At 36.1% G+C, this 144,179-nt stretch overlaps 3 protein-coding genes and 3 pseudogenes across 5 annotated transcripts in view; 3 read left to right on the top strand and 3 right to left on the bottom strand.

Annotated features, from left to right (window-relative positions):
• The window catches only part of LOC143566581 (cytochrome P450 CYP72A219-like), a 4,900-nt gene extending 3,658 nt beyond the window's left edge, over positions 1-1,242 (bottom strand). The window contains exon 1 of the mRNA XM_077053244.1: positions 884-1,242. Within this exon, the coding sequence (XP_076909359.1) occupies positions 884-1,163 (280 nt within the window). The 5' untranslated portion in view covers positions 1,164-1,242. The remainder of the gene's footprint in view (positions 1-883) is intronic.
• Positions 1,243-6,085: 4,843 nt separating this feature from the next.
• Positions 6,086-11,035, bottom strand: LOC143566582 (cytochrome P450 CYP72A219-like). Its single transcript, XM_077053245.1, has 5 exons — positions 10,677-11,035; positions 7,907-8,124; positions 7,570-7,814; positions 7,026-7,410; positions 6,086-6,589 (listed from the first exon to the last, which is right to left on the bottom strand). The coding sequence occupies exons 1-5, from the start codon at positions 10,954-10,956 to the stop codon at positions 6,164-6,166; spliced, it is 1,554 nt and encodes a 517-aa protein (XP_076909360.1). The 5' UTR covers positions 10,957-11,035; the 3' UTR covers positions 6,086-6,163.
• Positions 11,036-36,653: 25,618 nt separating this feature from the next.
• Positions 36,654-38,448, bottom strand: LOC143566583 (cytochrome P450 CYP72A219-like). Its single transcript, XM_077053247.1, has 4 exons — positions 38,236-38,448; positions 37,919-38,163; positions 37,383-37,767; positions 36,654-37,079 (listed from the first exon to the last, which is right to left on the bottom strand). The coding sequence occupies exons 1-4, from the start codon at positions 38,431-38,433 to the stop codon at positions 36,654-36,656; spliced, it is 1,254 nt and encodes a 417-aa protein (XP_076909362.1). The 5' UTR covers positions 38,434-38,448.
• Positions 38,449-66,066: 27,618 nt separating this feature from the next.
• Positions 66,067-87,186, top strand: LOC143566593 (cytochrome P450 CYP72A219-like; annotated as a pseudogene).
• A 13,638-nt stretch (positions 87,187-100,824) lies between these two features.
• LOC143566584 (cytochrome P450 CYP72A219-like) lies at positions 100,825-113,501 on the top strand (annotated as a pseudogene). Its single transcript, XR_013141258.1, has 5 exons — positions 100,825-101,173; positions 111,827-112,044; positions 112,127-112,371; positions 112,453-112,837; positions 113,058-113,501. The product of XR_013141258.1 is annotated as a cytochrome P450 CYP72A219-like (transcript).
• A 20,416-nt stretch (positions 113,502-133,917) lies between these two features.
• Positions 133,918-144,179, top strand: part of LOC143566594 (cytochrome P450 CYP72A219-like) — a 13,961-nt pseudogene continuing 3,699 nt past the window's right edge. The window contains exon 1 of the transcript XR_013141260.1: positions 133,918-134,195. The product of XR_013141260.1 is annotated as a cytochrome P450 CYP72A219-like (transcript). The remainder of the gene's footprint in view (positions 134,196-144,179) is intronic.

Consider the following 144,179-nt stretch of genomic DNA (forward strand, 5'->3'; position numbering starts at 1 on the left):
TTATGCTAAACTCTAATTATAATTCTTTAATGTTACGAAATTAGGGTTTATGTGAGCAATTCTTTCTAGTTTTTAATAACTTTAATTTTTTTTATATACTTGACAGAAGATATTTTAGGTCACACAAATGCTCTCTAAAAACATCTTAAAAAAAATTAGGTTACCCTTAAAATTCTCTTATAGATCCGTATTGTACACTTCCAATTATTTATCCATGAGCATTCCATCATGCCCCAGTGGGCAACTTTATCGGGATTATGCATGCCCAAAGGTACTATGAACGGTGTTTTTCTTCAGAATATTTTGTAGAAGTAGGTGGTGATAGGGGACTTTGGGACATTGACCAAGTCTTCGCTCATCAGGAAAAAAATAATAATAAAAAGAAGAAAATAAGGGATACACCTATGTCCGCCCTTGAGTCTGACCCTACCATCTTTCAACCATGTCCACCCACATATCTATCCTCATTTTAATTTTTCATTATATTAAATTCAGCTAGATCTTTTTTCTTTAAAACAGAGTGGTTAGTATTTAAACAAAATTTTTTATATTTCCAATAAATACAAACTGATTACAATAACATAGCAGGTAAACGAGCAACAAAGCTGCGTCGCAATCCCCCTTTTAGACAGGGAAACCAATCCTAAGAACAACAAAGTTTGAGGTCTTAGTGGCCAAAGAATGCACGACCCACTTAAAAAATTCCACAACCTTCGAGGCTAGGAAACTATATGTGTCAAAAGCAAAAAACAAAAGAGATAAACACACGTTGTTGTCATGTTGACAATTGCGGGTATTGTTCTATTTTAAATACTACTAAAGTATCAAAATAATGGGAATGGATGAAGGAAAATAGTAAGGTTAAATGAGCCAGAACGTGTACCATAAGCAGTGACAGATTTATGTTGGAAGGGCAAGACTCGGACGACTATATTGTCGTTGAGATTTATAGGTTTTGATTTGGCGTCTTTTACCATCTTTACAAACTCTTTTACGTCTCCAAACAAGAATCTATAAGGGCTTCCCTTGAGGCCTTGCTTTCTTAAGAACTTCTCCGTTCTCTTTGGTTTGAGCCACACCCAAATCAAAAACCTTGATGCACACCACACAAGTATTATCAATATTATTATTCCCACACCACGCCATACCCCACTTACTTCCATCTTGGTAGGAAACTTTCTAAATCATGTGATGACTTTAGGAGAAAATGATATTTATTGATGGATGATGTTTGCTTTAGTTCCCTTATACTTTTGAATAATTTATGATGGACCCTTTTAACAGTTTTGTGTGAAAGACTGAAAGCCCAGATTTATGTGAGTATACCATTTATAAAGAGTGTAGCATATAACATGGTATTTATTAATGGTTAAAAGTTTAATATAATGACAAATTCGGTTTCTCACACATCCGATATTGATCTCAAAGACACGATACTGCTAGGCTCGACTAGGCTAGATCCCTCATGACGAGACTCCAACGGAAGTAAATATATGAAAGGTTATTTTAGGGTAAAGACAGGTTCAATGTAAGAGTAACGGTCATTTTTTGCGTTGTTCGGGGCAGTGGTCATGGTCTGAAAGATATTTTAGAAGCTTAAAAAGGTCCATGTTGCTATTGTGAGATTGAACTGTCATAAAATGCATTAATGCATCAAGCATGCTATCTTTAATGTTGTGCGAGGGCATTTATAAGTTGTGCATGTACTTATTGTGTTGTTTTTTAAGATCTCCTTGATGTTGTAGTTCATATGTTTAAAGATATTGTAGGACCAATATTATATATTGATGTTGATCTTTCGTCATCTTTATCTCCTGCTCAGTCTGAATCATTATACAATTGAACTTTTAGGTGGTTATTTGGTTGAAAGAGGACCCCGTGGCCTGCTGTCCCTTTGAGATAACTAATAATCCTCTTTATGGCTTCCATATGACTTACTTGAGGTTGATGCATAAATTTGCAGACCACCCCAACCGCATATGCAATATCTGGACGAGTATGCGAGAGGTATATCAATTTTCCTACCAAGCTTTGGTATCTTTCTTTGTTTGCCAATTTCCCATCTTCTTTCATATGGAGTTTATGGTTTACCGCAATTGGTGTGTCGGTAGGCTTGCAATCGATCATTCCTGTCTCAGCTAGAAGGTCAAGAATATACTTCTTCTAACATATAAAGATCCCTTGTTTAGAACTTAGTACTTCCATTCCAAGAAAGTACTTAAGTCTTTCTAGGTCCTTCATTTCGAATTCTGTGGATAAATTTGCCTTTAACTTCTTCATTTCTTTCTTATCGTTTCCTGTAATGATCATGCTATCAACATATATAATTAAGCAAGTTACAAGTTTACCTCTTTGTTTAAGGAAAAGTGTATGATCGAAGTTGCTTTGGCGAAACCCATATCATATCATTGCTAGGGTAAATTTGCCAAACCAAGCTCGAGGAGATTGTTTAAGCCCGTAGAGTGATTATTTTAATCGACAGACTTCCTTATTTTTTGTGAATCCAGAAGGAGCTTCCATATATACTTCTTCCTTTAATTCTCAATGTAAGAATGCATTCTTAACATCAAATTGATGAATAGGCCATCCTTCGTTTGCAGCGAAAGAAAAAAGGGACCGGATTGTGTTGACCTTGGCTACCGGAGAGAATGTTTCTGAGTAGTCAACTCCGTAAGTTTGGGTATAGCCTTTAGCCACTAATCGTGCCTTACATCTTTCAATAGTTCCATCAGGCTTATGTTTAATTGAGAAGATCCATCGACATATTTTACTGGTTTCTTTCTCGGTGGATGGTCACACTTTTCCCATGTGTCATTTTTCTTTAGTGCCCTCATCTCTGTTTCCATTGCATCCTACCAATTCTTTGATTGTAAGGCTTGTTCCACATAAGTCGGGATTTTTTCAGCATATAGGAAAGAGTTAAAGGCCTTGGCTTCGTCAGATAGGCTCCCTTCAGCTATATTTGCCATGGGATACCTAGACGACTTAGTCTGTTTAAAAAACTAAATTTGCAATTCTGTCAAATCTTTATATACTTGTCATGACTTAAAAGTTATGTTTGATTGAAAATATCGTGGAAAATAAACGCAACATCTAGTCAGAGCGTTTTCTACTCGCTGAGTAATAACTTAACACACACTTGGACGTAGGAGTCATGATATCTAAATTATGAATGCCATATTGAGCCAAGAATGTATTGGTTTGCTATAATTATATATCGAATATTGTGTCAACATAACAGAGATGAATTGTTATTAATCTCCCTTTAAAAAAACTAAATTATTTCAAATCTTAATTAACATGTTGAACATATATGTTTGCTATTAGCAACATACACATTCACCAAAGTTATCCTTTTTACAGCAACCGTTCTCACAATGGCTCGAACCACTTGGTGTTCCCGGTCTAGTGGTCCACCCCTTCCACCTTGGCCGCCACACCTGGGTATTTCTCCTTGTCTTGGTGAATTAATGCAGTCGTCAGCTGCACATAAAAAGGTCAAAACAAAATTATGTGTGGAAAAGATAACAAGACCATCAACTTATTGGTTAAACTTTTGTTAAACCAAGTGATCTGTTGATTAACAAGAATATTAATTGTGATAGTTGAGTTTTCAAACGCAAATTTTATATATTGAACAACTTAAAGCATTTATTCAAATCCAACCAAACTATTGTTTAAATAAAAAGTTGTATTCGTTAATTAATGCAATTGAGCATTTGAATAGTATAATATATATTAGTTACACACCGCTAAAGCTGCCTATTAATTTGCAACGTTAAAAATTGTGAATAAATTGCGACGGACTTGCGACCAAAATTCATATTGGTCGCAAAAATAATGACCAACCTCGATTCAGTCACAAACAAGTCACCGTTTTGTTGGCAAACTACCATTTAAAGCGGTGGCAAACAATCCATATAAAAAAATAAATTTGTGACGAAATTTATTACAAAAATGGTTATGGAAAACTTTGCGACTGTTAGAGCAGTCGCAAAAATGAGAAGAAAAAAATAAAATTTGTGACGGTCTAAGGCGGTAGAAAACTTTCTCATGGTTTATCCATAGCGGTTTCGGTTGCAAAGTGGTGGCAAAAGGGCAATTGCGAGTGTTTGCGACAACAAATCCGGTCCATTTAAGCTGCTGTAGTTCAAACTTGTGTATAATAATAATTGTTTTAGATATAATAACAATCATGCGGCAATCTCTTTTAAGAGTTATTAACGAAAACACAAAATTCTAAACAGCAACATATGAAAGCTAAAACTCAGTTGTATATCAAAAGGATAATAAACAAACCTAGTTAACGGACGCGGTTGTATCGGCGTCGGGCATCTGCGAACGAAATGGTTCGGAACGATGAGCTAACAACGATGAGAATAATGAGAGCCAGTGCAAGTCCTCCTCGGTTGAAGATTGAAGCCATTTTTAGATGTTAGTAAATGAGCGATATATTATGTGTCTATGCTAATCTTAGTTTCTATATATGGCCTCAGTGTATCCATTGTCGCGTGGTTGTTTGAATAACGACCAGATTGTAGTCAACTCTAATGAAAACATGGATAATATAATGGGAGTGGTTACCCGCCCGCCTAACACATCCTCTATGTTCTCACTCGTTTTCTGGCTTTTTACATTAGAAGCTTTTAACTTTATTATCCAAAGATGTCATATTCCTCCGTGATCAACTCCCCGCCTTTTACGCATGTCTTTCTTTCCTTCTTCTTCTTTTTATTTTATTTTATTTTTGATATGCATGTCAACTTTCATGTTAGAAACATGTATGTATATACGTATGTATGTATACACTGATGCCGATTGGGCTGGTTGTCTAGATACTCGCCATTCCGCGTCAGGGTATTGTGTCTACTATGTCTCCAATCTCATTTCTTGGTCTTCCAAACGGCAACCAACAATTTCTAGATCAAGTGTAGAAGCAGAATACCGGGGAGTAGCCAACGTGGTAGCAGAAATATGTTGGCTTCGTAATCTACTTCTGGAGCTTCACCGACCGTTATCTCAAGCCACCATTGCATATTGTGATAATGTTAGTGCTATTTATCTCTCCGGTAATCCTGTGCAACATCAGCGGACGAAACACATTGAACTTGACATTCACTTCGTTTGCGAGCAGGTTCGTATACTTCATGTTCCCTCGCCATATCGGATTGCAAATATGTTTACTAAAGGTCTTCCACGAGTATTATTCAAAGATTTTCACTCCCATCTCAGCATCCGTTCACCTCTCGCTTCGACTACTGGTGTGTATAGCTGGCACGTATATTTACCTTGTAATTATATTTATTATATTGATCTCTATCCTAATATAGAGAATTGTAAATTGTTGTTATTTGAGAGATTAATGCGAAGGGAGGCAAGAAAACCAATTACAAAATTATTGTACGTTAACAATGACAAAGAAAGGACTCCAAGACATACTACATTTTAGATCCAAACCATGTTACGATATATAACGATACACTTAAAGGTAGAACATATATTTTTTTAACAGCATGTACATGTTTATATAAAGATGTGCATATATATAGGGCGTTATATCAATTAAAATTGTGTTTTACCAATTACACTAAGAGCACGACTCCTGAACTTAGAATTAAAGAGTATTTTGATTCAAAAAGCCACTCTTTCGTTTTTATTTTTATTTTTTTGTTTACTTAAAATACAATAGAAAACTAATACAGCTAAAATTCTAGCGCAGAAAACTAATTTTAGTGTTAATATTCTAGGTCAAGTTATTCTATAAAATGAGACAAAAATGAGAAAGATGAGAAAGATTTGTAGCAAAAAAAAAACCCTGGAATTCCTTGTGTTGCCTAACTTGATGCCTTCTGTTCAGGACGATAAATGTCATGGTCCGTGGATAGCTGGAGTCATCATACAATTTCACAGTGAAGCCCCTTGTTGTGAGGATTAGAGGCTATTGAAGTTCTTTGTGGATTTGAAGTACTGAAAACAAGTACTGAGGGTAAACAAGCATAAAAACTAGTGAGGATGTAAAGAGTAATTCTTATTCGTTCGATAGACATCAACATAACACGTACATTACATATATATAGCTCAAACCCTGAGGTGACAACGTATTGTAGTTTTAGTGTAGCATAAACAAAGCAAAATACGAGCATATGCATGACGTTCATATCATTTAAAGTTTTCTTAATATCAAATGAGCTCCAAACTGAGGTTGAAGAGTGACGATTACGTGTGGGGCATGAGAATAAGATGGTGAGAGATCAAATTGAAAATGTTGTAGAATCATTGCTAGCGTGGTTTTCGCTTCCAACAAAGCAAAATTTTGTCCAATGCATATACGAGGACCCCAACCAAAAGGAATGTATGATGCTTGACCCTTGGTCACCTTTGACACACCTTCGGAAAATCTTTCAGGTTTGAATGCCTTAACATCATCACCCCATATGCCATGGTCATGGTGCAAAAGCATATTATGCAATTGTAGCAAAGATCCAGCAGGTAAGGTTATGTCTCCTAATTTGGTTTCTTGATGTATCGTGCGTACTAAAAATACCACCGGGGGGTAAAGTCTAAGCACCTCACTAAAAATCATGTTAACCTGCAAAAAAATAGCGAGTAAAATATTCTTAAAAACAATATAGACAAATCCCAATATATGTTGCACAATTGTTGGTGCTACTTTAGGCAAAAAGTATGAAACCTTATTATTATTATTATTATTATTATTATTATTATTATTATTATTATTATTATTATTATTATTATTATTATTATTATTATAAAAGAATCCCAATTATTATTATTATTATTATTATTATTATTATTATTATTATTATTATTATTATTATTATTATTATTATTATTATTCTGCTAAGTTATAATTAATGCCAACCAGTGAGAAAAGTATCTTAGAACTAGTGTTACTTGATACTTTATAGCTTACACCATAGAATCATGGAAATAAATAGATTTCTAAAAACAATGCAGCACAATATATAAGATCTTTTTTTCCATCAAAGGGTGAAAACACTTACTACTTTTAAACGATTCAATCCATCGATATCCATTTTCTTCTCTCCACAGACTAGTGAAACTTCATCTCTAGCCCGGGCTTGCCAATCTTTGTGTTGAGCCAACAACACCATCGTCCAAACAAGCAAGTTTCCTGTGGTCTCTTGTCCTGCAAAGTAGAAAAGCTTACACTCATCAACGATTTCATCAATACTTAATCCAGAATTGGTATTCCCTTGTTGTTTTATTTCTTTGTAATTGGAATCCAGAAGTATGCCCAACAAGTCTTCATTAGTGCTTTGTCCTTCTTTAATTGAGACAATTCGCTTGTCGATGATACTCCTTATTGAAGCCCTCACTTTACGGTCAATTTCCTTCATTCTCTTATTTTTCTTTGTTGGTAAAAATCTGCGAAGTTGTGTTTGATTTTAAAACTCATATCGTTTCAACAATAAAACATAAAGTATTGCAATTTTAAAATGAAATATATTGTAATAATCCTTCGACCTCCATGAATCAAAACAAAAGGAGCTCAAAAGTTAGGTTATGAAGAACATATATACTCACCTTGATCCTGGAATGTAGATTGATTGTATAGCCTCTATGACCAATTGTGCTTGTTCTCTTTGTAATTCAAATATTCTTTTACCTTCCTCAAAACTACTACCAAACGCAGTACGCGAAATTACATCACTCGAGAATGTTTGTAGATAAGGCCATACATCAAGTTCACACGAGCTTTCCGTCCCTAAAATATCTTCCCATTTGTTGATCATCTCAGCACAACACATATCAAATGCAGGAACCATATGCTATAAAGAAAACTTAATATCATTTACTGGTTTCTTTAAAAAAACTTTTGCTATATTTTCTTAAAGACATAAGACAATATATAATAACAAACCTTGAGTTTCTCAACATGGAAAGCAGGATTGATAATTTTCCGGTGTTTGCTCCATTGATCGCATTCAACGTCAGCTAGACCTGCTACTAGTAACTTTATAAAAGGGTTTCCCTTCGCCTTTTGAAATTGATAATTATTTGCAAAGACTTCTTTTATCATAGCCGGTTCAGTTATATGCACCACAGGTATAGGTCCCAACCAGGTGAAGTAGTTTTTTCCTATGCATTAAATAAAATAACATCTTTTATATATGTCATTTGAAGAAAAATCAAAAATTTTAAAATATTAGCAAATAGTTCCCATTTATTTTCTTGGTTTAATGCACGATAGTGTAGAAATGCATTAAATGGTAGATTTAATGGAACAAGCGACATCCATAAAAATATAAGAAAGTTGTTAAACAGACACCACCTCTCACTGGATATGCAAAGTTTCCTATACCCGCTATATATGAGTAGTATAAATACCTATTTTTGTGGGTTATCAATGTTTTTTACGATAAAACATGTCGAACAATTATTTTATATGATACTTATTAAAAGCCACTAAATTTAGAGTTTCCACCATATGAGTCGTATCTTTCTAAACAAAAGCCTCGACCTATATGATGCATCTGGTCAAGAACATCAAACCACTATACGGCCCGTATAGCTTCTATATGACTCATAATTTTTCAAAAAAAAATGGTTTTTTTTATTGATTATGTTGCGTAGAATATGTCGAGAAATTCCAATTCCGACGAAAGTGTTCAGATGGTTTATGAGCCTCATGCATTTCTACAGTTCTCACGGGGGACAAGGCATACATGAGACTCACTCGGTTCTCGAGGAAGGAGATGGCAGGGCAGGCACGATTGACTGAGATATATATAATCAAGGCCGGCCGAGGCCATAATCGGGTAGGGTACACCGTAGAGGCGCCTCTTTGATCAAGATTACCATCCTTGCTATTGGGATCTCACCATATATATCGTTCCAGTATACGTTACTCTTCTATCCTCCTCTGATCGCCTATTCAAGTCTCCATCGATAATCAAACACGAAGTAAACGACTAACTCTCGTTTATATTAATCAGAAAAATAAATCAAAAAAACTGATTACAACTCTCAAACCCTAACTCGGTTTGACTCTTCTTCTCAACAATCCCTAACTCGGTTGCCCTTATTTATAAATGTTAACACAACTTAACTAACAAGAAACCTAATAACCCTAACATGATCATTAAGCATCCAATTAATAACCCTTTTTAATTCTCGGGTTAGACTACATTCCAAGGCCAAATAACAATTGAGCCGGCACATGTATCCATGCCCCTAATCCTGATATTGTACACCAGGGGCGGATCTACATGGAAGCCAGGGGTTGCCCGGGTTACCCCTCAACTTTCTTGACGATATGTTAAATTTTTGTTTTTTCCCTCTACTTTAGAGATAGGTTACCCTTGAACAAACATTAGGATACCCCTCAAAAGCTTTACCTTTGAAGTTCAAAGAGGAAAAAAAAATGTTTTTAAGAATTTTCCTGCAATAGAGCGGTTCCTGGCGAACTCTTATTGAAACATTGAAGAAGAAGAAGTATACTATGTAATATGAAAATAGTTAAAGTAGTATTTTAAAACATATAGGCTACCCACCTATAACCTACCTACAAAGAAAACCTATTTTTTCATTATTTTAGTTTATTATATATCATAAATTAAAGCATCTATAGATCAGTGTACAATTCTAAAAAAATCTTTTGGCATTCTTTCAAAATTATCAATTTCTTTTATTTGTTTTGGTTTTGATTTTTATCGTTAAGTATATGTAAATTTAATTATGTATGAATATTTATTCATATGTTAGCATGTATAATTAAGTAATTTAAATTTTTGATATTTAAAAATATTATGCTAAACTCTAATTATAATTCTTTAATGTTACGAAATTAGGGTTTATGTGAGCAATTCTTTCTAGTTTTTAATAACTTTAATTTTTTTTATATACTTGACAGAAGATATTTTAGGTCACACAAATGCTCTCTAAAAACATCTTAAAAAAAATTAGGTTACCCTTAAAATTCTCTTATAGATCCGTATTGTACACTTCCAATTATTTATCCATGAGCATTCCATCATGCCCCAGTGGGCAACTTTATCGGGATTATGCATGCCCAAAGGGACTATGAACGGTGTTTTTCTTCAGAATATTTTGTAGAAGTAGGTGGTGATAGGGGACTTTGGGACATTGACCAAGTCTTCGCTCATCAGGAAAAAATTAATAATAAAAAGAAGAAAATAAGGGATACACCTATGTCCGCCCTTGAGTCTGACCCTACCATCTTTCAACCATGTCCACCCACATATCTATCCTCATTTTAATTTTTCATTATATTAACTTCAGCTAGATCTTTTTTCTTTAAAACAGAGTGGTTAGTATTTTAAACAAAATTTTTTATATTTCCAATAAATACAAACTGATTACAATAACATAGCAGGTAAACGAGCAACAAAGCTGCGTCGCAATCCCCCTTTTAGACAGGGAAACCAATCCTAAGAACAACAAAGTTTGAGGTCTTAGTGGCCAAAGAATGCACGACCCACTTAAAAAATTCCACAACCTTCGAGGCTAGGAAACTATATGTGTCAAAAGCAAAAAACAAAAGAGATAAACACATGTTGTTGTCATGTTGACAATTGCGGGTATTGTTCTATTTTAAATACTACTAAAGTATCAAAATAATGGGAATGGATGAAGGAAAATAGTAAGGTTAAATGAGCCAGAACGTGTACCATAAGCAGTGACAGATTTATGTTGGAAGGGCAAGACTCGGACGACTATATTGTCGTTGAGATTTATAGGTTTTGATTTGGCGTCTTTTACCATCTTTACAAACTCTTTTACGTCTCCAAACAAGAATCTATAAGGGCTTCCCTTGAGGCCTTGCTTTCTTAAGAACTTCTCCGTTCTCTTTGGTTTGAGCCACACCCAAATCAAAAACCTTGATGCACACCACACAAGTATTATCAATATTATTATTCCCACACCACGCCATACCCCACTTACTTCCATCTTGGTAGGAAACTTTCTAAATCATGTGATGACTTTAGGAGAAAATGATATTTATTGATGGATGATGTTTGCTTTAGTTCCCTTATACTTTTGAATAATTTGTGATGGACCCTTTTAACAGTTTTGTGTGAAAGACTGAAAGCCCAGATTTATGTGAGTATACCATTTATAAAGAGTGTAGCATATAACATGGTATTTATTAATGGTTAAAAGTTTAATATAATGACAAATTCGGTTTCTCACACATCCGATATTGATCTCAAAGACACGATACTGCTAGGCTCGACTAGGCTAGATCCCTCATGACGAGACTCCAACGGAAGTAAATATATGAAAGGTTATTTTAGGGTAAAGACAGGTTTAATGTAAGAGTAACGGTCATTTTTTGCGTTGTTCGGGGCAGTGGTCATGGTCTGAAAGATATTTTAGAAGCTTAAAAAGGTCCATGTTGCTATTGTGAGATTGAACTGTCATAAAATGCATTAATGCATCAAGCATGCTATCTTTAATGTTGTGCGAGGGCATTTATAAGTTGTGCATGTACTTATTGTGTTGTTTTTTAAGATCTCCTTGATGTTGTAGTTCATATGTTTAAAGATATTGTAGGACCAATATTATATATTGGTTTTAGGATTGTATGTGTCATTTTAGTTTGCTTTTAGTCGATGTATTACGTACTCGGTATTTTTATTTTGTACGTTTATTTTGTAAGTATTGGAGAAATGGGGACCCTATAAAAGGTTCACTTAACCATTTCTCCAAAAAACTCTTCACAACTCAAGACACTTTTTAGAAAATAAAGTTTCTTCTCTCCATCCTCTTCTTTCTTATCTTCAAGCAAATAACTAAACAAAACTAAGATCCGAGATCCGAGTGTCGTTGGTGATTTCCGCTAACCAACAACACGGATTGATCCGAGTCAAGTCTTGAGATCCATCTAAATGACCTACAAGAGTACTGCTTTATTGTAAGGAACATGTTAATAAGAGTATTGCTTTATTTCTAGAGGACCAACGATAATATAAATCAAGGAACATGATTATTGTTGGAAAGGAACATGATTTATATTGTTGATTTATATAATAAAGCAGTATCGATTTATCGTTGATCCTTGGAAAGCAGTACTCTTACAAAACCCATTTATCGTTGATTTATATTATCGATGGGAAAGGTTATATAATCATGTTCCTTGATTTATGTAATCATGTAGGTCCTCTAGATGGATCTCAAGACTTGACTCGGATCAATCCGTGTTGTTGGTTAGCGGAAATCACCAACGACACTCGGATCTCGGATCTTAGTTTTGTTTAGTTATTTGCTTGAAGATAAGAAAGAAGAGGATGGAGAGAAGAAACTTTATTTTCTAAAAAGTGTCTTGAGTTGTGAAGAGTTTTTTGGAGAAATGGTTAAGTGAACCTTTTATAGGGTCCCCATTTCTCCAATACTTACAAAATAAACGTACAAAATAAACATACCGAGTACGTAATACATCGACTAAAAGCAAACTAGAACGACATATACAATCCTAAAAGCAATATATAATATTGGCCTACAATCTCCCTCTAGGATTGAGTATGTCGAGGAACCTTCGTCAAGTTTTTTGCTTTGTCTTTATTTCTTGAAACTTAGTACTTGTCTTGATCTAGGGTCTTGAACCAGATTGGATCTTGGACAAATCTTTATTTTCCGTTCTTATCTTATTTTCTGGGAAGGATCGGCAACAGCAAATTTTAGAAACATCAGATGCGGGAGGCTCGACATCTAATTTCTTTTGTTGACTTTCTTGTGCCGATTGGTTTATTTTCCTTGTCTTCAGATAAAGTAAGTTCATTTTTAGTTTTAACCACCAACTTTCATGTTCTCGTTTCTTTTAAGCGCTTCAGCATCTGCAACTCCAAGCAGACTTGATCTTGATCTACATGTCCATGTATAACTACACAAAACTTAGAACGAATCAGATTCGTTCACAGGCCCTCTCGAGGGTCAAAGAATAATTCGTTCATAGACCCTCCCAATTTTAGTCCCTCAACTTGTAAGTGATTTGTTTAAGTCCTAGATTTCCAACAAACTTTGTATGAACGACCTTAACCACAAAACATGTGATTTTGAATAAACAAGGTTTAATAAAATATGTACGAACACAATAAAAACTTAAAATCTTTTTGGCATTTTCATATAGTTTAATATTACGAAAATATATACATAGTATTTTGAAGTTGAAACAAAAATAAAACAAAATCAAAATAAACAATAAAAGATAGGAGTAAAGATGAAATTAATATTATATATCAATAATATTTACAAAATTTTCTAATGATTTTAATATTTTTGTGAGAAAGATCACAACATGGAATCATATTGATTTGCAAAGCCCTAGATTGCGTTTCCATTTTGATATTATTATGTCATAATTTCATCACCGACTGTAGATATTGTCCGTTTGTTTAACTTGACAAGTGTTTTGATGTCAAAGTGATACGTTTAAAGTACAATTAGGCACGGTGCTTATGTGGTCCCCACATAATCAGACATGTTACTTATTCCATCATATCTCGGGCTTACTTTGTGTTAACATATCACCTCAACTTGACTTAAACATTTCTTATTTGATCACAGTACTCTTATTAACATACTTGACACTTTGTACTTTGTACACTTAACATTTTGTGCTTTGCACACGTGACTCGATCTAGAAAGATTAAAATAAAGCAGAAGATTCAGGGCCTTAACAATCAGATCTTGTATGACTACAAACAGAGAAAGTCCAAGGCTTGAATCAAAATAAATGAAGAAATAAAGCAGAAGTTAAAATCCTAAATGACTCTTTTTCTAATTTTTTATTTTGTTTTTCTGTTTTTCTTTTTCTTTTCTTGACTCTTTTGTTTTCCTTTTTCTTGCCTTTCTATGAGGCTTTTCTTGACTCAAATGAAAAATTAAATTGACACTTATTTCATAAGACAACTGTGATCAGGTAAAGAGAGGCTTGGGTATGACATATATAATTACATTTCTGCCTTCATGAATATGACTTCACGGAATCATGCAACCGCTTCATAATCGTATATCCACTAGTACCAGCAGGAATTTAGGTTTATATCACCCGACACTTACTTGTTTGTCAAGCCTATCTACACATCTGTGAGTGATTTTGTAGACTTTTGATCTACTCTTTTCATGCGCTAGGATCATTGCATATCAATGTACTATCATTTTCCAATGGTCGAATCAATTTCTCAAAATTTGAAAATTTTAATTATCCGAGTCCCTCTAAGCAGGAGCTCCCTCTAAACGAGACAATTCCTTTTAGATTTTCTTAAAAGTAATATAAAATCTTTTTGGTAAATCAAATGATTTGTTTTTGCTTTTCTTAAGATAAATTGAAAATCTTTTTGGTGAGTTAAACTTAACTCATTTTCTCCCTCTAAAATTGTGACATATTTGAATAATATTTACAATTTTAAAACAAAAGGATAGATAGGTTGTTTTAATCAAAATTGATCATGCCGAGCGATTCGACCAGAAATTCAAACTGGGCATGATCGATGGCTTTAGTGAAAAGGTCAGCAAAGTTGTTGTTAGATAGACTATTTTAAGCATGCATTATCACATTGTATAACAAAGTTGAAGAGATTCAAACCGAGATCCAACAGCTGATGCTGGATCCATCACTTGAGAGAAGCAGTTGGACAAGGTTGGTTGAGAAACGCTCGAAAAGTTGTTGTTGAACCATTTAAACAAGGCTTCCCTTCCTTGAAGTTTGTCCTCCCATATCGCTTATAAAAGACTCGAATCCGCCATCGAATGGTTTAGCATCAAATAGCAAGGGTTTGTCTCCCATCATATGCCGGGTACAATCACTATCTAAGTACCTAACACTATTGATAGTCCTCTTTGATTGACCCTGCATGCACTAAGCGTTTAAATAGACATGGGTTCCCGGGATACTTTTGTCCCGGGAAGGTCAACCGAAAATCGACCAAACTTGATTTTATTTCTTGAAAACCATTTATTTCTTGTTGGATCCTCACTTGATGAAGAACAGTCCTTAGGAATCCAAGTAAAAACTTGTTCCTTGGTTTTGGAAATTTTGGACTTTTCTTTTCTTGATTTTGAAACTGTTTTTGGTGAATCCTCAGACTTTACAGTCTTAAGATCCTTTTTGATTTTATCCTTCTTGGTTTTCCAAAAAGGTTTCTCTTTGTGTTTTACTTTATTTACTTTGGATCTCACATCCATTTCACTGGGTTCACTATTAGCTTGATCAGTCCTTGAATCAAGGCTACTAAAAGCTCCTTTTGGGGACTGACTAAGCCGCCTTTGAATATCAAGCTGTTGCTTGAACCAGTGCTTGCAATGTCTCGCAAGGTGAGAAGAGTGACCACACACAAAACAACACTTTCTCCTAGGAGTGCCATAGAACTCATTTGAACTATAATGTGGTTGGTGTGATAGGAAAGGTGATCCTTGGAAAGCAACATGATTATAAGACACATTTGTGTAATATGGATCAAAGTACGAAACCCATTTATTATAAGGCCAACGATAATATATTATCGATTTATCGTTGATTTATATTGTTGATTTTATTATCATTGTTCCTTGATAATCAACGATAAATGATTATTGTAAGGAACATGTTAATAAGAGTACTGCTTTATTTCTAGAGGACCAACGATAATATAAATCAAGGAACATGATTATATAACCGGTTTCGTACTTCGACGATGTTTTGAGATCACAAGTCAAGGGGGTGATTGTAAGGCCAAAAATGTGACTTGCGATATCAAATTACGAAACCCATTATATATTTACGGTCAAGTTAATAATTAATGTCGGAGAGGAATCCGGACACGAGACAAGAGCTTCGGGCACGCGTTTAGCTTCAACGGGGATAGGAGATCTTCTAGAATGTTTGTATAGCTATATATAGAGACTTGTTGTCTTTATTTGTGTGTGTGTTTTGTATGGTGTAAACAACCACCCAAGGGGAGCTCACCTTGGGTGGGATCGGTTCGTTTAATGTCATGAATCTTTTATTACCGGTTACGGAGTCGTTCAATATTATCTTTATATATTTGTTCGATCGTTTGTTTCACCGCACCCGTCTCGAGCGTTTATCAAGAGCAAAGCCGTTTGTTGTCGGATCAGGTTTCGAGACCTACAGATATTCATTGTCGTAAGAAGTCTTGATGGGGACTTAATTAAATAGGTATAGATGATGGTCCCTTTGTAACATGGCAAATCTTCTATGCGTTTTCAAATCATCAATGTAGCTTGGAAGTTTAATTTTGAGTCTTCTTTTATCATCTTCGTAAAAATTCATATATATGGTTACATTTCAGCTAAGCATGAGAGACATTCCTCGAGCACCGGCCTACTCTTTCAAAAAGCCTCAAAACACCCATATTTTTGTTTGCAATTGTCAACTTTGTGAATATATTTATATTCCTTTGTTTAATGAGAAGAGATATTAGATTCAATTACATTAACATGGTATCACAGCCTCTCTAGTTTTTTTTCAGCCGGCCCTAGCATTCTTCATCGGTTCCGACCGATTTCTGTAGTAGCTTTCTTTATCAGTTTCGAGCGATTTCTTCAACCTGTTCACTACCATGGCCACCAATCAACCACCTGCAGAAAAACCAACTACTCTTCATCCTGTGTATACGGTCACAAACATTCAAAACAAAGTTCACGTCCTCGACGAAAAAACGTTTACCTACTCTTCGTGGGTCAAACTTTTTAAACTCCGTGCCAAGGGGTACAAAGTTATGTCACACATTGATGGAACCGATCCAGCCTTTGCTGCATGGTCAGAAATTAACGCCATAGTCCTTTAATGGATTTATAGCACACTACATGTCGACATCCTAAATCGTGTTCTTGAAGCCGAATCAACGGCTTATGAGGTGTGGCAACGTCTTGCAGCAACTTTTTTAAACAACAAAAGTTCTCGAGCCGGGGCCCTTGAACATGAGTTTACAACTCTAACACTTAAATCCATGCCATCGCTTGAGGCCTACTGTCAATGCCTAAAGGAGCTTGCAAATCAACTCAGGGACGTTGACAACCCGTCACCAAAAAGAGACTAGTTCTTCAATTCGTTCGCGGGTTACCGGTTGAATACGATGTTAATTACTAGTTCTATAATTAATAATTCTTCCTCTTCATGGGAAGAGGCACGAGATATGTTGGAACGAGAACACCAACGCCAAGCTGCTCGGGATGCTTTAGCCACTGCCAATACCCCTCCCTTAGCTGCTACTGCCTCCAGTCCTTCCACTGGTCAACGCACGAGTAATAACACTGGCCCTCACCAATCTGATTCTCGGGCACCAAATTCATCTCGTGGGAATTGGAGTTTGAATAATCAGGGCAGAGGCAATAACCGCTGGAACAATAATCCAAATCGAAGCAGAAATAATTTTGGTCCACAAAATCAAAATAACTATGGCCTAAACTTTGCTGGCCAATCTCGCCAACAACAAACCAATTGGCCTAATTGGTGGGGCATGCCGCCACCACCTTGTCCGTTCCCCACCCAACCTGGGTGTGCTCAACCTTCGTGGACTTCAAATCAGCAAATTCGATCAGGTTCTCAAGGGTCTTCATCTAATAACAACTCACATTCCAATCCATTGGCACATTTTTAATGGATTTGAACCCACTGATTTGGGTCAGGCTTTTCAGGCAATAAATATTAATCAGGATAATTGGGTTATGGACACAGGAGCAACATCGCACTTAACCGCAAATCAAGGTACATCTCTCAACCATCAACTTGTTCAATTAACTCTATTCTCGTCGGTAATGGTAACCATGTTCCAATTCTCAAATCAGGACACACCACCTTACCTCACCTAAATAAAAACCTCAAACTTAATAATATTCTTTATGCCCCGCAAATTATCAAAAACCTACTTTATGTCCGTCAATTTACTATCGACAATTGGCTTTCCGTTGATTTTGACCCGTTTGGTTTTTCTTTGAAGGATTACTCGACTAGGGAGCTTATATCCCACCACGACAGTGATGGTCCACTCTATACATTCAATCCAAGTCAACAAGCATCCACGTTTCTCACCTCTACCATTTCCAAATCATGGCATGATCGGCTCGGACACCCGGGAAGACATGTTATGGATTTTTTAGTTTCAAATAAATTTATTTCCTGCACTAAACTTTGTTCGTCTTTTGTTTGCCATTCATGTAATGTTTCTAAACATAAGAAATTACCTTTTCTTGATTCAGTTTCTAATATGTTATTACCATTTGATATCATTATTGTGATTTGTGGACATCTCCGGCAGGCCCGACCCATAGGGTGGGCAGAGATGGCAACAGCCCAAGGCCCAAACATTTTTTAGGGCCCATAATTAATTTTTCACATTATTATTTAATATTTAAGCAAACCAATATATGACAAAAAATGTAAGTTGGTGCGACTGGTAAGGCCCTTGTTCTTCGAACAGGATGTTCAGGTTCGATTCTTCCCTGTGGCAGTTTTTATTTTATTTGTTGCTCAACAGGAAGCACTTTCATCTAACAGTTTTTTTTTTTTTTTGCTTTTTTTTTCTTTTGTTGTTGTTCCAACGATCAACAAGAAGCGCAAGCCACTAAAATTAGGGTCCAATCTTATTTGATTTTTTTCTTACTTGCTTATTTAATATGCCCATGTCTTATGTTTCTTTATTTATTATATTTAAAGACTAAAATAATTTTTGATTTAAAATAAAAAATGCTAAAAAAAGACTCATGAATTGTTTAAGAGCGTTCCTAGCCCATTTCATATATTTTCCCATATAATTTAACTAAAAAACACCATTACATAAATTTATCTATAATTTTTCAAAAATCTTCCACATTTTATTCCCTATTCATATCCATAAATTCTCTTTTTATTATTTTTTTCTCTTCTGTCTTGTTATATAGTATATGACGATTAAGAGATAATTGATATATTATATGGTATGTATCAAAAATGAGATCCTATATTTAAGTTTTTACTTTAGTTGCCATATAACTCATCCATATAATAGGGAATGGATTGGAGAGGTGATTTTGATAGCCTTTCTCAAAATTTACCCTAAATTATATGGGTTTTACAACTATATAGAATGTGCTGGGATGCTCTAAGTATACAAATTTGACCATTGTTGCAATAACTTAAGTTTGTTAATTGTTATCATAATTAATATAACTGTCATTGTAATATTGAATTTTTATATATAAGTTATTGATTTTTTTTAATTTTTTTTTATTTTTAGGGCCCATTTTTTCATTTTCCCCAAGCCCTCGAATTTTTTAGGATTCTCGGGGACGGCCCTGATCTCCGATACAAAGTCATGCAGGTTATAAATATTATATGGTTCTTATTGATGACTTAACACAATTTACATGGGTCTATCCTCTTAAATTTAAGTCAGAGGTTTTCGATAAATTTACACAATTTCATGCATTCGTTCGAACCCAATTTCACACTTCCATCAAGTCTTTTCAAAGTGACAATGAACGAGAATTTGACAATCACCAATTTAAGTCTTTTGCAGCCTCCCATGGTCAGCAATTCCGTCTCTCATGTCCATATACCTCACAACAAAACGGTAAATCTGAACGTATGATCCGACGCCTCAACGAAATTATGCTCATCCTTTGATGGTTGGGTAAAAGTTAGTTATTATTATATATTAATGGGTTAATTTTAGTTAAATAAATGAATGAACATTGGTACTTCAAGCGTTGTTATGTGTTTTCAGGACATTGGAAGCTTTGGAGCTTAACGAGGATATTTACGGGCTTGAAATGAAGATCGAGACGTGAGAGATTGGACGTGCACGTATCATGAGGCATCCAAGAAGATTAAATAAAAAAATCTGAAGTTTTACATCTTCGCGATACGCGAAGATGCAAAGAAGGGCAAATTCGCGACACGCGAAGTTGCAGAAATCAAGCCGCGACTATTTTGTCCTTCGCGATACGCGAAGAAGCACGCTTATCATCTTCACGATACGCGAAGATGCTTAAGTCGGCCAAAAATTTAGGTTTGTCTTATATAAACCCTTTAACCTCACCATTAAGATTATTACGACTTCTAGAGGCAGAAGAGGTGTTCTAGGACGATTTTCAGCCACCCCGAAGCTTCCGGTTCTGTCATTGATCATATGTTCATCAAGATAAGTGCTTTAACGATTATGTCGATGTCCGGCTAGTCGTATGTGTTCGTTCTAGGCTAAGGTTTTGTGTGAAATATTGTTATGATCAGATTCTTATGCTTAATGAATATAGCTTGATTGATTTTATATGAATTTGTCTTGCTTAATTAGTTACTTGGTTGATTAAGGTTTGTGTTTGCGATTATTGATTCGTGTAACGTTTGTTTGGTTGTTCATCAACATTTAGGGTTAAGCTCTTGTGTCATTGGACTAGAATTATCAAACCTTATCATTGAGTTAATTGTCCTAGACATAGATTTGACAATTGTGGAGTTCGGGTTCATTTGTGTCAACAATTCGGTTAATGTAGCGTTTGTCATAATAAATCAAACCATAGGACTAGCAATTATTATAAAACGAAAGACTAAAGAATCTGTGATTGACGTATGGAACACATAACCCGAACCTAGAATAAATGCTTTTTAATTAATATTGTATACAAATCTTTTAAAGTAATAATTAGTTTTAATTAAATCTTTTTATAAAAAACCACTTGACATCGTGTGTCCGCTTAGATTAAATAATTAGTTATAAATTAAATAAACTTGCACTTTCCTTGAATCCCAATGGAGACGACCTTACTTAACCGTACAAGTTATAGGTATTTAAGTCTAAAATTAATTGTTTGAGTAGACCTCGACAGCCTACGTCAAAATATATTTTCTTCTTCCTTTTATCTTTTTTCCATTCTTCTTTTTTTTTCTCTACTTTTTTCTTTTTTTTTTCCTTTTTACTTCTCATTCTTTTTTTTTCCCTTTTTTTCTCCACCTTTTTCTTTTTTTCATTTTCATTTCCTTTTTTTATTTCTTTTTTTTCCTTTTTTATTTTTTTTCATTCCTTTCATTCTTTTTTTTTCTTTATCCTTTTTTTCTTTTTTTTATCTTTTATTTTTTTTTCTTCTTTTATCTTTTTTTTTCTTTTCTTTTTTCTCTATACTTTTTTTTTCTCTTCTTCGTATCCCCTTTTTTTTCATTTTTGTTTTTTTGTTTTTTTCATTTTTTTTCTATCTCTAATTTCTTATTTTACTTGTTTTTCCTAACCTTTTTCCATGATGCTTGGGTAAAAGTTAGTTATATTATATATCAATGAGTTAATTTTAGTTAAATAAATGAACGAAAATTGGTATTTCAAGCATTGTTATGTGTTTTTCAAGACATTGGAAGCTATGGAGCTTAACGAGGATATTTACGGGCTTGAAATGAAGATCGAGACGTGAGAGATTGGACGTGCACGCATCACGAGGCATTCAAGAAGATTAAATAAAAAAATCTGAAGTTTTACATCTTCGCGATACGCGAAGATGCAAAGAAGGGCAACTTCGCGATACGCGAAGTTGCGGAAATCAGGCTGCGACTATTTTGTCCTTCGCGATACGCGAAGAAGCACGCTTATCATCTTCGCGATACGCGAAGATGCTTAAGTCGGCCAAAAATTTAGGTTTGCCTTATATAAACCCTTTAACCTCACCATTCGGATTATTATGACTTCCAGAGGCAGAAGAGGTGTTCTAGGACGATTTTCAGCCATCCCGAAGCTTCCGGTTCCGTCATTGATCATATGTTCATCAAGATAAGTGCTTTAACGATTAGGTCGATGTCTGGCTAGTCGTATGTGTTCGTTCTAGGCTAAGGTTTTGTGTGAAATATTGCTATGATCAGATTCTTATGCTTAATGAATATTGCTGGATTGATTTTATATGAATTTGTCTTGTTTAATTAGTTACTTGGTTGATTAAGGCTTGTGTTTGCGATTATTGATTCGTGTAACGTTTGTTTGGTTGTTCATTGATGTAACACAAAGTGTACATCTTATTACACCAAATTTTCCTTATATTTTAGCCGAACACCATGCAAATTCATTGTTTTTGGTACTTATTTGAGTTATTTGTGAATTTGCAGGTCCAGACGCCCGCCCGACAAAGAAAACAAGAAAAGAGGGCGTTTCGTGGACAAAATCAGCAATCTGCCGACCCCGCATGACCGTGCAAGATCTTGCACGACCGTGCTTCCCGGAGATGCAAGCCAGTGCCGCAAAAATTCAAAAGTGCACGACCGTGCATGGTCGTGCGGATGACCGTGCATGACCTGCACGGCCGTGCTGGCCCGTGCCGGTGACCGTGCCAGAACAGAGAAGTCTGCCCTTTTGGTCAGACTAAAGCAGGGTGTTGACTTTCCACTTATATGCACGACCGTGCATGCCCGTGCATGGGCCCGTGCCAGACATCCAGAAAGCTTAAATACACCTCCATTACTCCCATTTCAAGTGTGGAGCCTTAGGGGAATTCTCTAAATTGCTGGAAAATTATTGTGTGTTTGCTAATGAAAATTCAAGGCTTACATCTTGTATGATCATCCTTGCAAATAGCATTCATTGTTCATCTTAGTTTGCAATTTCTTGTTCCTAACAATGCTTTTAAGACTACTTTGATTTTGTTTGTTGTATCAAGCCTTATGGGCTAATACGTTTACTACTTAGATTATGTTGAAACTTCTACTTTTGTTATATTTTATCTATGCATGATTTTGGCAAGTTGGTGTTCTTCAAGTTTATGACATGTTCTTGAATAGAGTTTGATGGTTGAATGCTTGTTTTAATTCCTAGTCTTGTTAGTTTGATAAATGTTTAACCATAATATGTTGGAAAACTATGTGTTGAACATTTGTTTATGAACTTAGTTTGTGTATGCATACTTTGTTTATATCATTAAGTTAGGAATGACTAGTGGAAATTAACTTGGTTATGAATTTTAACAAGCATGAAACCTATCACTTAATATTGGAAAATTGTATGGTGATAATATGATTCTTTGAGTTGGTTAATATTTGCTAGGGATTAAGGCCATAATTCTTGGTTCATATTTTGCTAATTAAAAGTTTCATGTGTTTAACTAGTATTCTTGAACTTGTCTATTTTACATGATTTTAGGTGGTTAGTTTGTTGTTTTCATTCTAGCTTTGCTTTGATTATGAGATTAGGTAGTTTTGACAAACTTACTAATCTATGGTTATTAACTTGTTGAAAACCCATCATGTTGTTTTGTTGATAGTATTAGGTTGCCTTGATTGGAATTTGATGTTGGTGCTTAATACATGATATTTGTCATTATTATTGCTATTTTGTCACTAAATTTGAGTGGATGCATAGTCTAAGTAGCCTTGTTTGGATTGATTGTTAGTTGTATTTTTTTTGCTTTGTTATTGTTGTATGCTAGTTTAGTTACTTGAAAAAATTATTTGGATTGTTTGTTTGGTTAAATTAATTACGAAGATTTAGTATCAAAAGCTAGCCGCGTCCATGGATTGACACTCGGTTCTTGTCGATACTTTGCTACAAACGATAGGTACACTTGCCTTTCGTGTATGGTTTGGTTGTTGGTGAAAACCATTTTTAAAACCCGATTTGTGTGAAACTTTTATTCAAATTTTATATATATATTTGCACACGTCATTCATCAACATTTAGGGTTAAGCTCTTGTGTCATTGGACTAGAATCATTAAACTTTATCATTGAGTTAGTTGTCCTAGACATAGATTTGACAATTGTGGAGTCCGGGTTCATTTGTGTCAACAATTCGGTTAGGGTATCGTTTGTCATCATAAATCAAACCATAGGACTAGCAATTATTATAAAACGAAAGACTAAGGAATCTGTGATTGACGTATGGAACACATAACCCGAACCTAGAATGAATGCTTTTTAATTAATATTGTTTACAAATATTTTAAAGTAATAATTAGTTTTAATTAAATCTTTTTATAAAAAACCGCTTGACATCGTCTGTCCGCTTAGATTAAATAATCAGTTTTAAATTAAATAAACTTGCACTTTCCTTGAGTCCCTGTGGAGATGACCTTACTAACCCGTACTAGTTATAGGTATTTAAGTTTAAAATTTATTGTTTGAGTAGACCGCGATGGCCTACGTCAAAATAGCGCCGTTGCCGGGGACTTAACGCGCAAAGTGCTAGTTTAGTGTTTTGTTTTTGTTTTTAGTTTTATTTGTTTGATTTTATGCTTCGTATCTTTGTGTTTCATGTGTGTAGGTAACTCACAATGACAGAGTGTTGGGTTTATGACCCATATGAGGGATATGAGTTCGTGGAAGAAGCAGATTCGTACCATTCAATCCCATACTATGAACCACCTTCATACAATCCTCAAAGCTACTACGAGTTAAGTGAATATGATAGTGATGGACCTGAGATGCCAACTTTTGTAAGTTACCAAGAGGAGGATGACTACTATTATGATGAGTACCTACAACCTATATACAAAGAAGTCCCTCAATATTATAATCATGGTGGTACTTATCAAAAGAATTATCAGCAAGATCATGAAGATTCCTCCGGTAAAAATGAAGAGTCTATGAAAGACGTTATGGATTTTCTGAAGGAGATGAAGAGAGATCAAGAAGCTCAGAATAAGGCTATAAATCAAAGGTTAAAGCTTTAAGAAACGTCTAATGCGGCCCAAGATGAATTGATGAGTCAACTATTAGAAGAGGTGGCCCAAATTAAACGAGAACGAGAGAAGTTGGTTAGTGGTGTCGTGGTGGATAATGCAGTGATAGATGAGGTTCAAGGAATTTTAGAGCACGAAGTGGAGGAAGAGGTTGTGGAGATTAATACCACACCAAATCCGTCAATTACTAATGAGCCAATGAATGTTGCGGTTGTGGTTGAAGATGATGAAATTGAGGGACACAGTTCAGATCATTTAGGGCATGAAGTTGAAAGTTTAAACCCTATTGAAGACATACCAACCTTTAAAGAACCGATGATTAAAGTGACCGAGGTGAATTCCAATCGTTCTCCCATTTTGGTCACACACATAAATGAAGATTGGGGTGATGGTTCAAGTTCAAGAAAAAGGAAAGTGAGTTTGGAAGACACTGAACAGAACATGGTGAAATGGGCCTATATTGTTTCTATTGATATGCTAACCACAAGGAAGAAGGGGGGCGCACGGCACCTTAACTACCGAGCATACTCCGAGAACTCAGTGGGGAAATGTTCAGCTCGCTTTCGATCAAATTTGGGTTGCTCAAACAAAAGAAAAAGTGGGTGTGCTCGACTTTTTAACCACCTGGAGTATATGAGAAATTCTACGGGTAAAAGTCATTCACGTCCGCTTGTATGGATTCATCAAACATACTTAACAGGAAAGAAGAAGAGAAACTGAGGCATATCAACTACCGAGCTTTTAGAGGAAATTCGGTAGGCAAATGCTCCATTAGACCACCATAAATCGCCAAATCAGGTAACGGTCTGGCTGAAGACCTTAACAAAAAATTAGCGCTAACCGGGAGGCAGCCCGACCTTGTATTCAGGTACGTGTATATTTTTGTTGTAGTCGAACTTTGTGGGTGTAGTTCAAAATAAACCCTCACGAGACCATACTTGTCCACCCGGGCTACCAGGGGGTTAAAGGGCTTGTTGCATACGCTAAATGCAATCGTGATTCCTACGAAAGTGAGTTAGGTCTTTTAACGTTTTTAGTCGTTTAACAAATTTGGTTATGAAATTAATTAAGCTCTGTTGGTAATTTAAAATGAATGGTTTGTGCAAATGGTTTAAAAGACCTATCTTTTTAATAATTGTGAGAAGCTTGCTTCTACACGTGTGTGAGTTTGCAGATTTTATTTTGAGAGTTGAGGAGGTAAGGTTCACCGAGAGATCACCGAGGGCACGAGAGTTGCACATAAGAGTTATATTTTCTGTCAGGTGATTTCGTTTTCATAACTTTATTTGTTTTATTAGTTTTTGTGTTAAAAGTGTAATTGTATTTATGTATAATTTACCACAATCATATTAGGCCCGTTTTTTTTTTAAAATTTGTCGAATTGAATTTTAACCTCGTCCATATTTTATGTCTTAAATTTTAAACATTGAGGACAATGTTTGCCTCAAGTGTGGGGATGGGGGGAGAAATTGAAAAATTTTAAAGTTTAATGTTCCTTGAGTTAAGATTTTTTGCATAATAAATGGAAAATGATAGAAAAATCGGGGATAATTTTTCAAAATTATTATATAATATGAGATAAATAAAACGGGAACGCACTTAATTTGGGATGTGTCGGTAGGCTCAACCTTGAGAATGAAAGGATAATTTGGTTGTAGACTTAATTGAACTTTTAAATGCTTGATTATTAGTGAGAAACGCCTTCAGGGTTTTGTTTGTTTAGCTAAGCCTGTGTAAGGACTAGAATGAAAGATTAGGCCATACTCAAGCCTTTCTATTAGATTTGATCACCAAAAATATATTTTAATATGAATAGTCTATAGTACAATGGTTGGATAGGTTTAACATTAGAGTATGCTAAATGGCTTGTGATATAAACATAAATGAAAAAACTGCTAGTTAAGTGGCTAACACTTCATAGGCGTATGGTTTTATGGCCTTAAATCCTGTATTGATGGGATGCTCCGGGGTTCGGAGACCATGGGTCGGTATGCGGTTTATCATCTGGTATGCGTAAATCCTAAATGGATTTATTCATATTAAAAAAGCTTAAAAAGAACAAACCCGCAGTTTATCTGCTAATTCATAAGTCAATAAACATGATCACAAAAAGTCTTTTCAAAGTACAAATTCACTACTGACTTGATCATCCACATTGTTAGTCATGTGGGGTCCCTGTGCTCGCGTCTCATTACCATTAAGAAACGGATCACATGAGACACGTCATATGTAAGGCCTACGGATGAATTCGTGCCTACTCACGTATGGTGATGGACTTCGGGGTATTGCTTGATAACGGGGGTATGTCATGTAGTGGGGGCTATTTACTAGTTGGTTACCTAATTGCACCTTAATCGTATCTAATGGCCATTTTGGTTTGGTAGACTTTAATGCTTAAGTTTAGGTTTTTGTTCGATAAAAATATCCAAGATTGTCTTAGCTATTATTACATATGGGTTTGAAAATGTAAGGCCCCGATCCCGGAAACCCTACCTTGGCGTTGGATTTACTTATAAACACAGTTCTAAAATCAGAGTTAATTAAAACTTTCGCGGAATAGTTAAAAGAACTTCATACATTACATTACAAAACATCGAATCTTGTCTTAACATACAAAATATCCTTTCATAGACATAACATAAGACAGTCATGACACTTCTTCATAGATACCAGTCTCTTTAGCTCATGCCATGTGTCCCTCCTCAAGTCAGCTGCCTCAACCTATTTGCCTGCGTGCATACTAAAAGTCAGCTACGCTGAGTGAGTTCTAGTTAAGCAGGTAACATACATTTCATTCTCATTCTTTACATTCTTACTTCCATACATTCCTATTTTTTTACTTACCTACATTATTTTATACATACATAACCTTTCTATGTTTTTAAAGAGCCTTTCGTCATATAACCTTCGCATATATTATTAGGGTATGCAACCCTTCATTCTTCGCCTATATTATTAGGGTAGGCAACCCTTTATTCTTCGCATAAATTATTAAGGTAGGAAACCCTTTTATTCTTCGCATATATTATTAGGGTAGGCAACCCTTTATTCTTCAACTCTACATATCACACATACCATTCATACACTACACATATCGTACATACCTTTCTTTCATTAGCCAGATCATATACCTCTTCACACATACGTTTAACTCTTTCTACACTAATTAGGTATATTTATAAACATTCATACGGCATACACTTACCGCTAAGGTAAGTGTATTAACTAATCACATTGAGTATGCACACAGCCCCAAAACATAACACAGAAATGGGGCTAGAAAACTCACCTGGGTCCTGTTTCTCTCGGAGTTAAGTGTGATGCCCTTCTTTATCTGTGTACGGCTAACTGTGTAACAAGGCACGGGTATCAATTATCTATTTCAACTACTTCTTACATCTAAGTGAATGAAAGCCTCAACTAACGGGGGTCCGGGGGCAGCGCCCCTGGTAGCGGGGTCTAAGGGCGGCATCCCCTAGCAGGGTCCAAGGGGCAGAGCCTCTGGCTGGGGTAGAGCTGCCAGGTCAGCTTGGAAAAATTTTATTTTCACTAACAATCCTTTAACAAAATTCATCAGAAAGTGGATCGGGCCACGTTTTTCATCAATTTAAAAAAAACAATTTCACATGAAAATTTCGCTTCGCATGCTTTTTCGCTTCGCATGGAACTTTTTCACTTCGCATGACTGTGCGATGCGAAATTACCTTTTTCGCTTCGCATGGTCATGCGATATGAAATAACTTTTTTCGCTTCGCATGGTCATGCGATGCGAAATAACCTTTTTCGCTTTGCATGGCTGTGCGATGCGAAATTACCTTTTTCGCTTCGCATGGTTGTGCGATGCGAAATTACCTTTTTCGCTTCGCATGGCTTATGCGATGCGAAATTTTTCTTTTTCTTTGTTTTTACCATTTTATGGCCATTTCACTCCACGACTCTCCCTCACGACCCAATTTAACTATTTCCAAGGGTTTTGGGTTGCATCAACTTTGTATACTTGCGTTTTATAAGGCCCGAATATCGCATTTTTACCATATAACACTCTCGTGGGGTTATAACTTATCAAGTTCATGCGTTTTTCATCAATTTAAAAAAAACAATTTCACATGAAAATTTCGCTTCGCATGGAACTTTTTCGATTCGCATGACTGTGCGATGCGAAATTACCTTTTTCGCTTCGCATGGTCATGCGATGTGAAATAACCTTTTTCGCTTCGCATGGACATGCAATGCGAAATAACCTTTTTCGCTTCGCATGGCCGTGCGCTGCGAAATTACCTTTTTCGCTTCGCATCGTTGTGCGATGCGAAATAACCTTTTTCGCTTCGCATGGCTTATGCGATGCAAAATTTTTCTTTTTCTTTGTTTTTACCATTTTATGGCCATTTCACTCCACGACTCTCCCTTAGGACCCAATTTAACCCTTTCCAAGGGTTTGGGGTTGTATCAACTTTGTATACTTGCGTTTTATAAGGCCCGAACATCGCATTTTTACCATATAACACTCTCGTGGGGTTATAACTTATCAAGTTCATGTTTTTCTTCCATCTTACACCCCGATCTATCCTTCTATCGGTTTGCATGCCAAGACTAACCATAAAAAAAAACTTAACCTTCTAAACCAAAACCCACCTTTTTGCTTCGGGTTTGGTTCGGATCGTAGGTCTGGACGTGTTCTTGCTATTCTAAGGCACTTAAACACGAAAATCTTCCTTACTTTTGCTTGGATCCGAATCCGAAATGCTAGAGAGAAAGTGTGTGTTTTCTAGTGTGTGTGTGTCGTGTAAAGAAATGGTGAAAGGATAGGAAATGGCCTTATATAGGGAGCCATGGGCCCCACCATCCACCTCCATTCCAATCTTATCCAAATACAAACACGCGCACAACCAAACTAACGACACACTGATAATAATAAAACTTTCCGTTATTTAATAATTCTCAAAATACGGATGTTACAGAAAAATTGTACAAATGTGCAAAATTTTGATCGTCTAATTTTATGGTTTAAGTCAAGTTGGGGTGGTCTGGTTCGGTAAAACTATAATAAAGCATGGTAAGGCGGCTTCAGGGCTTTGAGGTGTGGGTTCCATTTTAATCATATGAAATAATAAAATCGTCACACCTTATTTTTCCCGGTAAGTATTAAGGCATGGGTTTAAGTAGACAACAACATCGGCAATCGCGGTTTTTGTGTTCCTGGTGCTTAATTAAGATAATCTATGAAGTATTTTGAAAATAGTCTCTGATTCTGATTTCATTGCAAAATTTTTTTCGGGACGAAAAAGGATAAGTGTGGGGATGTGGTTGGGTAAAAGTTAATTATTATATATTAATGAGTTAATTTTAGTTAAATAAATGAATGAACATTGGTACTTCAAGCGTTGTTAAGTGTTTTCAGGACATTGGAAGCTTTGGAGCTTAACGCGGATATTGGAATGAAGATCGAGAAGTGAGAGATTGGATGTGCACGCATCACGAGGCATTCAAGAAGATTAATAAAAAAATCTGAAGTTTTACATCTTCGCGATACGCGAAGATGCAAAGAAGGGCAACTTCGCGATACGCGAAGTTGCAGAAATCAGGTCGCGACTATTTTGTCCTTTGCGATACGCGAAGAAGCACGCTTATCATCTTAGCGATATGCGAAGATGCTTAAGTCGGAAAAAATTTAGGTTTGCCTTATATAAACCCCTTAACCATCTCGAAGCTTCCGGTTCCGTCATTGATCATATGTTCATCAAGATAAGTGCTTTAACAATTATGTCGATGTCCGGCTAGTCGTATGTGTTCGTTATAGGCTAAGGTTTTGTGTGAAATATTGTTATGATCAGATTCTTATGCTTAATGAATATAGCTTGATTGATTTTATATGAATTTGTCTTGCTTAATTAGTTATTTGGTTGATTAAGGCTTGTGTTTGCGATTATTGATTCGTGTAACGTTTGTTTGGTTGTTCATCAACATTTAGGGTTAAGCTCTTGTGTCATTGGACTAGAATCATCAAATCTTATCATTGAGTTAGTTGTCCTAGACATAGATTTGACAATTGTGGAGTCCGGATTCATTTGTGTCAACAATTCAGTTAGGGTATCGTTTGTTATCATAAATCAAACCATAGAACTAGCAATTATTATAAAACGAAAGACTAAAGAATCTGTGATTGACGTATGGAACACATAACCCAAACCTAGAATGAATGCTTTTTAATTAATATTGTTACAAATCTTTTTATGTAATAATTACTTTTAATTAAATCTTTTCCACAAACTCGGATTTTCCACAAACAACTCAGATTTTCCACAAACAACTCATACCCGTTACTCGACCCATTTTATATTCGGGAAAATTCATCACTAAAAATTTTCACGTCCATCGAGAAAATATTATACGATTTATATTTGATTTATTATATTTAATATATCTGTAACTTTGAAAAATATGCATTTTTAACCCAAAGATAAGCCTTAATCCCTTATTGTTCCCATCACCAATCTCCGGGGACTAGAATGCAATTTTAGTATATTCAATTGTTAACCCGTATCCGCAACCAGTAACCCAGACCCGTATATCCATATCCATGGCACGTATAGATATCTTGTGCCACAATTTTCGTCGTAAATCAAGAATTAAATCATGGTTTTGATTCTTCTAATTATTTTTGGCCTAGCTAACGTAGTTAATTTGGAAAACAAGATCAAAAAGGATACGAATTTGATTTATAACCTGAACTGACAAAACCTAAAAATCAATTATATATACTAGGGTTGATAATAACTCAGTTCCTCGTGCATGTCCTCCCTAATATCAGCGCAATCTGAAGCCCGTTGGTTAATTTGATTATAAACTTCTCTAGATGCCTTGTTCGTCATCATTCTTGGCCGGCAACTGAGTTCGTCATTCTCACTGGTTTAAACATCAAATCATGTAATTGACGTATGCATTATGATCGTCTAACATCGTATAACAAAAGCCCTAACATTAATTTCTTGAAGGTTTAACAGATTGATTGATTAAAAGTCTAGGGTTTATGAATCAAAATTGAGTTTTATTTGTTATGTATATAATAAACTGTTTACAAAACTTAACCAACTGACACCCTAGCACAGTTGGATAGGGTGTGTGTGCTCAACCCCGTGTCCGGCCACAGGTCGCATGTTCGAGTCTCGCCAGCCCCTTTTTCTGGATCTTTTTATCTTAATTGTTTTTAACTTATTTTAATTAATTATAATATATAATAATTAATATTAAATATCAAACTAGACGTTATTTATTTAAACCAACATCATAAGGCTAAACGTTTCATGTCGATTGATCTCGTTACATGTTTTCAAGTATGTATATATATATATACATACACATGTATATGTATGTATTTTATTAATAATAAACCAACAAACTATTGAATTAAATCTTAATATCAATATCGATAATTTCTCGTCATAAAAGTATCTTATAAATTTTTCATATTTATTATATATATATAGATATATATATATATATATTATTTATTTTAAACAAAGTTATAATAAATGTCTTTAACATGTTAAAACGTGTTTTCACTAGCGGGTTTCGTTAAATGGTTTTAAGATATAAATTTTACTATAATTATATATTCAAACGATTATTATTATAATAGATCTCAACTTGTATTTATTAAACAAATTATTTGTAAATTCGATTATATGATAAACAATGATTTATAATTAAATAATAACAATAATAATTCGTAGTGATCAATCGTTCAATCCATAACATACTAATCATAATTGTAACTCATATCGAAATCTTAAATTCGTTATATGTATTATATCATCTATAATGCACTCATAATATCATTTAAATAGGATTTTTGTCGATAATTCTCGAAGATCGTGATTATCGCTTTCTTGTCATAATCATTCCCGTTTGGCTTAATCGATCAGGTGAGTTTTATCATTCCCCTATTTTACTCGATTTTCATAAATGTTTTGGGGACATATGCGTATATCATACTATACATACATATCTATATATACATACATATCAAAAAATAGCAAACGTGTAATTGTGTGTGATTAATCAAATCTACTTGTTATGTGCTTATGTGTTATTATATTAATTCGCTTGACATATCCCCTTGGAGAGGGTTCTCATTCTATTGACCACCGCCCGATTCGCTTGGCAACGGTCTTATTCTTATATGCTTACGGTTGATTTACCGGCGCCCGATTCGCTTGGCAATGGTTTAATCGGCAACTTACATGCTTATGGTTTGATTTCATTACCGCGTTTATTACATTTTGCTTATTTATCATATTAACATTATTTTGGTGTCATAACTTGATGGTAAACTCACTCAACATGTTTGTAGACAAAACTCCATTTTCTACGCATATGCAGGTTGCCTGAGTTAAAGGATGGACACTTAGAAAGACCTTAGGATTTTAATGAAGACAAACATGGATTTAGACTTGTTGTATTTATTTATTTGAATTGTTTGATTGTATTTGATTATTGTGTGTATTATTTGAACCAAATAATTAATTAGATATTGTCATTTATATTTATGATAGTATCTTCGAGCTGTGAGCAATCGGATCACGCCCCGGCATTTCCGCCTTAGGTTGGGGTTTGACACTCGGTTACCCTACTGACCATCGAGGATACCATTTTCTCAATCTTACAACCGAAAAGGTCATTCTTTCCCGACACGTGATGTTTAACGAGCAAACATTTCCTTATGCTTCAGCCGATAACCAACCATCTCCAGATTACTCCTTTCTCGATCCATCCCCATCTCCTACCCTGTTTCAACAACCCTTTTCCACTGCCATGTCCCCATCACCCCAACCCCAAGCCACTGACCCGACACCCGATTCCGTTCCGACCGACAATAATTCCCACCCATCTCCTCAGACCCAACCAGATACAATCCCACCCACTCCACCTACCACAATGCCCTAACCAAACAACCAACACACTTCCACAAACCCAACACATTCTGCCAACAACCATCCCATGGATACTCGTTCCAAACATGGCATTTCTAAGCCTCGTGTCGTCCTTGATCTTCACACTCAACCCGCTCTACCTATTTCACCAATTCCTAAATCTCACACCCTAGCCTTAATCAACCCGAATTGGAAACACGCCATGCTAGATGAGTATAGTGCTTTATTGAACAATGAGATTTGGGATCTCGTACCTAGGCCGACCATGCTCATATAATTCGTTGTATGTGCTTATATAGGCATAAATTTCATGCGAATGGGATTTTGCAGCGATAGAAAGCACGTTTAGTAGTTAATGGCAAAACTCAACAGGTTGGGATTGATTATGATGAGACCTTCAGCCCGGTAGTTAAGCCTACTACGATTCGGACAGTGTTAAGCCTTGCTGTCTCTCGAGCTTGGCCAATTCAACAGCTCAATGTCAAAAACGCATTCCTTCACGGTGACCTACATGAAACGGTTTATATGTTTCAACCGCCTGGTTTCACGGACCCGACCTGACCAGACTATGTTTGTAAACTGAAAAAGTCTTTGTATGGTTTTAAGCAGGCGCCTCGGGCCTGGTATCATCGGTTCGCTTCATTCATTAATCGATGTGGGTTCAAGAGTTGTGTGAGTGACACTTCTCTATTTATTTATCGGCACGGGAACGATCTGGCCTACTTATTGCTTTATGTGGACGATATCATACTTACCGCTTCCAGTACCGCCTTACTAAATGCTATCATCGGTATGCTTTCCAAGGAGTTTGCCATGTCTGATTTGGGTGACTTGCATTATTTTTTAGGTATTAATGTTGAGAAGAAAAATGGGGGCTTATTTTTGTTTCAGGCATCTTACATTCAGGACATACTTTCTCGCGCTAATATGACAACATATCACCCACTTACCACTCTTGTCGATACACACTCTAAATTGAGTGCTAATAGTGGTCCGACAATCGCTGATGGTTCGTTATACCGTAGTCTAGCCGGGGCTTAACAATACTTGACTTTTACGCGACCCGACATCTCTTATGCTGTTCAGCAGGTTTGTCTTTTTATGCATGATCCCCGTGAGCCCCACACGGCATTTCTCAAGCGCATTCTTCGTTACCTAAAGAGTACAATTGAATTTGGCCTTCATATTCATCCTTCCAAATCTTTGCTTCTTACTACGTATTCTGATGCGGATTGGGGGGGATGCCCGGACTCTCGCCGCTCTACATCGGGTTATTGTTTCTACTTTGGTGATAATCTGATATCATTTTCGTCTAAACGTCAAGCTACGATCTCTCGCTCTAGTGCTGAAGCAGAATATCGGGGTGTAGCTAATACAGTCGCTGAAACAAGTTGGATTCGTAACCTGTTATTGGAACTTGGCATACCTACACGTTCAGCCACCATTATTTACTATGACAATGTCTATGCCGTTTATTTATCGAGTAACCCGGTTCAACATCAACGAACAAAACACGTTGAAATTGATATTCATTTTGTCCGAGAGAAGGTTCAGGTGGGTCATGTCCGGGTTCTACATGTTCCTACAGAATTTCAATATGCAGATATTTTCACCAAAGGATTACCTAAGGAACTATTTACTCGTTTTCGATCCAGTCTATGCGTTCGTCCTCCTGCTACCGCTTCGACTGTGGGGGACTATTAGACGACATATATTGTGAATATATTTTATATAGTTAGGATGATCTTATTTCCTATTTGTGTACCTTTGTAATATTATTTATATTCCTTTGTTTAATGAGAAGAGACATCCTTATTGCTTAATTGTTCAAAATGAACTTTGTTATTTTATATTTGTTAACGACTTGAGTTATATTTGTAAAATTTTATAATCTTACATAAATTCTATATTGAGGACCTCTGTCAAAAAAAAAAGTTATGGATTGGTGTTAAAATTTCACGATGGAAGATATCACATTTCATCAGGAATTGAAACACGAGTATACTAAAAAAAATCATAAAATCATGAGTTGTGGGCGAACTTGTCTAAACCACCTAGCTAGATCCACCCGTGTCCACGATGTTTTAAGTGTGCGCTAGTGAAAACAAGATAAAATTGGGGAGTACAATTGACGTTTGATTCCAAAGTTTAAGGGGTATATATGTCAAAAAAGGTATTATAGCGAAGTGAGTGGCCGGACTGAAGATAAGGGGAATTAAGCATACATAGACTGGAAACGTGGAGTTAGCTAGGACTTGATTACGTGAGGAACAAAATTTTACAATGTAAATGATATCCCCTTCTTTAATCTAAGAGAGCTCAAACACGACTTATTTAGAACTTTATTGCTTATGCTCAAACCCAACTTATGAATTGATTTTTTTTTTTTAAATTTGAGCTAGACTTGAACTTGGCTCACTTACTCTGGTTAATTAAACACGTGCCAAGATTTTTTTTAATGGCCATCAAAGCCCGGCTACCTAATTTAATGCCATTTATTCAGGACGATTATGAATGTCCTAGTGGTCACAGATCTAAAAGTGTAAGGAATTTTAAGAAACAACCATGTTGGTTTTCAAAACCTTGTTGTGGATAGCCAATATGTCGTCATATTCACAGTGAAACTCCTTGTGACGGTCAGAGGCTATGAAGTTCTTTGTGGGTTGCAAGTGAAAACAAATATAGAGAGCAAACGAGGTGATAACGTGATAAAGACTGAGAGAATGTAAAGAGCAATCTCATTCATACAGAGTCATCAAAATTAACACATATATGCATAATTAATTCATTATACATATATATAGCTCAAACCATGAAAGCAAGTAAACATCGGGCTCGACCAATGGGCCTAACAATTATAAATGTCTGCATTTATAACAATTATAATATAGATAGATTTATAACAATTATAAACATCGGGCTCGTATAAATGTCTGCATTTATAACAATTATAAACATCGGGCTGGTATAAATGTCTGCATTTATAACAATTATAATATAGACAGATTTTTTTCCTAAGGTGACAGCTTATTGCAGTTTTAGTGTGGCACAAACAAAACAATTTAAATTTATATATGCATACTGTTCATATCATCTAAAGTTTTCGTAATATCAAATGAGCTCCAAATTGAGGTTGAAGAGTGATGATCGTGTGTGGGGCATGCGAATAAGATGGTGAGAGATCAAACTGAAAATGTTGTAAAATCATTGCTAGCGCAGTTTTTGCTTCCAACAAAGCAAAATTTTGTCCAACGCATATACGAGGACCCCAACCAAAAGGAATGTATGATGCTTGACCCTTGGTCACCTTTGACACACCTTCGGAAAATCTTTCAGGCTTGAATTCCTTAACATCGTCACCCCATATGTCACGGTCATGGTGCAAAAGCATATTATGCAATTGTAGCAAAGATCCAGCAGGTATTGTGATGTCGCCTAATTTGGTTTCTTGATGTATCGTGCGTGTTAATGATGTCACCGGTGGGTAAAGTCTAAGCACCTCACTAAAAATCATGTTAACCTACAAAACATAAGAAGTTACATAGTCTTAAATATAGAACTGAATCACTGACAAATCCTTAGAAGTTAAGACAGCTGTTGCTGCTACTTTAGGCAAAAATTATGAAACACTATTTTTGGTTTTCTGCTAATTAATATTTAAAGCTATGCAGATATAAAATACTTAATATTTTTGTAATTTCATGGAACTCGCGTTAATATATACTTTGCACAATAGAATCACGGAAGTAAAGAGATTTATATACACAATAAAGGCCGGGCAATGTATAAGAGAATTTTTTTTTCCTACGGTAAAAGTACTTACTGTTTTTAAACGATTCAACCCATCAATATCCAGTTTGTTCTCTTTGAAGACTCGTAAAACTTCATCTCTAGCCCGAGCTTGCCAATCCGTGTGTTGAGCCAACAACACCATAGTCCAAACAAGCAAAGTTCCTGTGGTCTCCTGTCCTGCAAAGTAGAAAAGCTTACACTCTTCAATGATTTCGTCAATACTTAATCCCGAATTGGTATTCCCTTGTTGTTTTATTGCTTTGTAATTGGAATCCAATAGTATGCCCAACAAGTCTTCATTATTACTTTCTCCTTCTTCAATTGCGATGATTCGCTTGTCGATGATACTCCTTATCGAAGCCCTCACTTCACGGTCAATTTCCTTCATTCTCTTATTTCTTTTTGTTGGTAAAAATCTGCAAAGTTGTGTTTGATTTTAAAATTCATCTCTTTCAACAATAGAACTTAAGGTATTGCCATTTTGAAATGAAAATATACTGTAATAATCCTTCAATCTCCATTAATCAAAAGTGAACAAGCTCAAAAGTTATGAACATATATACTCACCTTGATCCTGGAATATAGATTGATAGTATAGCCTCTACGACGAGTTGTGCTTGTACTAGTTGTAGTTCAAATATTCTTTTAGCTTCCTCAAAACTACTACCAAATGCCAAACGTGAAATTACATCACTGGAGAACGTTTGAAGATAAGGCCAAACATCAAGTTCACACGAGCTTTCCCTTCTTAACATATCTTCCCATTTGTTGATCATCTCAACGCAGCACGTATAAAATGCAGGCACCATATGCTATAATGAAAACTCACAATTATTTGATGATTGTATCTAAAGTTTCTTGCTAGACAATATGTAATAACAAACCTTGAGCTTCTCAACATGGAAAGCGGGATTGATGATTTTCCGGTGTTTGCTCCATTGATCGCATTCAGCGTCAGCTAGACCTGCTACTAGCAACTTTATTAAAGGGTTTCCCTTCGGCTTTTGAAATCGATAGTTATTTGCAAAGACTTCTTTTATCATAGCCGGTTCAATAATATGCACCACAGGTATAGGTCCCATCCAGGTGAAGTAGTTTTTGCCTGTACGATAAATAAATAGCATCATTTATGCCAATTGAAGAAACTTCAAAATTATTAAAATTTTAAAAATGCATTAAATGATAGATTTAATGAAACAAGTTACATCATAAGTACCCTGCTATCGAAATAATCATAAATTATAAGAAAGTTATTAGACACAGTCACACCACCTCCCAAACTCCAACACAATACAACTCGACGGTATTAGACCTGACGTCAAATAAGTGTCTATACTATTTGTATAGCTGTGTATGTAAAATTTAGCTATACAACTCGTATAAATGCCTATTTTTTGTGTGCATATCAAGGTTTTTTTTCGATAAACATGTCGGGTAATTATCAGACACGATACAAGATCTCGTCAGTTATTCAATAAAATAAAAGATTCTGCTGCTAATTATTTACAAGACACAAGATTTAGGGTTTCCACTATATGAGTTGTATCGTTCTTAACAAAAGCCTCGTATAACCTATACGAAGCATCTGGTCAAGAACATCAAACAACTATATGACTCATATAACTTCTATATGACTTATATGAACTCTTTAATTTCTTTTTTCCAGATTTTTTAATTTTTTTTTGTTGATGATGTTGTAAGGATTATGTCGAGAAATTCAAATTCCAACGAAATTGTTCAAGGTGTTTATGAGCCAATGTGCTTCTACAGTTCTCGTTAAGGACAAAGCATAAATGAGACTCACTCGGTTCTCAAGGAAGGAGATGGCAGGGCAAGCACGTTTGACTGAGATATAGTTAAGGCCGAGGCCATTATCAAGTCGGTACGTACGCCACAGAGGCAATTCTTTTATCAAGGTTACTCTCCTTAGGGTGGAGGGAGTCGTGGTCGGGTAGTGGCCGGCTCACGAGTGGTTGCCACCGTGGTGAGCACCGCCGCCACCCCCTGATTCTTGCAGCGGTGAGATTTTGAGGGGTAGTTTTGCCCGAGCATTTTTTTGATGAAACTCACATCAACTAGCCAACGGCTAGTTTGACTAGCCGTTGATAACGGCTATATTTATCTTATTTTTTATCTTATAAATAACCAATCTTATACCCACTCTACTCCAAATAATTTTATACCCACTCTTATAAAATTTATGCATACTCTACTCCAACCATAAAAATGAATTTGAATTTTCTTCCCGTCCACCTGAATACAAAGAATCTTCCAACGATAGTATTATCCAATTTCTATATGATCTTGACCTACAAACCAAAGAAGAAGGCACCGGTACATCTAGAAGAAGATACGTGGATCGTGATCACGAAAAAGGTCTCCAAGTTCTAATGGAAGATTACTTCGTCGAGAACCCGAAATACACCGAAGAAATGGATGAGTTACAAGATGCGACAATTCATTTCCCACTACGATCGGATCTTGTAGATCATATTGACTCTCTAAATCTAACCTAGCTACCTCGACGGCGAGTAGTATTTTTATTTTCTTATTTATTTGTTTTATTTTTTTTAGTTTGTAATTTTTCTTTTTATAAATGAAAGTTCTTATTTATTTATATATAGTTTTTTTTTTAAATTATTGCTTTAGTTTTCAAATTACAAAATAAAATTATTTAGGATAGTTTGGTTACACCATTGTTAGTCCTTAGGATAGTCTAGGACTCCAGGTAGTTTGCTTATTTAACAATATCAGTTTAAGTTCACACTTCACAACAACATAGCTATCTTACATTATCTCTACTTTATCTAAACTGATCGTACCATCTTTCAACCATGTCCACCCGCATGTCAATCCTCAATTCTAATTTTTTATGTGTATATTAAAAACTCTAGATTTCTATATTTTTTCTTTTCATCATACATATGAAAATAAAGAACGATTTTCGGTAAAAAAAAAATCATTAACTGTTACTCAGATTCCTTAATGGATTATCGGTAACAAGGAAAAGATTAGTTAAAATATGATTTGTTAAAGTATCTTATTTTAACCCAAAATATGTTAACGAGATGGATGGAAATTGCAACGAAAATGACACTCTATGGACGAAAAAGGCAAACTTAAACATTTGGAATAAAATAAAAAATTTGAACAAACCACAATGACAAAAACCATAATTTACTCTTCTATTTTAAACATTACAAAAGAATTAAAAAAAACAGAAAAAATGATGGAAAATAGCAAGGAAAAGTGAGCCAGAACGTGTACATAAGTAGTGACAACTTTATGGTCATAGGGCAAGACTCGGGCAACTATATCGTCATTTAGATTTATGGGTTTTGATTTGGCCTCTTTTACAATCTTTACAAACTCTTTCATGTCTCCAAACAAGAATCTATACGAGTTTCCCTTGAGGCCTTGCTTCCTTAAAAACTTCTCCATCCTCTTTGGTTTGAACCACACCCAATTCAAAAATCTTGATGCACACCACACAAGTATTATCAATATTATTATTCCCACACCACGCCATACTCCACTTACTTCCATCTTGGTAGGAAGCTTTCTAAATCTTGTGATGACTTGAGGAGAAAATTATATTTATTGATGGATGATGTTCGCTTTGACTCCCCTATACTTTTGAGTAATTCATGATGGACCCTATAATATTTTTGCTTTGTCGTATCAAGTGGTGGACCGATGATTTCTTTGCATTGGGGTGATCAAAGGCTTTTACCAGGGGCGGCCTGTTGGTCAGCGAAAACAAGTTAGGGATCTAAGCTCACACTTAATTAAGGACTCTAAATTCAAAAAAAACAATATATATAGATATATTATAATGGGTAAAGTTCAAAGTTATGTATTGGTGTGACGGTAGACTTGGTTGTTATTAAAGTATAGGTTACGAGTTCAAAATCTATAATAAGCAATTATTTTTTCTTAACAAAAAGGCCCAAAAATCTTATTTTGATTTAAGCATCTACATTCGTTAAGCCAGCTCTGGCTTTTACCATCATTAATGCATCACGGGTATGCTCCTCCATATAATACCATGACGGGGTTTATTTTTCATACAAAGATGCTACCAAAATATATGTGATCACAAACGTAGATTGCTCTCGCACTTGCTAAGAAGATAGAACGTCCTTGGTTTGAGCGAGGGCATTTATGAGTTTTACTTATTGTGTTGTGTTTTGAGTTTTTGAGATCTCCTTCATGTTGTAGTCCATATATGTCTAAAGATATTCATTGTCATAGGAAATGTTGATGGGGACATAATTATATAGTTATAATTGATGGTTCCTTTTATTCGTAAGATTTGTTGGTTAGAACATAAGTAGGTCAACGGTATGGTTACCCCGTCATTCAATATGAAATATCTTCTATGCGCTTTCAAATCATCAATCAATGTAGCTCGGAAGTTCAATTTTGAGTCTTCTTTTATCATCTTCGTAAAAAGTCATGTGGTCACACCTCGGCTAAGCATAAGCGACATTCGTCAAACACCCTACTGTTTCAAAAAGCCACAAACACCCATATGTTTGTTTGCTACCGTCACAGCTAGTTGAAGTTGGTAGGCTTAATAGTTTAAAATGAGCGTAACTGTTTAGAATGAGTTTATTTGCTTAATTGTTCAAAATGAACTTAGTTATTTTATATTTGTCAACTACTTTAACTATATTTGTAAAATTTTAAAATATTACATAAATTCTTTTGAGAATTGGTGCTAAAATTTCATGATGGACGTCGTCAAAAATTCATGGCGCCTAGAAATTAAAGCACAAATATACTAAGAAATCACATGACGTTTAAGTGTGCAAGTAAAAACAAGATAAAATAGGGGGATACAATTGAGGTTTTATTCCAAAGTTCAAGGGATATATATGTGAAAAAAGGTGTTATATCGAAGTGAGTGGCTGGACTGAAGATAAGAAATTAAGCATGCCTTGAGTGGAAACGTGGAGTGAGCTAGGACTTTAATTACGTGAGGAACACAATTAGAGACGTAAATGGGCTTGGGTTTGGGCCTGGGCTGAGGCTTGGTTTATATAGAGCTTGATATCTAAAACTCAAGCCCGATTTATGAATTATCTTTTAAGCTTAAGCTTATTTGAGCTCGGCTTAATTATTATTTACTAATTATTTAATTACTTTGATTGATTAAATACATTATTTTATTTAATTAAATATACTATTTTTATTTATATATTCAGATAGTTATTATTAGAACACGTGTAAAACAGATTTTAATTCAAAATGGTTGAAGTGAGGCGAGCATGTAAGGTTAGAGGTGCAAAAAAAACTCCAACCTGGAATCGGACCCGAAAAAAATATCCTGAACTGGTTTTTTTATACCCGAACACGTACCCGACCCTACTCGTAGAGTACGAATAGGGTATACATTTCAGTACCAAAACCCATACCCGGAACCGGACCCGATTTATACCTGGTAATACCCGAAAACCCGAACCGGGTTTTTCAAAGACCCGATCTGTATCCGAAATTACCCGAAAAATACCTGAAAAATACCCAAAAATACCCCTAAAAATTGTCACCCCTTAAAAAAATCCAATCTATATCCAAAAAAAAACCCAAAAATAGGGTTTTTTTCAATACCCGAAAATAGGGTATTCAAATACCTGGTTTTAGAATACCCGAACCCGATGCATAGGGTATGGTTTTTAGAAAGAATACCCAGACCCGAACCCAACCCGGGTATTGCTAATACCCGATTTTCAAATACCTGGTCATACCCGAACCCGGTTTCATACCCGAACCCGATTTGTGCACCTCTATGTAAGGTTGCATCAGGGGTTTTCTCATCTATGGTATGTTTTCTTTTGTGGGGACTGGGGAGTCTTCGAGTCAGGACTGATGCGACCAACTGATGTACGAGCTTCCCTTTGGGGACACCGGGCGCGTCATCCTAGTACCCCCAAAGTTCCGTACTTGGGAATGTGAATGATCGGGTGGGTCAATTGACCGCCGGTGATCTAAATTGTCGTTAAAAAATCTGTTAAGAAACATAAGAGTTAGTTTAAAGATAGACTATTTATTGATCAATATATTTACAGTAAACTTAATTATACACGTACCATGATTTTCTTATTTTTTATTTTTTTTTAACGAACATTAACATCTGGCACCTGGGTACATTAATTGGCAAAAGGTAACTCACACTTACAATTACAGGCAGCGTCGGTGACCTAGTCTGTCACCAATTTCAAAGAAACTTACAACCGAATATCCCACTGTGATAAAACTCATGAAATTAACTATATAAACGTGATTTATCCCAACTAGAAAAGTGTTTTTTTTTCAGTTCCAGCTTAATAAATGAAAGAGTTGACCATGTCATAAAAAACTAATGTGGTTACCTTTCATTTAATGTCAGAATATTGTAGAAGAAAAATAAATTCACAATTTTGGATTGTCAAAATTCATTTTTTTCATTTAGAATTAATCCCAATCAATAATTAAAATTAAGATTATTAAAATCCAACAATCTTTTAATTAATTACATGTTCCTTTACACATTACCTAACTTAATTTTCTAAAAAGAAAAAAAGAACATAAACTGTTCCTAAAACCGGATTAGAATGGGTTATTTTAGTCCATTTTAAGGGATGGGTTAAATTGGGAGAGTTACCCAACGAACCGGACCAAGTGGTTTGACTGACCGGATTTAATAAAGAATGAAAAAGAAAAAAAATCTATCTATACTAATAAAGAAAATAATTCTGGACCAAGTGAATTAACATCTATCTATACTAATAAAGAAAATAATTCTGGACACATGACATTCTGAGGTTAATTATCACTATCAAATTCTCGCTCAAATCATTTTTCTTCTATTGATGAAAAAGAAAAAAAATCTTGGTTCTAAATATAGTATTGATTATAAATTCAACAAACCATATTAATTGGTTAATCTTCATTGATTAAATTATTAATGCTATAAATTATATTTCAAACATACTTAATATAAAAAAAATATTAATATATATAATAATTACGTGTCATAAAGATATTTTCTTTAAAATTAAAATGTATATAAAAGAGTTTATGTTTAAAGAATACACGAACATTTAATTTTTGAAACATCTTCATATTAATGAAAATTATAATAATTTTGTTTACTTTTTATAAATATTCAATGTTTAATAAGCCTTAAAAATCAAAGACAAATTTTCCATTTTTTATATTTAGTATGAGAGACATCATGAAAGTTGTTCAAAAAGAAAAATATGGTGTCTTTTTTGGTTTATGGTTTAGGATTTAATGTTTATGGTTTAGGGTATGGAGTGAAAAACATTTTTGTGAAAGACTTTAACTACATCTTTCAAATCTAAATGCCTCATTATTTTAAATGTTGCTTTCAGTAGCATTGCTTCATTATTGTATATCGATTGTAGAACAACCCATTCTCGATTTAAAATTCAAGTGCATTTGATGATATAAATCAACTATATTTGTAATACATTTTTTACATAATATAAAGATACTTAATTATCTTTTATTATATTTGTATTATATTATTCATTGTAATTTATACATTAGTTTATACCGTATAATACACAGGTTTCTAAAGCTAGTATATATATATTTTTAAAACATTTTTACTGATTCACTTATTTTAGATTTTATTTTTGTTGGCATTGTATGTTAACATAAAGCATAAAATAATTTTATTCTTTTCACTTAGTTATATGTATTTTAATTTTCATATATTATTTACAATAATCCAGTTTATAAAACATAATCGAGCAGCAGGCTGTTAAGGAGAGCTGTCACATTCTTACGTGAAAATATGATCATACACCCGGCAAATAATTCAATAATTATTGTGATAAAAGTCTTTTGCATAAGTCATACCTAACTCGCTCTAATTTCAACTTGTATGTCCCACTATACTTTTTTCACGTAGACCGTCTATCTACCTATATAATAAAAAATGGGTTTTTAAAAACTTTTTTTTATAGCTAACAAGATGCCTCCAAAATGCCACATGTCAATTCATATTATTTTTTAATTAATTTAAATTCAAAATTCAATGTTATACCCAAAAAATCACGCCTGTCGCCTTTCAAATTCAGGATTGAGATTTCATCTTCATTATTCCAGAGCTTCTAACACTAGCACTCAACTAAACAAGTAAATATCAAACCTTTGTAATTTGATTCACATCTTCAATCATCTCACCTAAACATATTCAATCTTATTTCCAGCTTCAATCTGTTTCAATCAATTCACTTTCACATCACGGGTTAAATCAGGTTCAATCGATCAATCTTTGTAATTCTATTAACAGGTTCAAACGATCAATTACAATTGCATGTCTTCGATTAATATCCGAAATTGGTTTTTCTTGATATTTTTGGTTCTGCTGTCAGCAAGACGCAAATCATCGTTTGGGTTTTGTTATCTCCTTTACTCGCTGCTATCAATCTAACCCTAAAATCTATCTAGCAACAGTGTATGATTTCTGTCCAATCTGACCTTATATTGCATAATTATGTGGTTATTTTGTTTCTATAGTGTTTTATGCGTATTATGCTAAGGTTTCTTTTACATTGCTTGATTTGCAGGTTGTGATAATGTAGAGTCAGCTGTTGTGATTAAGAGGAAATCATACCTCCTGTCAAACTCATCATTGTTCATCATCCAATCTTCGAGGTATGTAATTGATCATTTCAATAAATCTTTGTTTAAATACGAACAATGAAAGTGGCGGTGGTTCGGAATGAAGGTTTTTCAAACACACACAGCAATAGCTAAACAATCTCAAAATCTTTTGTTTTTATATTTTTGTATTTTAGTATCCTCTTTTGAAAAAGGTTTGGAAACTAAATAATCTCAAAATCTTTTCTTTAAAACAATCTAGATGATTTAATTTTGTTTCTAGGAAGATATTCAACCTTATGGGAATTATCAAACTCAATTTAAAATTTGTAGTTTATATAGCAGTCATCACAACATATATAATCATTAATCAAAACCATATAATTAAGTAAAATTTGCTCTTGAACATTTGTTCTGTTAACTGTTTATTCATATATTCAAAACCAAAATTTAATGGATGCATTTCTTTAAAAACTGTTAATATGTAGGACTAGAATGCTTTGTATGATAATCCAAAATCTATTCTCTACCCAATTGCATTTTTTGATATGCCAGCATGAGTTACTACTTGATAAATAGAGATTTGGTGCATGTATAATCATCATATTGCATAAATATAAGGTTTAAATACATTTATAAATACATCTTATAATCTGATATGACAATCCCTTTTTTGAAACAGTGAATGAGAACCAATTGGGAGAATTCGAAGGGGAAGTTGAATCAACCTCCATTCCAGTTAAAACTCGCCAATAAACATTATTTATATTTTTTTTATTTTCATGTAGTCTATTTTTAGTCCTTTTAAAACTAATAAAAATTGCTTTTTATTGATTAGGATTTTGATTATGTTTTAATATTCACAAATTTAAATGAATTTTAAATTTTTAGTTGCTATCACTACGTAGGAAAGGGGATCTGTGTTCTGCGTCGGAATCCTCAAAGATGTGGGTGTCAACATCATTGTTGCCATTAATAGCTATTAACCAAAGAAATGCAACCATGGAAAAGGGTAAGATAGTAACCAGACAACATGAGTTTGAATTCAAAGTTTTCCAAAATAAATTCCACCATGGCAACTTAATTGCTCTAACAAAAGCTTAATCAAAATTTTGGGGAGGTTAATGCCAAGTTTATGCGTTAGAAAGATTTTTCGAAAAAAAAAACTTATTATGATTTATATGGATATGTTGAAAGAAAAAGAAAATTGGTTAAATATGACAATTATATTAATTCTGTTATAAACGTGTAAGAAAAGAAACATCCATGTGAATGGATGAACATTTTCAACACAAATTTAATGCATATGTTTCCTAAATAGTAAAAGTAGTTGTATATATATGAACCTTATGTAACAAAGGAAGAAGCAACAATCGAAAGTTACTGAATATATATCTCTCTCATGTTTTTGTTTTTTGTCATCTTCAAATTGTTTAATACATTGATAGTCTTGTTATAATTTTAGTGGTAATATTATAACACATTATCAGCACGAGCCGCTTATATCCTAACCAAGAAAGGTAATAGACACAAAGGTACCTACATAAGCATCATAAACACTTCTTTAATTATGTACATTAGATATATATCTATGCATATACATATACTTACTAATATACTGAGTAATAGCAATAATGTGTATAAACATTGTTATTAAAATTTGATAACTATTCTAACTTTTATTTATATATGCACACTAATATCTCATTTAGAAGTTAGATTTATTTACACTAACAATTCTATTCTTATTATTGTGCATACTAATTATATATTTTATAAAATAAACTGTATTTAATATCTTATTTATTATCTTACTTTAAATAATTAATATTATATATTATATATATACACACACACAAACGGTAATGTTACCGTTATAAACGGTAATATAACCGTTATAAAAGGGTTATAAATTTTCACTATAAATAACCAATCATTAACCCCATTTCATTTACAACAAACATTCTTCTTATTAAATTTATCCAAGATAAAATTCTCAAAATGATTCACCCGGTTTTGATGTTGGTCACTATAATGCTTATACTACTTCTCATTCTAATTTTTAATCTCCCATCCGAAGATTTCGTCATTTTCTTTTTCTTTTATATGTTTATAGCTCTACCAATGTATTGTATCTCATTGTTGATATATATGGATTATAATATTTATCTTATTATTTGCTCTATTATGTTTAGCAACAAAATGTCAAATATAGCAAAACTCGAATTCCCTGCACTCAACATTTCTGGAGAAAATTATATGTCTTGGACAGCAAATGTCAAAAGACATTTAAAATCTATGGATGTGTTAGACGCAATCCAAGAATACAATGATTGCTCTGACCAAGATAAAGCAAGAGCTGATGTTTTCATCCATAAACATATTGATGAATTACTACAGCATGAGTATTTTAATTATGATAACCCATATATGATATGGGAAGATTTGAAAAGCAGATTCGGTCATCTAAATGAAGTTTTACTTCCTACTTCTAGAGATGAATGGAACAGTCTTAGGTTCCAAGATTTTAAGAGGGTAAATGATTACACCTCTGCTTTATACCGAATTTGTTCAAAGCTAGAATTTTGTGGGTATCCCGTAACAGAGGAAGAAAAGTTAGAGAAAACTTTCTCCACGTTTCATGCATCAAATATAAACTTGCAAACACATTATCGTTTGCAGAATTTTAAGAGATACTCTGATCTAAATGCATTACTCCTTGTAGCAGAGAAAAATAATGACTTATTGATGAAAAATCATCAATCTCGTCCCACGGGTTCATTAGCCATACCAGAAGCACATGTTGCTCACAAAAGTTCTCATAAAAATTCTGATCATAAATGGGAACAAAGTCGAGGACGAGGCCGAGGACGTGGACGTGGTCATTTTGACAAAAGGCATTTTAATGATCGTAAGCATCCATTCAAATGGAACAATAACTCTTACGGTCGTGGTCGTGGCCGTGGTCGTGGTCGTAACCAGAGAGCCAATAATTATCATGTCCCACACAATACCAATTCCAACCACCAAAATAAATTGAATGAAGCTGGTAGGTCCGAAAACAATGGCACTTCATGTTTTAGATGTGGAAGTACAAACCACTGGGCAAAGGCTTGTCGCACAGCTCCACATCTGTGTGAACTGTACCAAGCCTCTCTAAAAGGAAAAGAGAAAGAAGTGAACCATGTTGATAACTTTAATAATATCAATGCTGAGCTGAGCGTTGAAGACTTTGGGGTAGAACTTTGAAACAAAGTTGCTTGACTACTATAATTAGATGCAGTTATTAAGTGTGTTCTCATTATCTTTAATTATGTAGTTCCTCTTTCATGTACTACTTGTGTTTCAATTAAATAAAGTTCTTATTAAAATATCATATGTCTTCGTTATACACTTATTTTTTCTTTCTTAATATTTTTCAAGATTTAAAATGAAAATCACCGGAGCACAAGATCAAACAAATGAAGAAGATATATGTATAGCGGATAGTGGAGCCACGCATACTATACTTAGATCTAAAAAATATTTTTATAAACTGAAACCAACAAAAGGGATCATCAAAACAATATCAGGTCCTACAAACTTGATAGAAGGAGTGGGAAAAGCTAATTTAGCATTACCAAATGGTACAAAGCTCAAAATATAAAATGCTTTATTTTCCCCAAAATCAACAAGAAATTTGTTGAATTTCAGAAACATATATCATAATGGATATGATACTCAGTCAAGGACTGTTAGTAATGAAAAATATTTGCATATCATAAGCAAAGATCAAATATTGGAAAAATTGCCAATGCTCCATTCTGGTTTGCATTATACATATATAAATGTGCCTCAAGCACATATGGCAGTCAAAGAAAATTGTTGCGATTCTGGTATCATAAACTTATGGCATGACAGATTAGGCCATCCAGGATCCACAATGATGAAAAGGATCATTGAAAATACACATGGGCATCCACTGAAAAGTCAAAATATCCATAAAATAGATAAAATGCCTCAATGTACATCTTGTTCTCTTGGAAAATTAATTACAAGGCCTTCGCCATTAAAAGTCGATAAAAAAACACCAATGTTTCTTGAAAGAATTCAAGGTGACATATGTGGACCAATTCATCCACCATGTGGACCATTTAGATACTTCATGGTCTTAATAGACGCATCTAGCAGATGGTCTAATATCTCTTTATTATCGACTCGTAATGTTGCTTTTGCAAAATTTCTTGCTCAAATTATCAAATTACGTGCACATTTTCCGGATTATACCATTAAAAGAGTAAGGCTTGATAATGCGGGAGAATTTACATCACATGCTTTTGATGATTATTGCATGTCTGTGGGGATTGTTGTAGAACACCCTGTTGCTCGTGTGCACACACAAAATGGCTTAGCCGAGTCGTTGATCAAACGCCTACAGCTAATAGCTAGACCATTAATAATGAGGACAAAACTCCCTATTTCTATTTGGGGCCATGCAATTATGCATGCTGGATCATTAATCCGCGTGAGACCAAGTGCAAATCATAAATACTCTCCCACACAACTTGTTTCTGGAAATGAGCCAAATATCTCTCATCTTAGAATTTTTGGTTGTGCTGTGTATGTTCCTATTGCACCACCACAACGCACAAAAATGGGTCCCCAAAGAAGGTTGGGAATATATGTTGGATATGAAACATCTTCCATCATAAGATACCTTGAACCTTTAACAGGTGATGTATTTACAGCACGTTTTGCTGATTGTCATTTTAACGAGACAATGTTCCCGACATTAGGGGGAGAAATGAAAAGGCAAGAAAGAGATATATCATGGTGTGTGCCATCATTGTTACACCTAGACCCAAGATCAAAACAAAGTGTGACAGAGGTTCAAAAAATAATACATCTACAAGAAATTGCAAATCAGTTACCTGATGCATTTACTGATATAAACAGGGTCACTAAATCTCATATACCAGCTACTAATGCTCCAGCTCGAGTTGAGATTCCAAGCAAGCAAAACCATAATAATGCACCTCATGAATCTCAAAAACGTTTAGAACGTGGAAGGCCAATCGGTTCAAAGGATAAAAATCCTAGAAAAAGAAAGGGTTCTGAGAAGGATACTGACCCTAAGGAAGGAATGATTGACAAAACCTTCCCTCGGGAAAGAATAAATGATATAACATTTCCTCAGGAAGAAATAAATGATTCCAATAAAGAATTGTCAATAAACTATGGTAAATCACATATAATGTGGGATCGAGATGAAATGGAAAATATTGATGATATATTTTCTTATTCTGTGGCAAGCGATATCATGGAAGAAAATGATGACCCTGAACCAAAATCTGTAGATGATTGTAAAAATCGACAAGATTGGAACAAATGGAAAGATGCTATGCAAGCTGAATTAAACTCACTAAACAATCAAAAGGTTTTTGGACCTATTGTCATTACACCAAAGTCAATGAACCTGTAGGATATAAATGGGTTTTTGTGAGAAAACGAAATGAGAAAAATGAAGTTACAAGATATAAAGCAAGACTTGTAGCTCAAGGTTTTTCTCAGATGCCAGGAATTGACTATGAAGAAACGTATTCTCCTGTCATGGATGCTATTACGTTTAGATATTTAATCAGCTTAGCAGTCTCTAAAAATTTAGAGATGCGCCTTATGGATGTTGTCACAGCTTACTTGTATGGATCACTAGATAGTGACATCTATATGAAAATTCCCGAAGGATTTAAACTCCCCGATGCAATAAGCTCAAAGCCTAAGGAAATGTATTCCATTAAATTACAAAGATCCTTGTATGGACTGAAACAATCTGGAAGGATGTGGTACAATCGTTTGAGTGATTATTTGATAAGCAAAGGATACACAAATAATCTTATTTGTCCATGTATCTTCATCAAGAAGACAACATCAGGATATGTGATCATAGCTGTGTATGTTGACGATCTAAATTTAATTGGGACACAAAAAGAAATTAATGAAGCAATTGCTCTTTTAAAGAAAGAATTCGAAATGAAAGATCTTGGAAAAACCAAATATTGTCTTGGTTTACAAATTGAGCATATGCATAATGGGATACTAGTGCATCAGTCAACTTATACTGAGAAACTCTTAAAACGTTTCAATATGGACAAAGCAAATCCTTTAAGCACACCGATGGTTGTTAGATCACTCAATGTTGACAATGATCCATTTCGTCCTTGCGAAGATAATGAAGAGATTCTTGGTCCCAAAGTACCATACCTCAGTGCAATTGGAGCACTTATGTATCTTACTAACTGTACAAGACCTGACATTTCTTTTGCAGTTAATTTATTGGCAAGATTCAGTTCATCCCCAACTAAAAGACATTGGAATGGCATTAAACATATTTTTCGGTATTTAAAAGGAACTGTTGATTTAGGTTTATTTTATCCTAACGATTCAAAAGAAAGGTTAGTTGGTTATGCAGATGCAGGTTATTTATCTGATCCCCATAAAGCAAAATCTCAAACTGGATATGTATTTAAGAATGGAGGAACTGCAATTTCATGGCGTTCTCAGAAACAAACACTCATTGCAACATCTTCAAATCATGCTGAAGTCATTGCATTGCATGAAGCTTCAAGAGAATGTGTATGGTTAAGATCTATGTCACGACACATATTGATTTCTTGTGGACTAGAGAAAGATCGAATTCCAACTCCTATCTATGAAGATAATGCAGCTTGTGTCTCGCAAATGAATGAAGGATATATCAAAAGTGACAGAACAAAGCATATACCACCAAGATACTTGAGTATACTCGAGACCTTATTAAAGACAATCAGGTTGAAATGAGATATGTCCAGTCCAGCAACAACTCAGCTGATCTTTTCACAAAAGCACTTCCCACAGCAACATTCAGGAAACATGTTCATGATATTGGCATGCACCATGTATGAACAATGTAACGACCTGCAATTTGAGGGGGAGCTATATACTGCACTCTTTTTCCCTTAGCTAAAGTTTTTTCCCATTGGGTTTTCCTTTAGCAAGGTTTTTAATGAGACAGCGAAGTTTGAAAATGTTTCATCCAAGGGGGAGTGTTATAAACGTGTAAGAAAAGAAACATCCATGTGAATGGATGAACATTTTCAACTCAAATTTAATGCATATGTTTCCTAAATAGTAAAAGTAGTTGTATATATATGAACCTTATGTAACAAAGGAAGAAGCAACAATCGAAAGTTACTGAATATATATCTCTCTCATGTTTTTGTTTTTTGTCATCTTCAAATTGTTTAATACATTGATAGTCTTGTTATAATTTTAGTGGTAATATTATAACAAATTCTGGTTTGTGGGAGAAATTTAAACTTTTTCAAAAGCTTCATAAAGTTGTTTGACTTTAAGGGTAGCTTGGTCATATTATAAATGTTGAAGGAAATAGATAATTTGGTTAACTTCGGCATCTTGGTCAAAGTTGACTTCTACCAGGTCAAAACTACTATCCGGTATGATTAGGATGGTCAACAAAAATTTGGGATATAAAGGGTAACTTCGCCAACATGAGATTCCTATATTTGAAAACTTTTTTTTTAATTATGATTTTATAGTCATAATGTATATTTTTTGATTCAAAGTCTTTCATTGGAGTTGGTTAAATACTTAACATGCTTGGTTTATGTTGCTGGAAAACTTATAGTAATACTGTGTTGTTGATATCTGGATTCTGGGATACAAGTTGGTTAAAACTTACTAGATCATAAAAAGTTTGGCCCATTTTTCAAAGAAATGAAAGATGGAACAGACTGATTAGTGCTCACAATGATTGTCAGTTCAAAAAGATGGTAACTATAAATTTCAAGGAAATATCCTATTGAAACCTGTATTTTTTTTTTTTTTTTGTATATGTTGGTATTGAATTTGAAACGTACGGTTACTTTGAATATTAAGTTGGTATTTTGGTTTGTAAGGTCATGAAACGTATGTCATCAGGTTAGGTTCTTGGAACAAATTGTTTAGATTCATTTTGTTGATAGTAGATGGGTTAAAAAATTTTATTTGGGGAATTGCCCCAATAAAGTACTTTTAAACCTCTTTTGGATGTAATTGTTTTCTAAATTTATAAAATCTTTACGGTGACTTTGTTTTCCTTTACCCAACTAGATCAATCTCTTGCAATATTAAATATCATTAGTGACAAATTTTGATGATGAATTTGTTATTGTTGTGCAAACACGCCTTCTGAAAGACCGGCATTATGCAAAGTGGGCTGTACCACATCCGGTTTTTAAAACATTGAAATAAAAATCACTGAATCAAATCACCTTTAAAACTCAATACTTATTTATGTTCTATGATCCATCTTATAATCTATATTATAAAATTTCAATAATTAATTATGTTCAATGATCCATCTTATAATTTATATTATCAATTTTGTAAATTGAAATGTGTGTTTATGATTTTAACCAGTCTGTGTATTACACGGGTTCTAACCTAGTAAATATATATGGAGAAGAAGTTTTATCTTTTCAGCGTCTTATGTTTAAAGAGTTAATGGTCATTTTCGTCCATGTGGTTTGCTATTTTTGCCACTTCAGTCCAAAGTTTGAAATTTTGTCAATTTAGTCCTTATAGTTTTAAACATTAGCCAATTACGTCCCCCTGTCTAACGGCATCCAACTATGCCGTTAGTTTAAGGGATATTTTTGTCTTTCTCCTGTTTATATTTAGTTAATGGCCATTTTCGTCCCTGTGGTTTGATACTTTTGCTACTTCAGCCCAAAGTTTGAAATTTTGCAATTTTATGTTTAATTTAATTCAGTTTTTTTTGTCTATAACCCCTGAGAGCATAATACAAGCCCAAAACCATCGAGCATCGACCAAAAAATGTCTACATTTACTCTGTAGATACACTAGATCGCATGTGTGTTCTTCAAATCGAACTATACCGAAAAAACTAAAATCGTTTCTCTTATTAATGCATAACAGTTAGGGTTTAGAGATTAACATATCATAGCAAACATCTGGATCGAAATCAACATCAGAAGGTCGAATATCCCTCATTTCCATGTTTGCTCAAGAAATCAATACACTAGATCGCATGTGTGTTCTTCGAATCGTGTTGTTGTTATTGAATTCTTCAAATCTACAACTCTAGGGTTGAATTCGACGGATTCAAGAACAATATCACAATTTGAAGAACGCACATGCGATTAAGTGCATCGATTTCTTGAGCAAACATGGAAATGCGGGATATTCAACCTGCTGATGTTGATTTCGACCCAAATGTTTACTACGATATGTTAATATCTAAACCCTAACTATTATGCATTAATCAAAGAAACGATTTTAGTTTTTTCGGTATAATTCGGTTTTAGGGAATTACACTAACCACTTTACCAATGAATTCCATCATGGACTAAAGTAGAAAAAGTAGCAAAAATAAATAAATAAATAAATAAACTAAATTAAATTAAACATAAAATTGACAAAATTTCAAACTTTGGACTAAAGTAGCAAAAGTATCTAAACACAGGGATAAAACTGACCATTAACTAAAAATAAACAAGAGAACAGACAAAAATACCCCTTAAACTAACGGCATAGTTGGATGCCGTTAGACGGGGGGACGTAGTTGGCTAATGTTTAAAACTTTAAGAACTAAATTGACAAAATTTCAAACTTTGGACTGAAGTGGCGAAAGTAACAAACCACATGGACGAAAATGGCCATTAACACATGTTTAAAAAAAAGGTTTTATAAAATAATGTTATTTTAGAAAAAAAAACTTTTTCTTAATAAATACTTTATTAAAATGTAAATGAATATAAATTCAACTCCATCCAATTCGTTAAAGCATCTCCAATGGAGATACCGTCCATCGTCCGCCTACAAGCTCCATATTACCATCACACTCTTCTCTCTCATCTTCTCTCTTCTTCTCTCTCCTCTCTCACTTTTTCTACCTCACAAAACCGATTGCATCCCCAGACGGTTTCTTCTCTCTCTCTCTCTCTCTCTCTCTCTCTCTCTCTCATTTTCAGACGGTGCCATGTAAACACAATTGAGATACTCTTAGGCCGGTCGATGCAGTTCGGCTAATAAAATAGTGATTGAATATTGTCAAACGATTGTAAAACATATATAGGCGACACAATTTAGTAAGGTAGTTTTGTAATGTAAAATCCAAGAATGTGACCTTATATTTAGTTGGATTTTTTTTAAATGAATAGTTTTCTTGACAATGATTTTGGGTAAGAGTTAAAAATGTTTTGATTTATTGGTGTTTCGTATATAGCATTCATGGAAGTGCTTAGAATTGAAAGGCATTAAAAACTTTCATTTTTTATTTTGGTTTCCTCACGAATCTGTGGAGTTACTTGCCCGTGTTCAATGGGTCATGCATAGTAATGTTATGACTACAAGATCCGCAAATATAGTTTTTAAAAGATTGAGTTTTGCAATTCAAAAGGGGGTAGCGGCGCAGCTTGTTGCCCGCTTACCTTCTGTTTCGATGTAATTAGTTAAATTCTTTAATGATTGACAATTAATATGATTGAATTAGCGACATTAGTGAAGGATTTACAGAACTAGCTAGGACTCTCCCACGAGTGTCATTTATGGAACACCCATAAACTAAAATAATGTCAACTTTTACCCAGAATCTCTCATTAGTTGGAAAACGCCCTGTTAAAAAATAATAATAATTCATATCCTTACCTTTAAGTTGGCTTGGTATTTTGGGTAATTACGTACACAATGATTCATAAATATTTTGTTACAAAAATAATTAATCACACATATCCACACTACTTTAGAGTCACCAGTCATGTATGTGGACTGTGGAGGGCATTCATGACAACTATGAAACAGATCCGATATGGAGAATAACCATCCATGACTTGAACCATAAGGTGGTTAATTGAACATTGCCCATCAATAAATACCATCTTTCTGGTTATATTCTCCACACTTGTTGAAGAAACACTAACCGGACCCCGGGCAGATTACTGGTAACCTGGGGGTTAGATAGATGTTTCCCACGAGGGGTTAGACCCTTGGAAGATGGTTCTTCTGATAACCTGCAAAACAGACACCGTGAGCTCGTCACTGAGAAGGGGGGGGTTCCTCCTTGTGACCACCCTCCGGCGTGAGAATCAGACTAGATTGCTCTTTAAATATAAAAGTATATTAAGAGATTGCTAGAGCAGATATCAGGTATATTATGATGATAATGTGATATGATATGATGAGATGAGATGGTCATACCATTTGTGGTATTTATAGCCGAAGGTAGGTTTCCAAGGAGGTATGGCCGGCTGCAACAGTGTTCCTGTTTACCAACAGTAGCCTACGCACGTGCCCTGCTGGTAGTTGGTGGGTAGGTAGCGGCTGATAGCGACCAGGCCTGCTGTATACTATTCCTTTTCCACCAACTGCCGGCTACGCACGTGGTATGACAGGAGTTGGTGAGTAGGCAGCGGCTAATAGTGACATACAGTGTAGGAACATGCTGCTCGCCATACTGTTGTCCATAAGTTGTCGTATCTTTAGTCAGATCTTTTTCCCATACCTCGTCAGGTACAGTACAGAAGATCTTCCCGTATCGTACGGACTGGCTTATTTGGGCGGGAGTATTCCCCCTCCCACCCTTGTGCGGGATTGTTCCCGGCTTCGCTGATTCCTTCAGGTGACACTGAATGATTGAGAGCTAAGTGCCTTGTGCGTGTAGCCTTGCTGCGCGGGTGGCCTTCCCTAATGGCTTGTATCCGAGGCTGCGGGGACAGGCGGAGTCCTTTACCATTGGGAGGCATTTCCTGCGGGACCAGCTTGCATACTGCGCGTAAGGACGTCACGTCTCTGAGCATGGTTGGTCCTGCGGATCCAGTTGTTTTCTGCGCAGACGTCCCTGTTTAAGGTGAGTCTTGCGGGTCCAACTGGGCTCTGCTGGGACCTACCTCTTCAAGTCCCCCCAGTCCAATGTTCTTCTCATGCATGTTTAATAAAGTGAGGTGAACTTTTGGACTTAAGCAAAGGGTTTTGAAAAGGGTTTTTTAAGGTTTTCCATGGGGATTCTTCCCGCGGAAGTCCTTGTCACTTGCAGAAATGCCCGAGTTTCCTGCTTGGTCTTTGGGTATGATGCGGGTAGGTCTGTAACCTCCTCGCAAGTCAGGAGCATTGAGTCCCAGTTGTATGGATTTTCCATGAGGTTTTGGTAGTTTTGAACATAGTGATCAATTATGTTAAGACCACCAATTCCATCTTGGAGCTTCAAACAACGTAGTTCTCGACCTTCCCGCTATGCGGGGATGTTATTTCCGTTTCCGCAAGCATTGCCCAGAAGATCCTTCTTGGTTTCAATTCCCAGCGGAGCGCTAGGTATGTGAAGGGTTTTGCCTTAACACTGTACCTGCGCTCGTCTTACGGTTACTTTACTTCCAAGGTATTCCTGGCGTCAATTCCCTGCGGGTGCTAGGTATGTGAAGGGTTTTGCCTGAACACTGTACCCGCAGCCGTCTTATAGTTACTTGGTTGCCGAAGTACTTGGCTTCAATTCCCTGCGGGTGCTAGGTATGTGAAGGGTTTTGCCTGAACACTGTACCCGCAGCCGTCTTATAGTTACTTGGTTGCCGAGGTACTTGGCTTCAATTCCCTGCGGGTGCTAGGTATGTGAAGGGTTTTGCCTTTACACTGTACCCGCATCCGTCTTACGGTTACTTGTTTGCCAAGGTTTATTTGGCTTCAATTCCCTGCGGGTGCTAGGTATGTGAAGGGTTTTGCCTTTACACTGTACCCGCATCCGTCTTACGGTTACTTGTTTGCCAAGGTTTATTTGGCTTCAATTCCCTGCGGGTGCTAGGTATGTGAAGGGTTTTGCCTTTACACTGTACCCGCATCCGTCTTACGGTTACTTGTTTGCCAAGGGGTAAGGGGTATTTTCCCGCTTTTTAATATTTTCAAATTTTTGAATTTTGAAATTCGAAGAGTTGGTGAAAAGATAAGAACAGTCCAAATCTCTGAAACGTCGTGCGACGGTTTCTTCTGACTGTGTCAGGACGTGCAGGAAGTTATGGTGACGTGACAGAACATGGTCATTCCAGTCGCTTTTTCAGGCGCGTGGGCGCGATTTTTCGGGCGCGTGGCCGCGAAATTACCGGCATACGTCCTTTCAACAGCTGTTGCCAGCTTGGTTTTTGCCACGTGTCATAGTTTCATTGCACATTCGATTTCTCTCTCCTCCGCATTAATTTCACCGCATTAATTGCGATTACTATATAAAGGGGGAGAGGGTTACTTTGCAATTCACACTTTTCACTCTTCTCTTCATCTTTAAGGCGATTTCCGGCGAATACTCCTTTATTCAATCGAGCATTCTCTCGAAATCGTTCTCTTCTTTCTCTGCAAGATGTCTTCTCGTGATGCTGAAGCTATAGCTGACGACAGGGGTACTGTTGGCGAGTGCCAGTGTGCTCTGCCCGGCGATCAGTACCGGTATGTTGTCAGGAAGTTCATGCTCGATCATCTCGAGCCTGAGTTTCCTGAATCCCACCAGACCGTGTATGATGCCCCCAGAGGCAAGATCGGGGTTTATGCTGCATTTTTTGTCTATGGGAATCTTAGATTCCCGTTGACAAAATTTGTTTACCGTGTCCTTGAGAGGCACGGTGTTCATTTGACCGAGCTGCACCCCATGGCGATCGCCAAGATTCGCCATTTTGAGTGGGTGTGCCGGATTTTGGGCATCGAGCCCCATGTGGACCGCCTGATGACCTTCTATACCTGGAGGTGCATCCAGGGGTGGTACACCTTGACGACCCGTATTAAGGGTCTGAAGATTTGCGACACCGAGCACAGTCTTCGCGCGTGGAAGCAGGAATTCTTCTACATTTCTGCCCGCGCCATCCCCCTTGCCATGAAGTTTAAAAATGGCCAAGCGATACCGAGCCTTCACGCCCCCAACTACCAGGAGGCGGAATGGTTTTCGAAGATATCCCGAATCCAATCTCCGGTTTACCGGTTTGCGGAGTCCGGGATGGTCATGTTAGGGATGAGCCGGGTGTGGAAGGATGCGTCTCAGGTTCCCATCCTTCTCGAATACGGTTTGAACTCTATTCCCTATGGTATGTCTTGTCTTTCTTTTTGATACAAGTTTGTCTTCTAACTGTTTCTTTTCTTTCAGAGGGAAATAATTTGGAGTCGCTTCTGTTCCCGCGGGAAACCGACGGTCCCGCGCGGATGGGTACTCGTGCTCTGGACGAGGGCGAGTTGCCCATCCTGGAGCAAACGGCGGATCGTTTTGTGGAGGTCTATCCGCTGGGCCACGAGATCCTGAGCCACCGGCGGCCAGGTAAGGCGATATTCTTTCCTCAATCTCTCAATGCTGTACCCGCTGTTGGAATTCTTGACCTGTCTTCTTCTGAGGAATCCTCAAATGCTCCTCCATTGGTGCGGAAGAAGAAAGCTGCTGCCGGTGGGAAAGGGAAGGAGAAGGCCTCCACGGCTGGTCCGGTGGTTCTATCTGACTCGGAGTCAGATAGTGAAGAGGTGGCGGGGAAGCCCGGTGGTGAGAAGACCACTGTTCCGGTGGCTACGACCGTTACCTCCGGAGAACCAACGAAGACGACGGTGACCGGTACCAAGAGGCCAGCTCCATCGGGTTCCTCCCCGCCCGTCCGTACGTTCAGGGTCAAGAAAACCCGTAAGTACAATCATAATGTCTTTGCAGATTTATTACTTCTTAAATTTATCTAACACTTTCTTCTTTGTGCAGGCGTGGATGTTGACGCATTCCGGGGTGAAGCGCAGGGGAGTACCTCCCCGCCAATGACGGTAGGCTCGGTCAGCCTTCCTGAGGCGTCGACCCAGGCGCCTGCGCCTGCATCCGCTGGTCCAGTTGCTCGTTCCTTTGAGCCAACTGTTCCGGCCGAGATGACGTCACCGCCGGCCGTGAGTGCGATTTTTACAGCATCCTTCACGGAGCCGGCGGTTACTGCTGCTGCTGAGGAGGCGGCGACCGCGGCGGCGACCACAACGGCGACCACGGCGGCTGCCACCATGCCCGCGCCACCGGCACCTACGGCCGGACCATCAGGTACGCGCAGGGCTTCCCGCCGATCTTTGCCCCCTTCCCGTCTGCCTGACCTGTTGGATGGATTTCCTTTAGGTTCAGGTGATGGGTTTGGCGGCTATCGGCCTGTCATTGACCCTACAGGTGCGTAGGGTTCCTTTCTTTTTCCCTTATGTTTTTTATCATCTTTTCCTTACTGCCTTTGTTTCTTTTGCAGTGTCGGATTCCAATGAAGTGTATGTTCCGCGATGGAACATACGCCGAGGAACAACCCTTCGTACCCCTGTGGAGTGCGTGGACTGGGCTCGCCACGCTGCTCCTCATGGTGCGTTGGGGGAAGCCATGGCTAGCTACCAGGAGGGTAGGCTAACCAATGAGCTTCGGGTTCTCCAAGCCCGGATGCAGCCGCGCGTCGAGCTGCTTTGTCGTGAAAACGACAAGTTGAAAGCAGCTCGCGCCAAGGACGTATCTGAGGCGCGTGCTCTCCGGGAGGAGAACCAACAGCTGGCGGCAGCTGCCGCCGACAAGGAGAAGGCCTTCAAGGCCCTCGAGGTTGAAGTTCAGGCGCGACTCGAGGCTCGCTCCAAGGCTGCCCAAGCTGTGAATGAACAGCTTCGGCTGGCCAGGGAGACTGCGCGAAACGCAACCGAGAGGGCTGCCAAGGCTGAAGCCGTTGCTGAGCCTTTGCGTGTGGAGAATGAGGAGCTCAAGGCCAAATTAGAGGCTCTCCAACGCGCTCATGATGCCTTGGTAATGGAAGATGCCAAGAAACTCCAGGAAATCTTGGACCAAAGAGGGGTGCTTGACCACACCGAGCGGAAGCTTAAGGGCGTCGAAGAGGCTGCCGCAAAGGAAGTTTTACTTGTCAACCTTAACAAGAGCGAAGCCGAACGCGCCCATAACGAAGCTCAAGCTGCCCTCCAATGGCTTCTTCGAGAAGCGTTGCCTCAGGTATGTTTAGCTTTATCTTCTCGCTTTTCTTTTGTAAGAAAAAGGTTCTAATACTTGTATTTTTTCTTTGTAGGTTGTGCGTCGGGTCTTTTCAGAGACCTCTTACAATGATGCTATGACCGCAGCCCTCAACGCTTCTCATGAGGATGGGGAAAAGGCCGGCTTCCTGCTTGGTCTAGGGTTTGTTGAGAAAGGCGTCCCGCCTTCCAACTTCCCTTTGTTCGATGTGGATACCGAAGCCAATTATGACCAAGCATTGAACCAATACGCCGCCTTCCCGCATCCAGTGGTGGAAAAGGTGGACGAAGTAGCTGCTGCTGATGATGGGTTAGCTGTCCTCAAAGCGTTCCTCGAACCACCCCGTTCTTCTGACGGAGCGGGTCCAAGTGGAAGCGGCCCTGAAGCTTGATCCTGAAGATCCCTTCCCATTGCTAAGACTTGTATAGTTTTATTCTTTTAGGCGGGTAGTTACCCGGCCATTCTTGTAATATATTCTTGAAATATTAATCTTTTTGCGTATAAGATTGTTATTTCCTTCTTTGGGTTCCTTGCTTTATAAACTTATGACTTGCATACTTAGTTTAAATTAGCAATTTTCCAAGTGTTTAGAATAAGAACCTTTGAACGTGGTTGATAATGGGTTAAAGTTTCGCTTCCTCCTTCGTGATTGTGCGGGTAGAACCGTCACTTTCACTTGGTAGGATGGCTAAACTTTAACCTTCATCTGACCTGCGTGTAGGTTTTCCTTTTCGAAATTTCTAAGGCATTAAGATAAGTTAACCTTTGAACGTGGTTGATAATGGGTTAAAGTTTCGCTTCCTCCTTCGTGATTGTGCGGGTAGAACCGTCACTTGCACTTGGTAGGATGGCTAAACTTTAACCTTATCTGACCTGCGTGTAGGTTTTTCTCACCTTTTGAGGATAAGTTAACCTTTGGACGTGGTTGATAACAGGAAGTCTTGCTTCCTCTTTCGTGATTGTGCGGGTAGAACCGTCACTTGCACTTAGTAGGATGGCAAAACTTTACCCTTATCTGACCTGCGTGTAGGTTTTCCTTATCCTTTTTAAGAATTTTGTTTTGAACCGTTCGACGCGCGGTTGTCGATAGGTTAGTGATCGGTTTCCTTTCATGATTCATGCGGATAGACTGGCACTTTCATTTAATAGGATAATTGAACTCTTCCCCTTCAACTGACCTGCGTGAAGGTTTGTCACGTTATTGGGTTCGTGCGGGTAGGACCGCCTTCCCATGCAATGACTTCACGTAATTATGCGGTGAAAACCGGCATATTAGTGTTCAGAAAAGTATGAATGTAAAATCATCAGCTTCGATGTTCTTAAAGAGAATCATTTCCATTAGAAGTGGCTCTTGGCCTTTTCTTTACAAATTGGAATTGATTTACATGCAGACTGTGTAAATGAGCTCCCTTCCATGTTGGGATGGGAGTGCCATCGAGCCGATACGCACCTGGTTCGGGATCTCGTTCTTTACGCAGCATGTAGTCTCGATTTTGAAGCTGGAATTGATTCGTGTCTTCCCCAGCTGAGGTTCTATACGCACCCGCCTGCTCAGCCTTTATTGTGCCACGAGGTGCGCGAGCGTCCCATCTCTGACAAATGCTTCGACCATGTCCTTTACGTCTATGCATTCTTCAGTGTTATGGCCTTTTGTCTTGTGGAAGTCACAGTATTTGCTCCGATCAGCATCGTGACGATGTCGGATTATTGGAGGCTTTGGCCATGTGAGCTCTTCAGTGGCGAATATCTCAGTGACGCTTTTGGTGAGTGGCGTCCATCTGGAGTTCCGGTGCGACTGTACATTATCCCTTCCGCCCACTCGATGTTGCAAGCCGGATGAGGTGTCAAAGTTTACCCTTGACTGCCAAATGCCTAGCTTTCGCTTTTTATTTAGTCTGGCGGTGAGGACGTTGTCTTCTCTCGTCTTCTGAGTGTAGAGGTTTGTGCTCTGTGGGAGATCTCTACCCAGTTGCTTCTCTGTTTCCGCATAGCGTTTTGCTGCGGTCATGATGCCATCCCATGTGGATGGCATGCCATCTTTACCCGTTAGGGTGCGGATGAGCTCTGGGTCATGTGCGCCCTGGATGAAGGCAGCGCGAACAAGATCTTCGCTGATATTGCCCAAACTTAGCTTCTTTGAGTTGAAGCGAGTGATGAAGTTTGGCAGAGATTCATCTTCCTCTCGTAAGCATTTGAGGATTGTCCATTGCTCCTCGGTATACTTCCGTTGCTGGCTGAAGTGTTAGCTAAACTTCTGTTGGAAGTCTGCCCAGTCGTAGATGTGGTTGACCGGTAGACGATCAAACCAAGCTCTAGCAGCCCCAACAAGCGTCATTTGGAACATGTAGCACCACGTGGGTTCCGTCCAATTGCTGACGGTTGCCCCCGCTATGAACCTGTTCAAATGATCGTCTGGATCAGATAAACCGTCATATGTGCCTATGTTAGGCATTTGTTTGGCACTCTTTGGGGCGATTGCTTCCGCAATGTCCCTTGCAAACTTGGACGTTCCTGCATTCGCAACGTTTGGTCTGAACGTTTTGGAGAAGTCTCGTGGACTTCCACCTGTGGTTTTTGGTTTGAAGGCTTGTCCAAAATGCCTTTTCGGTTGGGATTCCGTTTCCTTACGCTTCCCTTTTGCCCTATGGCGAGGGTTCGCGTCGGAGTCGGATTCCTCCGAGTCATCCTCCCAGTATTCGAATTCGTCGGCCTGTTGCACGGAACGCAAGCGTTCGTCCAACTCAGCCTGGAATTCCTTTTGTCGTGCCTCCGCCCATGCCTTAACTTCATCGAGAGTCTGGCGGGGGAGTCTTCGTTTCTCAAACTGGGTATCGGTGGATCCCAGTAGGCGATCATTTACTGCACTTGCCCCAGCTTTGGTAAGTGGGGTAGTGTTCGTAAGATTTACTTCACTTGCCCCGGCTTCGGTAGCCGGGGTAGTGTTCGTAAAAACTGTGTTGCCGGTATTCCCCCCAGTAGCTGGGGTTGTGGTTACCGGAATTTCTCTAACCATCTTTGTAAAAGTTTGAAAAAACTGGAGAAAATTGTAGTTCTAGCTTTATGCACGGATGGCGCCAATGAAGAAACACTAACCGGACCCCGGGCAGATTACTGGTAACCTGGGGGTTAGATAGATGTTTCCCACGAGGGGTTAGACCCTTGGAAGATGGTTCTTCTGATAACCTGCAAAACAGACACCGTGAGCTCGTCACTGAGAAGGGGGGGGGTTCCTCCTTGTGACCACCCTCCGGCGTGAGAATCAGACTAGATTGCTCTTTAAATATAAAAGTATATTAAGAGATTGCTAGAGCAGATATCAGGTATATTATGATGATAATGTGATATGATATGATGAGATGAGATGGTCATACCATTTGTGGTATTTATAGCCGAAGGTAGGTTTCCAAGGAGGTATGGCCGGCTGCAACAGTGTTCCTGTTTACCAACAGTAGCCTACGCACGTGCCCTGCTGGTAGTTGGTGGGTAGGTAGCGGCTGATAGCGACCAGGCCTGCTGTATACTATTCCTTTTCCACCAACTGCCGGCTACGCACGTGGTATGACAGGAGTTGGTGAGTAGGCAGCGGCTAATAGTGACATACAGTGTAGGAACATGCTGCTCGCCATACTGTTGTCCATAAGCTGTCGTATCTTTAGTCAGATCTTTTTCCCATACCTCGTCAGGTACAGTACAGAAGATCTTCCCGTATCGTACGGACTGGCTTATTTGGGCGGGAGTATTCCCCCTCCCACCCTTGTGCGGGATTGTTCCCGGCTTCGCTCATTCCTTCAGGTGACACTGAATGATTGAGAGCTAAGTGCCTTGTGCGTGTAGCCTTGCTGCGCGGGTGGCCTTCCCTAATGGCTTGTATCCGAGGCTGCGGGGACAGGCGGAGTCCTTTACCATTGGGAGGCATTTCCTGCGGGACCAGCTTGCATACTGCGCGTAAGGACGTCACGTCTCTGAGCATGGTTGGTCCTGCGGATCCAGTTGTTTTCTGCGCAGACGTCCCTGTTTAAGGTGAGTCTTGCGGGTCCAACTGGGCTCTGCTGGGACCTACCTCTTCACTTGTTATACGTACTAGTCACGAGCCATGGATGCAGTTTCTTGTGCTCTTGTAGCAGCAGCAACAGTCGTCTTGTTTTATGTATGGAGAGCATGGAGCTGGTTGTGGTTAAAACCAAAACGGGTCGAAAAGTTTCTAAGAGATCAAGGGCTCGAGGGTACGCCTTATAAGTTCATGTTCGGAGATTTTAAAGATATGGCGGAGATGACGAACCAGGCCAGGTCTCAACCCATGAGTCTAACTCATGATATTGTTCCTCGAGTCTCGCCTTTCTTCCACAAATCCCTCACCACTCTTGGTATGTGATTTTCTTATTTTTATTACAGTGTCTTTTAATGTAAATTTGTTATATGTATGCAAGTTCATATCTGTTCATATCCTATAACGGTATAACCTATTAGTTTAGCGGTAAGGTGTTTGCTATCACAAATGTGTTAGTGAGTTTAGTTCCTTGAAAGTGTGATATTATGTGGTATTCTAACTTTTAGGTAAAAAATAAAAATTGTTGTTGAAAAATTGTAACTACATACAAAATATAGAAATAAAAATGTTAAAAGTAAATTCCATTCTTTATTAGTTAATAACTAGTATTAAGCCGCCCTCCCCCCCCCCTAACCACCCCCCGCGGTTACGACGAGGGCATAAAACCATAAAAAAAAACTAATATGAAAATGTTTTTATCAAACCCGTGTGTTGAAGGGGGCCGCTACAAGAAAATGAAGCTATTGCAACACCGGTAAAAAGTTGCACTAGGCCTTTAAAAAGTTGCATTAGGTCTAATGCAACCTTTTATCAAGGGCTGCGTTAGGTGAAGTTGCATTAGACCTAATGCAACATTTTTGTTAGATAATGCAACCTTTTTTGAAAGAGTTGCATTTACTATTTAATTGCAACCTTTGTAGGATGCAACCTTTTTGACATGCTAATGCAACTTTTTTACACTTAAATGCAATATTTCTAACACATAAATGCAACCTTTGCTACACTCTAATGCAACCATTATTTTCTTTTTAGTAAAAAATGCAACCTTTTTTTAAATTAAACGCAACACTTTTTTAAGATTTTAGCTCTAACAAATGCAACTTTTTTACAAGCAAATGCAACTATGTAGCTCATTGCTTGATGTACAGAACTTTCTATTAACATGCAATACTAACTTGATCACACCAACATAATAATAACAAGATAAATATTAGATAATCGTATATTGCAGTTTAACATATTTCCAATCTCAAGTTTGCTCCTACCCGTCTCTAATATCCTAAACTGCTCTAGTAGGCAGCTTTTCTATAATATCCACATCTTAGCTTCAAAGTTTGCTTGTAGGCTGTCAACATCTTTTGTTCTAGCTCAACTTTGTTCCTTTGACGGTCTTCTTCAATTTCTTTTAGCATTTCAATCAATTGTGTTACAACTTCAAGGCCCTATTTGAATGATTCCATAAGCCCTCCTGGAATCATGTAAGCATGGCTCACTTCTAGTACGTAACACCTTTCCCATAAACTCGAAGGTAGACTTCATGCTCCTTGTTCATTGCAATCAACCAGACTTCCATCTTCTGAGGTGTGTATTTTTTCCATTTGATCCTTCAAAATGATAAGTAAATATTTTCAAATTAAAGTAGCAAGCAAACCAACAAAACTATTTGCTTGTTGAAAATTATCCCAATAACAATTTAATAATGGCGTTCAATAAAGCTAAACATATAATAGACTGATGAAAAGATTTATACAGATGATAATCCAAGTAGCTCAGTTCTGCACTGGATAATGCTCAGTTCTGCACTCTTGATTCAGTTAGATAGTATACAACTCCAAGCTGCATAATGTTTAGTGTGATAATTATCAGCACAAATGCATTAAAATAGAAACGTTTTTAAAAGAAGTTAGCACTTACATTTGTTAAGTTGATTACTTAATCATAGATGAAAAAAATATGGCTTCATTTTTGATATCTATAGCTATGAGATAGGTAAAAGAGGTGCCCGAATCAAAAAGAGCAGTGAGAGATGAGTCAATCTACAATGACCCAACACAAACTTAAGAACTGTTATGTTAGAGGTATCGTTACACAAAACATAAAATATTTAACAATGAAAGAAAGTTTAAAAGGGTCAAGAATGAGACTACATGATGTGCGGCTTACTATGGTGAATCTACATTAAAGAGAGTGCCTTTATGACCAAAACTATGGTTATTAATTTTAATGGTGTTGAAAAATACTCTTATAAGTAAGAAAGACACTATAGAATTGGCTTGGTTACTATTTAATCCATCCATTCTAGCTTTCCATAGTTCCATAAATGTGATATATTTCGGCATCCTGTTTATTCCTATGTATCAATTAACAACAACCAGCAACATAAAAAAGGAACAATATGAAGCCTCATAATAAAACATTTTCAGAAAGTTATAGAAATAATTTGTATATACGGCTCAACAAACATTGCTTTATCAAATAAAAAAATCTATCAGTCTAAATGTGTTACCAAAAACACTATGTGGAATTTGATTAAGTTTAATTTAGATTTCAACGGCTATGGAAATAACGAGTAATGATACAAACTTGGAGAAACAATAAAGAAACTTACTTGATTGTAGTGGATGGTGGTATATATAATGGAACTATAATCATCTCCTAATATAAATCTCCATATGTTGGTTTTGCAGCCTCAAAATCAGAAATCTTTGCGTTGAAGTTCTACATTGCAAACCGAGTAGCTAACTCATTATGTATATAAAATAGGAAGATTATTATATGTTCATAGAAGAAACATAAAACAAATAAGATATTGTTAGCTTACTGCTTTTACCTGAATTAAAGACTCCATGAGAAAAACCAGGCTAAAGCATTAGAATTTATATGTAATAATATGAATCCTAAAAATTTACCACATGAAGTAAATCTTAATTGGCAGATAGTTGAAAAAAAATTATGATCGAATGACCCTGCACTCCTGTAGTCACATGATTAAGTGATTGTTAAATAACATTAACAAAGCATTAGATATTATCAGGTCTGAGGGGCCTCGTTTGGGTCTTGAATTAAACGTTAAGAAAACAGAGTTATTTTGGCCAACATGCAATGGGGTGAAGGCACAGGAGGGGTTGTTCCCTTGCGGGATTGGAAGGCCGGTGCTTGGCGTGAAACTCCTTGGTGGTGCTGTAAGCCAGGATGCGGGGTTTATCAGCAGTTTGGCTATGAAAAGGGCATCTAGCGCTGTGGAACTGATGAGCTGTCTCCCAAGACTTCGGGATCCTCAATGCGAGCTTCTTTTGCTTCGCTCATGTATGGGAGTCGCCAAGCTTTTGTTCGGTTTGAGAACATGCCAACCTATGTATGTGGGGGAAGCTGTTTCTATATTTGACAATGGTCTTCGAAGGGCGATTGAGGACATCGTGGTTTGTGGAGGTCCGTTCTTTGGGGATCTCCAATGGAGGTTGGCGTCACTTCCGATCCGTTATGGGGGGTTGGGTCTCTGTTCGGCCGAGGATGTATCTACATATGCTTTTGTGGCTTCGAGAGCACAGTCGTGGTGTTTGCAAGACCATATTCTTCGGGGTTGTGATATTCATAGGTTGGACTCTGATTATGGGTGTGCGATGGATCGTTTACGTACTTCACTTCCAGATTTTGATCTTAGCGGGTTCTCTAATAAGGACACCGCCCCCCCTAAAGCCCAACATGTTGTGGCGAGTGCCTTATTTAGTGGAATCGTCAAGAGTTTAGAAGTGAAGTTTGATCTATCCCCTCGCCAAAAGGCGGTGTTTGAATGACTTCGGGCTCCTCGGGCTCAGGATTTTCTAACGGCTATCCCCATTGAAGGATTAGGCCAACGTATGTCGGGTTTGGAGTATCGGGCTATCCTTAAGTACCGGTTAATGATCCCTATGTTCCCGACGGATGAACCTTGCCCAATTTGTCGCAAGGTCTGTTTGGATTCTTTTGGTGACCATGCGGTGCATTGCAAAGAATTGCCTGGCTTTAAATACAGACATGATCTGGTTAGGGATGTTCTGTGTGATGTTCTTAAACGGGCAGGGATTTCTGCTAAAAAGGAGGCCCCTGTTAACTTTCTCACGGATCCTATTGAAGGGAGGTCTACTTTACGACCAGCTGATATTCTTGTGTTCGGGTGGGCAGGGGGGAACACGCCTGTGTGGATCTTACAGGAGTGTCTCCTCTTGTTGGGCTCAGGGACCGTGGGTTTGTTGTGGGTCAGGCTGCGTTGAAGGCTGAATCGGGCAAAGTTGTTAAACACGAGAAAGCTTGTTTAGATAATCAACATGTCTTTCTACCATTTGCCTTTGATACATTTGCTTTTCTGGCTCCAGAGGCTGTGAAATTTTTGAGTAGGGTTCAGCGCGTCGTACACGGAACCTCTTCAGCTTCTAGGTCTCAAAGCTTCGTTTTTAGCAGGATTGGCTTTGCTGTTCAAAAGGGGGGTTGCGGCGCAGCTTGTTGCCCGTTTGCCTGCCACTTTATTGTAATCGTTTTATAGTAAATTATATAAAACTTCGATTATTTGTTATTAACAAAGTAGTAAGCTGATAACCATTACCAAAAATCAACATCGAAGTCTATAACCATTAACCAACATACTTTATAGTTTTATAATTTGTAATGGAATTTTTTAAAGCCTTGAAGCAGGGTGATATCTCATAGACATTTACTCGAACAATTTGTGTGCACGTAGTAACATGAACAAATAATCCACAATTAATGTAAAAGAAAACTATCACATCATCAAAGAAATAGAAAATTAAGTAGAAGGGTTTAGTTCGATCGAGAAAACATATCCAAAGTCAAGCAAACCTAATAATTGAGTGTAATCGTTGAATCAAAAAGACTGAATCGAGAAGATTTGATGTTGAGCAGAAGATAGACGTTTCCAGAGACGAATCATGAGAGTCAAGTCTCAAAACACTTATCATGGTTAAACAAAAAAATAGGGATAACAGAGAAGTGGGTGGAGACGGTTAAAAGAAAATCGAGAGACACGTGGAAATCAAAGACAAACATTGATTAGTACTACTTTATAAGGGGCGGTAACTTTTTGACAGGGAAATTAAGAGCAGGAACTTTTTATTTTTCATTTTTGGGAATTTTATTGTTTAGTTAATAAAAGAAGCATTATTTTCATGACTAAAAGTTATTGTTTAGTTAATAAAATACAATTTCTCCGGTAGAGACCCCGCTCGAATTCCACCTTTGTCATTTTTGGGTGGGTATTTGGCAATGAAGAATTTGAACTAGGCCTTGTGTAAAGGTTGTCAGTTCGAACCCGAAGCTCACTTGGTTTTCGTCCCGCCGTGTGTTATGCCAGAGATTTCTACTCTTGTGGTGGCTTAACGACTGCCAAGTGGCAGTCGGCGGTATGGTTTCCTGGGGAAACGCCCAAGCCAAACTCTAAAGCCAGTGTGGGCCCGGTTAAGACAACATAGTCTGGCTAGAGTGAGGCATCGAGGCTCTCCAAATTCGAAGAATGCGGTAGCCTAAATACAAGAGAGTCATCGTTCTATAAAAAATACAAAATAAAAAACAATAAAATTAATAAAATACCAATTATAGATTTAGAGTTGGACAACATTTGGAAGCATCTCCAATACCCCAAGTGAATCTTATTAAGAAGAAATGTCAACCGTTTATATTGATTTTGATGCTTAAGTCTGACTCAACAAGAGCACCATTAGTGAGGAAAATAGACAACGTGGAAAAACCCCTTTTGTAAAGTTCAATTAAAATTTGTTATTGTTAGAATAAAATAATAACTTGATATTAATATTGTTTATATATATATAGGGAAGGGTTAACGTACAAATGAAATTAACGTGCTAAACATGAGAATCAAGTAGAGTAATTATATATACAAGTAGAGTAATTATGTAATTACACCATAGAGTAATTAATTACGTAATTACTCTATGGTGTAATTACATAATTACTCTACTTGATTCTCACGTTTAGCACGTTAATTTCATTTGTATTTGATCCAAACCATATATATATATATATAAGTTAATGATAGTGCTCGGAGTCATTAACAACCAATTTCGGTAGTTGACGGTCGGTTATGGCCAAAGGTGATCAAATACATATATTGATGCTTGTATAGGCTTGCTGATGGTTAAAATAAGGTCATGATACTCCATCAGGTTAATTTAATAATTACTTATCACTTAAAGTTAATTGATGTTCAATTAGGGTAGCTGATGCTTAGTTAAGGCTAACGTGGTCATTAATAACCAATTATAGTTATTCATGGCATGTTAGGGTCAAAACTTGTCAAATAGGGTTATTGATGTTGGATAGGCTTTTTAATGGTCAATTACGGTCATTGATGCTGTATTAGGTCAATTAGAATCAACGGCAGTCATTTTTGGCCATTCTGGTTAATCTTGGTATCTATAGAACAATGTGAGTTATTTTTGGTTAATCAAGGCCATTGATTTTGTTTTTTCTAACTTTTTTTAAGATGAATATACATCTAAGGATCATCACTTAAGGTCATTAACAACCATTCAAGGTTATTATGTGAATTACATTAGATGGTGATGTATGATTACTATAGATCACCCTGGATTATTGATGTTCAATGTTCAAATAGCGTTATTGACTGGAGGGTACTTAAGTCATTAACAACTATTCACGGTTACGCCCACACCATAGCCTAGTGACCGACACTAGAATGCGTGTAACCGATACTAAAATGCATGCGCGTAACCGAAACAAGAATGCGTGTAATGAACGTTGTATTCGTAATTGATGCCTGTTACTCGTGCGGATCAACGAGTTAAGTGCACAGCAGAGCCTAGTGAAGTGCACCTTTTGGCTTCGAAATGTGCGTAACCGACATTTATGCATGCGTAACTAGCATTGAAATACGAGTTATGGATAATTCCTATTTAATTGTACCAAAAGTACACTCACGTGTTTCCTTTATATATATATATATAATAAATTGTTTAATATTACCATTATATATAATAGGTTATCATAGAGTGGAATTTGATCTGAACCGTCCGATAAGAACCAAGATTGAATATTGGCCGTTCGATAAGGATTAAAAGAATTTGATTTGAACCGTCTAATAAGAATATAATCAGAAAGTTGAGCAAACAGATTCACCATCCCCTGCTTTTCAGTCCTGATTTTCCCGTCTAAACCTTCATCTTTTAATTCTTGTATCACAAAGCAAAACGAATCAAGTTTCTGATTCATTCCCATAATGGCATGCACATTAACCCGCCCTCATTTGAACTTTTTTTCGTCTCCATATAATGTATAGTTGAATTCTTTTTTTTGTTTTCTATTAAGTTTGTGCAAGGTTTTGGTGATTTGGATGATAGCAGTGGGGTGTTGTATATACACAGAGTTATGGGAAGACAGCTTTGCTTGTATATGAATTTACCATGTTAGAAAACAAGTATTATTCATATGACGAGTGGTTGATTGAGTGCCTAATATGCCAAGAGGAAGATTCCATCACTGCTCTTGCAATAACAATCATAAGGTAAAATCTTGTCATTAGTTTTATGCTATGATTTAATTATTTTTTGTTTGTGGTTAATAAGTTTGTGCATTTTAATGTTTTTAATTAAAACACAGATTTTGTTGAACTGATAGAGTTATAATACTTATTTTGAAGGAGATGCTGAACTTATGTTGAGAGTTTGGGTACCATGTATGCTATTATACCAGATGCTTACATTCTTTTCAACCAATGTAACTTTACCCAATGAGCTAGGTATTATCTCCATTTTCCACACTTCTCATTATGTATTTGATTATCATTCTTCAACTATTACATGTAAAGCTCCTTTCATTTGTGTTTTTTTTTTTGGTTTTGATTGTATCTTACTTGTAAAGTTGGTATTTGTTCAAATTATTATATGTTGCAAATGTAGGTGTTTTCTAGGATCAGATCATTATTACAGAAGCCCAATGCTCTAAAAACTAGGGTTAGTGCCACTCACGCTGCAAGGACACTTGGAGTCGTCTCAAGTCTCAACTATGACCAAAGAGCATTTGCTTGCTGCTGAGGCCTCAGAGTAAGGTGTTTATTTGAACTGAATTATAGTGACATGTTTAATATACAGTTTTTAATTGTGAGGTTCTTTTTTAACGTTTTTTTATGTGGAGATGTCAGCCCGAGTTGTTCCATTTCTATATCAATATATTTCATGACGCCAATGTATATGTTGCATACTTGTAAGTTGTGATCGTGATCGTGATCGTGTTCGTGTTCATGATCTTGAATGATTTTACTTTTCATGATTAATTGAAATGTTGTTGCTTCTTTGCAGAGTTAAAGAATATGGAATTTGTGATTCATGGATTCGTGCTGCGATTGCTTCCAGGTCTCGGTTGTTTTCTACTAGAAGTCATAGGTTCTGCATATAAATGATGGTCTATTAACCAATTATTTTTTAAAATTTGTAGGTAAGATGGAGTCTTTATCTGACAACATCTGTAGTAAACAGTTATAGTTAATCTGGTCAAACTGTATTTAAGGGTCATCAACAAGGAAAGGTTGTCTCACATTCCAATTCTATTTTACATGCTCCCTTTTTAAGTTTTATCTTTCTGTTATAATTTAAGGTATCGAGAAGTAGGGGTGCAGATATATGACACGGCACGAACCTAACACGAAATTTTATGGTTAGTTGGTATAAACGAGATGGGGTCAATTTTGGATCGAGCCCGCGAACCCATTTAGCTAAACATGTTTTCAGGTCAACCAAGTGAGTTCGCGGGTTGGCCCTATTATTTTTATTTTATTTTTTAATAATATGTTTTATGTAATCAAATAAATTAGTTGGCTATCTTATGCCTAAATATAAAACTAAAATGGAAATTGACAAAAAAAATTATGATTAGAATATAATGTAAACTTAAAGTATCAATATGTCAAAAACAATAACAAATAAAAAAATCTTCAGGTTAGACAGGTCATGTTCGGGTCAGCCCGCAAACACTCCCCGTTAACTTCGACATGGGTTTAAATTCGTATACTTCAACATGGTTTAGAATATTATTATAAAACATAGTTTTTAATCAAATATTTAACATAAATAGTAACTATTATAAAAAAATGGGACTAAAAACAGTCCCTTTTCGACCCAAACATGTTTTGACACGTTACACAACTTTGCTTGGCTAGCCTATTGTGCTCTGCTTCTTAACGGGCCACCTGTCAGTTTAATTTTTTTTAATGTGTGATGTGTTATAACATGCTCATACGCTTGTGACCTGAAACCGGACCGGAATCATTTGGAAAGAAAGTTAGGAACCGTGACCCGTTTTATTTAAAATTCACGGCTAGGGTTCATGGGTTTCGCGGGTTTCATGGGTCAGACCCATTTTATGCACACCCATACTTGTGATCTTTTATAGGAACTTGATGCTGCGCTTGAAACTGTTCCCGAGATTAAAGAAGTGGTTGGTAATGCTTGTGCAGCAGACAATGCATTGACTGTTGACAAAAGAAGCAGACTTATCCAAGTTTGTGAAAGATTATGGTAAAATATTACTTTTGTGTATGATTAGTATTGATAAATTTAATTGCATTTTACTAGAAGTTGCAAGATTGGCTGGCCGGGCAGGTTTTATAATTGATCAAAACGGGTTGGCTGATCCATTAGTGCATTATCTATAAGTAAAAAACAAATTACTACCATAACAAATGGGTAGAAATGGCGACCTCTTCATTTGAAAGATATGAGTTTGACTTTTACTACTTGCTAAAATAGTTTTTGTATTACCTTAATACCATTATTCCTTCTAATTTATATATGTGCACAGCTTTCAAATAAACAAATTGTTCAAGAATGTACGGTTAGGAAACTACGGACAAGGGTAATTCTTTTAATTTATAGTGATTTCTTTTACTTCATCTATTGAATTTACATTTTTTTAACGTTATAGGATATCATATTCTGTCTACAAAACACCAAAAATGGCATAATAGTTTCAATTATATTGATGATAAGTTGATAAAAATGTATGCAGGATACAGACATACAGTCACTGAAGAGCGAAGACCTGTCAATGTCTCCGTCAATTCAATTTCTTACTCTATTGGGTTGAAACTATTTGTATTTGAAAATGTATTATTATTATTATAAATAATTTATTTTTGAAGCCTAAAGTTTCTGCATTTACAATACATCAACTTCCGGAAGCAATGACTGTTCTCATATGCCAGAGGGTGCCATCATTCGGGTCACCTGAAAAGGTCAATACTGTCCAATGTTCAAGAAACTGAGAAGTGGTTTGTTGGTTCAAATGGATCTCTCACTATACTCCAAAGGCTTATTTTCTAAATATTTTCTTTACCAATCTAACTAAAGTGTATTTTAAGCTTTGAGGTTTGTCATGATATTATGATATCATGTTTGGGTTTTTAGTTTACGGGATGAGGAATGTGGCCAACTGCAGCTTCTACACAAGATTCTTTGCTCAAAAACATGAAATCAAGTTGTTTTGCGAACATGGCCACCTGCAGCTTGAAGTTGTCGCCAACAGCTTGCTTTTGCTGCTTGTCTGCTGATTGATCCATTTTGTTTTGTAAGTTGTGTTTTCGTTTTCTCCTTTACTTGAAACTTGAAATCCTCTTATGTATGTTCTAAATTGTAAGTAGCATTTAGCAATATGACAAGTATGCATTTTCTCTATGATTGATGATTGTGTTAAAATACAAGAAATTCTGTAGTTGACTATGTCTTTTTTTTTTTTTTTTTTTGCAATGAATTGATTAAACTTTTTTCCCTCTTCTTAGAATTGAAACTATAACTCTAATTGTGCAAATTCTTTTGTGCTTTGTTCAGGATTATGTTTAGCTGTAGTATTAATATGTATATGTTTCCTTGAGTATATATTGTTATAATAATCATGATAAATTCTCTTTTCATGCGTATCTTTTAAAGTTGACATAATCGTGTTTTGGGCCCACTCAATCCACACTTAATATACACATGTTTTGAACCAAACCCATTTGGCCCGTTACACCAACCCACCTAACCTATATGTTTTGACCCCTCTAATAATGTGGCTGATCTTAATAACTTCTTGTGTATTTGCCGATAATCACGGGAATGTAGGGCATGGCTGCTATAGGTGATGTGGTTCGTGTTATGGTGAGTGAACACATAGAAGAGCTCAACCGTTTGAACGCTTTCATACAGGGGGACTACTAAACAGGTTAAGAAATGCAACCAATGGTTATACAGAAAGAAGGGTGTGTTTCATTTTCAATAATGAGGTAGCTATTTTAGGTGTGTATAAATATTCTCCGATTGTTTCTCATGTTTCTTCTGTTATCGAGTATTGACGATGTTGTCACCCAAGATTGGGGATAATAATGAAATTTTAGATGCTTGAAGCTTTTTATCATTTAAATAATTATTAATTAGGAGTTCGTGTTTGATGTTGGTGAGTTGTTTGCTAACTTATATGGGGTATTTGTGGGTTTATTAAAATGTTATTTTATTTTATCATTTGCAATTTGGCTTCTGTCAAGAGTTTATTCTCTTAGAAATGGAACACTTCTCATGTTCATGCAATGATTAATTTAGTTATGACATTTGATTATGGTTGTAGCTGAATAATTATATGAGTTTAAATCATGAAGCAATTTCCATGTATGATTTTTGTGGTCGAAAAACTCCGGTATATATTGGTTTGTCAACTGTGTGGGGAAATCTGTCTATTGCATACGTTTCTTATCTATATTTTTATGGTTTGAAGACGTTAGATTCATTCTAATTCAAGCATCAAGCAATGCAGATTGGTGATTGGGTTCTAGGGATTGTTATAAAATTAGGTCTCAAAGTGTGAAGGAAATCGGAAGTGATTGACGTCATCATTTTTTTGTTCCTTTTAATGAAGTCGGTCTTTTTTACACATAAGTAAGATGAGCTACGCTTTTTCGTTCAAGTGCAAAGAAAGATAGTTTGTCGTTATTTTATTAAATATATTATTAGAAAGATAGTATTCTATTAATGCATTCATCACATTCTCGCGTTGATGTTCCCGTCCACCGGACGAGTAAAGTGCTAGTTTGTAATGATAACGGATTACCTTTTTCTGAATGAGTTAAATTTATCATTTATAATATTAAATTTAGAGCCGGCTTGGGGGGGGGTGTCCTCGACTCGATTACCCCTTAGGCTTGATTTTTTTTATTTATATATATATATATAATATATCTATTCTTAATGTTTAAAGTCGATTACTCAATTCATTTAAACAAATTTCTATATAAAAAATTGTTTGCGCGACCCAAATTATAACCAATAGGCCAATTTAAGCATTTAACTGTCTAAGCGGAATAAAATTTTAACTTTTAACAACGGTTCAAATTTTTCTCGTTTTCAGTCCAAATTTTTAACCATTATGGGGGCGACCCTGATTTACTTAATGACATTTTAACATGAAAATAAAATTAAAAAATGCTCAAAATGGGCTATTCACAATCTGATAATGCTGACATTATGTATATGGATCATATTCATTAATGATCAAAAAGCAAAATGTATTTAAGTAAATAAGTGCCAACAGTTGATAGTAGAGTGATAAATGAGAGGCTTGGTGATTTATGTGACCCATGTTCGAATTCTGTCATCAGTTTTGGTGGTACCGGGTGATGATGAGAGATTAGGTGAGTAGATGAGGTCACTAGTTGAATCTTTGAACTGAACGGGTTATTCCTCACCACACTGTCGTGCCTTCGGGTGAGTGTTTCTCGGGCATTGACCTTAGGTGAGAGTTTTTCTCGGATCAAAAGACGAGTTTATCTAGAATATGATAAATTAACCAATAGCCAATTTAAAGGATTCTTTGACTATTAAAAAAAAAGTAAATAAACTACCCACTACTTGCTCAAAGCAACTAAACATGAGAAAAATGCAAGAAATCAAATAACCCACTTTCTCTACTTCACGCACTCATGGCCACATAGTAGAACAGGGTACGTATCACACAAGCAGAACACCATTGATTGATGAACATGTAAAAGCAATTAATCAAAGAGAAATAGGGAGAAAGAGAAAATCTATTAGCCGCACTGTAGATTAGGAAGAAGAAACATCGACTTATGTTTCGAATGAATTATAGTTCTTCATCAATTGAGCTACGGCTTCTACGAATGTTTGTATTGAATTAGCTTTGTTTTTTTATTAAGTCAAGCAAACTGAAGTTATTATTATAAGAAGTTGCCATAAATTTGCTTCTGGCCCAATAGTTTAATTTGTCTTCTATCTTAGCACCTACGCGTGTTCGAGGCCAGGGTTTTGTAAACAACTACTATTTTTTTATTTGGTCTTAAATTTGAGATATGTGCTTTAGTATATATTATTTAAATATCACTATACTATTATGTAAAATATTATTCACTATACTATTATATAAAATATTATTTAACTTTCACAATGCAATCTTTTTTAACAAAAGTTATAAATTTTAATAAAATTTGCAACTTTTCATGTAAAAAGGTTGCAATGTTTTTTAAACTTGCAACTTTTAAATAAAAGGTTGCAAATTTAATATAATGTTGCAACTTTTTATGAAAAAAGTTGCATTATATGATGCAACCTTTATGTTCAACAAAGTTGCATTATTAGCCAAGTTGTAAAGCGCTTTGCAACTTGGCCAATAATCGGGGAAAATAGATGTAAGAATGTTTAACTACACTTGCAAAATTTATACCGAAACTTTAAACAAAATATTGTAAAATATGAAAAGTATTGGGGACTAAAGTTTGAAAGTTGAAAAGTGTTGGGGTTAATTTAATATTTTATTATTAAATATTTATTATTTGATTATGCATAACAATTTGATGCACATTGTACAACTCATTATACACAACACTTTTAATGCATATTGTACAACTTGATAACTGTAAATATATAAATTTAGTAAATTTTGTAGAATATAATTGTATGAAAATGAAAGAAAATTCATAAACACCGAACATAGGCTATCAAATGGTGTATTTTTCCAAACTAAAGAGAAGGGTTCCAATTATGAAGTGTGAAGCTTTGATGATCCTAGAAGCAGTAATATATAGGAATAGATTAGGTGCCGCTAAAAAAAATCCTTTATTAGCACACAAGTTGAAATAATCAGACTTTTAAACTAATAAAAAAACGGATTGAATTCGCACAATATCGCGCATCGCCGTCAGAGAGAGAGGACAACGGATATTTAGATCGATGGAGCAAATGCAACATAGAACTAAGGGCATAACGTGCGTTGACAACAAGAGGCACGACATAAGGGCTATATAGCACGATCTACTATTGTAGCAGAGTATCTATGATTGTGAAGGAGCTATGATTGTGCAATATTACAGCAAAGTGAAAGAAGCTACAAAGATAGCAAGAGAACTGACGACTATGAAGTAGTACGTGAGAGATAACAAGAGAAATAAAGTCGTCACACCGGAGGGAAGATGGGGAAGTCGGCCGACAGCTACCCATGATCCAATGACAAAAAGCACAAAGAGATTTGTGGAGTGATATAAAAGAAGAAACCATAATCTAAGGCTGTCATACCATGTCGAATTCGTTCAAAGGAGACCTAATGCAGTTCTAACTTCTAGTTAAGATCAAAAAAAAAAACAAAACAAAAAAACAAAAGCAAACAAAACTGGTTACATACGGCTGAATGGAATTGAGAAAAGAAAGTAGAACGTATATTACTACCAAATATTATTATTATTATTATTAATTTTTATTTCATAACTAACATTTCTTTGGATTACTATATATTTTTATCGTACACGTGTCTATAATATACTAGGTTTAAAGCCCGTGTTATACACGGGATGATCCAAATTATAAAATTACAAATAAAACAAGTAATTACATAACATACATGAAAAATGTATTACATCTATGCTTGTATCTATACTATGTGTACATAAATTAATTTTATTTATATCACAAAATGATTTTGTTTAAATGAACTTAATAAAAAAATGACGTGCAAAAACGTACCCGAGAATGCTATTTCTATTGAAAGTTTCATTCTCAGTGTCATATATGTATAATTGAAAGAACTTTGATTATTAACCAATTTCAGGAATAAGACTTCTCATACAATAGTAGTTCTAACCCCTCAACCTAAATACAGAATAAGTGTTACCTTTATTGATATATTTATCAATTTACCACCAATCAAAGGAAAGGAGAACATTAAATTGTAATAACGGATGTTCTTCGATAACTACGTTTTTGAGCTACGCCATATAAAGATTTTGATAAGTTTCAGGGGGCTTCTCGACTTTGTCATAATGACAACATTTAATAACATGTTAATTTTGTGAATATTTTGCTTCATTTGAAGATAGTTTTGCATGACATGCTTTCCATACAACGTTCTAACCACCATTGAAGAAAAAGTTAATACTTACACAAATATGTCAAATTTGATAAAAGTTAGAAGCATTGATAGGTCTGAGGGTGACATGTCAAAAGTGTTCGAAATCTTTTTTTAAATTATAACAGTCAAGGGAAAAATAGTCAATTTGCCAAATCCCGACCTTTTGATTATTTCCAAAAATGCCCTTGAAAGTAATTTTGAAACCCGAATCATGTTTAAAATTCTAACCTTCACCCGCTTGTCATTTTCAAGCCAACACTTTGAACCTATAACAAATTTGATGATAAATCTATTTGCATTCTCAAACTTTTAAAAATACTTAAATTTCCCATTTTTGACCCGTAACAAATTTTGATCTAAATGTAATTAACTTGTACCAAGCAATCTATTTACCAACTTTTGACCCATAAAAATCAAATTTTAAGTTCTACAAAAAACCCGAAACAATCTTTGATAAAAAAAACTAAGAAATTAAATATGATAAACTTTGTTGTCTGAAAGTGATTGGCATATTCTATCAGTACATTTTCATATATATAGTTTACTAAATTAACCAAAAATAAATTGATATATTTAAAGCATATATTTATAATTTATATGACCATTTACAATAATAATAATTACAATAATAATAACAGATAAATTGATTGATTTTAAAAAAATGGATAGACTTTTAAGCATATATTTATAATTTAATGATTAAAAAATTACTTTGTAAAATGAAAGAATATTCGAGTTTTGATTTTTTTTTTACAATCTTCTACAATATACATAGTACAATATGTTAATGATAACATTTAAAACTATATTTTTTCAATCTTTGACAAACATGTTTTGTTGTTGATTTTTGGATTTCATCAAGTATTTTGGAATATATAGTAAAATAATATGTTAACATTTATTTGTATAAAAATGTATAGATATAATGTAAATAAAGTATAAAAGGAAAATGAATAATTACTGATCTATTAAATATATTAGGGTCAATTAAGATCTTAGTTTGAAATGAAAAAAATATGAGAATTAACTAAAAGATGACAAGTGTTCACAATTATTTTAATTTATTATACCATCACCAATGCAAAATATGTAACTGCATGCCACATCATCTGCTATACCACTTTTCTTTCCTTTCACACATTCTCTTTCATTATTTCCTCTCTCATCCTCCATCACAACATTCCAAATGCATGCACTTAGCCAAGGATTTTTCAACACTCTCTCTCTTCTCTCTCTCCTCCAACTCATCATCCATGTCACAAATGCAAGCTAAATGCATTGCATTGGGTTTGGTCTTAGAATAGATAGATGTGTGCATGGTATTTTGAATTTTGATATCCTCTCTTGATTAAATAGGTAAGAGTTGTTTTACATGGATGGGAACAAAACTTATGGTGCATATATCGGAGCCTACCATGATACGAGAGGTCTTGGCTAATTATAACAAATTTCAAAAGCCAAGAGGAGGAAATCCATTAATAAGGTTACTAGCTAAAGGGTTACTCGATGCTGAAGGTGATCAATGGGTCAAACACAGAAAAATCATCAATCCAGCCTTCCATATGGAGAAAGGTTTTTCTTACACTTGCTTTTTCTCCTTTTGTTACAAGATGTACCTTAGTTTATTATCATTTTTTTGCAGCATATGATACCTGCATTCTCTGTGAGTTGCAGTGAGATGATTGAAAAATGGGAAGAATTAGTAAACACAGAAAAATTATGTGAAGTTGACGTTTGGCCTTATCTTCAAACTTTTTCAAGTGATGTAATTTCACGTACAGTGTTCGGTAGTAGTTTTAAAGAAGGAAGAAAGATATTTGAACTTCAAAGAGAACTAACAGAACTAGTTGTAACGGCTACTAGTTCAGTTTACATTCCAGGATCAAGGTATATAAGTTAGTTTCAAAACTACTTAAGAGGTTTAAACTTTTGGATTTTGTTTTTCTAATTGGAAAAAATTGATAGATATTTGCCAACAAAAAACAATAAAAGGACGAAAGAGATAGAGCATGAAGTTAAGGGTTTAATAACTAGCATAATCAATAAACGTGTGGTTGCGATGAAAGACGGGGAAGCTAGCCATGATGATCTATTAGACATACTTCTGGATTCCAGTTACACAGAAATTAAGCAACATGGGAATAGCAATTCAGGAATAAGCTTCGAAGAAGTCATTGAATAATGCAAACTTTTTTACTTTGCAGGGCTGAGACCTCCAGAAATATGCTTGTTTGGACAATGATTTTATCAGGTCAACACTCGGAATGGCAGGCACTCACTAGAAATGAAGTTTACATGTTTTCAGCAATAAAATACCAGATATTGATGGCTTTAACATCTCAAAGTTGTAAGTTTCTAGTATTATAAGACTATCTCCATCTCTAGTGAGGTGGAAGAAATTTTTTATTTGTCTACAAGAGAGAGAGAGAGATATGGGGTGTTGGAGAAAGAAAGAGAGGCTACTCTGTAACATTCGTTACTTTTAAAACCGGAAACCCGACATGATATTTTTTTTAGAATTATAAAATTTAATGTTATTAATTATTGAAATCGTTATGCGGTGTAAGAAGTTTATTTATTGAATTGATAGTGGTTTAATAAAAAAAATATATATAATCGTCGTACTCAGTATATCCCACCAATAGCAATGCTATGGTAGGGTCTGAGGAAGGTAAGATGTAGACAGCCTTACCTCTATCCCATAGGGATAGAGAGGCTGCTTCCGGTGAGACCCCCGGCTCGATAGTAGTTTTGAATCAAGCCTTGGACATAAGACACATAACACTCAATCATCGGGACACCGGCTGATTGGTGCATGTGCCCTTGTCTTTCGGCTATCAACGCCACCACATGATGCCTGATTAACCTTCCGCCACTTTTAACGTTATTTTCACGTGATTAGTAAAATAACGTCAAAATTAGTGCAATTTTACTTTTCCCCACCCAAGGGTTCACACATATATACATTATATGTGCGCACCGCAAGCAGGGCGTTGGTTTAATAAAATTTGTAATATATATATATATTTAATAAAATTTGTAATATATATATAGTTTTATGAATTTGAAAATTGTTGCAAAGTTGTCTAAAGCTAAGGGGGGCTAAGTGTAATATTTTCAAAACACCTTTTACTTCCAGTTCATAATCAAGACTTGACGACTAAAAATCCGGCGACTTCCTTGTTTATTTTTGGTGAACTTTCAGCACCCAAATAACAACCGAAACATTAAATTGATTGCACCGTTGGAATCGTGCCAATAATTATGCAATTAATATTACGCGTTGTACGTAGTCAAAAACCTTCCAATTTGAGTCCCAAATCCCGACCAGAAATCACGGAGCTACCAAATCTCTAGTGCACGCAGTTCATACTTTATAAACCGACCCGCGTACTCATTTACGGACGCACCTTAATCACAAATCTATCTATCCCTTCACTCGAAATCGTTTCTCTGTATCTTTATTGACCGACGCCGCCGCCATCCTCATTTCCAACGAGGTCCACCATAGTTGAACAAGCAGCATTCGAAGTAAGTGATTACAGTATCTCGTTTTTATATTTCGATCAAGTACCCTAAGCATCTATAAGCAATCTGTAATTATTAAAAATGAAGTTTTGCAAATGAAATTTGTGGCGGCTTATTTGGGTTCTAAACTGAAACATGAACATCAATCTGTAAACGTTTTCCAAAACTATAACAGTTTGTGTATTTCTTTTATATGAATAGTATAATTAACAATTTTAATATGTTAATGTTTTTAAAATGAATTTGAAATATAGATAACATGTGGTACTATATCCCTTGTATTTATTTGATTATTTATTTATTTATTATTATTTTATTATTTAAAGAAAAAGAGATGAAAAAGTAAAGGAAGAAACTGATTTGATAATAAATATTTCGTATCATTATCAGCTTTGAAGATACATTTTTTTAATTGCACATATATAATAAAATTAATATTATCTACTAATTAAATAAGTAATTAGGCATTTTGAAATTTTGATATGTCATATACTGTCAAGTTATAAGGTTCGAACCGAAAATGTGTGAAATATTTTATGACAAACATTACAATTCTTGTACGAAAGTCGCAAGGGAACTTATGTCTTGTTAATCATTATAGGTTTTAGCAATGTTACTTCTCGCTCAAGGATTCATTTTTTTTCTTTTCTTTTGTTAGATATTTATTTTGTTTATACCTTAATAATTAGGACAAACTTTTGGGACTTCTCGCGAGACCAACTTGTTTGCTCTAATCTTAACCGTCTTCTCGTTACCGTATTCCGCATTTCATGTGAGTTCTTCATAACCCTATTTTAACGTTTTATGATATTTTTGGGGTAGCAAGTCACAAGTTTTTCTTTCGTTAGTTATGTGATTGTTTACAAACCGATTCGCTTATATCGTACATGTTAATATTATTCGTGCATATTGTTTATGATTATACGTGAACCTGCTTGCAACATGTTTATTGTTTTTATGGTGAAAGTTACGCAAACGCAAACACATACACATAGTGGGAGGGTCCGACGAGACGTACTCGCGCCGTCTAACGTTACGACTCCGGTTGTTTACGTAAGGTGGTTCTCGTTTCCCCGACTTCAATGGCTTCGGCTAAATGAATGGGAGGATGCCACTATTTGATTTCATTTACTTTACGCTTGAATACTTATTGCATGATGATCGTTGAATCGCGAGTTTCCTATATATATGTATACGCAAAAACTTATAAAAACTCACCAATTTAATTGTTGACAAAATATATTATTTTCAACGTGTTACAGGTTGAATCAATGGTGTGCTAAGGACGAAGATAATTAGTTTGCCTTAAGGTATTAGAAATAAAGAACTTGTTTTACTTTTTCGATGAAGTGTTCTTATTTTCTTTTATTTATGAACAATGTGTGTATTTTTGATGATATGAAATGAATTAAATATAATTAATGTCGCTTTAATAGCGTTACGAGCTTATGAATGATCTGTACGTTACACCCGGGCGTATTCCGCTTAAAGCCAGGGTGGCACATACTCCGGCATAGAGGGTGAGTGAAATCCTTGAAAACATACGGGTATGAGCAAATAATAGAGATAAACAATGAAAGAGATAAGTTATGACAATTTATTCCCTTTCCTAGTTTATGTATAATTGCAAGGATGTGAGAGGAGAAGAGAGAGGGAGCATCGCTCGTTCATTTCTTTCGGGCAAACAAATGTGGAGGGGGGGGGGGGGTATGTTTGCGACTGGCAAGGGAGCTGGTCTATGTTTACTTAATCCTTGTCGAATATCTTGTAGTTCTAAGTTGATGTTATATGTATCTTGATCACATTTTGCAGATGAACATTGTCTTCAATGAGGTTCTTAGGCTATATTCACCGGCAGCTTTACTTAGACGGCTAATACATGAAGATACCAAATTAGGTAACTTAACCTTGCCAGCTGGAACCCTTATCCAAATAAACATATTGACTTTGCATCATGATAAAGATATGTGGGGCGACGATGTGAACAAGTTCCTAAGAGATTTTCCAATGGTGTTTCAAAGGCTACAAATGGACAAGCTGTGCACCTCCCATTTGGAAGTGGACCGCACAAATGTATTGGCCAGAATTTTGCTATGATGGAAGCGAAAATAGCTCTTGCAATGATTCTGCAACGCTTTTTTTTTTGAGCTTTCTCCATCGTACTCGCATGCTCCGCACACTATGGCTACTCTTCAACCTCAGTTTGGCGCTCATTTAATTATACACAAACTTTAGGAAATTTATCACATATTCTAGTTTAGTTTTAGATATATGTTGTTATACATATACAAAAATTGGAGTGACATATGTTAATTTCGTATAATCATGTATAACTTGTAATCAGTCTTTGTTGAAATAATAAAACGGAATAACTTGAACACCAAAGAACAAGAGATCAAAGAATTGAGACAAAAATCAGTCACCGACAAATTAAGACTTTATTAATCACACTATTCACTAACTATCACCGTAATGAAATGGAAATGAAACGAGAATGAAAAACTCTTTAACTACACTTCTCTCTTATCATTTATAAACCTTTGTCTAATAACTAGACGATTACAACTTAAATATGATAGAAACTTTTTGTAACACTTCAGTACAAAACGCACGCTATCAAAGTCTTTGTTATAAAATTTCTCAATAACAAGCACACGTTATCCTTTTTTGTTAGCAATCTCCAACATCCAGTAACAACTGCTACACATTCTTGCCGAAAGACCAATACACATCCCCTTCCAATCATCCTTGACTAACAGATAGCGCTATTCCTTAATTGAACCACGCTAATTTATATACATGATTTCTTTTGTTTACAGAATTCTTAAATATTTTATTTATTTTATTTTTTTGAATATTGAATTCAAAATTAATTATTAATAAAAAAAATGGTTGGGTTAGGTGTTACAATAACTTATACATAATTCCAATAATGTTTTATTTCAAAATATGATTTTATAATTTCTAAGTCCTTATTACTACCGTTCTAAAAAAAAGTCCTTATTGCTAAACATTTAATATTTTCTTTATTCAATACGTATAATACACAACTATCTAATCTACTTGATATATATACATATTAGTTAAAAGGGTATTGAAAAATCATAAATCACCAAAAGTTTTTTAAATTCATAACTGAAAAATTGAGTAAAATCCTGAAATATATTATTTAATTTAAAAAAAATTGTATTATGTATGCATACAAATCATTTAGTAACATTAGAAAATTAAAATTAAACTATAATATCATTAAGCATTCTTTATGTAAAATTGACAACAAAAAAAAAAGACCATAAAAGAAGAAAAAACCAATTACCACACGGCTTACCGAGAAAGAGCGAAGGAGAAGAAAAAACAAGGGTCTTCCAGAATATGATTTGTATCATTGTATGAGAGGTAGCTTTCCGCTCTTCATATTGTTAGATTTTTTTCCAACGGCTCTCACTATTGTTAGATAAGAGGATTACAACAGGTACGTTCTATAAAGATTTATTTGTCATTATTAATTTATATATATATTTTTTATATTTTTTTAAATTATTATGAGTAGGATAAATGATTAAAAAACAGTAAAAATGTATTATTTAACGATTATAGGTCGATATAAGGAATTCGCTTTTAGCTCCTATATTACGGTGTGTGTTTTTTTTACATTTGTCATTTCTAATATTGTAAATATATTGTTTGAATTTTAATTTAATTTATTGTATGTAAGTTTGTAATATATTTGGACATATTTCGATAAATTTATGTTTGGTTATATTTATTTTGGAATGAAACATTGAATAAATCATTTACTTAATGGTTTATATTAATTTGTTCGTATGTGTTCATTTAAATGTGTTTATTTATATTTGTTTATATTTGTTCATTTATGTTTGTTTACCTTTGTTCAACTATGTTCATTTACATTGGTTTATGCTTATGAACCGTTCATTTTAAATAAACGAACATTTAACCCAAGTTTGTATCAGAGAACATTAGGATCAAAATCTAAATCAGGAGTTCTTTTATAAGTTTATAAGATAGCAAAGTATGCTAGTAATCTGCCTTCAGTAACAACTATTTTAGGCCCGGAATCAAAGTTGGTGAGGTGGTGGTAGTATGAGTGATGAAGATGAAAATGAGTTGACGTGGATAAGGTTTCATAAATAAATTAAGCAGAGGCAAGGGGCATATCTTAGCCGGTTGATGTGGGTGACGATGGTGGTTGATGCATGAGAGGGGAGGTTGACGATGGCGGGTGGTAATCGGAAGTTCACTGGTGATGGAGAGGATAGACCGGCTTCAAAGATGAAAGAGTTTTGCAGATAAATAAGATGTTATAATCCGTTTAAGGGCTATCCGGATATAGTGAGACCCGTGACTCGCGAAAATTATTATTTGATGATGAAAGGATTTCATAAATAAATGGAGTGTTATAACTCGTTTAAGGGCTATCCAAGTCAAACAACCTTCAAGCTCCACCGCCATCGTCTTTGGTTAAGTTTGAAGATACAAAATCAAAATAAAAATAATAAAAAATTTGAAGAGCCAAAATGGATCAAAAATCAACAAGACAAAATCTATCAAAAGCTGACCAACATGAACCAGTGGATCACATGGTCACTGATTTTGGTATGAACATAAGACCACTCATCAAAGACATGTATTGCACGTTTGCTTGTTTAGTGCTAATAGTGACGAACACCGGTTAGCAATAGGATTAGAGATAGTGACATAACAGCGATGAGCTAACCAAAATTTCAAGATCTTCAGTTCAATAGGTAATTTGGTATTTTCAGTAATTTTAACATTCCAGTTCAAACTCTAATTTTCCAAACTAAACATAATATATAACTAGGTTAGATCCCGTGTTACACACGGATAAAAAATATATAAAATTTCAATTGTGTGCGCGTGTGCGTGTTATATATATTTTAGTGAATTGTAAACGTCAGATAATATAGCATTATTATTATTATTATTATCATATTGTTACTTTAATTAAAAAAATCCAACATACAAAGACAAATAGAGAGAAGTAACAATTTAAAACATAATTCTAAGTTATATCACATATTTCTAGCTTATATAATGAAAAAAAAAGACATATTAATTAAAACTTCATCATCTACTAAAAATATATAAAATTTCATGTGTGTGTGTGTGTTATATACATTTTAGTGAATTATAAACGTCAGATAATATAGTATTATTATTATAAGGTATCATATTGTTATTTTAATTAAAAAAAATTCAACATACAAAGACAAATAGAGAAAGGTAACAATTTAAAACATAATTCTAAGTTATGTCACATATTTCTAGCTTATATAATGAAATAAAAGAGACATATTAATTAAAACTCCATCATCTACTAAAGTCATATGTTATAAACTATAAAGCGTAAACATGTAAATGTTGTAACATAAGTTGTGTATTATAAAAACTATTTTTATTGAAATTATAAAACATTTAAGTACACAACATAAAAAATGATAAAAATATGAATATAACATCGAGATATAATTATATTTTTATTAAACCGCGCATTTAATAAAGCAACAATATAACCCAAATGTCGTGATGTAAACCACCATTTCAATCCAAACATCCATACATCCGGTCCAAACGTTCTTAAATAATTTCCCAAAATTCAAAATAAAATAACAAAGTCTCAAAATTTAAAAAAAAAATAACAATAAAAACAATTAATTGTCTTTATTACTAAATAAATGATGATTACAACAATTTATTTTGAAACTTTCTTCAACTTAGGAGTTAATGTTTAAATTAACATGTGAAAATTATATAAATGAAAAATTGATCAGTTGGAAGCCTATATGAACATACTAGTTGAATGTCATACGAAGATCTTGTATTATTTTAACAGTACAGTAAGATTCAATCGAAATTAATTTCAGTTCCCTTGAATTCCAATTCCTTTTCAAACATTTTTTTAACCAAACCGGCCTAAAGATCTTTATGCCATTGAATCTTAAATTCTGTTAGTTATAGACTTATAGGGATGATACCTTTTACATAAAATTAAATACTAGAACATGCATGGTACAGAGAAAGCAAGTGATCATAACTGTGACAACCGGTAATTTCCCAAACCCATAAGCTAAGTAATCAACCTAATAATTAGGTGATTGTAAATATTAAGCGCGTGCATATGTTATGTGCGCCCTGCGCGAGCGCGCCATGTTAGTCAGCGCGTGCAGTTGTTATGTGCAACCTGCGCGAGCGCACCATGTTAAGAACCAGCGTGAGCATATGTTATATGCGCCATGCGTGAATGATTTGGCTTTATGTTTTCATGTAACTTAAACATTATGTTGTCTATGGGTTGACCATCCCGCATGATGCTAAGGCGGGTGCATCCTACATCGTTTATGCGCGTGCGGAAGGGAACTAACCTACCCGCATGGCGGGAACGTTGAGAGCTAGTTTGTCTGAAGCTCCAAGATGGAATTGACTTCAACATGACTGATCACTATGTTGAAATACCAAGACCACCTGGAGAATCTACAAATGAAACTCAAATGTCCCTAACTGCGAGAAGGTTACGCACCTACCCGCAGCAAAGACATGTCCTATACGCAGAAAGCTATGCGCACCAAGTTATACGCACAGAACACTTGGTCTATTCTCCAGTTAAGGAGATTACTCCCGCCCGAAAGGAAACAGTAGCGTGTTTCAGAGATTTTCCACTTTTTACTGTACACTGACAAAAGTACCTGAAAAAGCACACTGTAACATGAAAAGTCAACTGTCAGCCACCCTATTCTCACCAACCCCAGATCTGCATGTTCTGTCCAAATCAAATCAAAATCTTTTATCCACCACTCCACTCTTAAGTAAATAATAATAACTTCCATACTTTATCATCATTACATTTAGATATGAAAAGATTTTAATCCCCTAAAGCAAGGGATTGTGTTCCCTTGAGTTTGCCTATAAAATTGTAGCCTAAATTATCACCCAAAACACACTTCAAAGAACTACAAACTTGCACTAATCCTTTCCCAAGCATCCGTTGTTTCCAGCTCCGATCCTGTTACTAGGTAAGCCGAGAATATAACCTTGAGACCTACTATCCAACCCTTATATTCTCCTATTTCTTGATCTTAATATATATACTTGTTATTTAATCGTATTCTAGACCTTCGATTCCGAGGCCAACACCAAGAAAACCCGAATCTCGATTAATCCCTTAACAAGAACCACAGGTGAGTCTCACAGCCCCTATTTTCACTGTTTTCACTGTTTTTAAATTGCTTTCGGGGCGAGGGACACGTACTTAAATAATGTTTTATCATGGTATACTTACAAGCTACGCAAGCGATTATGTGTTTTAAGTTATGTTGCATGATGAGCAATGCAAACGGTTATCTAAGGTTTTCAATGTATGTGCGCTAGAACTCGAGTAAGTGATCACTTTACCATTGGAACTCTAAGGGTAGGGACTGCTGGTTTGATCCGCCCACTCGTAGGGGTCGCACCTCTTTGCATGGACGAGTGCCTGGCATGGGGCAGTACTATGGGGTTGAGCCCGCTCGTAGGGGTCGCGCCTCTTTGCATGGACGAGCGCCTTGTTTTCCGGCACAACGTCTGCGCGTAACCCGCGGGACGGTATCCTTAGCTCGTAGGGGCAATGCCTCTTTGCATGGACGAGCACAGTTTCTCAGAATTGTTCGCGCGTAACCCGCGGGACAGTATCCTTAGCTCGTAGGGGCAATGCCTCTTTGCATAGACGAGCATAGTTTTCCAGAAACGTCTGCGCGTAACTCGCGGGACGGTTTTACGTTATTTTAGCTCGTAGTGGCTGCGCCACTTACATAGACGAGCACCGTATCCAGAATTTGTTCACGCGTAACCCGCGGAACGATTTTCATCAGAATATTGCCAGAATTGTGTTAATACGATTTTACCAAGCAGATGTTAATGATGTTGCCAGAAATGTTTCAGAATGATTTTATCAAGTTACTAAAACTTGTGAACTCACTCAGTTTATACTGATTCAAATGTTTTTACGTGTCTTTCAGGAGATAACTAGGTAGCGCATGGAGTCACACTTAGAGCACCACACGCTGAACATCTAAAACAAGCTTTTTGGAAGATTTTGGTTTTATCCCCTCGATGCGCACGGTTACCCGCCGCGTAAGGGGATATGGCGAGGAAATCTTCAGTTTTATACTTGGATGTTTCTTTTTGTAATCTTTGAACAATGTAATGTGTTTGTAATAAACTTCTCATGCGCAATAAAAATCTTTGAATGTTTTGCAATGGCCCGTGCTTAATTATCAATCCCCACTCGTGCGCGCCCGGCTGTTTCCGCCGCTCAGGGCCGGGTGTGACAGATTGGTATCAGAGCACTGGTTATAGCGAACTAGGAAAAGAAGTTTTTAACCTAGACTATAACCTTTGGGGAAATCGCATGAAATATTTTCAAAGAATATTTTCAAAAGAATATTTTCAAAAGAATATTTTCAAAAGAAAAATCACACACGCACTTAGGAACACGGGTCACTGTCTAGAGATAAGAACATTATGTGCTCTGAGTACATGCGCTAAGTTTGTTATATTTTCTTTTTATGAAAAGAATGCCTCCAACCAGAGCCAAGGGAATTACCATGACACCCGAGGAGCTCGCAGAAATAATCGCGCAGGCGATTGCAACGCATGAGGCCAGCAAGGCCGAATCTAGTCAGGGTCGCCAAGAGAACGAGACCCCAGAACCCGAATCCGGAGCCTTGAACAAAGGATGCTCCTATAAAACATTCATGGCCTGTAGGCCTTGGCCATTCAAAGGCACCGAAGGAGCCATTGGGCTCTACAATTGGATTGACAAGATGGAGACCGTTCTCTCCATCAGCGGATGTAGTGAAAACCAGAAGGTCCTTTACGCGACCTGCATGTTCCAAGAAGCAGCTTCGTCTTGGTGGAAGCTCCAAGTAAAGACTTTGGGGCGAGAAGTTGCTCTTCACAAGACCTGGGAAGAATTGAAAGAAATGATGATGAGAAAGTTCTGCTCTCGCGCAGAAATTCAGAGCTTGCAACAAGAATTCTGGAACCACACCATGGTAGGAACGGATATCGATGCCTACACCAATCGTTTCAACGAGCTTTGCCAGCTGGTGCCAGACATGGCAAACACAGAAGAAAAGAAAATCGAGAGGTACATCTTTGGGTTACCTCCTGTCGTTAGAGTCCCGCTCAACGCCGCCGCACCTCCAACCTTTGACGAGGCGGTTGCGCGAGCCATCACCCTTACAAGGGATACGGTTCGTGCGGGTATGTTGACCACCCGCTTGAACGAGCAGCGAACCTCCGACTCCAAGAGGAAATGGAACTCCCACCGAGGGTCAGACTTCAAGCAGCCACCGCCCAAGAAGCAGGAAAGCACAAGGGTTTACGCGATTCAAGCCGCGGAACCATCAAGAAAAGGATACAGCGGGCCTCGCCCATGGTGCAGCAAATGCAAGTATCACCACGAGGGTGAATGCGCAAAAATCGAATGCGCCAAATGTGGCAGACCAGGACACAAGGCGATGAATTGTCGCATCAGAGAAGCTGGATCGAGCGACAGCTGCTACGCATGCGGGAAGCCTGGACACTTCAGTCGGGATTGCCCACAGAAAGGAAACCAAGCTCGCGGGAGAGCTTTTGTGATCGGCGCGGGTGAAGCAAAGGAAGAGCCGAATGTGGTAACCGGTACGTTTTTGCTTAACGGTCATTATGCATCTGTCTTATTTGATACTGGCGCTGACCTAAGTTTTATATCCCATGAGTTTAAAAACTCCCTGGGCTTAGCGACCAGTAGGCTAGACAAACCTTATACTATAGAACTAGCCAATGGTAGGCAGTTATGCGCGAATGAAAGGACTGAGCAATGTGTAATAGTCATGGGAGGTCATGAGTTCAATATAAACTTGTTGCCAATAGATTTGGGAAGTTTCGATATTGTGGTAGGTATGGATTGGTTGGTCGAGAATCTCGCGGAGATTGTTTGTCATGAGAAGCAGGTTCGGATTCCACTGTTGAACGGAGAAACTTTGATGATCCAAGGGGAAAGAAAGGGAGTTGCGACGAAACTGATTTCGTGCCTAAAGGCGCGTAAGTGCCTAAGGAAAGGGTGCTACGCCTTCCTGGCGCATGTAGTAGAGAAGAAAGATGAGCGAAGAATTGAAGACTTACCGGTAGTGCGCGAATTTCCAGAAGTTTTTCCTGAAGATCTGCCCGGATTACCGCCGCCGCGACAAATCGAGTTTCGAATTGATTTGGTCCCAGGAGCTGCGCCAGTAGCCCGAGCGCCTTATCGATTAGCTCCATCTGAGATGCAAGAGCTATCCAATCAGTTACAGGAACTTTTGGATAAGGGTTTCATACGCCCAAGCTTTTCACCTTGGGGAGCTCCAGTACTGTTTGTTAAAAAGAAGGATGGTTCGTTCAGAATGTGTATTGACTACAGGGAGCTGAACAAGCTGACAGTCAAGAATCGGTACCCTTTACCGAGGATTGACGACTTATTTGACCAGTTGCAGGGATCCAGTTATTATTCGAAGATAGATCTACGGTCAGGATACCACCAACTTAGGGTCCATGAGGGAGACGCGCCAAAGACAGCCTTCCGAACTAGATATGGCCATTATGAGTTCTTAGTGATGCCTTTCGGGCTAACTAATGCGCCGGCTATATTCATGGATCTGATGAACCGTGTGTGCAAACCATACTTGGACAAGTTTGTGATTGTGTTTATAGATGATATTCTGATTTACTCTCGGACCAAGGCCGAGCATGAGCAACACCTGAGATTGATTTTGGAATTGTTAAGGAAAGAAAAGTTGTATGCGAAGTTTTCCAAGTGCGAATTTTGGCTTAGAGAAGTTCACTTCCTCGGTCACGTTGTAAACGAGAAAGGAATTCACGTTGATCCTTCCAAAGTCAAGGCCATCGAAAACTGGGAAGCGCCAAAAACCCCAACTGAGGTGAGGCAATTCCTTGGACTAGCTGGCTACTATCGACGCTTCATTGAGAACTTCTCCAAGATAGCTCTACCTCTGACCGCGCTAACTCAGAAAGACAGGATGTTTGTTTGGGGCGAAAACCAGGAAGCAGCGTTTCAAATGTTGAAGCAAAAGTTATGTAGTGCGCCAATTCTATCTCTGCCCGAGGGGACAGATGACATCGTCGTTTACTGCGACGCTTCACATCAAGGACTCGGATGTGTCCTTATGCAGCGAGACAAAGTCATAGCGTATGCCTCGCGCCAACTTAAGACCAATGAAAAGAACTACACAACGCATGATCTGGAACTCGGAGCGGTTGTCTTCGCGCTAAAAATTTGGCGCCATTACCTCTATGGTACAAAGTGTATAATCTTTACGGATCACAAGAGCCTTCAACATATATTTGATCAAAAGGATTTAAACATGAGGCAACGAAGATGGGTTGAATTGTTGAACGATTATGATTGTGAAATAAAATACCACCCTGGAAAGGCGAATGTGGTGGCAGACGCGCTAAGTAGGAAGGAGCGAATAAAAACGCTACGAGTCAAGGCTCTAAGGTTGACCATTCACGCAGATCTCTCTACCCGCATCCGAGACGCTCAGCAAGAAGCCTTGAAACCAGAGTTTGTTAAAAACGAAGCCCTTGGGGGAATGATTAAGAGTTTGGAACTGAAAGAGAACGGCAATCTATATTTCGCTAACCGCATATGGGTCCCTCTCAAGGGAGGATTGCGCGAGCAAGTATTGAACGAAGCTCACAAGACGCGGTATTCCGTACATCCTGGCGCAGACAAGATGTACCAAGATGTTAAAACACTGTATTGGTGGCCCAATCTTAAAGGCGCCATCGCGACGTATGTCAGTAAGTGCCTAACGTGTTCGAAGGTAAAGGCTGAATATCAGAAACCATCAGGGTTGCTTCAACAGCCAGAAATTCCCATGTGGAAGTGGGAACAAATCTCTATGGACTTCATCACCAAACTGCCAAGGACACCTGGGGGTTATGACACAATATGGGTTATTGTGGATCGGCTAACTAAGTCAGCGCACTTCCTGCCGATTAAAGAAACTGATAAGATGGAAAAGTTAGCCCGACTATATATTCGAGAAGTAGTTTCAAAACATGGAGTCCCAGTGTCCATCATTTCTGATCGAGATAGTCGGTTTACATCAAGGTTTTGGAGATCGTTACAAGGAGCTCTAGGTACTCGCCTTGATATGAGTACAGCTTATCATCCTCAAACGGATGGGCAAAGCGAGCGAACAATCCAGACATTGGAAGATATGCTGCGCGCGTGCGCAATCGATTTCGAAGGCAGCTGGGATACTCATCTCCCATTGGTTGAATTTTCTTACAACAATAGCTATCACACAAGTATCAAGGCTGCGCCGTTCGAAGCTTTGTATGGGCGCAAGTGTAGATCCCCACTGTGCTGGGCTGAAGTGGGTGACAAGCAAATGACTGGTCCTGAATTGATCCAAGAAACAACAGACAAGATTTTTCAGATAAGGGATCGCCTTACGACAGCGCGCGACAGACAGAAGAGTTACGCAGATGTGCGAAGGAAACCATTGGAGTTTCAAGTAGGGGATAAAGTACTATTGAAAGTCTCTCCATGGAAAGGAGTCCCCCGTTTCGGCAAGCGAGGAAAGTTGAATCCGCGCTACATTGGACCATTTGAGATCCTGGAAAAGATCGGTCCGGTTGCTTATAAACTTCGTTTATCCGCCGAACTCAGTGGAGTTCATGATACGTTTCATGTGTCCAACCTCAAAAAGTGCTTATCTGACGAAACGTTAATTTTGCCGATGGAAGAGATTCACATCGACAAACAGCTGCACTTCGTAGAAGAACCTATAGCAGTAACCGATTGGAAAGAACAAAAGTTACGCAGGAGCAAAATCAAGTTAGTAAAGGTTCAATGGAACTCGAGGCGTGGGCCTGAATTCACTTGGGAAAGAGAAGATCAGATGCGCATGAAATACCCACACCTCTTTCAGAACATGGCTTCTGCCAGCAACGTCTCCTAAATTTCGGGACGAAATTCGTTTAACGAGGGGATAATGTGACAACCGGTAATTTCCCAAACCCATAAGCTAAGTAATCAACCTAATAATTAGGTGATTGTAAATATTAAGCGCGTGCATATGTTATGTGCGCCCTGCGCGAGCGCGCCATGTTAGTCAGCGCGTGCAGTTGTTATGTGCAACCTGCGCGAGCGCACCATGTTAAGAACCAGCGTGAGCATATGTTATATGCGCCATGCGTGAATGATTTGGCTTTATGTTTTCATGTAACTTAAACATTATGTTGTCTATGGGTTGACCATCCCGCATGATGCTAAGGCGGGTGCATCCTACATCGTTTATGCGCGTGCGGAAGGGAACTAACCTACCCGCATGGCGGGAACGTTGAGAGCTAGTTTGTCTGAAGCTCCAAGATGGAATTGACTTCAACATGACTGATCACTATGTTGAAATACCAAGACCACCTGGAGAATCTACAAATGAAACTCAAATGTCCCTAACTGCGAGAAGGTTACGCACCTACCCGCAGCAAAGACATGTCCTATACGCAGAAAGCTATGCGCACCAAGTTATACGCACAGAACACTTGGTCTATTCTCCAGTTAAGGAGATTACTCCCGCCCGAAAGGAAACAGTAGCGTGTTTCAGAGATTTTCCACTTTTTACTGTACACTGACAAAAGTACCTGAAAAAGCACACTGTAACATGAAAAGTCAACTGTCAGCCACCCTATTCTCACCAACCCCAGATCTGCATGTTCTGTCCAAATCAAATCAAAATCTTTTATCCACCACTCCACTCTTAAGTAAATAATAATAACTTCCATACTTTATCATCATTACATTTAGATATGAAAAGATTTTAATCCCCTAAAGCAAGGGATTGTGTTCCCTTGAGTTTGCCTATAAAATTGTAGCCTAAATTATCACCCAAAACACACTTCAAAGAACTACAAACTTGCACTAATCCTTTCCCAAGCATCCGTTGTTTCCAGCTCCGATCCTGTTACTAGGTAAGCCGAGAATATAACCTTGAGACCTACTATCCAACCCTTATATTCTCCTATTTCTTGATCTTAATATATATACTTGTTATTTAATCGTATTCTAGACCTTCGATTCCGAGGCCAACACCAAGAAAACCCGAATCTCGATTAATCCCTTAACAAGAACCACAGGTGAGTCTCACAGCCCCTATTTTCACTGTTTTCACTGTTTTTAAATTGCTTTCGGGGCGAGGGACACGTACTTAAATAATGTTTTATCATGGTATACTTACAAGCTACGCAAGCGATTATGTGTTTTAAGTTATGTTGCATGATGAGCAATGCAAACGGTTATCTAAGGTTTTCAATGTATGTGCGCTAGAACTCGAGTAAGTGATCACTTTACCATTGGAACTCTAAGGGTAGGGACTGCTGGTTTGATCCGCCCACTCGTAGGGGTCGCACCTCTTTGCATGGACGAGTGCCTGGCATGGGGCAGTACTATGGGGTTGAGCCCGCTCGTAGGGGTCGCGCCTCTTTGCATGGACGAGCGCCTTGTTTTCCGGCACAACGTCTGCGCGTAACCCGCGGGACGGTATCCTTAGCTCGTAGGGGCAATGCCTCTTTGCATGGACGAGCACAGTTTCTCAGAATTGTTCGCGCGTAACCCGCGGGACAGTATCCTTAGCTCGTAGGGGCAATGCCTCTTTGCATAGACGAGCATAGTTTTCCAGAAACGTCTGCGCGTAACTCGCGGGACGGTTTTACGTTATTTTAGCTCGTAGTGGCTGCGCCACTTACATAGACGAGCACCGTATCCAGAATTTGTTCACGCGTAACCCGCGGAACGATTTTCATCAGAATATTGCCAGAATTGTGTTAATACGATTTTACCAAGCAGATGTTAATGATGTTGCCAGAAATGTTTCAGAATGATTTTATCAAGTTACTAAAACTTGTGAACTCACTCAGTTTATACTGATTCAAATGTTTTTACGTGTCTTTCAGGAGATAACTAGGTAGCGCATGGAGTCACACTTAGAGCACCACACGCTGAACATCTAAAACAAGCTTTTTGGAAGATTTTGGTTTTATCCCCTCGATGCGCACGGTTACCCGCCGCGTAAGGGGATATGGCGAGGAAATCTTCAGTTTTATACTTGGATGTTTCTTTTTGTAATCTTTGAACAATGTAATGTGTTTGTAATAAACTTCTCATGCGCAATAAAAATCTTTGAATGTTTTGCAATGGCCCGTGCTTAATTATCAATCCCCACTCGTGCGCGCCCGGCTGTTTCCGCCGCTCAGGGCCGGGTGTGACAATAACTCATACGAGGGAGCTAGTAAGGGATGGATCTGATAGGAGCAGTAGTGTAATCCGTATCCTCATACTCCCTTCTTCACTTTACATGCATATATTTTATTAATATAAAAGCTTGGTGATTAAAAATAAATATAAAAGATGGTGATAAATTGACAATTTTTGAATGTTTTGGATTAAATTAAGAAGTTTTGATGCTTTGAAAAATGGGTGTTTTTCTAATATGTTAACAAACTAGCTAGACACGTTTCTCTCTGTGTTTCTAGTATCTAATGTGAGAAGTAGATTTTACTTTTGTTTTATATGATTACAAAATGATAATAAACACATAAAAATATTTATAATAAAAAAAGAAAAAATAAATTAAAACAAACGTATACGTAATCGAACACATTGGAGTGTCATATCCTGGACCACACTTTTTAAGTTTTAACAATCATCTGATGCGGACTGCGTAGAGGTTTACATGAGAACAACAAAAGCACATGAATGATAGCCATCAATCACTCCATATAAATACCCGTCACTAGATCAAAATCAATAACTTTATCTTGTACACACCTGCCATGGAGATCACTACAGTTTATTGTGTTCTTGGAGTTGCATCAATAATATTCTTGTTTTGCATATGGAGAATTTTGAATTGGTTATGGTTCAAACCAAAGAAGATCGAAAAGTTTCTAAGAGATCAAGGACTTAAGGGTACCCCTTATAAATTCTTGTACGGAGATCTCAAAGAGATGGCACAGACGATGAACGAAGCCAATGAATTTATTGTGATCTCAAAAAGTTTCTAAGAGATCAAGGACTTAAGGGTACCAATGAATTTAACTCACGATATTGCTCCTCGCGTCTCGCCCTTCTTCTACAAATCCCTCACCACTCTTGGTATGAAGCTTTGGTTCTTTTATTTTTAGTTATGTTTGTAGAACATGGGTCGCTTTTTATTTAAAAAATAAAATAATAATGTGAACACTAACGATACTCTCGTTAGTAATGAGAAATAAAGTAGTACAATACCATTTACAAAACAAATAAATTGAATATAAAATACGATTTTTTTTTTCATATTCAAAATTAATATGCTCCGATGTCTTTAGCGGGTTCTTTAACGGGTCTTCATGAAGTATCCTTATCTTGTTTCTTCATCACATTTGGTCTTCGACTAAGCACCTTGACTATCATAAAAAACAAACGAAATATTGACGGTTGTGGCTGAGGATTCATGTTCAACACGTGTCCCTAAAAACAGATTTCGCGTCTCTACTTAAACAGCGCTTCTGTCTCCCAGGGTACAACAGCCGGTGCAATATGTACTGTCGGGGAAGGCTACGCGCCCGAGGCTACACCGGATACTTTAGTGTGCTAGAACTTGGTAATATAAAGATGAAGTTTAGAGCTTTTTCCTCTCCCATATTTCTTAGAAATGAAATATACAAAGGCTTTTTTTTGATGATCAACATTTTTCTTCCAAAAACTTCTCTTCTTCACTTTAGGAAAATTTATACAAGAATACGGATGAGTGAAACGTTTCACTTAATTTGAGACATAAACTCTAATAAATTTCATCAAGTGACATAAATAAAACTTACTCAAAGTTTATTTTTAATTAATTCACCATATTAACAGTTTCATTAATAATTTCACTAAATAAAATATCATTCGTCCTACATTAATTTCCAACAATATTATAATTATAACCATAACTATATAGTTTAAATGATGGTAAGTGCCGTGAATTGTATTTTAGAATATATTAATTTAGCGACCGAATTTACATCGATTGGCAGCTCCCAATTTAACCAAATAAACATTTTTTAAATATGTTATTTTTTTTAATATAATAAGCTATATAAATGCCGCTATATTCTGGGCGTTTACTTACTTTTTAGGTTTAGTACCAATAACATAACGGACCTAACCAACTTTTGCCAAATTTTTGTAGCTTTGATCATAACATAACAAAACCTATGCATGCACCAATTTTTGGGAGTTTATACATTTATTTTTGGTTTGATTTATTATTGTATTTTTGTTGAGCCGGATTTTATTGTGAGTTTTTTTCCCTAAAGTAGTGTTTGTGAAAATAATATTTAGTAATATGGTGACCGTTGAAAAATATTTATCATATTTGTGTTGTTGATTAACATCTTTTTTTTCTTACTCATAATCTTATCGGGTAAAATCAAGATTGACCTATTTCATGATTCTCTTCTTTTTTTTTAATAAAAAATAATATTAATGTCAATAAGAAATAAATGTCATTTTATGCAACCATACGTTAACTCCTTTCTTATTTAAATCATACTTGTGTTAAATAAAACTTTAAACTATATAGATAACTAATTCGTCAGTTTTTTTCATTCGCATTCATGTAATTTTTTTCTATAGAAACTCTTTTATTAAAAATAATAGTTTATTTTATTGGTAAATATTGATATCGAACCGTACTGATCCCGAAACCTCAAATAATTAGTACTGAATCATTTCCCGTTTCGATCCGATACCCGGTACCATTTACTCATCTTTAGTTTCAACTTTTAAACTGAAACATTTTTTTAAACAATAGCTTGCTTTTTAAAATTAAAAGTACATGTATTTTTTAAACAATAACATTTTGAAATAATATATTTTTTTAGTTACAAATACAACAGATTGTTCAAAACACATGTGACACTATTAAGTGACAATATTATCATTAATTAATTTACAAGTCAAGTACACAAGCTTGAAACAAGAAATACATGGAAAATAGATACAACTAAGTAGTTTGCTAATTGGTTTAGATAATCTAAGTCTAGTATCTTCTACGTGTGTCATCTTCTACTAACGGTACATGTAGCATATATATAAAATATGGTCAACTAATTGAATAGTTAGTGAGTTCACACAAGTTTTATATAATTAACTAAAAATCATGCAATTCCATGAAACTTGTGAAAATTATAACTACTAGCATGCAATGTCCTTTCCAGTTGGTAACAACCAACGCACTCGGATCGGGGGTCCCTTTTCCACTAATAACAAAATGGTCCTGAGTACAAAGGGGGGTAGGGGGCGTATGATCATACTTATTGAGGCAACCACTTGAAATTGAAATCAACGCACGTAAGCAAATAAACAAGTAAACACACAAGTCCATGATATGAATCGCAGTTTATAAGTGACTCAATAAACAATTGAATAGATAGGATATATATGCTACCCCAAAATGTATAAAAGCGTTAAAAATGGGGTGTGAGAAACTCACCTAAAAATCGAAGAAAAACTTGTAATATAAACCGAAAGCGCAATAACGAAATCGAAGCAACCGAACATCTCAAACTATAAATAAAATAAATATGAAAATTTACAGACTAGCTAACGTGATAACAACAGTTAATTTATTTGGTTAAAGGGATATTATAATATTATTTTTAAGTTGTAACTGAATTTAATGATTTGAAAGTCATGTATTATGTTGAATTATAGCTAACAAATTAAAGTTTAAACATTCAAGGAAAAAGCTTAATGAATTAATTTAAAGTAATAGAATTACAAACTAATTTTAACGATTTAATGAGATATATTATTTTAATATTAATTATTTATTATTTAATACGAGAAGGACATGAATTTTTATCGATCTAATATTATTCCAAATATGGTTACGTTAGCCTATTTGAAGATATTAACAAAATGTAACTATAATATAAGTATATAACTAGTTTTATACCCGTCCGGTGGCCAGGTAGTTTAATGTCAAATGTTCCTTAATTAAAACATATTTGTTGGCAAGAAATACAATTATGCAATAATGCAACGTATTAATAAGATAACATTTAATTGTTGGAAGCTAAATTGTCAAAAAAAAAAATGCATGTCAATACTAAAAAAACCACATGGGCATGGTTTCGACACATTTATTAACTTTCCTGCTATTATTAAAGAACAATACCAACATATATCCAAACCCTCAGGATCCATGTATCCGACCTACTTCAAATTGTTAAAACCTTTGATTAGGCATGCAAAAAGTTGACCACATTAGTTGTTTTGGTCAAAAACATTTCCTGCTAAAAACTTTGTCAGTCAAACTGAATTTAAGTGCACTCAAACATCAGGCTTAGCATTCTGAATTACCTCCTTTCCTAGCATCAATTTCTTGCAATCCAATTCTCATGTACCCATTAACACCCCCATAACCCATTATTTTAGCTACAAAATAAGATGTGCAATTTTAACCAACCCCACAATTCACTATATCCAAAAATTCAACGTTGTCTTTTTCGATAGCAATAACTTCCATACCCCAGTTGTATCAGTCTTATTTGACTTACTGTTGCGTAATACCATGAAGTAAACAATGCAGTCCTTTGATACAAAGGTACAACCAATCTTTTCACAATCCACCCACGAATTTAGCACTGCATTTAAAGCCTAGGTCTTTTTTATTTTGCCACAAAAATACTTTTGCATAATGTGTTCAGGTCAACCCGACCTGGTCCGCTTGATAAAGCATGAACGCAAAAGTACAACTTGTAAAGCATGATTAATACTGGCTTTTGGTGCTTGCCTTTGTTCTTTTGGATCTTCCAAGATGGAATCACCCTCTATAAAAATGTAAAAAAAATTACAAAAATAAGTCAAGGTTATGAAGATAAGTAAAAAAACAAAAGGCAACTTCTTAATTTAATGGGGTGCTTACTGCTTACCATTAGTGATCTGGCAGCCTGAGGCGTTGGAAGCACTTGACACCTGTTAAATCCGTATTCCAACCGCTTTTGCAACACCGTATCTTAGTGATCCCTTTAAGAAACCTACTCAAACAGCGTGGCCATATCATCTGGTTTTAGAATAAAATGAATTTGGAGGTTTTTTGCATTCAAAAAAGAAAAAACTTAATTGCATCAATATATAGAGTAGATATGTTATACCAACCATAGTAAGATCGATGTATATCTCTCCCTCCCGCTCCTGTAGAGTCATTTTGTTTAGATTTCTTACTTCCAAAAGCAAATAGGAAGACACTATTATTGTTATATTGGATAAACATTTCATCGAACATTACTTTACACTTTTGTGCAGTCTGTTGTGGGTCTGATTCTAGTTAAACTTGCATAACAATAACTCAATAAGTATATATATAAGATGGACAATTTGCCATTCTCAAAAATAAATATTAATTAATATGATCCAAAATCCAAATTTATAATTGTTACTCAAAGCTTAAGAATCATGCACAAACCAGTTTACCTCGCCAACACTTTCAGGGCAGACCTGTGAAAAAAAATATGTGATCAATCTAAAACATAAAAGGCAAGTCATTTTCATTATAATATTAACAATGCAGATTCAGTGTGACGCTTTATGATGATAATTTTGCCTTTGACTACTTAATCGATTACAAAAATTGAGGTAGATTTAGGGGTCACGGAGTAAAATAAAGAGAGATTAGGACTACAGAACAGATATGAACGGTTGCTCGATCTCCTAGCCATGAACGTAGAAGGAACTTCGCTCCGGTGGTGGATATTGCTTCTTGACTTCTTTCTCGTCCGTTTCCCATGGTGGTGATTCTGGTATATATTAGCATTAAAGTTGATGACTTTGAGATCTTCTCAAATAGAGATTACTAATGTTAGGAGGAACAATTTAATATATAATAATATTAAGCGGGTTTCACGAAACTTTAGCGGATAGGAAAAGTCCGATTTTTAGATGGAAATGATAAAATTTAAATAATTATTTAACTTAAAAGAGTTTTATCTAATTTATAATAATTTTATTTAAAACATTTGATAATATTAATTACACTATTTATAAAAGGACATGGTACGTGATAAATTATTTTATTTAAAACATTTGATAATATTAATTACACTATTTATTAAAGGACATGGTACGTGGGTACTGTAGCACTGTACGTAACAAGCTACAGTACTAAGAGGCATTTTGGTAATTTCACAAAATTTTCTTTAAACAATTATATATACAACCAATGAATCAAGTGATACAAGCTTTGTGTAGTTGACTGAGTGAGTTTTTTTTACTTCTGATGACATTATTAGTGGGCCGAACCTGAGTCAGCATTTAAGTGGTTCAACACAGAGGTGCACAAAAAATCCGAACCGGACCCGGAAAAAATACCTGAAATTGGTTTTTTTTATACCCGAGTTTTTAATACCCGAACCCGTACCCGACCCTACCCGTAGGATACGGATAGGATATGCATTTCAGTATCAAAACCCGTACCCGGAACCGGACCCGGTAATACCCGAAAACCGGAACCGATTCCATATCCGGAACCAGGTTTTTCCAATACCTGAAACCGATTTTTTCAAATACCCGATCTATACCCAAAATTACCCGAAAATTATCTGAAAAATACCTGAAAATACCCCTAAAAATTGTAACCCCTTATAGAAATCCAATCTATACCCAAAAAATAGCCCCAAAAAAACCCAAAAATAGGTTTTTTTCAATACCCGAACATAGGGTATTCAAATACCAGGTTTTAGAATGCCCGGTTCGAAACCCAACTCGAACCCGATGAATAGGGTATGGTTTTTAGAGAGAATACCCGGACCCGAACCCGACCCGGGTATTACCAATACCCGATTTTTCAAATACCCGGTCATACCCGAACCCGATTCCATATCCGAATCCAGGTATTTGAAAAACCCGATTTGTGCATCTCTACTTCAGTATGTCGTGGGCTCCTCCACCTACTTGTATCAACGATCAAGTATTTAATGTACAAAAACGTATAAAATTTACATTAATATTAAAAGTTTATTTATAAAAATAATGATTTTAACTTTTATAACATTTCAATTAATAGCTTCTTATATTTAAGTTAATAAAAATCAAACTATAAATAATTAATAACTTCACATAATTATAATAGATTTACATTTGGCTTTACTTACATAGATAATTACCGGCGAATGAGAAAAAATACATTCTTTATGAGAAAAATCAAGTGTAATTATGCGACAGGAATTTGCGTCGACAACGAAAATGAAAATTAAGACAGACACTTGTATATATTAAAGGAAAGTGAACTGCTACTGTAGTGGAAGCATTTTTGTAATTTCCATAGGTTTTTTTAATTGTTATTATCTGGTGTGCTAGTTCTTGTAGTTTGTGTTGGGACATGGTCATATGTTTTATACAGGTTCAATCCTTGATTGATTATTGCTTTTGTGCTTTCTTTCTTTGGTGTACGAAATTCTATTCTTTAGTATTGCATTTGCCTCTTTTTTTTTGTCTTATTTGTTTTCTTTTTTGTTTTAAATAATATTTAATTTGATGATCAAATAAACAAACTATAAATAATTAATAACTTCACATAATTATAATAGATTTATACTTGGCTTTACTTATGTATTTGAAACCGACCGAATTCACGTCGATTCACTGCCGTAGTGCTTGAGTTTTGCTCAGCAAATAAACATCATTTTAAATATGTTATTTTTTTGTATAAGCTATACGAGTGTTGTCATTATTATGGGCGCCTACTATGATACTATAACAAACCAAAAGATAGCGATCATATTCATGTCATTCTGATAATAAGTTATACGTGTGCCGAAATCATTTTAGACATTTATAGCGCTGGTGTCGTAACGAATTTAACTGATATCGACCGGTTTCGCGTCGTTGCCTGTCGCAACGCGACGGGTTGTTACCTAGTTGGTTTTTATAATAAAAAGGAAGTGGTTTTAAAAAATTCAAAGACAAAATGGCTAGGCCCGGGTTCAAACACGGGTCTCCTAGGCCGCCATTAGGAAGACAAACCAATTGCGCTAGCATGATCTTTGTTAAGGAAACATATATATATATATAATCCCTATTCATCACTTTCACTCAAACCCTAGGTGTTCAATTCCTCTGATCTGATCCATGTTCGTTAAATTAAAATAGGGGTTTGGATTATTGGCTCAAAATAATCAAAATGCATATGTGAATTACCTGGTATGGTTATGATTTGGCAGTGGACGAGGACTTGACCGGAAATAATTTTTGACGAACAAAATCACGGGGTTTAGAGAGAGAGAGTATTAGATTAAATTAGATATTGGGACAAGTTTAGATTAAGGTTTGGACCATATTTATACTATTAATCAGAGCGTTAAGTGTTGAATGGTCGTTAATGGGATTTTATGAGCTCTGGCGGTTTACGGGATTAAGACCCATTATTGGGTTGTTAATATGCTTTATGATAGTTGATTAAGGGTCGCCGGTTAATGCATAGGATGTTACAAGTTTTTAATTGGATTGAAACGCGGGTATTATAGTGTTTTAATGCCTCGCCGGAACAAGGTCGCCGGAAGTTGGGTGGCCGGAAAACGTGTTCAAGGGGTAGGGACGACTAATTAGTTATCTAACTACTATATTAAAGCAATACATATTTTCCAAATGACATTTAACCAAGCTATCCAGATAGAATTCCACCTCAACAATTTATAAAATTATAATTTACACCTAATAAGCTATTTAATTTTAATACTATTACTATTTAAATAATTACTAACAAACTTACAAACATAACTTTAGATGCTATATTAAATGAGGCTATATTTATGAATTATAAAATTTTATTTATCATTATTTATGTTTTATAAATTCATAAGTTATGCTATTATGTCTATTATTAAATTTAATTTTTTTTATTGTATTTTTTAACCACCTATGTATTAATGGGCTATATCCTAGTGTAATATATTATAATAATATAAATTAAAAGAATTTTCACTTTTGGCTCTCTATCTTTGGTGTTTCATTAAAACAAAAATTAAATTTTATTTACACTTCAAACTTTGAACTTTAGTAAAGGAATAAAACTTGGAATTTATTACATAACTTGGATATTTTCGTATTAACCCCTAAAGTTTGGAAATTGAATAAACATAAGTTTTAAATCCTCAGAGTTTCGTTACTTGCTTAGAACAAATAGGAAATGAGCGAACGGTACTTGCGAATCATCGTGAACATTATATTAATGATGAACAAATAACAAAACTATATCGAAACGACAAAACGAGTCGGCTTCACGAATTCAAACACGCAAACCAATGAGGATAACAAAATGACAAATGCCATATTGAGTACAAACAACGAAAAATAATTAATAACTTCTTAATGTATATACATACATATATATATAGAGAGAGAGAGAGGGAGAGCAATGTTAGAATAAGAAGTAGATTTTTTCTAAGAAGTGTAAGAAGAAATCTGAACCGTTAGATGCAATATAACATACAGGGGTAAGATGGTAATCAACCAAATCTTTTTAATTATGGATTAAATCAGAATTATTAATGTGATCCCTAAAATTTTGCTAATATTCTGGACATGATGGATCTTCAATAATAATTCAAAACATAGTCAATATCATAAAACGAACGAATTAGGAAGAAGCCTAAATTAAAATAGAGAGATTTCATTCTAGCTTATTCATTTCGACGTTTGATAATTACTTTTGATATATTTCATTCTAGCTGATTTATATTTTGTCTTTTTTGTACTTATTTGACTTGATATCGTTCAGCTGTTAATTGTGTCAATTGGTTCTCCTTCGAATCGGATCTAAATTTTTCTAAAGTGATCTTTTAATTTGCATATTATGATTTTTTTCATCTGTTTTCATATTGTTCTTGCTTATTTTTCTAATTTTTTATTTATTTTTGTAAATCTTGTTTTCGTTTGTTATATTTGTTTTAGCAGCCTTTTAGTTATGTTTTACTAACTTGTTCTTAGTATATATTATAAATATATACTTTTTGTAGTTAGAGTTAATACTAATTATATTTTAATTATTGGTGTGTTTTTGTTCTTGGTGTTTTTAGTGTTCATGGTGTTCTTGATGTTGTGTTCTAAATATGGATTAATATTTGGTGTTGTGTTTTAAAACACACTGTAATATAGATTACGATGTGTTTTTTGTGTTGTAATTTAATTTTTTTTCATATATAATATAACAGACTGGAAGAATATGCCCTTAGAGTGTTATAAAACAAGAATTAAAAAAAAAACACACCGCCTAAAAAACACACTTTCCATCTAGACCATCAGATCATCAAATCTGACGCACCAGATTACTTCTTACACTTTTTAAACACACTCCACTTCTTATTATAACTCCACCCTATATATATATATATATATATATATATATATATATATATATATATATATATATATATATATATAAACAAAACCAAAAATTCGAAATGGGTCGGGTTTTTGGGTTTGAAAAGTAACGAATGTTACAGCTTTCGGGGTTTAAATATAGGCATGATTTGGTCAGAGGTGTCTTTTTTGATGTGTTAAAACGGCCGGGGATCTCGCCAAAAAAAGAAGTTCCTATGAATTTCTTGTCGGATCCACTTGAAGGGAGGTCTACTCTCTGGCCAATAGACGTTCTTGTATTTGGATGAGCAGGGAGAAACACGCTTGTATAGACCTTTCCGGAGTATCTCCCATGTCGGGCTTAAGGACACCAGGTTTGTTGTTAGGCAGGACGTGTTGAAGGCAGAATCAGGAAAAATTACTAAGTATAAGAAAGCACGTGCCAAGCATCAACACGTCTTCATTCCTTTTTCCTTTGATACATTTGAGTCCCTTGTACCCGAAGCCATTATGTTTCTAAAAATAATTCAGTGGGTCGAGCATAGTAACTTATCGATCCCAAAGAACTATAACTTTGTTTTCAGTATGATCGGTTTTGCCATTCAAAAGTGGTGACGCCGTAACTGGTTGCTCGCTTACATGTCTCTCTGTTGTAATTGGATCCTTTTATTCGATATAAATTTCTTTATTGAGATTCTTTATTATCTAATAATAAGTTATCATTTTCTATAATATAATTCCTTATCATAAGATTAACCAGCATGCACCATTGAGCCTCACGAAGGTAGCCTACGCGGCACTCGTGAGCTCATTAGAACATTGAGCCCCTTAGTCACGTGTGACAGCAAATGAGGGGGTCATGTGGGGTCATTGGCCCCTTCATCCAATCAGTTTTTTTGTTTTTTCTTTTCATTTTTTTTTATTTCTTTTTGTTATTAAATAAAGAAGTATGGTGGAAAATGATGGAGAAGTGTATAGGATGGGTTGAGTGGTGTGGTTGAATGATGGAGAAAAGGCGTTGGCATGAAGAAGGATGAAAATGAGGAAAATATTGTATAACTTGTGCATAGCCTAAAGATGACATCAATTTATTGTTATGAGAAAGGGTGTGAATTCAGATCTTACGCAAAAGCACGAGACAGAGCTAACAAGAAATTGTGGTTTTAAACGAGTTTTGTTCAGTTTTGAAACAAACCCATGAACACACACAGCAAAAGTTCATGTTTGTGTCGGCCCATTAAGTTTGAAATCGAATTTATCAATGCTTATAACATAAAATTGAATACTTTGCTAAAAACAAAAAAAAAAAAAATTAACTTATAACATAAAATTCAACGCTCAGGATAATTGTCCCTTATATAATGGGTATTTAAAATATATGTCTATGGTGTTACATTTTTTTGGCTTTTGTCTTTGATTATACAGGTAAGAGTTATTTTACATGGATGGGATCAAAACCTATGGTACACGTATCTGAACCTACTATGATACGAGAGGTGTTGGCTAAGTATAATAAATATCAGAAGCTAACAAGTAATCCGCTAATAAAGCTGCTTATGAATGGATTAATAAATGCTGAGGGTGACCAATGGGTTAAGCATAGAAAAATCATCAATCCTGCATTCCACATGGAGAAACTCAAGGTTACTATAATTTCGTGTTGTTCCCTTTTTCTATTAAATGATCAATGTAGTGCTCCTTTCTTTCTGATAACTCCTTTTGCAGCATATGATACCAGCCTTTTATGTGAGTTGTAGTGAGATGATCCACAAATGGGAGAAAGTTCTATCCCAAGAAAGCTCGTGCGAAGTAGATGTTTGGCCTTATCTTCAAACTTTTACAAGTGATGTAATTTCACGTACCGCATTTGGTAGTAGTTTTGAGGAAGGAAGAAAGATATTTGAACTTTAAAGAGAACAAGCACGACTGGCAATGAAGGCTGCAAATTCAGTTTACATTCCAGGATCAAGGTGATTCAGTTTCCAAACTTTACTCATAAGATTAAATTGGTAATATCACTACACTTTTGTGATAATAAGTAAGACCTGTAGGTTTTTACCAACAAGAAACAATAAGAGGATGAAAGATATTAATCAACAATTGAGGGGTTCAATAAAGAGTATAATTAATAAACGAATTGTTACGATGAAAGCTGGGGAAGCTAGCCATGATGACCTTTTGGGCATACTTTTAGATTACAATTACAAAGAAATCAAACAGCATGGAAATAGCAATTTCGGATTAAGCATTGAAGACATCATTGAAGAATGTAAACTTTTCTACTTGGCAGGGCAAGAGACTACAGCAAACATGCTTGTTTGGACTATGATTTTGTTAGGTCAACACATTGAATGGCAAACACGCGCTAGAGACGAAGTTTTTCATGTCTTCGGAGATAAAACTCCAGATATTGAAGGCCTGAGTCATGTAAAAGTTGTAAGTTTTTCATGTCTTCGAGCCGGGGGTCTCACCGGAAGCAGCCTCTCTATCCCCATGGGGTAGAGGTAAGGCTGTCTACATCTTACCCTCCTCAGACCCTACCATAGCTTTGCTATTGGTGGGATATACTGAGTACGATGATGATGATGATTAAAACCATATATTGATGAAATTTTTTGAAAATACTTTCAATTATTCTTATTTTTATTGTACGCAGATGAACATTATATTCAATGAAGTTCTCATACTATATTCACCGGTGCCAGTACTTAGACGATTAATACATGATAACACAAATGTAGGTAACTTAACCTTACCAGCAGGGACCTTTATCCAAATAAACGCATTGATTTTGCATCACGACAAGGATACATGGGGTGAAGATGTGAACGACTTTAAGCCTGAAAGATTTTCCAAAGGCGTTTCAAATGTAACCAAGGGACAAGCTGTCCACATTCCATTTGGTGGTGGCCCACGTATATGCATTGGCCAGAATTTTGCTATATTGGAAATGAAAATGGCTCTTGCAATGATTCTGCAACACTTTTCTTTTGAGTTATCTCCATTATACTCTCATGCTCCGCACGCAATAATTACTCTGCAACCTCAATTTGGCGCACACTTGATTATGCACAAACTTTAGGAAATGTAATATTTAAATACAGTTATGATATTTGAGACAATTATACTATATATTTGAATAAATTTGTGATATATGAATCAATATTTGATTCAAACTTTTTTATTTATTATACCCCTGCAGTCGAAGCGAAAGGATTGCGTAGGCTGAGCCTATAATGAAACTCTTCCAAAAGGAAGTGTGGAAGGCCTTTAGTAAAGATGTCTACTATCTATTGTGTGGATGACACTTGTAAAACTCGAAACTAACCCACTAAACTCTATCTTGCACAAAATATTATGTATACCCAGCTCAACTGGTTTGGTTCGTTGGTGCTGAACGGGATATGCCAAGAAAGCGTGGGATGGTGGAAGTTGTGGTTCAAGAAAAGATTCTTGAACTAATTTCGCTACTCCGAGTATTCCGCTCCGGAACTTGACGCGGAAATGGTTGAGTGTGGTTTCGTTGACCATGAAATTAGATTGCTGCCGTAGCAAACGTAATTGCCAGATGTGAACCCAACCCGATAAGTGATGCAAGATTCGATAATCAAAGACACAAACTGTTTAAACAATCAATTGATAAATCAAACAAGATCAAATAACAAAACTCAATCAAGTTCTTAATCATCAAAGCACATAAAATCTGATCAAAGTTAGTTTACACAAAACCCTAGCTTAAAGTGAATACCAAGGTTTTTAGCCTGACATCGGCATAACGATTTACTCGCTTATCTGATGAAAGGATGAAAGCATGTGATGAATGGATGAACCGAGGGCTTTGAGATGATGCAAAATCATTCTAAGCTTTGTCTCTGGCTGCTGGAATGAAAGATATATCGAATAGGAACTGAAAAATGATTATATATTAAGTTAGGGTTATTTTTTTTATTTTGAGTGGTTCGTGTAGCTTGAACGGCTAATGGGCTGGTCTTTCGCGTAGCGAGAAGGATAAAATAGCCGGGCTTAATTTTCCTTTGCTTCGTGTCGCACAAAGCCTTTCTTGCTGGTCTCTTCGCATCGCGCGAAGGATAAACATGACAGACCAACTTTGGCGTTTTCTTGATTTCTACATTGGGAAGCGTGCCAATCCAATTCCGCTCTTCTAAGTCTTCATTCCAAGCTCGTAAATCACCCGAAAAGCATCCTTAGCATTCAATGATCTGAAACACATAAACACGCTTGAAGTACCAATATTCACACCATATTTAAACTAAAACTAAACAATTAATATAATTATATATATCCACCCATCAAGCTGGAGGCTTAGAGAACTTCTGTTGTTTAAGTTTTAGCTTGTTCTTGGAACTAGAGGCTTAGTAGATTTCTGTTACTTACGGGAGTTACAGGATGACTAGGATTGCTATTTGCTTGGACAGCGAGCTGGAATTTATCGCAAGGCCTTCAAGTGGGAGATTGTTGGGTTATGAAGGCGTTTGGGCCGGTTTTATTAGGAGGCCCGGTTTTGGTTCCTAATTATGTTTAACCCTAATCTTGTTATATATATGCATCCCATCATGTAATTGTGGTTCTGAGCTAATAAGAAATAACTAGTTGCAGCTTGTGACTGTATGTCCCCTGCCGGGGACCGAACCACGTTAAAATTTTTGTGTCATTTATACTTTCGTTTATGCGTGTTTATCATTGTGCATATGTGTGTTATTTTTGATTTCGCACGTCACTTTGTTCCCAACAAAGGGCTGTCATACCATGTTGAATTCGTTCAAAGGAGATCTAAAGTAGTTATAGCTTCTAATTAAGATTAAAAAAGAAAAAGAAAAAAAAAACCTGGTTACATACGGCTGAATGGAATTGAGAAGAAAACGTAGAACGTATTTTACTACCAAATATTATTATTAACTTTTATTTCATAACTAACATTTCTTTGGATTATTGAATATTTTTACCGTATATGTGTCTAAAATATGTCTACATGGTATTTTGAATTTTGATATCCTTTCTTGATTATATAGGTAAAAGTTGCTTTACATGGATGGGAACAAAATCTATGGTGCATGTATCGGGTCCTACCATGATACGAGAGGTCTTAGCTAATTATAACAAATTTCAAAAGCCAAGAGGAGGAAATCCATTAACAAGGTTACTAGCTAAAGTATTACTCGATGCTGAAGGTGATCAATGGGTTAAACACAGAAAAATCATAAATCCGACCTTCCATATGGAGAAGATTAAGGTTTTTTTTTACACTTGCTTTTTCTCCTTTTGTTACAAGATGTACCTTAATTTATTATCATTTTTTCCGCAGCATATGATACCTGCATTCTCTGTGAGTTACAGTGAGATGATTGAAAATTAGGAAGAATTAGTAAACACATAAAGTTATATGAAGTTGATGTTTGGCCTTATCTTCAAACTTTTTCAAGTGATGTAATTTCACGTATAGTGTTCGGTAGCAGTTTTAAGAAAGGAAGAAAGATATTTGAACTTCAAAGATAACTAGAAGAACTAGTTATAAAGGCTACTATTCAGTTTACATTCCAGGATCAAGGTATATATGTTAGTTTCAAAACTACTTAAGAGGTTTAAACTTTTGGATTTTGTTTTCTAATTGGAAAAAATTGATAGATATTTGCCAATAAAAAGCAATAAAAGGATGAAAGAAATTGAGCAGGAAGTTAAGGGTTTAATAACTAGCATCATCAATAAACGTGTTGTTGCGATGAAAGACGGGGAAACTAGCCATGTGATATATTAGAGATACTTTTGGATTCCAATTACAGAGAAATTAAGCAACATGGGAATAGTAATTCAGGATTAAGCATCGAAGAAGTCCTTGAAGAATGCAAACATTTTTACTTTGCAGGGCAAGAGACCTCAAGAAATATGCTTGTTGAGACAATGATTTTATTAGGTCAACACTCAGAATGACACGCTAGAGATGAAGTTTTTTTACATGTTTTCTGTGACGTTTGAGCCAAAACAAGGTACACCTCAGTACGTATTTATCGATTAAGCAAATAAACGCTTTTTGCGTAACAAACGAACGATTAACCGAACGGGTCGGGTTATGACCCTGATATCCCGATGGACCATCTATAAGTGATATACGTTTAATATAAGCTAAAATATTAGTAATATGGCCTTATTTCGATAGCAAACAAGTTAAACAAAAACTTGCTCGTTTAACTACCCGCTATAGATTTAAACGGGAAAGATAGTTACAAACCAAGCAGTATATCATCCGTTAAGCTGAAAAAGACTTACCAAACACTTACTTGAAATGTTTTAAGCGATCCGTGAAAATATTTTCGATTTTTACAAACGTATAGTAAATGTTTTTATAAATTTACAATAGATTAGCCGAAAAACACTCGTTTTCGCACTGTTTAACGCACCGGATAAGTTTTTCGCGCCAAAAACCGAACCCGAACTAAATTTGGACTGGGCTTTTCGTGTTGGGCTTGCAAAATTATTATTTGGGCCAAAAAAAGGCCAAAATGGGCAATAAAATTCTCTCGTCCGCAAATGTATAAAAAAGAAACCCATTTTAAGCAACCTTTTAATATTTATATCATATCAAAGATATTTATGCCTTAAAACCTGAGCACATCTTCTGGATATCTCGTGTTCTTCAGCAAACATTCAAAATATTAGGTATTTTTATTATTTAGATCATTTTTAACTTGTTTTTATTAAGTTTTATACCATATAAACATGATTTAATTGCCAAAAATCATTCCTAACCATGTAAAAATCCTAAAAATGGTCCATAAACATATTTTGATCATACACATAGTAAGGAACCTGATTTGATAGTTTTTTTTGGCCATAAACATGGATTAGAGGGTTGAAACGGCATTTTTACGATTCAAAAGTTCGTTTTTGTGCACTAGCCAAAACCCTAAGTCAAGGGCTGTTATGTTGATGAAAAATTGCTTGGTTTGTGATATAGGACTTCTACCTAGCCTTCATAGAAGCACAAGAGCTTGAAAAGTTGATTAGAAAGGCGGAAACGAACCAAAACCGCTAAGGTAATGCCGAAACACTCGTTTACAGGCTGTTTAGGTTAAGGCTGTGATATGCATATTTTTAGGTCTTAAAATTTTGCAGGGACATCAGGGACCATATCATTGAGTCCCTTTTCAAATTTGGTAATTTTTCGACCATCCGAGAATATTTGGCGAATTTATTACCGAATTGGGACGTTTATTTGGGAAAATTAGTTAAAATGCTTGAAAAATTATGAAATTTTGTGGGGAACTCAGATTTGGTATATTTTGATCACATATAAAATTTGGGATCTTTTGGAAAAGTTTAAGGGTATTTTTTGCATATGCGTTCGTATGAATTTTTAAAGCCAAATTTGGGCCGAAAAGAATATTGAACAAGCTTATTGCATTCTGGAATTGATACAGGTTGTTTTGGGACATAATTTGAGTATTAAGGAATTTTTGTGGAATTTTTGGAAATCGTTTGGGATAAACGGACGATTTTCAGGCTAAATATAGCAGGAAAAATGAATTTTTATAAATTAATAAACCAGTAAATAATTCCAAAAATATTTTTATAAAAATATACATATTTTATTTGATAAGTGACTAAAATTTCATAATTTAATGATTAATATTTAATTAATTATGCTAATTTAAAGATTAAACAAATTCAATTTTTAATAAAAACCGGCAAGTTCGCGATTAACGAACCATCGGGAATATCAAAACATCAAGAGTGATCAAAAATCATATTTTTGGATTAATTAAGTAAAAACTAACCTTTTTATAAGAAACCTGGACAATCTGGATAGATTGTGCACGTTTCTTCTCAAATCAAACTGAATAAACGGAAACGGGCCTCGTAGCTAATCCGGGACCCCAATGTATGATCTTTCTTTATAACTTAATCATTTTATTAACCAACACATTTACCCAAGCTTATTTCCCCTTAACTGTTTTCTGAACGCATAAACGAATAACTTGGCCCAACTGGAAAAACGGAAAACTGAGCCAAGTTCGGTTTTAAGTATTAGACATTGAACAACATCACAACCTAAGCCTATTGCCACTTTCTGGGCGTTCCAGCTATACCCAGATTAGTTATACAGCCCAGTTTAGTGTTGAGATTATAATAATATTAAAATATTAGTATTATTATAATATTGATTATAGGAACTAGTGATAGCGAATCAAACAAACCACGAGCTGACACAGTGCTGATTATCTACTAAACAGTGAGTTTCATGACCCCACTCTTTAAACAGTTTTACGAACTTTTTGGGTGAAAAGCATGTTTCCTTATATATATATATATATATATATATATATATATATATATATATACACTTATCTAAAACGTATGATGATGTGAATTATCTAAGTGCTAACACATGAAAGTCCCCACTAACACAGTGATTAACTTCGAGCCGGTGGCTTGTGAATAGTACTATTGGTTTGACAAACCCAGGCGGGGCCAGCTCGGTTTGCTGAGACATTATCCCGTTTGCACATGTCCATAATCATACAAACACGCTATGTAGTGTTCGATATAGCTACTTGGGGCATAATGTGGGCGGAAGGGGAGCCACAGTGGTTGATTGAGCGTGGGAAATGGAGGCACGCAGCACGAACAGTCCAGACTTCACTGTAGCTTAGCATAATTACATCACATATATATATACATACACATATACTTATATTCGTGTATACAAATTATGACTTGTGACTACGCATACTTGTTTTCTCGAAACTCGTGAAACTCACCAACTCGTGTAGTTGACCCATTTTAAATGTGCTTTTCAGGTATGATATCGAAGTTGGAAAATCCGTGAATTTGTGCTATCTGTTACCAAACGTGATCGATGCGGTGTGAATAGACGCAGACTTACTAGTACGAATAGAATAACTTACAAGTATATTTTGTTGTAACACCTAGTTTGTAATCAAAGATAGATCAATGTAATATAATGTAAATTAGTTGTAACATTTCTTTATAAACAATGTTGTTGATACCAGAGGTGTCTGTTACATTCCCGTTTTATGCTTCCGCATTGTGCTAGTCGGGGTGTGACATTTTCAGCAATAAAATACCAAATATTGATGGATTTAATCATCTAAAAGTTGTAAGTTTCTAGTATTATAAGGCCATCTCCATCTCTAATGAGGTGGAAGAAATTTATGATTGGTTTACGAGAGAGAGAGAGAAGGGGGTGTTGGAGAAAGGAAGAGAGGCAACTCCGACATAGAGGGTGAGTGAAATCCTTGAAAACATACGGGTATAAACAAATATTAGAGAGAAACAATGAAAGAGATAAGTTATGACAATTTATTCCCTTCCTAGTTTATGTATAATAGCAGGAAATGTGAGAGGAGAAGAGAGAGAGGGACCGCTCGCTCATTTCTTTCGGACAAGCAAATGTGGAGGGGGGGGTATGTTTGCGATTGGCAAGGGAGCTGATGTATGTTTATTTAATCCTTGTTGAATATCTTTAGTTCTTAGTTGATGTTATATTTATCTTGATCACATCTTGCAGATGAACATTGTCTTCAATGAGGTTCTTAGGCTATATTCACCAGTAGCTTTACTTAGACGGCTAATACATGAAGATACCAAATTAGGTAACTTAACCTTGCTAGCCGAAACCCTTATCTAAATAAACATATTGACTTTGCATCACGATAAAGATACGTGGGGCGACAATGTGAATGAGTTTAAGCCTAAGAGATTTTCTATAGGTGTTTCAAAGGCTACTAATGGAAAAGCTGTGTACCTCCTATTTTGAAGTGGGCCGCGTATATGTATTGGCCAGAATTTTGCTATGATGGAAAAATGGCTCATGCAATGATTCTGCAACGCTTTTCTTTTGAACTTTCTCCATCGTACTTGCATGCTCCGCACACTATGGCTACTCTCTTCAACCTCAGTTTGGCGCTCATTTAATTATACACAAACTTTAGGCAATTTATCACATTTTTCTAGTTTAACTTTAGTTATATGTTGTTATATATATACAAAATTTGTTAGTGACATGTTAATTTCGTATAATCATGTATAACTTGTAATCAGTCTTTGTTGAAATAATAAAACGGAATAACTTGAACACCAAATAACAAGAGATAAAGAACTGAGACAAAAATCAGTCACCGACGAATTAAGACTTTATTAATCACACTATTCACTAACTATCACCGTAATGAATTGGAAATGAAACGAGAATGAAAAACTCTTTAACTACACTTCTCTCTTCATCATTTTATAAACCTGTCTAATAACTAGACGATTACAACTTAAATATGATAGAAACTTTTTGTAACACTTCCGTACAAAACACACGCTATCAAACTCTTTATTATAAAATTTCTCAATAACAAACACACCTTATCCTTTTTTTTTTTTTTTGCAATCTCCAACACACAACCGCTACACATTCTTACCGAAAAACAAATACGCATCTCCTTCTGATCATCCTAGTTGACTAACAGATAGCGCTATTCCTTAATTGAACCACGCTAATTTATATACATGATTTCTTTTATTTACAGAAAACTTATATATTTTATTTTTTTGAATATTGAATTCAAAAATTAATTATTAATAAATAGCTGGTTGGGTTAGGTGCTACAATAACTTATCCCTAATTCCAATTATGTTTTATTTCAAAAAATGATTTTATAATTTCTAAGTCCTTATTACTACAGTTCGAAAAAAAAAAAGTCCTTATTACTAAATATTTAATATCTTCTTTTTTCAATACTTATAATACACAACTATCTAACCTAGTTGATATATATACATATTAGTTAGAAGGGTATTGAAAAATCATAAATCACCACAAGATTTTTAAATTCATAGTTATGTATCTCAACTGAAATGTTAGAGTAAAATCCTCAAATATATTATTTAATATTTCAAGGAATTTGTATTATGCATGCATACAGATCATTTATTAACATTAGAAAATTAAAATTAAATTATAATATCATTAAGCTTTCTTTTTGTAAAATTGAAAAAAAAAAACAAAAAACATAAAAGAAGAAAAAACCAATTACAACACGGCTTACCGACAAAGAGCGAAGGAGAAGACAAAAACAAGGGTCTTCTAGAATATGTTTTGTATGTGAGGTAGCTTTCCGCTCTTCATGGTGCAAAAAATGATTACTATTGTTAGATTTTCTATTCAACGGCTATCAGTGGGTGAATCTGAGATGAGTTTGTCAGGGAAGGCGCGAAGTCAAAATGTATTTAAAAATTCATAATACGGGGCCTGAACACAAGGCCGAAGCTTTCCGGGGATCAGGGGTGACCCCAGTTACTGCCGTTTTTTCAGTTAATAGGTAAATTTCGCGATTTTTGTCCGAAAATTTTTATGGGTATTGAGCGTGATCACCCCCGAGGTATTTCTCCAAAAAGCTACGTACCAGTCACCACTAAACTTTTTTTTTTATAATATCCCAGTGTTTGATTTATATATATATATATATATATATATATAACCTCGTATTTTAATAAACAAATACTATTCGAATATTAAAAGCTTTGTTTTTATAAAACTCATTGAAGGGGGACTATTAATTTGTAATAATGATATACTTGTTTAAAGAACAACATAAAAAACGGGATTGTCATTGGGTTAGTTTTTGAAAACCATCTAGCATTCATTCGGTTCAGAACTCAAATTCACTGTCTTAGCAAGTTACTGTAATAATGATAACACCGGCCATCACTAAGCGCACACCATCGTCCGCCATTGTCGGCCACCATCCTGGAGACCACTAGCCACCACACACAGGACAACGGTTTCAACCTTAGAGACACCACACACGCTGCAACATCGAGTAACCACACCTTTCCTCTCGCATTATCATGAATATTTTAGGTCTTTGTTGGTTAAAAAATTTTCAAGTTATTATTATTATTATTATTTAATATAAGAACAATCATTTGTATGAATGAAGAAAAATTAGATATCATATTGTTTGACACGACCCAAACCGGATCGGCGATCCGAACCGAATCACCATCCGAACCGAACCAAAAATTTTTAGGTCCGTGACTTGGGTCACCGCTGTGACTAAGCTCAAGCTTTGCCACTGGCCGGACTCAAATTTTAAGTCGAAAACGGACAAATTTACATTATGTATAAAAATTTCCAGGTGAAAACAAATAAATTTGCACCACTGCACAAAAAAACAAAGGGGCCCCGGACCATCACTAAGCTTCGCCCATGGCTATCACTATTGTTAGATAAGAGGATTACAACAGGTTCTATAGAGATTTATTTTTCATTTTATATATATATATATTATACTTTTTTAAATTATTGTAGTAGAATAAATGATTAAAAAACAGTAAAAAATAGTATTTAACGAATATAGATCGATATAAAGAATTAGCTTAGTTCCTATATTAGGGTGCATTTTTTTTACTCGTGTCATTTCTAATATTGTAAATATATATTTTTTAATTTTAATAATAAGTAAGTTTGTAATATACTTGGATCTATTTCGATCAATTTATGTTTGGTTATGTTTATTTTGGGATGAAACATTAAATGAATTATCTATTTAATGTTTTATATTTGTTTGCTTGTGTTCATTTAACTGAGTTTATTTATATTTGTTTATTGTTCATATATGTTCATTTATGTTCGTTTACTTTTGTTCAATTATGTTCATTTACCTTGGTTTATGTTTATGAACCATTCATTTAAATTTTAAATGAACGAACATTTAACCCAAGTTTGTATCAGAGAACATTAGGATCAAAATATAAACCAGGCTTGCTTTTATAAGTTTATAAGATAGCAAAGTATGTTAGTAATCTGCCTTCAGTAACAACCGTTTTAGGCCCAGAATCAAAGTTGGTGTGGTGGTGGTATGAGTGATGAAGATGAAAATTGGTTGACGCGGATAAGGTTTCATAAATAAAAGCAGAGGTAAGGGGCATATTAGATCCGGTTTATATAGGTGACGTTGGTGGTTGATGCATGAGAGTGGAGGTTGACGATGCTGGTAATCAGAATTTAACTGGTGATGGAGAGGATAGACAGGTATCGGAGATGAAAGAGTTTCACAAATAAATGAGAAGTTATAACTCGTTTAAGGGCTATCCGGGTATAATGAAACACATGACTCGCGAAAATTATTGTTTAGTGATGAAATGATTTCACAAATAAATAGGATATTATAGCCCGTTTAACGGCTATCCAAATCAAACAACCTACATGCTCCACCGCCATCGTTCTTCGTTAAGTTTGAAGATCCAAAATCAAAATTAAAAAAAATAAAGAAAAAATTTGGACAAGCCAAAATCGGTCAAATGTTGACCAACATGAACGTGGATAACATGGTCACCGATTTTGGTATGAACATAATTAGCCCACTCATCAAAGACATGTATTGCACGTTTGCTTCTTTGGTGACTAATAGTGACGAACACCGGTTAGCAATAGGATTAGAGATAGTGACTAACAGCGATGAACAACGATAATGATTAGCTAACCAAAACTTCAAGATCTTCAATGGGGTGAATGATAAAATATAATTCAATCGAAATTACTTTCAGTTCCCTTGAATTCTAATTCCTTTTTAAACATTTTATTAACCAAACCGGCCTAAGGAGCTTTATGCCATTGAATCTTAAAATCTGTTAGTTATAGGTGAAGAAACATGAAATGAATCTGACATGATCCATGATGATGTTCCCCGGTCTTCGAGATGAACGAACCACAACTCGATCTTCTTCTCCGGTAGCTCGAGATCTGCCATGGAAATATGGGGGGGAGTGGAGGTGACTGCTAAGAGTTTCCTCTTGTTTACAGACACAAAAATGTATATTGAGGCCAAGTGTCCAAGAAAGGATCCCTAAATGAAAGATAAAGATCCCTTATATAGGAACTCCATGGCTACCATCATGAAACCCTAAGTGTATTGGGCCAGGCCCGGTTAGGGGTTACCTCCACAACCCCCATCCCATTAGGCATTAGTTAGTAAACAATAATAATATAACAAATATTATATAAAACACAATAAGTAAAAGGTCGTACCGAGTTATTTAGGACCCTACCTCCACAAGTCCCCCCAGTCCAGTGCTGCTCCTAGGCGTGAAAGCGGTTAGGTGGAGTTCTGGACTTGTTAGGAGTGCTCGTATGGTTTTTCCTATCCGGTGCTTCCCAAATATACTTTGCTTCAGGTTGTAAGAGGTTTTAATCATGATGGCGTGTTGAGCAAAGCGGAGCGCATCCAGTCTTGTATTCGGCGCGGAGCCGTATAGGTTTATAAGGATTCCCAACCTTTATATTCGATGCTATAGCCGTATGGGTTTATAAGGATTCCCAACCTTTAAGTATGGCGCGTAGCCATATGGGTTTATGAGGATTCCCCACCTTTAAGTTTGACGCGTAGCCGTATGGGTTTATGAGGATTCCCAACCTTTAAGTTTGGCGCTATAGCCGTATGGGTTTATGAGGATTCCCAACCTTTAAGTTTGGCGCGTAGCCGTATGGGTTTATGAGGATTCCCAACCTTTAAGTATGGCGCGTATCCGTATGGGTTTATGAGGATTCCCAACCTTTAAGTATGGCGCGTAGCCGTATGGGTTTATGAGGATTCCCAACCTTTAAGTTTGGCGTGTAGCCGTATGGGTTTATAAGGATTCCCAACCTATAATTAGGACGTCTTCCATCCTTAGGCGAATTATGAGGTGAGCCCAACCTAGTATTTGGTGCATAGCTGTGTGGGTTTGTATGGATTCCCAAACCTATGTATTCGGCGCGTAGCCGTGTGTTCTGCATTAATATAAGCACAATTTTTTGTGCCATTTCATGAAAATCTTATATACTCATACTTTTCGTTTTGTTTTATTTTGATTGTTAAACCAAAATCAATATAGGCAAAAAGTTTGAGGTTTTGTAAAAACTTGTGAAGTAATTCACTTACTTGAGGAATTTGTAACCAAGCATGTGCTATTGTTAGCGTTCTGGGATTTGGCCGCGAGGATTCCACGCTTCCGACACGAGTGTTCCGTGCCTCTGACGCGAGAATTGTTTTCGCTTTGCCATGAGAATTCCACGCCTCTAACGCAAGTGTTCCGCGCCTCTGACGCGAGACTTCTTTCAGATCGAGGAAGGTTTCCTTGTTATACTTGTAGAGGGGGGTAAATGTCAACAGCTTAAATCCTTATTTTGTTATCATAATAAATATGACTCAAGAGTTGAGGGGGCTGTTTTGAAAATTTGGAAATTAATTCCTCCATCAAGACTTTGTTGTCATGTGACATGTGATGATACTGACAATGCTTACGTTGCACTACTGACATGCTATAATATTATTTATTTAGCTAACTGTTTCTTGTTCGAAGACCCACAAATTTGTAAGGGATGCCGTGTCGGAGCAGAATAAGACCTCCGCCCCAGTTTGTCGATTTTAAAAAGTTGCGTTGCGAAGATGTATGCGTTCTTTAGTGATCGGTGTTGGTCCGCCATAATGCAAATGCTGACCACGGTGGCCAGTATTGGCGCGCTAGAACACATAGCGGCTGTGGTGACCAGGTTAACACGCCGGGATGCAGCCCTCTTATCGGTGTTTAGCGTGCCGAAAATTACGCGTGACCATACATGAACGACACTCGGACGCCGAAGTGTGCATGTGGCCTGAGTGGGCCGGAGTTGACCCACTGGAGCTTGCATGCGACCCACCGTGATCATTTTTGGCACGCAAGAACATGTAGTTTATCCTCCTCAGTTGGTGCACAGGTGACATGTCTTGGCGTGAAGGTCGTTGTCATCGTCCCGGGTATGCTTAAGCTTAACACGCTTCCTTTGACATCACCTGATTGTCTATTCATGACTGTTTGCATTATTGTAACTTCCAGTTTGTGGAGGTTGTCAATATGTTGCAACAATCGCATGGTGACGTGCTTTGGATCTACAACAACGGGGTTGTTTTCCGTGGTGCGTTTCAGACAAGCCAGTCGTTGTCGCCGTCCCGCTACAGTTAGTTCCAAATATGCCGGAGCGTGCGGGTTGGTATAAGAGAGCGTGGGTGACCTCCAGCTGTTTGGAATTTATTCTAAGGAACACACATGTGACCCGCGGTAAGTGACCCTTAGCGTTCATAAAGACCCGCGACGTTCATAAGAGACCCGTGTTAAGTGACCCTCGGCAATGTGCATGCATGGAAGCGGAAACTTGATCTCCGGTGACGCGCATGCATGGCGGCGGAGTCTTGATCCTCGGCAGTGCGCATGCATGGCGGCGGAGAGAGGACCCGCCGGCGCGCATGCATGGTGGCACGCAGGTGTTGACCCGCGGGTGGTATTGCCAACCCGCAGGTGTTGATACGTGGCGGCACGCAGCATGGTTATGACCCGCGGGTGGCAGTGCCAACCCGCAGGTGTTGATACGTGGTGGCACGCGACATGACGGCGAAGTGTTGACATCTCTTCCCGCAGGTGTTGATACGTGGATCGCGGTTTCGACCCGCGGGTGGTATTGCCAACCCACAGGTGTTGATACGCGGATCTCAGTTATGACCCGCCGCTGACGGTAGCGTACAAGCGGGTCTATCCTTCGCATGTGTATAAACTTTTTCGGTCATAGCGGACTTTGTGGATCTGACAAGCGGGAGACGCGGTTCCTCGGCGGAGGTGGTGTGCATGCATGGCGGTGGAGTGATGATCCTCGGCAGTACGCATGCATGGAAGCAGAGACTTGATCTCTGGTGGCGTGCATGCATTGCAATAGAGTCTTGACCCTCGGCACTGCGCATGCATGGCGTCGGGGTGTTACTCCGATGCGGCGCATGCATGGCCGGGAGAGTTCGTCTGCAGCGCACTTGTATGGCGTCGGAGTGTTCCTCTGATGCGGCTTCCTCCAAGGCGGCGCATGCATGGCGAGGAGTGTTCCTCCGATGCGGCGCATGCATGGAAGCAAAAAGGTGATCCGTGGGCGTACATGCATGGCGGCTAGTTGTTCCACCGGGCGCCTGTGCATGGCGGCGGAATACATCATCCGAGGCGGCGCGCATGCATGATGGCGGGTTGTTGATCCGCGGGGGTCGCGCATGCAAGGCGTCGGAGTGTTCCTCCAATGCGGCTTCCTCCGAGGCGGCGCATGCATGGCGAGGAGTGTTCCTCCGATGTGACACATGCATGGAAGCAAAAAGGTGATCCACGGGCGTGCATGCATGGCGGCTAGTTGTTTCGCAGGGCGCCTGTTCATGGCGGCGGAATGCATCATCCAAGGCAGCGCGCATGCATGATGGTGGGTCGTTGATCCGCGGGGGTCGCGCATGCAAGGCATCGGAGCATTCCGCCGTTGTTGGTTTCATGTGTACGACTTAGGGAAAGTTCTCCGGAGTCACGATGCAGAAAAAGTATGAAGGGTTCAGAGGTTGTCCCCTTAATAGAATACAAAGCATAGGCATGTTGTACTATGTGTTATGCGAGTTGTACCCTTCCTTTTAAAATATCTTCATACTGATGGTGACACCTCTTTTCTAGCTCCGAGAATATTTACCACTCAAAGTTCAGTGGGTTTTTTCAAAAATGTAGATCTGAAACGTGATTATTGCTCAAACAAACTCGCGTATGAAGAAATCTGAATCAGATCTGGTCTCCATTACACAAAAAACTCAGATCTATAACCCAGATCTGTAATTCTCGATTTGTAATCGTGTAAAAACATATCTGAAGCTTGGAGTAGAGAAGATCTAAAACCATCGTAGATCCGGAGGCTTGACCGTCCGAATCAGATAGTTTTAATATATTTTTTTTTATACTTCAAGATCTGGATTTTTCTAGAGAGGAAAAAATCCTAGATCTGGAATATTTCATGGATAGATCTGAGAACCGAGACGAAAATCAAGACGTGGTTCGTTGCCGGTCTCACGGATGGCGCCAATGAAGAAACATGAAATGAATCTGACCTGATCCATGACGATGTTCCCCGGTCTTCGAGATGAACGAACCACGACTCGATCTTCTTCTCCGGTAGCTTGAGATCTGCCATGGAAATATGGGGGGAGTGGAGGTGATTGCTAAGAGTTTCCTCTTGTTTACAGACACAAAAATGTATGTGGAGGCCAAGTGTCCAAGAAGTGATCCCTCAAATGAAAGATAAATATCCCTTATATAGGAACTCCATGGCTACCATCATGAAACCCTAACCTTATTAGGCTAGGCCCGGTTAGGGGTTACCCCCACAACCCCTCAGCACATTAGGCATTAGTTAGTAAACAATAATAATATAACAAATATTATATAAAACACAATAAGTAAAAGATCATACCGGGTTATTTAGGACCCTACCTCCACAATAGGGGTGATATCTTTTACATAAAATTAAATACTAGAACGTAGTAAAGAGAAAGCAAGTGATAAGAGGAGCTAAGTAGGGCTGTTCATGAGCCGAGCCGAACCGAGCGAGGGCTTGCTTGTTGCTTGGCTCGTTCAAATCGAACCGAGTGGCTTAAAATCGAACCGAGCCAAGATCGAACCGAGTATTTTCCGGGCATTTTTCGAGCGAGTTTGAAGCATCACTTTTTTTTTTCTTTTTTTCCCTTTAAATTCTCTATTAAGAAAACAAGTTTGAAGTTGAATATGATATGCATGAAAATAAATTAGTAGTTTTTAAAAAAGCTAGTAGTAGCTTGTAATTTTTGATAAAATTAAAGTTTGAAGTTGGATATAATGTAATAAAACAATTAATAATTATTTTATATAAATATATATGCATAAATATATAACTTATTTCTATAATTATCTTTAATATTGAAATATTGAAAACTAAATATAATTATTTTTTATATTTTAAGTACTAGAAAATATTAAATAATTAAAAGATTTTATATTTAATAATTAGTTTTCAACATTCATAATAATTATTAAAACAAAATATATATATATTTATAAATGAATTAAAAATATTCGAGCATAACTGAACCGAGCGGACCTTTCCTCGTTGCTTGGTTCGTTTACAAACCGAACCGAGCGGAGCGACTCGTTTACAATTGAATGAAAAAACGAGCGAGCATTTTCCTAGCAAATTCCGAACGGACGACGAGCGAGTTCGAACGACGAACGATTTAGACAACCCTAGAGCTAAAGGATGGATCTGATAGGATCAGGAGTGTATCCTCACATTTCCTTCCTCACTTTACATGCATATTTTATTAAAATGAAAGTATGGTGATTAAAAATAAATTGATAAAAGACGTCATTTACGTTTGACTTGATTTTCATTAGACGTCCTTTAATGAAAGAAATAGCAAAAGGCATAATTCATGTTTCAAATTTGTTTTACGTTACGTCCTTTGTCACTAACCCAATTAAATATTTCCGTCAAATTTGGTCATGTGCAAGGCACATGCGAGTATTTTTGTAAGTTCATACATTTTTTAATAATTAAGATAAAAGAATAAAGATATTTTAAAATAAAAATAAATTCTCTCTCTCTCTCTCTCTCTCTCTCTCACACACACACACCATCGCACCTGCACCACAAACCACACCACCACCGGACCACCACAAACCACCGCTTAAAGACCAATCCAATCGATTAGCGATAATCTCAGATCTAAAAAGTCCAATCCATTCAAATCTCAGATCTAAAAAGTCCAATCCATTCAAATCTCAGTAGATTACGGGTGCTTGTACAAGCTTAATTAAAGTTTCATCAACAAAATCAAACTATATTTGAGTTCTATCAGATTTCGAGATCGACGGTTCATTACCTTAGATTCGATTGATTCAGATGGCTGGGGCGTTCTCTGGCAACCTAGGGTTACGGCGACGGAAATTGTGAATATGGGGGGCGGTTGATGATGATTACGGAAACTCCGGCGAAAAGAGGAATTAGCATAACGGTGTTGACGAGTCGTGGTGGTACGGCGGTGGCATCAACTGTTCCACTTCCCGGCGAGGAACTAGGGTTCCGCCGCTGTGCGATGACGGTAGCGGCGGCGGCTATTATTCCAGGCTCAGATCGAGCAACGGAGAAGGGTTTTGGGGCGGATTGAGTGTGTACTTTTCAACCCATGCACAAAGGTCTGTTTTCCTGCAACCTGGAGTGTTTCCGATGAAGTGAGGTTTTCCGGCGAACCACTTCTAGTGCCATGGTTTCTTGTATCAGTTAAGCCGCATCATACAACATATATGGATTTCTAGGTCCTCCTTACGGTGGTAAAGTAAAACAAGGTAGCGGTGAGTCTTCGTGGTGATGGAAGAATGGTTTTGGTCAATTGGTGGTGGTGACTGTAATCTAAGATGATTGGGGTGGGGTGGGGTGGGGTGGGAGGGAGAGAGAAGGGTTAATTATTTTAATTATTAAAAAAATGTATGAATTTACGAAACTACCCTCATGTGCCTTGCACATGATCATATTTAACGAGAAAAATTAACTAGGTTAGAGCCAAAGAACTTAACGTGAAAAGGATTTGATACATAAGTATGTCTTCTGCTATTTTTTTTACTAAAGGTCGTCTACTGAAAAAACGGTCAAACGTAAAGGACATTTTTGCCATTTTGTCAAATAAATATAAAGAACGGTGATGAATTGACTATTTTTTTTAATGTTTTGGATTAAAGAAGTTTTTGATGTTTTGAAAAATGGGTGTTTTTCTAATATTTTAACAGACTAGCTAGGCACGTTGCTCTATGTGTTTCTAATAGGGAAAATTCTGAAAATGATCCAAATGAAGAGAGAGGTTCCCATAATAGTCCTTGAAATCAAATATTTCAAAAATAGTCCATCGAAATCAATCGGAGCCTATAGATTTGTAACAAATTTGATGGTTTTCGCCAACAAATATGAAATGCCAAGTGTCCCACTACCCACCTACCCAAATGATTTTTCCCTCAAGTCCAGATTGTGTTCCTATGAAAACAATCTCATGTATGTGTATGTGAGAGAGAAGACAGAGAGAAAGAAAGACACAGAGAAACCGATAGATTCAACCTCAATATTCTTCTTCTTTCTCATTCACAATTCTAACCTCACAAAATCCAATACCCTCTTCTTACTTTTCTTTAATTTTAGGGTTTTCATCTAAATCTCTACAGCTATCGATCAATGGAAGACGACTGGATAATCAGATCGTCACCTGGCGATGGAAAAGATGGTAATTAAACTCAAGATCCCAAAACCCTCATCAGCAACAACAGATCACGGTGAAGTTAAAGCGCCGGAGAAAGACGTGATCTGAATCTTGAATTCGGTTAAAAGATGCCAAAACCCTCATCAGCAACAACAAATCACGGTGAAGTTAAAACGCAGGAGAAAGACGTGATCGGAATCTTGAATCCGGTTAAAAGGGTTTGTCCGGAATGTAATAAAGAGTTCAGTTCAGGCAAAGCTTTGGGTGGTCACATGAGGGTTCATGTTCAATCTGTTGCAAAGCTTTGGAGATTGTTTTCATAGGAAAGCAATGTGGGGAGATTGGTTTTAAGAGGAGCTTGTTTTGATCGGAATACCATCTGGTCCGATGATTTTGAGGGGAAATCCAATGGGGTAGGTGTGTTAGTGGGATACTTGGCAGCTTCATATTGGATGGGGAAAACCATTTGATTTTTTTCAAACCTATCGGCTCCGATAGATTTCTAAGGACTATTTATGGAATATGGCATTTTGAAGGACTATTTTCAGAACCTCTCTCTTCATTTGGATCATTTTCAGAATTTTCCCTTTCTAATATCTAACTAGGATTTAGGACCCGCGCTTCGCGACGGGACCGTTAAATCAAACAAAAACACATACGTAAAAAAGTAACTATAAACTCGGTGCCGAAGCGAAGTCATTCTGTATCAAGTTACGACATCGAAACTAAACAAAAGAAACAAAGCCGTCTATGCCAAAATACAACAAATTACATCATATGTAGAACCAAAAAAACCGGCGCGTTATAGCTGCGCACCAACACAAATTCGGTTACTATCAGCGGTACCAACACAAATTTGTAAACATAAATTAGTAAGCCAAACAAAATTATTTTAAAGGTGAGGTATCAAACGTTGAAATGCGGATATAAAACCATGTGACGATGGGATATTTTTATATCATGAAAAAATTTTCGGTCATTGTATAGACAGACTACAAAAAATATGAAAACAAAGTTTAAGAAAACTATTTAACCGAAAAATAAAACATGTAAAGCCGACACTCGCTCAAGTTTAGTGTTTAAAAATATAGTTTGTTAAGTATTTTATTTACTTTAAACAAAAAATAAAATAAAGAAAATAAAATCCATCATTTTAATTGTGAAATTATAGATAATGATTTAATGGTTATAATTAATAAAATATTAAAATAATAAATAGTAAAAGGAATAGTAAGTTTGTGAGGGAAGAAAAATCCTCTATGCCGTCTATGCCAAAATATAACAAATTATATCATATGTAGAACAAAAAAAACCAGCGCGTTACAGCTGCGAACCAACACAAATTCGGTTACCATCAGCGGTACCAACACAAATTCGTAAACATAAATTAGTAAGCCAAAGAAAATTATTTTAAAGGCGAGGTATCAAACGTTGAAACGCGGATATAAAACCGTGCGGCGATGGGATATTTTTAAATCATGAACAAAGTTTCGGTCATTGTGAAGACAGACTATAAAAAGTATGAAAGCAAAATTTAAGAAAATCATTTAACCAAAAAATAAAACATGCAAAGCCGAAACTCGCGCAAGTTTAGTGTTTAAAATTATAGTTTGTTAAGTATTTTATTTAGTTTAAACAAAAAAATAAAAAAAAGAAAATAAATTCCATCATTTAATTGTGAAATTATGGGTGGTTGTTATAATTAATAAAATATTAAAATAATGAATAGTAAAAGGAATAGTAAATTTGGGAAAGGGATTCAATCCCCTATTTAATATATATATAATGTTAGAAGGGGGAGATTTCAAATAAGAACCCCTTTGAGTTTTAAGAATTCGAAATATCTCAGTGTAACGATTTTTTTTTTTCGAATTTTTCTTTACACATGTGTAATATATGTAAGTTACATACACGTAAAAAAGTTACAGAATTTTTTACGCGCCGAGTCAACTTATTACACATGTGTAACGGATGCAAAAATTAGTGTAATCACTTACAACTTTATTCTCTTTCCTACTTTGACTTTTTAGTCAGATTTAATCTCAACCACTCAATCTCATCCATTTAATAAAATGAGTGACTAAGAATTGAGTTCTTGAGTTCTTAAAACTCAACATGATTTTCAAAAGTAGATTTTGCTTACTTTTATATGATTACAAAATGACAACACACACATCAAAATATTAAACAAAGAAAAGAAAAACAAACGTACGTATATCCTGGACCACACTTTATTAAGTTTTATCAATCATCTGATGCGGACTGCATAGAGCTTTCCATGAGAACAACAAAACACATGGATGATAGCCATTAATCACTCCATAAGGTGGCTATCTAATCATTACTTCATCAATTTATAAATACCCTTCACTAGATCAAAATATCAAGAACTTTATCTTGTACATACCTGCCATGGAGATCACTACAGTTTTTTGTGGTCTTGGGAGTCGCATCAATAATCTTCTTGTTTTGCATATGGAGAATTTTGAATTGGTTATGGTTCAAACCAAAGAAGATCGAAAAGTTTCTAAGAGATCAAGGACTAAAGGGTACCCCTTATAGATTCTTGTATGGAGATCTCAAAGAGATGGCAAAGACGATGAACGAAGCCAAGTCTAAGCCAATGAATTTTACTCACGATATTGCTCCTCGCGTCTCACCCTTCTTCTACAAATCCCTCACCACTCTTTGTATAAAGCTTTGGTTCTTTTACTTTTTGTTATTATAATCATAACCTTAACTATATTGTTTAAACCGATGGTGGGTGTCGTGAATGGTTTTTTAGAATAAATAAAATTTGGCTATTTAGTGACCGAATTTGCATCGACTGATAGTGTTTGTGAAAAAAATATTTACTAATATGGTGTCTGTTGAAAAATATTTACCATAATAGTGTTGTTAACATCTTTTTTTTTCTTTTCTATTTTTGTTTCTCACTGGTAATCTTATTGGGTAAAATCAAGAGTGACCTAATTCATGTTTCTCTTCTCTCTTTTTTTTCTTTTGATAAAAAATAATAATATTAATGACAGTAAAAAATAAATGCCATTTTATGCAACCATAAGTCTACTCCTTTCTTATTTAAATCATACTTGTGTTAAATAAAACTTTAAACTAAATAGATAACTAATTCGTCAGTTTTTAAATTCGTATTCATGTATTTTTTTTCTATAAAAACTCTTTTATTAAAAATAATAGTTTATTTTATTGGTAAATATTGATATCAAACAGTACCGGTACCGTTGGATCTCGAAACCTCAAATAGTTTGTATTGAATCGTTAACCGTTTCAATCCAATACCCGATACCATTTACTCATCTCTAGTCTTAAAATTTAAACTAAAACATTTTTTTAAATAGTAGCTTACTTTTTAAAATTAAAAGTATATATATATACGTTTAATTTTAGACAATAACATTTTGAAATATATATATCTTTTTTTAACTTACAAATATGAACCTAAAGAAAATTTGTTTTACAAATATATACTATTGTACAGCCAAAAAAACTCATTATTTGGTTTACAAATACTAATATGAACGTTCTATTTTTTTCTTTTTCAAAATAGGTTTATTTAATTTCTAAATAAAATGCTTTATTACAAATTATGAAAAATAGTTCTATTTAGCAAGAAACATAGTTTGAAGAGGAAAATAGAAAGATTAACAGTATATTCTAATTTAATTGATAAAAAGATAAAAACGCATTTTTCATAAAAACATAAGTCGATGTTGTATCTATTTTTTTACACTAAGAATAGATTTTATTTTATTAATAAAGAAGAGGAAGATCTCTGGCATGGGTCTATCTTGATTTTATCCAATGTTTTCAGACCCAGACCCGGCCCGGACGTCGACACGGACGCCTTACCGGGTCAAAGGTTGGGTCGACGCCTTACCGGGTCAAAGGTCGGACCGACCCGGGAGGGCGGACCGGTGTTTGACCCGGATGACGTCATAAATAATTTAAATATATATTTATATTTACATATATATATATAACATTCGTAAACATATTAAAAATAATAATAACCAAAAATAATAATAACAACAAACTTTAATGTTTATTTATGTTTTATACATTTTTTTAAATATATGTGATTTATGTTTGATCAATAGAGATATCAATAAAACTTGGTTGGTTGGCTTATGGGGTAATTATTAAAGCTTCTATCTTTGAAATGACCCAAGTTTGACTCCCGGCATACACATTTCATTTTGGATTTAATAAAAAATGGGTTTTACCGGTCCACCCGCTAGGTCAACCGGTCCGACCGGTCTGGGCCGACCGCCACCCGTAAAACCCGGCCGGGTTTTAGAAATGTCCAAAATACACTGACCCGGCCGGTATAGGGACCGGGTCCCGGTCGGACCGTTCCGACCGGCCGGGCCGGGTTTCAAAACACTGATTTTATCCGATAAAATTATGAATGAGAAAAAAAAAAGATGTTAACAACATTATTACGCTAAATATTTTTACATAAACACCCTATTAATAAATATTATTTTTCACCAACACTACTTTAGAAAAAAATTTTCAAGTATCACAAAGGACAAGCATTAATTAACAGAAACTTGACCTTTAAAAATAAAGTTATACTAGCATTTAGACCCCGCCGCCATAATTTTAATAGAGGTGACGTTGAGATTATTATTCTTGTATTTCTGATTTGCTAGTGAAAGTCGCTAAAACGAAAATCTTAATATTAGTACATGACATTGACAAAATGTGGACTTTTATGGACCCCGCATGTTTCTGTTGCGGTGGCGTTGCGTCTACAAATTTGTACCCCACACGTGTGGGGGCGGAAGGGTAGGGTCTACAAATTTGTACCCCACACATGTGGGGCCGATGCGTTAAATCGTATAAATATATGGCGTTTTGGTTTGTTACGGTACAAAAACTTGCTATAACAACCCAGATAAAACCCAAAAGATATTGCCTAATATGTAGAAAAGAATGTTGACGACATGAGCCGACAAAGATGCACACTAAGTATTTTATTCAAAATATTCACTCTTATCGCATCATCTAATCAAAATACATTTTGAGTATTATAAAAAGAAAATGTTATATGTATTTATGTATTTTCTCACATTAGTACTACTACTTCCAACTAACTTTTTTTGTAAATGTGAGTAGAAATATGCACAAAAGAACCTCATGTGTCTTGCATGTGGTGGTAGAGATGTTCAAAAAAACCGGTCCCCGAACCGGTTTGCCAGTTTAAACCGGAAACCGGTTATTTTAAAAACCGGTTTTTTGTAAACCGGTTTGACCGGTTTACAAACCGCCGGTTTGTATATCGGTTTTACTTTTTAGAGCTCAAACCGGTTTTGAAACCGGTTAAAAAAAAACCGGTTTTTTTAAGTAACCGGTTACTAAAAAACCGGTTAACCGGTTTTTTTATAAACCGGTTTATAACCGTTATAAAAAAATCGGTTAACCGGTTTTTTAGTAACCGGTTAACCGGTTAAAAACCGGTTTATGCCGTTGAGAAACGGCTATATAGCCGTTTTTTCTTGTTTTTGACCGTTTTTTTTTTATTTACCATTCTACCCCCACAAACATCTATATATAGTTTAGGTTGGGTATTGGTTAGAACACACTCGATTATACAACTCCAAACGCTCCAAACGCTCTAAACGTTTATTTTATACGCGATTATTTTGTTATCTCACGCTCTATTATACCACATTACCACTCCATACGCTCTAATTTCGTAATCGATTATCATGGCCTCCCAAAGTGCTACTTCATCCGTCAACATGGGTGCCTCGAACACGGGAGAAACGGTCGTTCGGGTCATCCCCACGAAACGAAACCATGATGTTTGGCAACATTTCGACCTATGCGAAATGTCTAACGGTAGCCAAAAAGCTCGATGCAAACATTGTTTGAAGTTTTATGGCAAAGATGCAAACTCCACTTTAAAAGCGCATGTACAAAGGCCCTTTTGCAAGGCCTTGAAGGACGAATCGGGAAGTAGTTCGCAGCCGGAGATGACGAATCAAGGAACGGTGTTTACGTACGACCTTGAAGCGGTACGTCAAAAGTTTTCAAACTTTGTGATTCAAAATACACTTCCTTTCAACCACTTCGACAACCCTCAATTCACGGAGATGATGCAAAAGTATGTTCAACCACGCTACCAACACGTAAGTCGTTCTACCCTTAGAAGAGATTGTCTTAAAGCTTGGAAAAACGCTAAATCCGAACTAATTTCATACTTTTCAAACTTACAAACTGGTGTAAACTTAACAACGGATGTGTGGTCGGTACCTAATGGTTCGCCCGACTCATACATTTGTGTGACGGCTCATTGGGTTGACCCCGAGTCGTGGCAAATGATGAAACGAACCGTTGCGTTTCAATTGTTTGATTACCCGCACACGGGTAGAAATATTTTTAAACTCTTGGATAAAGTCATTCGACAATACAAGATTGAAGATAAAATCTTTTCAATTTCGTTTGATAACGCGTCCAACAATACGGCCGCGGTTGGCCATTTAAAATTAAAGTATAAACCTATTTGTGATGGAGCGTTTTTTCATAGCCGATGCATTGCACATATTATCAACTTGGCCGTGCAAGATGGGTTAAACGTGATTGAAACGCAAAGAAACAATTTTAAAAGAATGTTACGAGATGTTTTTAGCAACAATAAAACATTTTCAAGATACAAAAAATTTTGTGATGAAGCTAATTGTCAATGGTTGGGGCCCAATTGGGATTGTCCAACAAGATGGAACTCGACTTGTGATATGTTTGAGAAAGCCATCCAACAAAAAGAATCACTAATTGCGTTTCATCAAATAATGTCAAATAGGGGTAAATGTGCACCGTACGATCCTAGAAACTGGTTGTTGATTGAGATCGTTACGGAGGTCCTTCAAATTTTTAAATCTTGCACAACTAGTTTATCCGGGGTTTACTATCCAACAAGCCCCATTGCTTTACCAAAAATTGCTGTCATGTGCACAAAGTTGGGTGAACTTCATTGTAGGGGTGCACCTTATTTTGATATGGGTGTAAAAATGAAAGAAAAATTTAGAAAATATTTTCAACAACTACCAGCTGTTTTGACATGTGCTGCTGCGTTAAACCTTTGCATAAATGTTGGTAGTGTTGAAGCTTTAATAGAAAAAAATTGTGATGAGCTAGAGTTAAACGACGATCAAAACCCCTATTATAACCAAACTTTAAAGAATGCTTTCAACACCACCTTGTCTAACATGTATGATGTTTACCTTACAAAATACGGGTCGTCTTCCCAAATTCATGACTCGTTAAGAGCTGTTGCCCAATCCCAATCCCAAACCGACCTTGAAATGGGGATGTACTACATGATTTGGGAAGACGCCGGTAAACGTCAAAAGGTAAACACCCCAAGCAGTGAACTTGGAAGGTATGGTGGTACCAACTTTGTGAAACACATGACTCCAGATGAATTTAGAAGTCTTGATTTGCTGGCTTGGTGGAGAGGTAAGGAGGATGAGTTTCCGATCCTCGCCGCCATGGCCAAAGATTTACTAGCGGTCCAAGCTTCCACGGTAGCTTCGGAGTCTGTTTTTTCTGTTTCTGGCAGGGTTATATCGATTAGGAGGACTCGACTCACTCCACCAGCTGTAGAGATGTCTATTTGCTACAAGGATTACTTGGACTCTTTAGATAGGGCACAACATCAACGCTCACTCGAGGGGGAAATGGACTATGAGGCGGGCTTGTATGAAGACGAGGTCAATCAAGGACACACTCAACCAATGACCGATGAAGAAGCCGCGTACGACGATTACCTAAGAAATAGCTCGGGATCGGGTAGCGATGAAAATAATGGGTAAGAAACAGCAAGTTGTTAATGTAGTCGTGTCTAAGCATTCTTTAATGTTTGTATTTTTGAGTTACGAATATGCGATAACGATTTAATGTTTGTATTTTTAATGTAAAGGCTATAAATGAAAGTTATGTATTTTTGAGTTACGAATATGCGATAACGATTTAATGCTTGTAGTTACCGGTTTGTTTATACTGTGAAAAAATAATGGTTATTTAAAAAAAAAAAAAAAAAACCGGTTAACCGGTTAGACCGGTTATTAAAAAACCGGTTCATAAAAAAACCGGTTTATTAACCGGTTCTAACCGGTTCCTAAACCGGTCCTAACCGGTTTGACCGGTTATGGTTTTCATACAAAAAAACCGGTTATTAACCGGTCCGGTTATTAACCGAACCGGTTTTTTTCCTTGACGAAAAAAACCGGTCCGGTTAATAACCGAACCGGTTTTTTTAAAAAAACCGATTTGTGCACCTCTATGTGGTGGTGGTGACATGTCGAATGGCTTGTTGCTCCAAACAAAGGCAAAGATTTTGTTGAGTGCATCCCTTTAAAACACAGCAATAGTTAGCAGCCCGCGTCACATGCCCTAGAGTTTCCCTGTTTTCATACCAGAATGCCTAACTTAGTTTTATTTAATCAAGTATAAATGACTTTTAAGTATTTATAATTTAAATCATACCTCAGCTAAGGCATTAACAACATTATGAAGTTCAGCTTTTTGACTAAAAAGTATCTTCCTCCCCTTCCAACTTGTGCCTTCATTTCCATTATTTACATCTTCAATTCCATTACTCCACTTGTAATATGCAATTAGTTAATCAATAACATGCTACCCAGTATCCACCAACCAAAACTGAGCCAAAGCAAAATCCCTTTTGTATAAAATCCTTAGTTTGACCCAAGACCTGCACTCAACGCACTCACAATTTAGTTTGACCCATTTAACAATTTTCAAGAGCATGTAAATATCAAACTCCAATACGTAGCTTTGTGCAAAGTATGTGAAAAGTAGTCGTTAAAGTAAAACGAAATTAAACACAAAAAGAATATAAAACCAACTGACCCAAGAGGAATAATAACCGATTCGTATGTGATAACAAATTCAAGCTTCCAATTGTACACTCAAATAAATAATTTCAAGATTAAAGATGTTGACTGACAACCGACATTTGCACATATACGGATAACCTTATAAAATACAACAACAGAATCACATATCTAAATAAGTTTTAAGCGTACAGACCTTTCTAGAGGCTCATCAATTGCAGAAAATCTCCCAAAGGTCAAAATTGATACGTCAATAAAGTCAAAGATCAACATAGAGCAATAGAGGCATGAATTTGTGTTGGGGTTTTGACATAAAAGAGCCCCATCTTTGTCAATTGCAAAAGTACTCTATTAGCTCAAATAATGCGGAATAAATTCGATTGGGAAATCCGGCTCCGGTGATCGACAGGCGCCGGTTTCCGCCACACCGTCTTGGAACCCGGAAACAGTCACGGCATCGCAGTCACCTAGGGTTTCCAAAATGGAGCCCGACAACATACGAATCGGAGCCGCGATAGACCGCCACCATAAACAACCGCATGCCACCGGTTATATATCAAACAATAGAGAGAGAATCCAGTGGGTGAAATACATAGAGAGAGTATGGTAGAAGTGGTGGTATAATACAATGGTTATGGCAGAGAGCTGAAGAAGAGACACGTGTAACTTACCATGGATACGTGGAGCGGCAGATATCATAAGATAAGTTGCAACGAATTGTACAACCAAATGAACCAAATATACAACTCTACAGCAACATGTTACAACCCTAAAAGCAAAACTATGCAAAAAGAACTTGTACTAAAGTTGCAAATTAATATAGATGATAATTATCTTTAGGGAAAATCCCTAAAATAGCCCGTTTTAAAAAAAGAAGTCCCAAAATGGCTATTTTTACCTCAAAATCTTTTATAATTTGGACTGTCAAGACGCACTAGGAAAAGATAAAAATAAAGAGGGAGCATGCCAAATTTTGAAAGAAAGTCGGGTAAAAGATGAGATTTGGGGTCGGTAAAGTTTCAAATTTTTTGTAATCTTTGAACAAAAGTTCAGATTTTTTCAAAACAATTTTTTTTCAAAAAACTGTCTTGAGAGACTGTTTTTTTATGTTTCCTACCTTTCAAGTCCATAATTTCAAATTATTGAAAAAATATATTTTTGAGAATTATACTCCTGAACCACCACCACCACCACCTTGAACCACCACTATCACCAACGCCGTCGGCCCCACCCCATCACCACCACCACTGTCACTACCAACATAGCCGCCTCCAACACCGCTACACCCATCACCACCGTCGCCCCCACCCCATCACCACCACCGCTGCATCGGTCCAACTTGATTAGACCCATTAGACGGTACGGAACCATGGTTGACCCGTGCTGAACGAACCCGGACCCTGTTGACTCCCAACCTATAGCATTCACAGCAGTTTCTCGTCACCATCGTATCACCACCGGCTACTGGAAGGCAGATCCCCGTCGGTGACCGCTGAAACTCACTGGATTGTTGCTGCCAATCGAACTTCACTACAAAAGAGGGGCCATGAAAGGGATTGTGGTTGCTGCCGTGAGGTTCTAGTTGCACCACCACTTCTACGCCACCGTTGTACTTGTATCACCGTCGTTCTTCATCGTCGGAGGAGACCTCCTTGTCTCTTCCACTCGTCTCTGAGTCCCTCTCCCTCTCTCTCTCTCTCTAGGAGTGTTGCAGGTTTATTTTTTGGGTTAGGTTGGGTTTGTGAAGAAGGAAATACATACATACATATATATATATATACAGGGGAGGGATATTTTGAAAACCATGTTGAGTTTTAAGAACTTAAGAACTTAATTCTAGGCCACACATTTAGTTAATGGATTGGAATATGTGGTTGAGATTAAATCTGGCAAAAAAGTCAAAGTATGAGAAAGAATAAATATGGAAGTGGTTACACTAACTTTTACGTCCGTTACACATGTGTAAAAAGTCGACTCGGTGCGTAAAAAATTCTGTAATTTTTTTACGTGTGTGTAACTTACATATATTACGCATGTGTAAAAAAAATTCGAAAAAAAAATCGTTACACTGAGTTCTTTCGAGTTCTTAAAACTCAAAGGGGTTTTTAATTGAAATCTCCCATATATATAAGTAAGGATCCTAAGAGAACCATTGGCAAATTGAGAACTTTGAGAACCATTTTGGACCACTAAAAAAACCCTCTAAAAAAATATTAAAAAAATTATAGAACAAACAAAACCGAAAATTTTAAAAAAGTAAAAAAACCAAAATTCTTATATTTCATTCCAGTTTCATTAAAAAAAACCAAAATTTTTTTTCTTTTTAATTCGTATTATACTTATACACATATGTATACTTTCATTTAATCTCTAGTTACGTAATATACACATATGTACATTATCATTTACCTTAAATTATACATATGTGTATAGGAAAAAACATGTGTGTACATATTATACATATATGTATAATAAAAAAAACTGATTTTTTTTCTTTTTAATTCGTATTATACCTATACACATATGTATACTTTCATTTAATCTCTAGTTATGTAATGTACACATATGTACATTATCATTTACCTTAAATTATACATATGTGTATAGGAAAAAAACATGTGTGTACATATATGTACATATTATACATATATGTATATGTATAATTTAGCTAAATCGAGAATTTTTTTTTACGTTTTTTTAGAAACCGGGATGATAAATAAGAACTTTGTTTTTTTTACTTTTTTTATTTTTGTGTTTTTTTTTATTTTATAATTTTTTGTATTTTTAGGTTGTTTTGTGGTCCAAAATGGTTCTCATAGTTCTCAATTCCCAAAATATATATATATATATATATATATATATATATATATATATATATATATATGAAGTTCCATCTCTCACATTATATCCCTCTCTAGGTAGAAGTTGTAATGGATTTGGAGTATGATCAGGCATATGAACGGTAGGTTTATGAGGATACGAAGAAGAAGGAAGGTGAATCTACTGATGGCTTGTGACAAGGGTGGTGGTGATGGGGTGGGGGCGACGGCGGTGATGGGTGCGGCGGTGGTGGAGGCGACTATGGTGGTAGTGACGGTGGTGGGGCCGACGGCGTCGGTGATGGTGGTGGTTCAGGGGTATAATTGTTAAAAATATATTTTTTCAAAAATTTGAAAATATGGACTTGAAATGTAGGAAACATAATTAAACAGTCTTTCAAGATGGTTTTTTGAAAAAAAAATTGAAAAAATCTGAACTTTTGCTCGAAGATTACAAATAATTTAGACTTTACCGACATTATTTCCCCAAATCTCGTCTTTTATCTGATTTTTTTTCGAAATCTCGTCTTTATTTTTATCTTTTCCCAATACGTCTTGACAGTCCAAATTAAAAAAAATTGAGAAAAAAATAGCTATTTTGGGACTTAATGATACTATTTTAGGAATTTTTTTCCTTATCTTTAACTACGTGGAAATGTTGTTATTATATTAATTGACCACATGTATTATTTAATAAAAGTTGGTAAGGGCCCCATATATGTGTGTGATACATAAATATAAAAGATGGAAATAAAATGTGGAAAGGGACCATTTATGTGTGTACGTGATACATAAATTAACAGTGAAACTGATAATCTTAGACTATCATGTTATTCAGGTATACCATTTAAAGACGTGGTGGATTCGAGTTCATATAAGAATTTCACTAATTCTCTATAATCATTCATTTTCTCTTCATCTTTACAAAGTCTTATATTGTTACATCGTCATCTTTTATATTTATTTTTAATAA

This window comes from Bidens hawaiensis, unplaced genomic scaffold, assembly GCF_021521415.1.
Source record: "Bidens hawaiensis isolate Kalapana, Puna unplaced genomic scaffold, B.hawaiensis_p1.1 tig00022914_1, whole genome shotgun sequence".
NCBI lineage: Eukaryota > Viridiplantae > Streptophyta > Magnoliopsida > Asterales > Asteraceae > Bidens > Bidens hawaiensis.

Bases quoted from the DNA above. Each gene is read 5' to 3' on its own strand.
- LOC143566582 (XM_077053245.1), bottom strand. From the start codon at position 10,956: ATGGAAGTAAGTGGGGTATGGCGTGGTGTGGGAATAATAATATTGATA. The intron at 7,815-7,906 runs GTTTGTTATTAT...TTTTCTTTATAG, and splicing joins TCCATGTTGAGAAACTCAAG to CATATGGTTCCTGCATTTGA. The intron at 6,590-7,025 runs GTAAGTGTTTTC...ATTTTTTTGCAG, and splicing joins GATTGAATCGTTTAAAAGTA to GTTAACATGATTTTTAGTGA.
- LOC143566583 (XM_077053247.1), bottom strand. From the start codon at position 38,433: ATGGGACCTATACCTGTGGTGCATATTATTGAACCGGCTATGATAAAA. The intron at 38,164-38,235 runs GTTTGTTATTAC...TTTTCATTATAG, and splicing joins TCCATGTTGAGAAGCTCAAG to CATATGGTGCCTGCATTTTA. The intron at 37,768-37,918 runs GTGAGTATATAT...ACAACTTTGCAG, and splicing joins ATCTATATTCCAGGATCAAG to ATTTTTACCAACAAAAAGAA.